Source organism: Lytechinus variegatus, chromosome 7 (genome assembly GCF_018143015.1).
Source record: "Lytechinus variegatus isolate NC3 chromosome 7, Lvar_3.0, whole genome shotgun sequence".
Taxonomy (NCBI): domain Eukaryota; kingdom Metazoa; phylum Echinodermata; class Echinoidea; order Temnopleuroida; family Toxopneustidae; genus Lytechinus; species Lytechinus variegatus.
Genome location: NC_054746.1, coordinates 2,133,483 through 2,248,318, shown reverse-complemented (window position 1 = coordinate 2,248,318; position 114,836 = coordinate 2,133,483). Strand labels below are relative to the sequence as shown.

The 114,836-nt window shown below is 35.9% G+C and overlaps 5 protein-coding genes across 6 annotated transcripts; 1 reads left to right on the top strand and 4 right to left on the bottom strand.

The window, feature by feature from the left end:
- Positions 1-4,788: 4,788 nt before the first annotated feature.
- LOC121418044 (trichohyalin-like) lies at positions 4,789-7,226 on the bottom strand. The gene is made up of 2 exons (XM_041611746.1): positions 7,214-7,226; positions 4,789-6,327 (listed from the first exon to the last, which is right to left on the bottom strand). The coding sequence occupies exons 1-2, from the start codon at positions 7,224-7,226 to the stop codon at positions 4,844-4,846; spliced, it is 1,497 nt and encodes a 498-aa protein (XP_041467680.1). The 3' UTR covers positions 4,789-4,843.
- Positions 7,227-8,853: 1,627 nt separating this feature from the next.
- LOC121418043 (transcription factor IIIB 90 kDa subunit-like) lies at positions 8,854-64,241 on the top strand. The gene is made up of 17 exons (XM_041611744.1): positions 8,854-8,924; positions 16,862-17,091; positions 17,513-17,590; positions 19,392-19,565; positions 20,566-20,597; positions 22,600-22,672; positions 51,703-51,852; positions 53,079-53,172; positions 53,879-54,005; positions 55,147-55,243; positions 57,161-57,641; positions 58,731-58,794; positions 59,427-59,508; positions 60,335-60,399; positions 61,288-61,602; positions 62,205-62,430; positions 64,195-64,241. Exons 2-17 carry the CDS (start codon positions 16,905-16,907, stop codon positions 64,239-64,241), a joined length of 2,292 nt encoding a protein of 763 aa, XP_041467678.1. The 5' UTR covers positions 8,854-8,924; positions 16,862-16,904.
- LOC121418201 (BTB/POZ domain-containing protein 6-B-like) lies at positions 36,283-42,548 on the bottom strand. Of its 2 annotated transcripts, none has more exons than XM_041611930.1 (3): positions 42,191-42,548; positions 40,302-40,888; positions 36,283-39,492 (listed from the first exon to the last, which is right to left on the bottom strand). In XM_041611930.1, the coding sequence occupies exons 2-3, from the start codon at positions 40,886-40,888 to the stop codon at positions 38,460-38,462; spliced, it is 1,620 nt and encodes a 539-aa protein (XP_041467864.1). In that variant the 5' UTR covers positions 42,191-42,548; the 3' UTR covers positions 36,283-38,459. The 2 variants fall into 2 exon arrangements, with proteins under 2 accessions (XP_041467864.1, XP_041467863.1); XM_041611929.1 differs by having other exon boundaries at positions 40,302-41,009; positions 42,191-42,547.
- A 3,773-nt stretch (positions 64,242-68,014) lies between the features above and the next one.
- On the bottom strand, positions 68,015-92,433 carry LOC121418200 (cap-specific mRNA (nucleoside-2'-O-)-methyltransferase 1-like). The gene is made up of 20 exons (XM_041611928.1): positions 92,238-92,433; positions 89,807-90,051; positions 88,808-88,966; positions 88,349-88,447; positions 87,307-87,378; positions 86,431-86,598; positions 85,793-86,006; positions 84,946-85,064; positions 84,650-84,746; positions 83,793-83,925; positions 78,405-78,584; positions 77,857-77,971; positions 77,197-77,265; positions 76,691-76,831; positions 71,767-71,895; positions 71,379-71,470; positions 70,930-71,046; positions 69,763-69,875; positions 69,203-69,311; positions 68,015-68,392 (listed from the first exon to the last, which is right to left on the bottom strand). The coding sequence occupies exons 1-20, from the start codon at positions 92,305-92,307 to the stop codon at positions 68,251-68,253; spliced, it is 2,583 nt and encodes an 860-aa protein (XP_041467862.1). The 5' UTR covers positions 92,308-92,433; the 3' UTR covers positions 68,015-68,250.
- Positions 92,434-96,501: 4,068 nt separating this feature from the next.
- On the bottom strand, positions 96,502-104,360 carry LOC121418199. Its single transcript, XM_041611926.1, has 8 exons — positions 104,204-104,360; positions 102,793-102,889; positions 101,960-102,155; positions 101,000-101,118; positions 100,185-100,352; positions 98,803-98,928; positions 98,071-98,208; positions 96,502-97,052 (listed from the first exon to the last, which is right to left on the bottom strand). The coding sequence occupies exons 1-8, from the start codon at positions 104,287-104,289 to the stop codon at positions 96,924-96,926; spliced, it is 1,059 nt and encodes a 352-aa protein (XP_041467860.1). The 5' UTR covers positions 104,290-104,360; the 3' UTR covers positions 96,502-96,923.
- Positions 104,361-114,836: the final 10,476 nt, after the last annotated feature.

The window sequence follows — 114,836 nt, the reverse complement described above, 5'->3', positions numbered from 1 at the left end:
CTGGCAATAATGAATATTCTTACGTGTTAAGTTGATTTGTGTATAGATTGAATTTTTGAATGCATTGTATAGCTGTACAAATAGAATATTATGCATAAATTGTAAATGTAAGTGAATGTATTGTTTATTATGTATGTGAACATAATATATTCCATATTATGTAAAGAGAAGAAATTTATTCCTTCGGCTAGTATTCACTTTTATTGAATATCGAAACAATCAGCCAAATTCAAAAAGAAAAAAAAATAGTGGAGATTATGATTTCTTTTGAAATACTATATTTTTTACCAAATAAAACGAAATTCAGAAAGTTGAAAAAATAGGAAAAAAAAATCAAATTTTGAATGAAATTATATAAGATTATATATGTATTTTAAGTCATTCCATTATGGCACAATGAAGTTGGTACAATACATTGGGTGAATTGTTGTATATGTTTCCCAAAATTTGTTTAGAATTGCATTCAAGGTACTATCTTGGCGAGCTGTATGGTTTTGGAGAAGCAGGTTGTTAACAGGGTTTATGTCAGCACATGAGTTCAGCAATCATTATGGGACCTTCTTGAAATATTTAATCTCTGTTTCATTTCATATGAAAACTCATCATCTTTGTTTATCAGGTCTGGAACTGTTGAAAAGTTTGTGTAAGATGTACAAAAGTGTTTATCATCTTATGGGATTGCATAGTCAACTACTTTGTATGACACATTACATATATCCCCATGCAGTTGGGATCAAAAGAAATGAACGAGGGGATTCGTTTACAGAGTCCAGTTTGTTAGTACTCAGAAGACCCAAAGGCCTGTATTCTGAAGATTGGTTTAATTAAACTCTGGTCAAAATTTGTGTTACAACTATGGATAACCAACTGTGACTTAAGTCTAGAACAGTAAAGGTTCAAGTTATCATCTCAATCACACTCACAATCATTCTTAACTGTTTGGGAAGTATAAGTGAGATAGTTGTCTTCACCATTTAACAATTGGGAAAGACTAATGTTAACATAAGAAACATAACATGTAAACAAAATTTTTACATTTTTGGCTCCCCATAATTTTGCACAGAGTTAGACCATGGTCTATGTTAAACTGGACTTTAGGAATATGGGCCAAAGACTCAATGATGAACTATGACTTACCCTATCCATCCACTTCATCGAATTCTAGTTCTTTCTTCAGAAATTGTCCTTGTTTGTTTACTTGTATTTAACGATAATTGATTCATCGTTTGTAACTTTCACAGAAACCTTGATATTAATTGGCTATTGAGATTGTTGTCATGGTAGTTGAGATTAATGCAACTCGGTCTCTGATTAAGTGTTGCATGACGGGGTGTAGCAAAAAACTTCTGTTCAATTGAATACCGAGCATGAAGTAAGTCCCCAAATCAAGCATAAGTTCTGTGATTGAAATTCGACATGTGGTTCATGTGCATCCAGTTGCAAGTCAACTTTCTGACAATGCCCACTTGATTCGGGGAAGTACGATTGATTTGCAATTGATAGCAAAGTTCCTTACAACACTGGATAAGTCCTTATCACCTAGGGGGTGTTGCAAGAAATCTGCAATCAGTTGCAAATTTCAGATGCAAATTTACAAGTGATAGGTCACTTTTAACCAAAGCAAATCAGTTTATATTTATTGGTGTAAGGAGCAGACCATCAGTTGCAAATTTGCAATGAAATGCATGACTTTCAGTTGATATTAGGTCCTGAAATTGACTTGAGATCAATTGCAAGTTTCTTGCAACATCCCCATTAGACTTGGTTCTACATTCCTGTTGCTAGTAGTACATTATCCCTACTAACATGGATGTTGGTTGAGCCAGCTATGAATTGCACAAGTTTATCTTTACCTTGATAGTAGTGAACCCAAATGGTAACCCGTTGCCTCCAAGGTTCTGTAAATCACATAGAATTGATACAGGGCACATTCGGTTCCTGTAGGCAATGGGCTGACAGAAAGCCTCAGAAGTACCCTTGAGAATATTAAAATGACTATTTGGTTTCATAAAAGATGTGTTCTTTGGGGGTCGATTCACCAATACTAAACAAGTAAATGATTATCAAATTCATCAAAGGTTATCAAGACTGGTAGGTTTTAATACAGATCAACTCGTCATGACTGCATACAGAGTCTACCAAATGGCTTGAGTAAAAATATTCTTGGGGTATATTTAATACAAATCTAACCCTAGAAATTCAATTTATTTTCTTTTATCATTTTTTTAAAGCAAATGATGGTCTATCTCCATTCTCTGAGAAGCATTCATGTGTAGATATGTAGATTACAATGTGTGGGTTTTAGTAGAATGACTATCTCATCATCAAGTACATTTTTTTTCGCATACTAGTTTAGTCGCTCTTTTCCTTTTCTGATCTCTCTATCAATGTGGATGTGATTCAGTTTTATGCTCACAATCCAATAAAATCTTGCCTTCTAGATTTTGAAGAAAATATTCCAGTGATGAGTGGTTAATTATTTATTTAGTATCTTTGTATTTTGTGATTGATTAAGTGGGCAGTACAGGGCCCGGTGACATAGAGCTTAGCAATTGATCGTTAGCCTGCTTTTAAGATTGATTATACACAATAGTCAATGTGATCAATCATTGATATCAGCCACATGATCAAATGCTAAGGTTTGTGATACAGAAACCTGGTGGGTGTTTCATAAAGCTGTTCGTAAGATACAAATGACTTTACGCACAACTGGTGATCCTTTCTTGTGGTATGTGATATCCCTATATAATTGATTTATGACGTAAGAACATGTCCAGTCGGGCGTAAAGTTGTGCATAACTTTACAAACAGCTTTATGAAACACCCACCTGGTGTGGGAAGGTTGAAAATAATCAACTAGCATAACATAAAATTGCATCTAAAGTGAATGTAAATGAAGAACATTTTTAAGTTTCACTTAGGTCACAACATGAAAATGAAATGATACATATAGATAATTTAATCCCCATCAAATGTATGTTTAATAGAATACCCATTTCTTAAACACGTGGACACATGAACCAGTATAAATATAAAATCATCTTACTCATCATCAAAGAAATGAAATATAACAAGCACATATCCAGTATTTTATTCATTCAATCACATTGATATTCTTTACAAATTTAGAAACAGGGTAATAAAATCCAATTCATGAATTAAAGAAAATACAATGAGGATGTCTTTAAAAAGTACAGAATATGAAAAGGATTGATATTAAGGAGAAATAAGTATCAATCAATGGTCTTAAAAACTAACTGGTTTCGTCAGTTCCTGTTGATGTAACTACCGGAGGGTATCATAAAGATTTAAACAATGAACTAGAGAAAGATAAGGGATGTGTATATGCATGAGAAACATGTAAATCAATCAATGATATATATACACATACAAGCTGAATGCATCCAAAGTTCACAAGTTTGATCGGATATGGAGTCCACCAATATAATGTTTCTATCAAGAGATGGCGCTATGTCCACGGTGTTTGACCACAAGAGTTACATAGCCCTTCACACTTGTATCAACGACGATGCTGACGCGAATTTTATATTAAGGAGAAGATGGAATAGATGGAGAAAGATAAATATTGCTTACAATGGTGATAGTAAGAAAATGAAAGAGTTGAAAACCCTTCAATCTCTATCACATATAGTGATTAGGCGTATATCCACTCCATTAACATACACATAAAAACTAAAGGGCAATTCCATAAAATATGCACGTCCGACCCCCTATTTGTAGGACTTGAATGAACTTTGTTCGTACTTGTTCTTTTGACAAACTGTAATGCTCTCAAAATGACCAGGACGTGGTCAGTCTATGAAAGAAAATAAAACTTCAGAAAAAATGGGGGTCGGACGTACAAAAGGATGACTATTTTATGGAATTGCCCTAAAGAATATAGCTAAAATAGAGTCATCTGAAGTAAAATAATGTAATGTTTTTGTTCGTGAAGTTTGTCCAGAATATTGGTAAAAGAGAAGTTCTAGTAAATGGGATCAAGTACATACATTTTTATTGAAGAAAGGAAATGCATACATGAACGTACGTGAGTATCTGATGAGTTATAAGTTAAATAATTATTTTTTTCAACAACAGGAATGAACAATAATATAAAAATGAATTCGTTGTACATCCAAGCTATAATAAAGCAGTTATATTAAAATATGGATTTCAGGAAACTTAAATACAATATGCAATGGTGCGAGATTTCGCATGAGGTGATGCTCTATTCAACGAGGCCTTAGCCGAGTTGAACAGAGCGTGTCTTTCTTTCACCGAATAAAATACTTGCACATTACGATACAAAAATGTGATAAAGCGTTTTGCGGTAAAAAAATCAAATATCCTGAACATAATTTATAAACCTCAAAAATAAGCGTAAATAAATCGGCTACGTAAATGATTTCTTGACCTATATTAAAATTTTTTAAAAGTATTTTTGGTCTATATAACTCAATCAAAGTCAGTAGCGTAGTAAGCAAAAAAAAGGGGGGGGGTGGAGAGTGGACATGGCCTATGGGGCAAAATTTATTTTGAGAAATATCCTTTTAATATATAAATCTATTATTTAGGATAGATTTTGACCGCAGAAACAGTATCACATTTCATACCCTTTCCTTTCATATTGATCCCTTTAATTTTGTCCTTGTTTTTTTTCTCAGTCATAAAAACTTTTGGGGTCCATACGTGCCCCCCGAAAATGTACGCCAACGAACCTATTTGCTTTCTCACTCACCTTATCATTCAAAACCAATCAAAGAACAATCGCCCGAGTCTGATGATTTATATTTACAATATTTACATTTATTTACATATCAGGCATTATTATCGACATATTATTCTAGCCCAAACAACAAAATAGTTTTCTCCACCATTTCCGACCCCTCCTATGTTCATCACTTTTGACTGATGAATCCAGATCTGTTTGAAAATCATTTACCCATTCCTTCTTTTCTAGTCCATTCTGCTTCTTATCCATCCCCTTCGGATTCCACATCTCCCTTTTTACTTCATTTTCCATCACCTCCTCTTGCTCATCTAAATCCAGCTTCTCCCGACGTACCCCTCTCTCCTGCTCAACTTGCTGCTCCCCTTCTACCTCCTGCTGGTGATACTCTCCTTCTACCTCCTCCTGCTGGTGGTACTCCCCTTCTACCTCCTCCTGCTGGTGGTACTCCCCTTCTACCTCCTCCTGCTGGTGGTACTCCCCTTCTACCTCCTCCTGCTGGTGGTACTCCCCTTCTACCACCTCCTGCTGGTGGTACTCCCCTTCTACCTCCTCCTGCTGGTGGTACTCCCCTTCTACCTCCTCCTGCTGGTGGTACTCCCCTTCTACCTCCTCCTGCTGGTGGTACTCCCCTTCTACCTCCTCCTGCTGGTGGTACTCCCCTTCTACCTCCTCCTGCTGGTGGTACTCCCCTTCTACCTCCTCCTGCTGGTGGTACTCCCCTTCTACATTCTGACCTGCATCTTGATCATCTTCCTCCATCTGCTCCTCTTCTAACTCTTCCTTCTGTTCCTCAACGTTCACCTGGACATTCATCTCCTCCACAGAAACATCAACCTTAAGTTGCTGCTGATCTTCCGTGTCTACCTTCTCTTTCTTTTGTTCATCAGCATTTCCCTGCTCCTGTTCCCGCTTCTCCTCAACGTCCTCAACCTTTTCCGTCTGCAGCTCTTCAATGCTTCCCACTTCTTTCCACTGCCCCTCTTCAATATTGTATCCTTGCTTCTCTTCGCGCTGCCCCTCCTTATCTTTCTGCTCCTCCCCCTCTTCCCTCTGCTGCACCTCAATGCTATAGTCCAGCCCCTTTTCCGGCTGCCCCTCAACGAAATCTTTCTCCTTCTTTTCCATCTGCCCCTCTTCAACATCTTCCTGAATCTCTTCTTGATGCTCCTCCTCAATATCAGCCTGCTCTTTCTTCTCTTCCTTTTGCTGCTCCTCAATGCAGCCATCGTACTCCTGTGCTCCCTGCCCTTCCTCATCATCCATCTGCTCCTCTTTTTGATGCTCCTCAATATCTTCCCGCCCCTCCTCTTCCTTCTGCTGCCCCTGTTCTTTCTGATCGCTCCCCTCCTCAATATATTCCTCCTTCATTTCCTCCAGCTCCTCAACCCCATTTTCTATCTTCTCTTCCTCCTCCTGCTCCTCACTTTCCTGCTCTTCAGCCATGCCCTCTTCCACCTTCTTCTCTTCTACTGGTCCGAGAATGTAATCCAATATGCCATTGACTGATCTAACCAGAAGGTCACTGAAGAATGCACCGAAATCAAAGGCCAGTGGGTCCGAGAGTTGTTCTTGATAAGGTATAACAACTCGTTCACCTGCAAAAATAAATAAATAGGACAATATTATTGTTAAAACCAAACTCCTGTGGAACCAACATAATGTGTGAAAAAAATGAGAAGCAGACTTGGGTCCTGTTGTATTGGAAATAAGTGAATCGCGATGTAAATTACGAATGAAAGTATCCTAAATTATAATGAGGTTTTTTTTAATCATAGTAAATCAAGAGATGATGTAATAAAGTTGAATATCAATTGTATTAATAAAGCAATTACCGTTGTCGCTCATTATGCAAATGTGATAGTCGAAGATTCCGAAAAATAATGTGCAACCAAAGAATTAGCCACAATATCGATATCATAAATGATATATAAGACAATGTTAATTTCGAAATCAATAAATAAACTTGGTAACTATAATGATATGCGCACCAATTCACATTTCATTACGTCACAGTAAAGAAGACAACTACGTCGCGCGCTATGAAACAAATATCAGTAGCATCGTCATAATAGGAAGATCATGGGTTCGATATTAGCAGGGGAGTGTTTCAAGGGCCAGGCGGTAGGGCCTGGAAACGATGTTTTGATGGGGGTGCTAAAGTAAGTTTGACGAGCGAAAAAAAGGGTTTACACTACAAAATGAAGGTCATTTGGGATTCAAGGAATTTGACAAGCAAAAAAAAAGTTTTGTTTGGTCATTTTCAATACATTCCTGTCTTTTTACCAGACAGGCGCCCGACTATAATATTATATGATCCCATAAGAGTTGTATCATTATTATTATTGTTATTATTATCATCATCATTATTATTGTTATCATCAGTGGCGTACCGTGGGTCATGGCATTGGGGGGGGGCACCAGCAAAAAATTTGAGTCACTACGTGAGCGCGCCAAGCGCACCCAGTTGCTGGGTATACTTACCTATTACAGACATTTTAAGGACAGTGCCATCAAACGGTAATGTCTCTCACTGGTCAAATAATGCGAGCGCGGAGCGCGAGCTTAATTTTTTTTATATTCAGACCTAAAAAGGACATTGTAATCAATCGTTTGTAATCATGATACGTACTTGTTTGGCTGAATAATGTGAGCGCGAAGCGCGAGCTGATTTTTTTTGTAAATAATGACCCCCAAATAGGAAGATTTTAAGGACTATATTTTAGGAATCCATTAAGATTATACACATCTCACCGTAGTAATCTAATGGAGTGCCAATAAGCGCTTGCTTATTTTGTTAGAATTGCATCTAAACATGCACATAAAGCACTTGTAATCATGATTAACATACCCATCTCACTAATCAAATCTTGCGAGCGCGTAGTGCGAGCTGAAAATTTAGGAAATTCAGAACTGATCAAAGAGGGGCATTTTAAGGCTTGATTCTAGGAATTCATGGAGAGCATACATATTTCACCAATCCACTACTGCGAACGTGAGCACGGACAGGAAATGTTTTATATTAAGACCTTAAAATGAGGCAATCACTATAAGTAGTCATGAAAAGAAGCATACTATTTTACATAAAACAATAATATTAAACTCGAAGTGCGAGGAAATATATTTGGCAGTTTGGTGTATGTTGACTTGCAAACGGGAGGTTTTAGTATAGCATGATTATATTTCTCGGTAAACAGACAATGCAAGCACCAGGAACAATGAAGACATAGGCCCTGAGCAAATTATGTCTCATAAAGTTATGAAAACAATGTTTCTTATGTAATATAACATAACATAACTATGATATAATATAACATTATAATGAACAATAATGTCTTCTTTCCCACTACGTTTCTCTTCCTTTCTCCCTCTTTTTCTCCTTTCCCCCGTTTTTTTTTGGTCAGCCGATGGGGGGGGGGGGCACGTGCCCCCCATGCCCCCGTAGTTACGCCACTAGTTATCATCATCATCCTCATCATTATTATTATCATTATTATTAAAGTAGTAGTAGTAGTACTACTACTACTACTAGTAAAGAAGAATATAACAAGCAACACTATCATGTTAATTATTCTATTCCCCATTACTATATTATAGGGAGGATGGTGAATTTCATTTATTCATTTGAGTGATACATCATAATAACATTTATAATTATTATCGGGAGGGGAGGGGGGGGGGGGGTACGCGTGGCCCCAAGCCCCTCCCGATGTGTACCTTCCGCGGCCATTAATTAAATGTCTTAATTTACCTTTTTGCCTTTCAAGTTATACCATTGCAAACAGGTTCATAGAGGTCATAGAATTTCTTTTTAGCTGAACTATTTTTACAACTGAATTATTTTTTTGTCTGAAACTATTTAGCTAGAAACAGAAGACATTGGCCTTTTTTATGTAGGCGAGAATATTTTGGTAAGAAATTTCTTATCACCTAAAAAAGTAGTAAGCCTAACAATCAGGAATATTTCGTGCCAAATTAAAGAAGAAAGAACGTTTGCTAATTAAAGCATCTTTTGTAAAAGTACATTACAAATTTTTTAGCTGAAATTGCCCACACCGTCCACACGGCGTCTATTATGCTTCGAACGCTCCTTCTTCTTTTTTTTCCCGTTTACAGCCGGTTTTGCAGATACCGTAGACCATTTTTACCGTTTCCAATTGCCTCAGGTTTTGTCACCAGAAACAGTCCCAAAATAGTAAGTTTGCATGCCAGTTATATTTATTTGACGATGATTTATAGTTCGAATAATACTTATTTCATATCTATCATGTTAAATTGTTTACCATGAGATAAGAAAATACCTTTTAAAACCAATATTTTTAGACTCGTTAAGTTAGACTTAAAAATTACAAAAAATTCAATAGATGGGACAACACAGCCAGTACTCAGTAGGATGTGGGTTTATTCAAGCAAGATGGACGCTTATTATTAAGGCAAGCCCTTCACATTACACTTAATTTCATTAAAAAAACTGGGACTCGTACTCTTGAGAAACAAAATGTTAGGGAATGGAATGGGCATAATGAGATGGAGATACTGAGAAAGAACAATTTATAGTAGGCCTAGTTATGAAAGACATTGAATTTGAAAGGCATGAAAGGACACAATGATGAAGGAAGGAGGAGAGGTGGCGTTACGTACCGTAGCTGCGTAGCGGGTACATACTAGTACCCGTAGTATACATGTACCGAGTATACCTCTAGCCTATAGCCGTAACACAGCTGGCGTTGTTGTTTTAGCTTATACAGCGCGTATCAGACATTAGTGAATATTTGGATGGTTGAGTTGGCAGAAAGAGTTAAAGGGCCCAGCCACTTAGAAATCATGGGGAATTGAATCAATATGAAATTTGCAAACAGCTAGTTGACTTGCATAATATAATCCGTCCGTCATGAGCGCCCGTCAGACTAATGCGATAAAAGTTCGTACAGCATGAATTTGACCGAACTTTTGATGGTTATTTACTTTGGATCAACGCAGTTCCAGTTTCCAACGATCCCAATTCCTAGACTCAGCATATCTCTAGATCGCTAAACTAAAATAAATAACCTCTGTGAAGTTACATGTTTCACTTCTGTAGGTTAGTCCATTAACTAATTGCTCTCCTATAGACCCCAGAGACATGCCGCCGTCTATTACATAACACCCCAAGGCATGCGGCAGAGTGAAAAACTTGAATCCCTTCTCTGTTCTGAGATCAGCCTTGATTTCCCCATGATTTGTCAATTAAAGGTCACTTTAATTTCTGAGCGTACTTCATTCTTCATATTTGCTTTGAAGCAGTAGAATATTTTACTCAATTCATTGGGGGGGTTCTTATTTTTATTTGGCAACCAGTCAATTTGACTATTTTCGCCAAAGTATATATTATATTACATTATTAACGTTTGTTTTCTTAAAATTGAAAAAAGTAAAATTCAAATATTTATTTATTTTTCCTTTCTTTTTTCTTTTTCTTTTCTATGTTTTTTTCTATCATTTCTTCTTTTTTTTTATTTATTAGGATATCTACTAGGATTTAAGTCGAGTAGGTGTGTCTCACAAATTAAAACCAGGGCTATTCCTAAAAATATGCTATATAGGCCTACTAGTATGCAAGCAGGATGGAGATGACAGAGAAAGATATTAGGAAAATCACAGCTCCAATCCTACACCTGTACCGGAGTATGGGGATACGTCTGTCCCGTTGATGTGAACATCAATGTCAGTGAAGTCTCGATCTTTCCCGGAGACAAGACGCCTTTAAATCCTACCTACTTTGGAAGACAAGCCCTTGTAGGATGGAATGTGACTTTGGATGAATTTGGGAAAGAAAAAAAAATCTATATATCAACGTGCATACTTTTCATCATTTAAATATAAGCAAACCGTAAGGCAATCATCTGAAGGCTATACATGTTTGGTTAGTCATGACCACATAAAGATGTAATTGCAAAATAAACATTATTTGGCTATAATGTGATTAAAAGTAATCAAGAGCAGTCTAACTTGTACATAAAACGTTTTCTTTTTTTATCTGTTTTCTTCTGTCTCAATACTTCCTCCACTTTTCTCCTTCTCTCTTGTATTTTTTTTTTCGTGAGTTTGAATAACCCGCGCAAAAAGCTTGGCATATGATTATTGGCAAAACAAAACAAAGAGCTCAAATTTTTAACTGTTCCTCGAATAGCTGGGTAACTGATGAACTGGATCGACATTAATCTAGATGAACTAGATCGACATTATGTTGTTGTTGTTGTTTAGCTCATACGGCACGTGTCATTCAGTAGTGAATATTTGCGCCAGCATTATTTGCGGTAATTTTATTTATAAATTTTTCTGTACTTAAATCAATTCAGTAAGTCAGGTAAGGCGCTGCATTATTCGCGCAATTTTGGAGATTCACAACAGACTTTCATCACAAATCACTTAACCACTTCAGATGTATTTTCTGGCCAAGCCCGGATCGGTACATTGATCAGGTGTCTCAGCTACTGCATGATGCGCATGCGTAGCCTTACGCCCCCCCAATACCAGTCAAGGCTGTGTGATGTCTGTTGACGAAATGATCTCCTTCAACGGAGTTTCGAAATTCAAAGTTAATACAAATGGTTATGGTTAGGAATAGGTTCGAGACAAAACAAACGTTCTGAGTCTTGTGCAGTTATCGTGCATTGGGTTAATTTTCACATCTCATAGTTTGTTCAATATATCAAATATTTACAAATTAATAAGATTATACGGAAGACATATATGTAATGCATTCATATCTAACACATTCATATCTAACACATTCATATCTAACACATTCATATCTAACATGTATATAATTATTATTATTTTTTTTTTCCAACATGGGTTTATAAGACTCAACAAACATTAATATTCATATATGAATGGAACTTATACAACGTTCAATTATTTCAATTAACAATTTGTTTAAAATGACTAGAATATACTATGTGAATCTTTGGGTCCTTCTTACGAAGGATACCAAAGCTTTTTGATGCGAGTACTCTGCTGAATTGAGAAGTCTCTTTATATCCAATTCGCTTTCATTTATTTCAAGTAAGAGCCTTTCCCTTTCTTGTGAGTATTCTGGACATTTTGTGAGATAGTGGAGAGTTGTTTCCGGCACAGCACAGAATGAGCATAGACCTGTTTCATGGTTGTTGACAAGCCGTCTATTCTCGTTAAGATCAATATTGTTCATTCGGAGACAATGTAAAATAGATGTGCTATATCTCTGGTTTAGAACACATTTGAAAGTTTTTGAAACTGATTTTTTAATGTCCTTCAAAGGGGATAATGTTTCATCCCATTTTTTGCCATATTTGTGTAAAGTACGTTTTAAGAATGCAGTTTGATTCATGCTTACTAATTTTGTTATTTACATCAATTTGGCTGTGCCGTAAACCTTGTTTGGCTGCGATATCCACCACCTCATTGTTCCTGATATCACAATGACCTGGGATCCATTCAAAATACACTGTTATTCCTTTATTATACAATTGTGTATACATTAACAAAATTTCATTCACAAAGTTAGTTTCTTTTTTAGTTTTGATTGCCTCTAGTGCGCTGAGTGAATCACAAAATACGACCGCTCCTGTATAAAGGCCAGGTAATTGGTTCAACCAATTTAATGCTAGTATAATCGCTGCAAGCTCTGATCTATAAGACGATGTATTATCTTGGCGTCTCAATGAATGTATATATTTGTAATAGGGTACGTGAAATGCTGCTGCTTTTCCTGTTTCAGGAGACTTCGAACCATCAGTGAAGATTTGTAAGAAGTTATATCACTTCTTGTGTATTAATTCAAGACTTGTTTGTTTCTGGAATGTTAAATTGTCACTTTTTGATATATAATCGGATATCTCCATGGATATTATTGGTGACCGGTAATGCCAATAAGGTATAAAAGTATACGAGTACATATATTCAATTTCATATTGGAGAGGCTGGGGTAATTTCGATATTCTTTCCCCGAACGGCTTCCTCGTGTTCTTGTCCAAGTAAAACTGAAACTGCCAACAGTCTTGAAGATCTTGTTTAAATGGATGATCTGGTATACTATCTATGCGTTTCTTGAGTCTTACGCTCAGCATTTCACGTCGTATATCTAGGGGCATTTCTCCAACTTCTACTTGAAGAGTTCGAAGGGAAGTGCCCCTTTTTGCTCTCGCGCATATGGCGAGTGCCTGATATTGGCAGGAGTTAAGAATATTTTTAACATTTGTGGTTGCAGAGTCATAAGCCTCACATGAATAATCCATGAGTGACCGAATAATTGCCGGTATACGTGGAGTAGTTCTCCAACATTACCACAGAAATTGGCATAAGATGAGCATTTCAAAATGTTAATTCTCTTTTTACATCTTTGAACTACTTCATGTATGTGTGGGGTCTCCATGTTAGCCTAGAGTTGAAAATAGTACCAAGATATTTGTACTCCTTCCTTGGCGTTAGGAGGTTGTCCCCCAAATATATCTCGAGACATGGATCATATCGAGGGGAATGAGAAAAAAGTACGGGAACCGTCTTTTCACAAGAAATTATTCCCCAAGAGAGAAACCAATCATGAAGTATATTTAGATATTCCTGGATTTCTTTGGTACCCTCTCTTATATCATTGGCAGATTTCCATATTACACAATCATCGGCATAAAGGAGATTATGGATGGTTGGTGAAATTGGAATATCGTGCACCATAATATTAAACAATTCAGGACTTAGGCTACTGCCTTGAGGAATTCCATTATTGGTTTCCATAATGTCAGAAAGATGATCCCCTACTCGAACTTGAATAGTGCGATGTGTCAATAGATTTTTTAAGAAAAGTAGAATGTTTCCTGTAAGACCTAATTTACTTAATTTGACTAGGAGTCCCTTTGTCCATAGGGAGTCAAATGCTTTCTTTATGTGTATAAAGACTGCTACTGTTTTAACACCAGTTTTCAAATTCTTTTGAATTTCATTCTCAAGATGAACAATGTTATCAATTGTTCCTCGACCTTTGCGGAATCCATTCTGTATAGGAGATAGTAAAACATGTTTTTCAAGGTACATTTGAAGTCGTTTTTTTACCATACTTTCCATAATTTTGATGAAACAAGACATGAGTGCAATGGGTCGATAAGAATCTGTTTTGGATGGATTTTTGTCATGCTTTAACATGGGAATAAGTATGGAGTGCTAGCATGGCACTGGTATTGTACCTGTTTCCCAGATCCTATTTATAACATATAACATCATATGTTTAAGGGACTCCGGCAGGTGCTCGTACACTTGATAACCTATTCCATCTTCTCCTGGAGTTGAGGGTTTTATTTTTATCTATCTTATTCTAGCTTTCAGCTACCAGTAATTATTTTTTGTGTGTGATATTCTTGTACATGCAGGTCTATTGATCAAGAAGTATTATCTTCTTAAAAAAAAAATATGCTCTTAGAAAAAGGTGATATCTTTCAACAATCACCATTTTTGTCTCACCTGCGAAGCAAAGTGAGACTATAGGCGCCGCTTTTCCGACGGCGGCGGCGGCGTCAACATCAAATCTTAACCTGAGGTTAAGTTTTTGAAATGACATCATAACTTAGAAAGTATATGGACCTAGTTAATAAAACTTGGACATAAGGTTAATCAAGTATCAATGAACATCCTGCATGAGTTTCACGTCACATGACCAAGGTCAAAGGTCATTTAGGGTCAATGAACTTTGGACGAATTGGGGATATCTGTTGAATTCCCATCATAACTTTGAAAGTTTATGGATCTGATTCATGAAACTTGGACATAATAGTAATCAAGCATCACTGAACATTTTGTGCAAGTTTCAGGTCACATGATCAAGGTCAAAGGTCATTTAGGGTCAATGAACTTTGGCCGAATTGGGGATATCTGTTGAATTCCCATCATAACTTTGAAAGTTTATGGATCTGATTCATGAATCTTGGACATAATAGTAATCAAGCATCACTGAACATTTTGTGCAAGTTTCAGGTCTCATGATTAAGGTCAAAGGTCATTTAGGGTCAATGAACTTTGACCGAATCGGGGGTATCTGTTGAATTACCATCATAACTTTGAAAGTTTATTGGTCTAGTTCGTTAAACTTGGACATTAGAGTAACCAAGTATCACTGAACATCCTGTGCGTGTTTCAGGTCACATGTCCAAGGTCAAAGGTCAATGAACTTTAGCCGAATTGGGTGTATCTGTTGAATTACCATCATAACTTTGAAAGTTTATGGATCTGATTCATGAAACTTGTACATAAGAGTAATCAAGTATCACTGAACATCCTGTTCCAGTTTCAGGTCACATGATCAAGGTCAAAGGTCATGTAAGGTCAATGAACTTTGGCCATGTTGGGGTTTTTTGTTGAATAACCATCATATCTCTGTAAGTTTATTGGTCTATTTCATAAAAAGAGGACATAAGAGTAACCATGTATCACTGAACATCTTGTGCGAGTTAGAGTAGTATGCAAAGTCAGCACTGCTGCTATATTGAACCGCGTGATGCAGGTGAGACGGCCAGAGGCATTCCACTTGTTCACCTTAATTTTCTGCTTTGACACAAATTGATGTAATATCAAAGTTGGATTTTTCTTTAAGTGAATAATTGTGCTGAAAAATTTGTGGATATTGTTTGCACTATAGTCATGATTGCGCAATATTCACATGATAACACTAATATCAATACAGCAATATCATCATTGGACTCAGTATCATGTCCTAATATGTTTTTTTTCTATTAGTAAATTTGAGATCTATTGATAACTTGCAAGTTAGAATAAGTAACAATTTTTATCTCAATGCTCATGAAGTTTACCACTGTCATACTGAGTTCAAGAAATCACTGGCATAGACTACCACCCACCAAGCAGACTGCATACATGTAAGGTGGTTTCAAACCGCCTTGATCATGAGAATTTCCGTTAAATTACGAGAACACTTTTAGGCTAAAAACATACCCATTAATTATTCCTGCATTCACACTGCCCCGAAACATTCTCTTCGGGATAAGTTCCTGAAGTTACGAGCATGCGCAGTATAATCTGATAAGTGAGCGAAGCAAAATTCAAAATCACTAGCTCAGCAGCCACCCAAGGCACCCGTGCCCAAATACACACTAGGCTAAAAGTTCCCGTAAATTGCTTTCACATTGCCAGAATACCGGCGACCTTGGAAAAATCCTAGCAAAAGTTCTCGTAATTTTGACAAGTACCTACTATTTAGTGGGTATTTTCTTTCGGGGAGATTACGCGTAATTTGCTTTCACATTGCCAATAGTACCTGGTATTTTCTGATCAGGGTAAATTTCCTGATCAGAAAATACCTGAAACTGACAAACTTTGAGGCGGTCTGAAACCACCTGTAGAACACTTAAGGATTTCACTTTGCAGTGCAGACCACCTCCTGGTCTTGATTCAAACTGCAAGCTCTTTTCTCGAGAGGAAAAAGCGCTATCCACTTACTTGCCTCATGTCCAGTCTTCCTGGAGCAGTGCTTGGACCTGCTGCATCATGTTGAGGACCTTGATTTGCCTGTCTTTGTCATAAATGATCTTAACGAAAGTGATTTCCTTGTCTGTTCATCTATTATTGTCTTCCCTTCACAATACCTGCCCCTAAACTCTCCTCTTCCGGCTCCTCTTTGACATGTCACATGTCAGTTGGAGACTGAGATGGTACATATGCGGGCTGGAGTTGACAGAAACGCATCATATAGCAAAATCTCCAATGTCTTAAAAGAATACTTACTACAACAGCATTACCGAGAGATGACCTCTTAACCCACTCAAAATGTTCTCTCATAGCCGGACTCGGTGTACAGGAGGATTGGTAAGAAACAACATCACAATTCTTTTACTATTACCACTACTTAAACACGGCAATCTTGATCAGGTGCTCGAGCATTCAAGGAATTCCTTCAGAGCAGGTACACGTTTATTACCCCTGGATGGAGAGTGTCACATGTAGATAAATGCCTTGCCAAAGGACATGATTGTCATGTATTATCCATACCCTTGGTGTTACATATACATGTATATCTTCAGAAGTCACTGGAGCACATTGCTATGTTCTTTAGTCTGTGTGAATCATTCAAAGATCTAATTATTTCTATATTCTTATATGTATTTACAGAAAGTTTCATAAGAGCAGTTAGACCACTTCAGACATACCAGCTATGTCGAAGGCAGCAGTATGCAGCAACTGCGGCGGGAGCGACATCGACACTGACCAGGCTCGTGGTAATGCTGTATGCGTGTCCTGTGGAGCGGTCATTGAAGATAACTTCATCGTCTCGGAGGTAGGCTTTGCAGAGAACACGCTCGGAGGAACGTCTGTGATTGGGCAGTTTGTCTCGTCTGAAGGTGACTTGATATTGATTTTCTTCTCAATTAATTTAATTTATTCTACAAATGTGATATAAAAATAACAGTGATATAAAGTAATAATATGAATATACAACAGTAATAACAACACATTCAGAAGAGAACAAAATTGATGTAAAAGTATGTTTAAGAAGAAAGTAAATAAAATTACAAATGTAGAAGTAACTAATAAACGATTGATTGAGGACTTCCCTAATTTACAATAAAAATCATTTTTTTTTTTACCTTAAATTGCTTCTTTTTCAATTACAGTTTTTAGAGCGTATATCCTTATTGAAGGAAATGTATTAAACAAAACATCTTGTCTCTTTTCATTGTGTTATTTGCATATACCTACAGAACAATATTGTATTTAATAAGCAACCTATTGACTGTTTTTCAACTTCTCTTTTTCCAACAGGTGATAAGACCCATACGCTGGGAAATAACTTTCGACATGGCTTTGGTAAAGAATCTAGAACAGTTACACTTCAGCAAGGTAAACTTTAAAGCTAGCCATTATGTCTTATAATATTCATATGGAGTACAGAGTAAAACCAATGTACAGTCCGACCTCTCTTATCCGGCCTCCCCTTATCCGGATCTCTCTATTATCCGCACGCACACTTGCCAAGATTTAAAAAAAATTTAATCTAGTACCGGTACTTGACGAAATGAGATTTCAATCTAAACTCAATCCTATACGTAAACTCACTTTAATTACATATATAGTCACCCTACACCAAACATATTTTTCATGAAAATATCTCACCCAAATCACCAAAAGAACTTTAGGAATGATAATTTCCAGTAAATCAGGGTGCAGCGCAAACATTTCATCACGTTTCTCTTTTTGCTTCGCGGGAAAAACAACACATGTCTTGCTAGCTAACTTTAGGCCTCAATACGGACAGCGCCATCTATCATGTTTGAGCCTACAGTCAGTGTAACAATGGCTGACATTGCAAAGCTGCGATACCCGCCACGATGATCTCATTTTAAAACTTGGTTTCATCGAGTCATTCTTTTTCTTTCGAGGTATGCTCGATGTATACCTCAGTCATTTTAGCAGGTAAATTATCCAAGAGTTTTGGCCATCGATCGATTTAATTTCCATAAAAGCAATGCCTATAATTTGCACTGACTCTGCAGTGAATATTGTCTTTACCGTACGCCCACTACAATAGTGTAGCTACCGCCGGTGGCCTGGGGAGGCAGTCGGCAGCGCAGCTGCGTGTATTTAATATTGGGTCTCCCAGATCCGGATAAATCCCTTATCCGGATTGGTGCTGGTCCCAACGTGTCTGGATAAGAGAGGTTGGACTGTATAAACTTTATTGCAAAATGCCTCTTCAGTTAATTTCACATGATAAGTAATACTACAAAGTTTTTTTTAAATCCTTGTTAAACTAATTGAAAGTTTTTTTTGCAATGAGTTTTATGCAACTCTTGTTTGATTTTGACTTGATTAGCATCTGGATTTATTCATCATTTATGCATTGTTTACTTTGGGACCAATCAAATTCAAAGCCAAAATGAGGAAAAGAAGAGGGGGGGGGGGGGAGAGCCACTCTCAAAGGAATACATGCAAAATTGAACATTTGAATACAATTGCTGAAATGATCTAGAATCATGTATAGTTAAAGCTGATGCCCGTTGCACACTACACAAACAGATTTGACATGATTTTTAACACATTTTGAATTAAATGTCAAAGTCCCAGGGAGTAAAATTTACTCCTTTGAAGGTTGGTAGCTCTGGGCACTGTCTTACAAAGAGTTGCTATTGATAGATCAAACAGCTATGGAAAGCCAGCAATACCAACATTTAAAATGCCTGTTTGTTAAAACTGGTTCTAGATATGATGTATATTCATACATCTATTGACAATTGAGTGTGCTCCTCTGTGTATACAAAAGACATCATGGAAAGTTTTTGAAGGAATGTACGAAAAAAATTGACGTTGATAGATTTCCATACACAGTCCTTCCCAAGGACAAACCAAATATGGAACCACCTGCCTGGCGAAGTTGTATACAAAACAGGTCTACCAGCATTCAGAGAGGCTGCGCTTCCCATTATTAGAAATCTGCAGCCTCCAACCAGATCTCTTGTTCTTTAAGATGTATCCAGGTTTTTACTTGCACATTGCACTCTCCTTTTATTGTAAAATACAGATCTTCACGATGCTCATTACAGTTTAGCTTTTTGGAGCTGCAAGACGAATTATCGCATCAAGTATCTGTAAAACAGGACCATGATGTTATATCTTATTTTTAATGATTTTCTCTATTTCATAGGTAAGAGAAACATCCAGCACATGGGAGGTCAGTTGAAATTAAACCAGCATCGTAATGACATGGCATATAACTTCTTCAAGATGGCCGTCCAGAAGAAGTTGACCCGAGGAAGAAAGACCATGCACATTGTGGCAGCATGTCTGTACCTGGTCTGTCGGCTCGAAGGCACCCCTCGTATCCTTTTAGAACTTGAGGAATGTAGTCGCAGCAGACAATAATTTCATGAGTAGGTCTTTAAGAAGCGCCGTGGTGTAGCGGTTCTGACTCTCGCCTTGTAATCAGAGGGTCGTGTGTTCCGATCCCACCATGGCCTAGCGTCCTTTTGCAAGGTGTCAATCCACACTTTGGCACTCTCACCCGGGTGTTAATTGGGTACCGGTAGGAAACAACCGCTATTGTGGTTGGTTTAGCAAGTGTGCGCCTAACAGGCTGCTTTGAATGCTATGAATCCGGTGACCGGGTAATAATGATTGTGAAGCACTTTGAGCAGTCATAGATTGATAAGGCGCTATTTCAATGCCAATTATTATTATTTTTATTTTAAAATCAAGGTTTATTGTCACAATAACACAAACGATAGCGAATTATGATACACATTTTTATGATTTTTACGATCGATTGTACACTGTAGTCAATGCTATCAATAATAAAGATATTTTAGGATGGTTGCTTAAGCTTTGTGTTAAGGGCCCCATTTACATAAACCTAACATTGTGAAATCAGGAAATCTAAGCTGAAAAAAAAATACCTGAGTACGCTTAAGATTGCCATCGCAGATTAGCACATATGGGACAGTGTATTAGAATTATTGCTGAGAAAATGACCTAGCTGAAATGCTTTGCTTGTGCTCAAATCTCAGCAATTTCACATTTTCTAGGTTATTGGCAGATAATTTAAGCTCTTAGATGGTAATTTAATTTGATTCTGTTAAAACTCATTTTGAAAAAAATGATACCACAGCTGGCTCTTATCTTTTGACCAGCTACCTTTGGTTTGATGAAATATGCGGATAGTACAATATGAGTGTCTAGATGATAATTTTGTGGCCTTGATCATTTGTACAATTTGTCAAAAAGGAGAAATTTGAGATATTATTATCTCTAGAATCGTATTGGTGATATAATTGTTATAATCTTAGTATTTGTAAATCATCCTTGATATAAACCTTGAACAGATATGTTGCTTGATCTCAGTGATTTACTCCAGGTAAGCTATTTAAACAGTTAATATTCTACAATTAAAATAATGTGGTTTTTAATCTATGATTGAAGTATGGGTAGCCAAAATGTAAAAACGTAGTGCCTTCATTAGTTTATTGCTGAATTTCTTGGTCCATAGTTTAGAAAACTGGACACCATTGCAAAAAACTTTCCTACTATTGAGATAACTTTGCCATCCAATGGTAACTTTTATGCAGGGTGCTACATAAGCACTTGCTTGATAGCCCGGGGCAAGTAAAAGGTAGAGGCGTTTTTGAAGTAAAGACCAAAACTACTGCCTGGAATTTGGCAAGCAAAATTCTTACACTAGAATGACCAAAATTAGGGTCGATATGATTTATTGACCCTTATTTTGGTAATGGCATGCAAGATAAAATCACTTTGGAAAAAGAAATGCAATAACAAGGTAGATCAGTTCATGTCAAAAGAGAGAAAATGTCAATGGTTTATAAAACCACAAAACTTTCTTTTGAAGAGGGAAAAAACTTTTTTTTTTCAATTATTTTTTTTGGCAAGTGAAATAGATTTTTTGGCAAGTATATTCCAAATTTTTAAAAATTTACTTGCCCGACTGGGCTAGTGCTTCAAAAAAGTTATGAAGTACCCTGTTTAATGGCTTGGTAATAACACTTAACAGCTACCGGTAATCAAAATCAAGAATGCCATTAGAGAATTGGGTGGCAACGTTATAGTGAATTTTATGCAACAAAATATAAAAACAGGAGTTTGATAACTGGAATTACTGATAAATCAACTGCTTGATTAATGTCTCTGGTTAATATATGCATTTCAATAGTATTCACTCTTCCTACAGAAAGTCATGTATGATTCTGTGAAAAACAGTACACCCAGGTCAAATGAGAGATGAATTTCATATAATACATTAGTCAAGAGAGGGCAGTAGACATATTGATTTCTTTCCATTGTTGATGGCAAACTTTGACTGAACATTAACAAAGTAGTCAGTGGGCATGCATACTGGTTTGTGGTCATTGAATCAAATATTGTGATTGAAACAATTCATTCATTTGAAATTCAAAATGTCAGAAGAAAAATTAAAGCAGGGACTGGGAGATTGTTTTTCCATTAGAGTTTATCCTTGTCGAGTATCATTGTACTTGGGACTTGGATTGAGATAATGTCCTAAAATTTTACTCCTATTTGATTAACTTTTTCAGGGAGATGGGTGTGAAAAAAATGGTTCTGTATAATAGGTCAGGTTCTTGCATTAAGTATTTCTTAACCCTTTGAATCCTAATTTATTAGGGGCGGCACTGACCCATACCCTGAATTATTTACATGTATCAACCACATTCACAAACTCCCATGATTCGAGACCCAATGGCATCTTCCCCATCCCCTTTCCCTCTGCTAGTACCCGGACCAGGCCGGCTGAAGTTGTTTACCTTCTCGTAGACTTAGTCTACAATCATAAATATCAACTTTAGTGTCTGTTTTAGGCTCAAAATCTGTTTTCACTAAAGTCAGATCTGTTATTGCTTCCCATAGTAAGCATGTGACTTGCTGTGTATTACACCGTGTATTACCGCATATACCACACGAGAAACTGCAGAAAAGTAGCATATTTGGGCAATTTTTAATGCTAAATCCTTCCAAAATCAATACCATTCTTGACTGAAATTATTGACTAAATATCCTTATACGTACTAGAAAGATGACATTTTAAAAGGTCACCTGACATTTAGAACCCATGTTTTTGAAGTCACATGGCTTTGGCCTGTCGGGTATATGCACGTTCACTGGTAGGCTGGTATTCCGGGCTACCAGATTCAAAGGGTTAAGTGTATTGCAATAAAAAAACAGTAAAAAGAAGATTTAATTGTTTTCAAATTTTATATTTTGATTTCACAATATTGTAGCAACAGCAAAAAGATATTTCCTCCACGGGGATACAATGATTTCCAATGATAGCAGTGATAATAATAATGATGATATTCATTTCATATCAATGTTCATATTTTTTACAGGTTAATGTGTATGTCCTCGGTAAGACCTACCTCAAGTTGTGTCAAGAATTGCACATCAACGCTCCTGCGATCGGTAAGTCTTTCATTGATATTTATGAAACTATTCCATCATACAGAAAAGTTGCAACAACAAAGCTTGGCAACATTTTGTGTACAAAGGCAACATGATATTTGTGTGACAAATTTGCAGTAGACCTGCTTTTGTTGTTGCTTAGCTTTCTTAAGTTGTGGACTGATTCAAAAGTAAATTTTGTCAAAAGTAGCTGTGACCAACTCATGACATCAAAATGATTTGGCTCATGAAACTCATGATTGAATAACTGTGATATCATGCGTTTGTCTGCATAACTTGCAATAATATTTTCTGTAGAGATTAATTAGTAGAGATGATGCGTGCAGAACATATAATTTATCTCACCATGTGGATGTGCCTACAATGTATAATATGTCTCACACAAATGTTGCTGTGTTTCATTGCATCCTGTCTGACTGAGGCTTTAGTATAGATACTGCATTCTTGATTCTCACAGGTTTAATTAGTATTCTGCTCCTTTGAGATAAACCTTGAGGCTAAAATGTGCCCCCTTGACTTTATCCTTAGCCTTGTATGGCTTGCCATTGTCCTATGCCTTGGCATTTCATCCTTGGATGAGGCCTGGAAATATTCCTCGAGGGGGGGGGGGCAGTCAAATATATTGCTGTACACACGCATGACCAAAAAACGCTTTTGATTAAAAGGGTGTTTTTTCAGTTTTGGACGCGGTCCGTGCGTGGACTTATCAAAAAACACAGATTTCTTTTTTACCCAGAGCTTTTTTTTAAGACTAGCCAAACGCGTTAAGGGTATTTTTTTCCCCAAGCTTTTTCCCTGAGGTCATATTTTGGCGACAACTTGTTTAGGGGCCAAAATGTGTATATAAAGCCCGCGAAAAACTTGTTTAGGGGGTTATTTTGCACACAGAGAAAAACTTGTTTAGGGGGTGTTTGGAAATTCCTTGGTCACTCATGTGTACAGCAATATATTTGACTGCCCCCCCTGGGGGAAATATTTCAAAAAATTGAAGGATATATGGGTTTGGTTATTTCAATGACAAAGATAAGAAAAAATCTTACTTTGGCCAATAGTTTTGTCGCTTCACTTCAGTTTATGAACGGTTTTTATGTTGCTGTGGGGTGGCATGATTAATTTTTGTTGGTGCCTCGGATGTGCATGACTTGTTCTCCATGTTTGGTTCTGTAAAGGTGGTGAAAATGATGGTGACTGCAGTTATGATAATGGTTGCATTTATGATGATGATGATAATTGCATTTATGATAATGATGACAATGATATGATGTTGATGAAGATAGTTGCATTAAAAGAGAAATTCCAGTAGTTGCAGTAAACACTGATTTCATGAGAAAGTCTGTAAAACCTGGTTTAATTATCAGTATATCATCGAGGATCTAGATCTGGTACAGTTACATACACTGAACTTTGTGAAATCTTAAAATCTACGCTGAAAAATGTTCACACTGAAGATCACCAACACAGATAGGCACACGTGGGACAGTGTATTATCATTGCTGGAATAAAGACCCGACGGAAGTGACCGAATCCGCGCTTATTTCTCAGCAATTACACAATTTCTTCCAGAATCCTTTGGCACATATTTTTTATTCATACAAACAGACACTCGGGTGGTCATTATATTAGATTCTGTAAAAAGTCATTTTGAGATCGTTACCAAAACTGGAATTTATCTTTAAGGATGATGATGTTGATGATTGCAGTAATGATGATGGTGATGAATACAATATTTTTTATGTCATTTTAATGTCATAAATGATAGTATGAATACATTTGTCTAAAGAAGTTCAAATGATGGCGAAAGAATGTGTTGTCCAAGGCCAATAAAGGAATTCCTGATCTTTAGTTGGTTTAAATTCTTCTGAACAAAACCAGGATAAAAATACAGGGGATTACATTAGAGAATGAAGGTCTGAAATCTTGAAAATAGAACAAATCATTGAAATGAAGAAAATAAAGAAATTTGTATATATTTCCAATGATGGCTTAAATTTGTGAAAAACTATACGAATAAAAGGTTTCCTTCAATCTTTATGTTAATATTTTCAATGATTTTTGTGTTATTATTGCTATCAAAGCTTTATCACTTTATTGTGAAGAGTTTTGAGGGTAGAATCAGATACTGTACTGTCAAAGCTGTTTGGCATTTGTGATAATTTGCAATTATTCTGTTGATCCATGTCTGCTTAAAAAGGTGAGAAAAGAGCGATGACAAATAACAGATGTTGAGATCATCTGAATTATAAGCATTATTTGCCATGAATAAGATACAATGCTATCAAGTGGAATGACCCAGTCTCGTCTGTTTACTCTATTCCTGATGTTGTACCATTGTTCATTTTCTTGTCATTCTTGTGTGGTCTAGTCGAGCGGGAAAAGAAACCCCTATTGTTGTCAGCATGTGAACTGCACCAAACAACAAAAGAAATAAAAAGAGACAAGTGAATTATCTTTGTGTACCAATTGTATGCGATTTTGGCTGTTTACCAGGGAAAATCTGTTATTCTTTTTTTGACTTCCACCTGTCGATTTCATGGGAAGGTTAACTTTTATTCTTCTATTTTCTTTTGTGCTATTGAAAAAAAAGTGTGGTTCATTTATTGATCCATGATTCAAATGCAATGCATATAGAAAGACAAGGCTATAGAACTAGGTTTTAAAGATTGTTGTTAAATCTTTGTTTCTGTTTCCTGCACCAGGCACTAGCCTCATCCTAATACAAAAATGATATTTTTAAATGAAGAACAAAAAAATATGTACATGCAATGGGACATCTTTATGTATGTCTATTGTAAAGACAAATTGATTGAACACATTGATGCTTTTAAAGTGAAATAAATGCATTTGTATTGTTGATTTTTGATGAGTATTTTTTACGCGTAGTCAACTTTATTCACAAACAACACCTGTAAAGTGTATCGAACAGGAGTTCAGGCAATATTACCACAAAGTAATGATGCATTACAAACATGTCATCATTTACAAATAAAATGAGCCAAAATTATGGATACTTTTTTTTCAGTGATATATATTCATTCATCTCTAGGTAATCTCCAGTATTTTCCATTTCTTTTAAATCAAGATTTCCTTGAACCTTTCAGAAGACTAATGGTAAAGAGAAGTAACACTGCTAAAGAATTCTGCAGTGCAATGCTCCATCCAAATGCTAGTTTTTGAGGGCTCTGAACTTCCATCTGTCCTTATCTTTAGCATAAATATTTGTATGAAACCTTAATAAAGAGAGCTCTAGCAATTGCCCTTGGTATATCTTATTTTGAAGTCACCACCAGATGGTGTTATTAACAAATATATTCTTTTTAATTTCTATGAAAGTCCATGGACAGTGTATTTATCACCATATTAGTCTCAAATTTGGTTTTTAAGGAGAAAATGCTTTTTAAGTCTCTGCTTTTGTCAGGCCACCACAAGATGGTTTGAATGGCATTTTAAACAAATATTTTCTTTCATATTTTTCATGAAAGTGCATCTGCAATTCTGCATGTGTAAATCATAGGATTTTTTTTTGAAGGTGAAAATGCCTTTTGAGTCTCAGATTTGGTCATTATTGTGGGCTGGTGTTATGTATGTGTCACCTTAGGTTTTAAGGGGATATTTTTTTCTTTGTGGGCGAGAATAATGAGATTTATCCTTTGTATCTGATATTGCACCTGACTTCATGTGGCTTTGTTATCAAAAAGCTTTCAAATCCCCTCTAGGCGATATGGATGTATCAATTTAAAATATAATTTATTAATTTTATTCTTCTACATTCTGTGTGACTTTCATGCACCATATGTGAAGACAGATGTTAAATTGTACCGACTTGATAACTTTAGATTGTGTTATTTGTGTATCTATTCTGTCATAGAGAAGTATGTCTCATGTCCAAATGATTCTGCTTCCAAAGAATTTACCTTTCTAAGACAATATAGCCCATAGCCTTTGATATGAATGACTATTATTAATTACAATTTATTATAGTTAAAAGGTCATTCAAAGTAAACAGACAATTCAGATCACTGGCGGATCAGTGGGGGGGGGGGGGGGGCAAAGACGACCCGTGCCCCTCCCTTTTGAAACGCACAATTAAAATTTGTAATGTAAAAGTGCCATTAAAACAGAAGTGTGCCCCCCCTTTTGAAAGTGATGAAGACCTTTTTTTTTTTTTGCTTGTCAAATTTTTCCTTGGGAAAATGTGCCCCCCTTTAAAAAAATTCTGAATCCGCCCCTGATTCAGATGAGAGTCAATGTCATTTTGCTGAGTTGATATGATACTTATTATTGAAAGTCAGATTTTCTTCCTTAATCAGTACCAAGTAATGAGATATTCCACAAAAATTATAAGGTCGAGTCCACCCAGCAAAATATTGAATTTGATTTATGGAGAAAAATCAAACTAGCATAACGCTGAAAATTTTATCAAAATTGGTTGTAAAATAAGAAAGTTATGACATTCTTAAGTTTTGCTTTTCATAAAACAGTGATATGCACAACTCAGTGACATGTAATCGATGATGTCCTTCACTCACTATTTCTTTTGTTTTTATTGTTTGAATTATACAATATTTCAATTTTTACGAATTCGACAATTAGTACCTCCTTGCCTGAAGCAGAAAATGTTAAAATAATGGAATTCCACGTGTTCAGGGAGGAATGAAACTTCATTTCACATGACAATGACGAGAAAATCAAAATAATTCATAATTCAAACAATAAAAACAAAAGAAATAGTGAGTGAGTGACATCATCGACTCTCTCATTTGGATGTAACTGGCTCTTTCATATAAGTTATAACTATTTTTTAAAAAATAAGCGAAACTTTGAAATGTCATAAATTTCTTATTTTACATCAGATTTTGATGAAATTTTCAGTATTATGCTTGTTGAATTTTTCTCTTTTTATTCAAATTAACTTTTTGTTGGGGTAGACTTGTCCTTTGAAGATCATTAAGCAGATTTTGAAAAGTACCCCCTGAAAATGAAAAATTTACGTTTTGCTTGGCATTTTTACAGAGCTTTTGAAAACTCCTTGGCCCCCTCGGCCCATCGGCCAGTTCTCAATGTCATTTTCACCAGAGTAAACAATACATGACATATTAGATGTTATGATTTGAGGATGCCTGACTAGTTGGTAGTCGATTAATCGTGAGACCTGACAGCTTTGAGAATATGGCCCCATGTCATCATTTGGCATTGAACCAGATGGGTGGAAAGGACAATGGTCATATTACAAGTATAATTTCCTCCCTAGTGTTCTATAGAATTCAATTATGTAGTGATGTACCTAATATACAGGTAGATTTTCTTTCATATTTTCTTTATTAGGTGGTCTGTCTATGACAGATCACCTATTGATTTCGTCAGAATTTTCTTTATTTATTTCTTTCTTTATTCTTGTCACCTATGTTTGTCGCCAACTTTTCTCGGAATTGGCTGAATCAATTTTGCTGATTTTTTAGTCATACATAGAATCTATCATAGAGACGGCATACTAAGCTTTTCAAGGTCATATGGTTATGATGACGTCATCTACGCGCCATTTTGTAAAATTCTTCATTTCATCATATCTTCATTATCAATTATCAAAAATTAACAATATTTACATGACATTAACTTCAGGTCAAAGGTCAACTGTCAATGTCATCAAAGGTCATGTAAAGGTCATGACGCGCGCGTCAAAGGTAAAAAAATTCTCTAAATGGCCTATAAAATTTTTTGGGTACGTTTCAGGTCATTTTAAGCATTTCAAAAATTTGCGCGCGCGCGCTTCCGCGCGTAACGCCCTTACGCAACACAGAGACACCGTTTTTTTTACATCATTGCATTGATAATAAAATTCTGAACAATTTGATACCTTGATCAACCTTCTACAACCATTAATAACGAAATTAACACCCATTAAACTTTGCAGCACGTGTGCGCGCGAGCTCTCACTATAGGCCATATATGGGCAAAAACATGCCTATTGAAAATTCACTGTAGCTCTTTAAATAGTCCATTGACCCCCAATTTTTTTTTCATATATCGATAGAGTATGAGTTGTAGATTCGATTTCATGTCACCAATGTCCCTAAATTATATCATGACGTCATCAAAACGGCGCCTAAACTAAAAATTTCATTTTTTGAAAAATGACGTCATGAAATTTATGCAAATTTGATTGTAACTTCTCGAATATAAATCGTTTTTTCGCCCAGATTTCGTTTTTTTTGTAGTTTAGAATGTACTCTTTCTCCTCAGTTAGCATGATTTTTCGTTTTGAGTAAAGCATCATTGCGTAAAACAGCGATCAAAAGAGGAATGTCATTTTTCCTCATTTTGCGTGTAATCTCTATGGGACATGACTTTTTCTCAAAACTAGATTCGACATTCCTCTATTTCGTGAGCCATATCTCCATTGTTTCTTGTCAGTTTTCCCTGAGCTTTTAGTATGTTGTAGCTGAGATTCTGAGCTTTCGGAAGTGTGCCCTCTATTTTTTGATCAGATGCCGGGATCATGCCCGATTTTCACTTGCAAAATTGGATTTGTAATTCTCAAAATTGCTTACGTGTATTCTCTATGGGGAATATCGTGGCTCAATGGATAACGCATTTGACTTGCTTTCTAAAGGGCGGAGGTTCGAGTCCTGGGGTAAACAAGATTTTTTTTCCATTTTTTTTTCTTTTTACCACCTCGTACATGATCCTTCATGATAATTCAATGGTATAAAAGTTAAAATTTAGCAAGATAAAACAGATTTTTATTACTTTTTTTCATATCACATGTATTGTCATACATCAAAGAGACCCTTTTCACAGTGCTTTATCATCTCCCATCTTTCACAAGTATTCCATCCATAATGAGCATTCCGTTGTCATCATGAAGATCATATTGATATGCATGAACATGGTAATAGTAATCATGATGCCGAGAATAAAGACAGACCACCTAATTCGTCCGCATGACGAATTAAATTCTAGTTTTTATTTTCATTTGTTCAAAAACTTTTTTTAACTTATCATTTGAAATTTCATTAATTTTATTATTTGCGTTTATTTGATTTTCATTTATTTACTTAAATATTTGTTTGTTTATTTTTTATTTATTAATATTGTTTGGGGTTCGGTTGGAGGTGCGCATCCACTATCCGAGGTGCCCCGCTGAGCATTGAAGTTGAGAGACATAATGATATAACTTAGGATCCCAAAACCATTCACTCACTTTAATGATCATTGACAAGATTTTAAAATTTATTCATTTATTTATCATTATTATTTTTTTTTTTGGGGGGGAGGAGTTAGGATGGGGGCGATGGGTGGGGGGCATAAGTCCTTCCAATTTGCGGCTCCCCTATAGGTATGCCAGTGGTCATACTATTGGTTGTCATCACTAACAAACATGCCCAGATGTTAAAGGTTAGATTGCTTTCATTTCCTTTGCCACCGGAGGGTTTTGTTCAGAGTGGATGTGAATTTTAACAGATGTCCAGAGTAACGGCAAGAGATGATGTCAAGATATTGCCATCTATTCCACAAAAAACTTGTTTCATGTAAATAATTACAATTTTGAATTCATTTTCAAAAGTCAATTATAAGGTAAATTATTAACCAAGAAGGTGGAAAAATGCAGTGTGAAAAAGTAATAGGTAAAAGGAGAACAATAAAAATAATACTTCAGTTATATTATGTCTTTCCTCTCATCACTTAATAAATACACATGAGAAAATGAAGAAAAAAATTGTGAGATTAGTTTGGAATATTTTTGAATGGAAATTATAATGAAGTTTTAGCTTTGGTCTAATGATTTTTGTTTTGGGGTACTCTCATTATCAACGTCACTACATGAGCTTGAATCTAGGTGTAACAGTTTCATGAACATCCATGAGATCCCTATTGTGATAGGAAATCCAGATTGTTAATGCAAATATCTACCAAAGTATGCAAGAGATTTTAGGAAACTGATAATGACCAGCAAATAAAATCACATTATCATCGATGTCATCCAAACAATTAAACAATTCGTGCAAAACAAAAATTTCAACATTGCATTACATATTTCATCAACTCTAAAATTATATTCAATTTTAGATATAATTGGGGATCTTGTATTTCATACCAATTTGAAGCTGGTTTCATTACCATTCATCCTCACAGAAGGGAAATGGCATATTTCTACTTTAATCTTGTTATTTGCATTTTTCAAATCGATTTAATGATGTTTGACAGCTTGAATTAATTTTCCACACCATTGGAAAATGGGGATTAAAGTCAGTGATTATGATGGCCGATGGGCTGTTACACTTCCACTGGTTTATGGAAAGTCCTTGGATCATTTGTTATTGTTGTTTGTTTGGAATGTGAAAAATTAACCGGCCTTGTCAGTCCTAAATCCGAAGACGGAATTGTTATAGCGTTTGAATTATGTATAGCATTGTCTTGATGACCTTATTCCTGTCATGTTTATTGGTGATAAAGGAGTATAACTATAGGCTTATATATTAAAATGCCTGTTCCCTAGCCCCAACCCCTCCCCGTTGGATATATGTTTTTCAGGGATTGTTGAATTTGTCATTTCATTATTTATTATTATCATCATAATAATAATCTAAAAGCGGAATGTACCATAGGGGGAATCAATATTTACATGTAATTGGAGAACTGAGGGGAAACCAACAGCGGCAACAGGTTTATTCTATCAGCAATAGAGCAGGAGACATTAGGGGGAGTAGCACCTATGTTAATTGAATTTTGAACAATGAGAGAACAAAAGAATGCCAAAAATTAGGTGCAAATCTTTTGCATCAAATCTGCTTTCTCAATTTTCAACCAATTCTTTTGAAATTTGGACCACACATGGTCTTGGGGTAAAGATTTGCAAGACACATTTTTTGTATCTGTTGAAAATTGTGTTGCCATGATAACGGCATAAAATGTCGAAAATTAGGTGCAAATCTTTCGCATCAAACTACTTTCTCAATTTTTAACCAATTCTCTTTAAATTGGAACCACATATTGGTCTAGGTGTAAAGATGTGCAAACATTTTTATTGCATATTTTCTTAATATAAAGCTGTTCTAATGCGAGGGGGGGAGGTATTGATCACCTCCAGTGATAATTAATTCTAGTTATTATTATCACTTTTTTGTTTTATTCTATGTAGTATTATAATTTTCATTATTGTTTTTTGGGGGGGGGGTGGTAAGAGGATTTTTAGAGCATGAATTTTGTGAGGTTGATGTAAATTGATTTCATAAACGTCATTGACAACCACAGCAGACAAGGACTTTTCAAACCAGCAGTTCACAAGGGAAAATAGAGAAAAGAGAATAAGGCAAAAGAGGAGCACGTGCCCTTGCCACAAGATGAAGTTCAACAAAGCAGCGCGGAGCCCACACTAGGAAAAACAGAATCCTGGTTTTCACCCCTCGGGCCGCTCCTGATGACTCACGGTGACTCCGCTTGAACCAATCTCCACGTTTTTCTCTCCTTTTTTTTGTGCCCCCTTGGTGGGGGGAAAAAGCGGAGGAAATGAGTTGTATAACTGTGAAACACATCATCTCTTTTGTGGGGTCAATATTTTGACAGGCATTTTTGTGTGTGGGTATTAGATGGAATGCCTGAAGATAGCCCTTGGGGAAAGCGATGTGATGATCTAGTTGAAGGTATCTCGAAAGGGCACAACACTCTTGATAATGATTCAGAAATGATGAACTTGTCCAACCATGCCCTAATCTTATGAAGGTGATAGGAATCGCTCGGGAGATGAGTAAGAAAAAGGGAGTTCTCTTGTAAGACTAAATTATAAAAAAAAAAACCAAAATCAATTGAGCAAATGGATCAATAGTTGAAGGGCTTGGCAGGAAATACAATGTAAACTAAAGAATTTGAGCATAAATTTCATTTCGTTTAGATAAAACTGCTATATTTTTTGTGAGGTAGAATGTTGAATGACCTCAGGTAATATCTCCCTACATAACTCACATGTGTTTACAATGTAAAGAATCAAATAAAGTCTTACATGTAGTTCGAGAATGCTGCAAGAAATAAATTTCATTGGCTTATTCAAAGAAGAGGGAGGGTCTGGCTATGAAAACATTGTAATTTAGATACTCAAAAAAAAAAAACATGTTAGGCGAAGTTACATGTACATGATGAATCTTGAGCCATGAGATACATGTACACTGTATACAATGTAGGAAATAAAATATATCAATACTTTATAGGATTGTATGAAATCCTGAAATGCCTATTGTGGTGATAATTCTAGTTCAGTTCTGAAAGGATTCATCACCTTTTCTGAGGATGATTCAGGGCTCATGCATTTGCATGGCTAACCATGCCCAACAATTGTAATGCAAAGGAGAACAGTTGGAAAACCTTTTGGGATGAGTAAGAAAGCAAACTATGATAGGTAGACCAGGGAATTCCCTGGATGGACCTTATGTTATCTTAATATCTGTTAACTGTTGATTATCAAGCAGTTCTTCTAGCTATGATATGAGTTAAGTACCCACCAGAGCACTTATTAAAGGAGAAATGTCATTTTCTCAGAAAATTGAAAATGGTTTTCACTGTACCTTTTGTATATCAATAGACAAATCATTTCACACCCGATCATGAAAAGAAAACAAAATTAAGTCATCAGGAACCATACAAAATTTGAAATTCATGCATTTTATATTACATAACACATGGGACAGCTGCTCGTTTATGACGTCACAAATCCAAAACTTTGAACTCTAATAACTTCCTTGCTCTTTAACGGATTTTCCTCAAACCTTCACCGATATTTTTTACTATTTTTTCTGCTATTTTTACAACAAAGTTTTCTTCAGGGTGAACTTCCCCTTTAACAACACGATGGGACATAATTCATTGTATTGCTCAAATAGTACGTTACGGACACAGTGCACAGAGCTGCCAAGAAGTACCGAGTTTGCTTTTCAGTAATTAATATGAAAAATGAGAATAATACTGATGGTTTTGTGCAAAATACTTTCGAAATTTCATTTTCATGTGATCTTCTATGTTGTTTCTTTGGAAATACTGATTCCTCACCAAAATACAGATTTCCTCACTAAAATACCGATTTTCAGCTTTTTAAACATACTGGAATGTACTTGTTAAGGTCGGCAGCTCTGTATACTAATTTTTTTTACATTAAATTTTTATACCTTGTCCTGTGTTCATACATGTACTTCAAACCCAAAGCCCACATCCCTCATTTTAATATAAAGTACATACATGTATGTAACTAGTACAGTACCTATATCACCCATAGGCCAGTGCAGGCCTTGTGCATCATCATATCCTGTAGTAGGTACCGTATGATGTACGATGTAAACATCTCACAGCGTAATAACAAACACGGTACAGCCGGGTTATTATTAGATTAAATACTGTAGGCAATAAATTTTTAATAACATGTTTACTGACATACAAACTCATTAGAAGTACCACCAGGGTTTCGTCAAAGTTCATCATATCACAATTACACAACACTTTTTTTTATACAACACTCTTTACTATATGAACTTTACAGTAGTTGTTTAAACAGGGAAGTGGAAACTACCACTTCCCTGTTTAAAGAAGTGTATAAAATCTCTCACAATAATGTTTAATTCTTAATGATTGATTCTCAGTATGGGCCCCATTGCAGAAAAGTTACTATTATATTAACTTTGCTACCCAATGGTATCCTTCATGGAATCCTTGATTCTGATTGGCTTACTCAGTATCGTTACTATGGTAATTACCATTCCACGATGGCAAAGTTACTATGATATTAACTTTTATGCAACAGGATCATGGTTGTTTAAATTGCTGAACAACTACTGTAAGGTTCATACAGGAAACAAGGTTCAAATTTTAAACAGCATTTTTACTGTCTTACTAGCATCTGTAGGTACCTACATGTACATGTAAAGTTGTAAACAAATATCATTTTGCACAAAATTGTTTACTGTAAAATATAGAAAATCTCTATTTCATCTAAAATAGGTGACTGAAAGTCTACTTTAGATTACATGTAGAGTGACAAAACATATGCTATTTTGACGGAATAACAGTTTCTAAAGGTTCCTTCATTTTTAATCGTGCCAAAATGCCAAGTTGTTTCGAACAAGACTCAGTACAGACTGGTGAAAGTTTTGATAGAATCTGACCCCTTCACTGAAATTTGACTGAATAAAAAATAATGTAATTATTACTATAAGGTGCCTGTTTTACACAAAGACGTGTATACTATACACAGCGACATGAATGGTAAATCTACCATAAATATACTGTGTACCATGGAAATCTTGATTGTGATCGGCTGTTGAGCCAAGTTATGGTAGTTGGCATAATGGCAAAGAAACAGTTAATATCATTTGTGAAATCGACATATAGGCTATTTCTTGTGCACAACAAGCACTTTCTAAGTGGTAAGCTTCTCTTGAATTTTACCTAAATAAAATAGCAAATTGTTCTGACTAAAAGATAAAAATCAGAGAAGCAGACTAGTGACAGTTTGGATAAAATCTGACCCGCCCCTAACAAAGTTATACCCCTTTCATAAACCCAATTACTATGAATTAGGCGGCTAATAGCAGCATAATTTGGTCGTAAAATTGGAGGAGGACAAGAGTTATACGCATTACTCTGATGCTGCTATTATCCGCATAATAGCGGCATCGGGATAAGATTTTGAGTTTATGAACGCATTTCCAAATAATGCGGATAATTGCCATGGTGCGGTCACAAGGTCACCCTTTTCCAACACAACCGCATCGGAGGGGGCGTGTCCAGTTGTCATGGCGATTATCCGCCTTTTTCAGGACGGGCGCTCGTAAAAATAATGCGGCTTATTTTCGGAGTTTATGAACGTAATTTTTATTGAATTATCCGCATTACTCTTAGGCGGCTAACTGTCCCACTTTCAATCCAATACATAAGAGAATGAAATGTCACATACATTGCATTTAAAAATGTCTTAAATTCTGAGGCAAATCTTTTGCTATTTTCAACCTGTAAATAATAATGGTTGATTATGATCAATATCTTTATTTTGGGGGGATAAATGTCCAAAAAGAGATGTATACTTGTTGGAGAAATAATGAAATTCAAACTGATGATAAATAAAGTACATGTACCAGAATAATGAAATGAACTGCAGTACATTGTAAAATTTGAACATCTGCCGACATTCCAACTACATGTACCATCAACATTGCTAATTGGTTGAAAATACTATTCATGTAATAATTGTCAGATTTTTGGTTTATATCAATAATATAAGTGACAGGTATCATTTAGTATAATTGATAGCTTAGTACCAGCACTTTCCTGTAAAATATTGCACCCTACCCTACCCTTGTTCATGTAGGTCTATAGATTACTATACAGCATAGGGGCGGGATGCAATAGTATTATGCAAATGTTTGCCTTGATTTAATGAACTTTCAGTCTGAATGCTAATTATCTGCTAATTAGTTTCAAGTGAATTCTCATCTCCTTTATTTACCTTACATTTTTGGGATTTGGTCTACAGGTAGAAAAGTATCTGCTTGTGTCAAAGCACATAACATTTTTTTCCCCTGAACTACTATTGAGATGGAAGTAATGACAACAAAACTAATTTTTCAGACAAGGGGTTGGATTTTACAAAATCCAGTCATGAATATTTAATGGAGAATCCTCTGAGGTTAAGAGCAAGAGTGAAATTGAAAAATAAATTGAACACCTACCCCTGTATAGCATATAGTCACTCAATAAAGAATGTAATATATCAGCAGAGCAATTCAAGCTTGCTTTATTTTCTTTTTATCATAGTGAAAGTGAATGGGAGTATCCATTAGATAGCCTTGTTAGAGTGCCAGACCCGAAGTGCCTGTCATAAATTGATTTTTGAGGGCTATAAGGTCACAAGTCGATGCAGTACCACAGAGAGTAAAAGCCCTGTAAGCTCTCAATGGACTACAGTGTCTCATCTTACCATAGTTGTGCCTGTCATAAATTGATTTTTGAGGGATATAAGGTCATAAGTCTACTTGTATGTAGTCCAGCAGAGACTGAAGGCCCTTTTTGCTCTCAACGGACTACAGTGTCTCATCAATCTGGTCAGGTGATCAGTTTCACCTCGTAATGTACAATGCATACATTGCCCTACGTCATTGCGAAACCAACCAGCATTATATATTTGGTATCGGGGTAATGACTAACACATGTGTACTGAATCCTATTAGGAGCCCATGTAATAATTGTATCAGGAAATTACAAGTATAATTCGATTTTGTGATATCCAAAGGTCAGTGTAATTGAGGATATGTAGGTTTGGAATTTTAGACATTTGACAGATTAACAAGTCATAAAATTCTAAACAAATGACCCACAAGTTCTTGTTTCCATGTTGGACAATGGATCTATCAACTGTCGTAAATTATAACTTTCCGATTCATTTGTTTTGAAGTGACAATACCTTTATCAATCATTGTCCATCACAGCATCATTAGCCTATTTTGTGTTCCAAATACTATGTTTCCCACAATGTTTGCATCATAGAGCTAGGTATGAGGAATTCAGTGAATTATTAATTCCAAAACTATCAACTGCAATAATGGGGCAGAATTTGAAAGAGTAGAGTTTTAGAAAAGATGCACTATTATTGACAATTTTTGGTATGCGATCCAGCCAAACCAAATTCTATAATAATTATGCAAAAAAATTATCAAAATTTAGTGCCTGTAATGTATAAATCATTTCAATCTTTAAGTAAATTAAATAAGAATTATAAATGTAGATATATAATAATTATAAATAGAAATAAGGTATAAATTTTGGTATGAGTGTAGCAAATCCATTTCATTGACATGGAAATGTGTATATGACTGGAAGAAATTATTTCGAGTTTCTCATTGACAATTCTAGTGTAGTATTGCATTTCCATTTTATATGAGAAACACCTTTTTACATTTCCTCTCCCCTGACATCTTTTATTCTATTCTTGAAATAATTTTAGAGTCACATCACAGTGAAGATGGTCATTACAATGATTACATTCATGCTTGCAGTCCAGTATATATTAGAAATTGAGAAAATTTGTATTTTGCCTTTATTTCATCATGTATATAGTAACCTTTGTACCCATTAACAAATATTACTTATTCTAATAATCCCTTGTTATAAAGGGAGTACAGTATCACTGCTGATACAGAAAAATTACAATATATGCATGCCTGCATGGACATCTACATGTATACATATGTACTTCCTCCATGTATCTGAAACTGTGCCCATTTTTATTTGGGGCCGGACTGGGTCAATAGAAAATGTTCATTATGAGATATGGTAGCATTGTCAGCTGGTCTTCAACTTCTACACTATATTTTCAAATTATGAGGCTAGCCTTAATTTGGATTTCCACAAAGTGATGGATTTCAAAACTTATATTTATTTCAACTTTTTATTGTTATAGTAGAATAATAAATACTGACACATTTCCAATAGAACTGAATGGAGAAATAACAACACAGTAATTTTGTAAAAACGAACCCAATGAATTGCTCTGATTTACACAAATAGTGACTGGTAATTAATCGAAATTCATTTATTCAAGAATGATACTTTCTACTTATCTGGTATCTGTGCAATTGAATCATGTAATGTTGTTATTTCAGATAAAAATCTGTAGAGAGATAAATAGCAATCAAATGATTCAAATTCAAATTTGTTACAAATTCATCCATTCAAAATTCAATCATTAATCATTTGAACTAAATGTAGGTGATGGAGAGATACTGTAGCTGCATAGTGTAATATGAAGGTCCATTCCTTATGCGTAGAATATGAGCTCAGGTATTTGACCACCTTGGACTCCAGTCCCATTCGTGCTTTCTGGAGAACACTGAAACTGGAAGGTCACATCATTGCTGGTACTCTCTGTCAGTCCTTCCTGTCCAAAATAACTTAATTCACTTCCACTTAGTGTTGCACTTGCTGTGTAGTACACATGGGGTTCGACCTGGACGGGGTGTGGGAACGCGACCATAAACGTGGTACTGGATCCATCTGAAAAGAACTTGGTATTGTTCTCGGCAAGAATCTTTCCTCCTCGCTTGAGTTCTATTTTCACCTTGTACTCTGCACCACCTGAACTGGAGCCGTACAACCCGAAGCCAGCGATGAATATCCGCCTGTCAACGGCAAACTGGATACTGTCACACCGACCCCTGTAACGCCACTGGTTACTCCTGTAGGCGGACGACTGAAAGCGATGCACCGTGCAGGTTCGCAGTCCTGCGCGCTGCTTGCAAGGAAAGCGGAGCTTGGGCTTACTGTCTGCAGTGTAGTGTAGAAATATATCTGTGGTTTCTTCAAGAGTGATGACACCACTACGAGCTACGCTATTGGCAAATTCCTTGAGAGGCATTGTCGGGAGTCGAAGAAGATAAAGAGCAGAACCTAGAACCTTGCGGAGGTTGTTTGGAGTCACCACCAAGTCCTGCCTGGAGCACTCCGCATCTGCCCAACGCATGGCTGCATGGAAGAGGACAAGTTCCTTGACATTCAAGGTCTCCCGCTTCAGGATGCACTCCAAAGTATCCTGGTCAACATCCACAAAACTGTCTGATCCCAAAGCTACTTCAGCCTGGGCATCAATAACCTCCCAACATCGCTGCATGAGGTCCGGTTCTTCAAACAAGTGGCTTTGACTCAACAGGACACATGCATTGCGTGCACTCAGACTTCGCTCCAAGTACTCAACGCATGACCTGGCCAGATGAGGTACGAGATATTTCTTTGCAGCATAGAGGGTATCCAAAACATTCTCTGGAGTTAAGTCAATCTCATCACAGTACATGTATCTGTAAAGGAAAAAATGTTAAATTTAAAACAAATTTAATATTCACAAGGATATAAAAGTTATGGATTTGATATTCATCCAGAGATTCTTTTGACAAGTCAAATCGGTAGGGACAGATGAATTTCGGTATATCTTAGCCAATGGACAAAGTTTGGCTGAAAATTTCATCAAAATCAAAGGTAAAATAAGACATTTATGACATTTTAAATTTTTCGCTTAATTTCACAGAACAGTTATATGCACATCCTGGTCGGTATGCAAATGAGGAGACTGATGACATCATCCACTCACTATTTCTTTTGTATTTGATTATATGAAATATTCTAATTTTTCCTCATTGTCAAGAGCAACAATAATAAATTCCTCCTGACGATGTGGAATAAGCATTATTTAATACTATATGGTTCAGTCAAGTTGGTCCTTATTGTCAAGTGAAAATATTGTATGATTAAAAAAAAAAGAAATAGTGAGGGACATCATCAACTCTCTCATTGACATGTCACTGAATTGATCATAACTGTTATTTGAAAAATAACTTTACAATGTCCTACATGTATCTTGAATTTTCTCTATTCATCCAAATCAACATTTTTCTGGGGTGGACTTGGCCTTAGTGTATCATATATGTACATGTTTGTTCTCTTGTAGATGTTAAACATATTTTTAAACAGAATCAGAATGTGCAGTAACATTTTCACAATAGTAAAAGTAATTTGAAAATGTGATGACACTTACACATTCTTACACATTCTAATTTTGTTCCCCCCAAAATTCAGAATTTCAAAGCAAGACTTGAGGTGAATTACTCACTTGAGAAGGGTAAGGAAAGCTTCTGGCTCTACATCAGGTGTAACAATCTCAGAAGTATTCTCTGCTAGGTCTCCATAAAACATGGCAAAGAACACTGAACTCCCTGTTGCAAGGACGTACTTATGGGCAGGTATCCTTTGAGCTGTATTCTTAGGTCCAACCAAGAACGTAACATCACTCATCAGTTCATTGTTGAACATAACAGCATTTCTGTCTCGTACGGTTGCACCACGATGCCAGTTGTCACAGGACCAGAGGGACGGAGATGATGATATTGAGGTTGCTACTGAGTTAGTTGCTATCGTAGGACTATCAGGTTGTATAACATCCAGGGTTTCGGTATTGACGGAACAATGGTTACCATCCAAGAGGTTCTGATATGACTCTGCGGAGTTTGAGACCTGACTGGCAAGAAAACTGGATCTTCTGTTGCAAGTGCGCTGCTGAACCTGCTGCTCCATCTCATCCTTCTCCGCTCCAGGATTCTGATTGTTCATCTCCATCTTCCGTTGTAACTTTCGCTTTATCCTGCAGAAGACGTGCACTACTTTCCGGAGTTTAGCGAGCTTGTGTTTCCGAAAGGGCATCTAAGATTATTGTGAGGAACAGACCAAAGACAACATCGCTAATTCAAATGCTTGAGTATGACTGATCAATCCAAACATTGCAATTTTGCTGATGGTGTCCAAGTATTCTTTTCCATGTAATCTGAAAAAGAATGTCAAGGAAAATCGTCAGTCTCGAACTAAACTAAATATACATCCATATTTGGATTTCTGTTGTACTTGTTGTACTTCTGTTGTACAGAGAATGGAGATCACATGAACCTTGTAAAAAGAAGGAATCTAGAAAACTTAAATTTTTTTACTGAAAATTTTCACAAATTTCATCAAAAGTATGCACCAAATCCTTCAATTTCACTAGACAGAATGTAAAACTGACAAGCTTATATAGTCGCTTTGCTCCATCAGGTTTTTTCTTTTAAAGGTAAATGCTAGTTTTGGTAACGATATCAAAATGAGTTCGTACAGAATCCAATGAAATGACCACTAAAGTGTCTGTTTGTATAAATAAAACGCATGTGCCAAAGGATTCTGGAAGAAATTGTGTAATTGCTGAGAAATCAGCAAATAAGCACGGGATTCGGGTAGGGCGTCGGGCCCGACGCCCTAAGCAATAATTATACATTGTCCCACGTGCGCTTATCTGTGTTGGGGATTTTCGGAGTGAACATTTTTCAGCGTAGATTTCAAGATTTCACAAAGTCCAGTTAATGTAACTGTACCAGATCTAGATCCTCGATGATATACTGGCAATTAAGCCTTGTTTTACAGACTTTCTCATGAAATCAGTGTTTACTGCAACTACTGGAATTTCTCTTTAAGAGATAATCTGTGCCCCCCCTCCCCCAGCAAAAAATTTCTGCGTACGGCCATGCTAACACAAACAATAAGTTAAACTTAAATTCTAAGATAATTAATCTGCAGTGAAAATCTACAAATTGATAAACCGTCCACCTTTTTAAGTTAGAGCAAAACGGAGACCATGCCATATACATTGTAAATCCTATCCATCTACAGCAAAATGCCATGTAGTATGATTGTGATGATTAAGTCATCAAAATGTGCTGAATGATATCTGTCCCAAATTTCTCAATGAAAATAGATATCTTTAAAAGCGTAGGCTTAACTGAGGAAGACGGCGTAACCTTGTTTTCTGTATTATTATCTGTCATGATCGTTTATATGCCATGGAGGTGACCATATCAATCACTGCAAAATAGCATAGACCATCACTGACCATGTAGACATGATATAGTCCATATTTTGCAGTGAATAGTATTCATTATAATCCTTTCCCAAAATCTGAGAAAAAAGAATAATACTCACACATTCCAAATCAGTCAAAAGTTCCTTCCAGTAAATAATGATCCTTTATGTTCACAATAATGTACTAATATAATGTTCAGAAAATTAGGTATGATACTGCTTGAGTTGTACGACATGTAACTACTAGTACTACAACTGTATCTGTGTATATGTTATTATCCTGTGAGTATATAGCACTGCTCTAGCTCTACTACTGTCAGCGCGCGCTCTAGCTCTCGATCTATTCGTGCATGAGCCCCCCAGGGTTAGTCGCTTACACACAAACAAGGCACACACACACACACCCTCACACACACAATGTGAGCTCGTCCAGCAAAACAACTCGCGTACTACAGCTGTGCAATCAACAAGACCCTGTGTGTCATATGATAACAAAGAATGCCCAAGGGACCGCTATTTTTGTGAGTCAGTGATGTGCGGCTAGTCTTTAGGTTGTGATTGTCTAATCCCTTGGACGAATTATAGGCTTTGTACTGTCACCACCAACTCCCGAAACCCAAATCAGATCAAAAGACAGATTTAAATAATACCAAGGTGTAACATTGTGGAACCGAAGATTACGAGGGGGAAGGGTGGAGGCCGCAGATTTCGCGCATGTGGTGAAAGTTGGTCCATTTGGTCGAAAGTAGAAGGAAAACATGTGATGGATAAATAACCAATTTAGTTGGACAAGCGGAGAACAACAAAGGGTGTGCTTGTGTTAGCCCTCTTCTCTCATCTCGGGGGGCGTCAATACGAGGCCCATATAATACCATGTTTTTCCAGACAGATGCGGACTATATATACAAACAATCAAACAAAAAATACGGAGGGGGGCGGGGCCCACACCCACGGAGGGATTTGATACTTCAGATTTCAAAACTATATGGGCAGTGCCGTATAGGAGCGCAAAGAAGCAGGAAATAGAGAAAAGGGTATTAAAGAAGCAAATATCTTAAAGTTAATCTCCGAACATCGAAACAAACTTCCGGAAAGTAAAAATCTGGACGGGGCACAATTAGGCCTACGACCCAAAACAAAGATTTTGGAAAGGTTATTTTGGCACTTGCCCCTGGTGCTGCATTATTTTGCCCTGTATACACGCCACGTCTGATCGTAAAGCATATACCAGCCAATAAAATTGTCTTCCTATAGGCCTATATCATTCGTAAAAGGACAAGTCCACCCCAACAAGAATTTGACTTGAATAAAAAGAGAACAATCAAACAAGCATAACACTGATAATGTCATCAAAATCGGATGTAAAATAAGAAAGTTATGATATTTTAAAGTTTTGCTTAATTTCAGAAAATATATATCCACATCCTGGTGGGTATGCAAATGAGGAGACTGATGACGTCATCCACTCACTATTTCTTTTGTATTTTATATTATATGAAATAGGGAAAATCATATTTTCTCCACATTGTCAAGTGAAACAACGATAAATTCCTCCCTGAACATATGGAATGAGCATTGTTTAATACTAGGCTATATGATTCAGTCAATTTGGTCCTTATTGTCAAATCTATAAAAAATGAAATATTGTATAATTAAAACAATAAAAAAAAAAGAAATAGTGAGGATATCATCGATTGTCTCATTTGAGTTGTGCATAATTATCACTTACTGTCAAGTGAGAAATAAGCAAAACTGTAAAATGTCGTAACTTCTTATTTTACATCCGATTTTGATGAAATTTTCAGCGTTTTGCTAGTTTGATTTTTCTCAATTTATTCAATTTCAAGTCAACATTTTTTGTGGGGTGGACTTAACTTTAAAAAAAAAAATCAGTGACAAATTTCAAAAGTGATAGTTAACATTGACTGTGGATGCATTTAATGCGCAGGGTTAGCAATTCTTATGATTTTCATCATGCAATGATTTTCTTATACCTCAGTCACATTTGCTGTTCGGCGAGTCGAATCAACCTGGTACCAAAAATGTTTTCGACTCAACGTACGGCCGCCGTAGAGGAAATGTGATTGAGGTAGGCCTATTACCTCATTTTAATGAGTTGTTCATATTCTTATTTTTCGAGAATTATACAGCAAACCTATACATACACTTCAAAATAAGTCGTTTTTAATAAAAAGATACAAGATTATTGTATTGGTACCTGTATGCAAACCTAATATTGAAATTATGCGTCATATTGCTTTCAATAAAAGCGACACAAGTCATAGTGAAACTACACATATCCATATAATAAAACTTACTTTCGTAAACAAAATAACTGTTTGCATTGGGCTGCATTACCCCTTCAAATTCATAATTTGAAAGTAAAATAACTGTCTGCTGCGAAGTCTCCCCACACGATTACTTAATTTGATAAAACTACAAAACGTATAAAGCCATAGTCAACTTTATTTTTTTCTATAACGATATCAAGCTATCCAGTCTATCTTGCGAGTGAGTCATGTTGAATTCTATATACGAGTCGGCCCGTTTGGTTTCAATATTGACTTATAATTTTAGTCTGTTAAAGATAATTTGTGATAAGATAATGATTAATGACAGACCGCAGACTTGCCCGAGGGCATATCAAACTGTTTTAAAATATCAATTTGAAAGTGGTGTAAGATTGCGATCACGACATCAGCCTAATGATGTTGTTGCATTCCTGCGTTCTGCGCTATGTACAGTATGTCTGCCATGCCAACAATTTTTCCTTCGCATTTCAAATCAAAAGTCAAAACTCCAGCTAAGCCTACATGAATTAATGTAAAAGAAATATGTTTGGAATTTGAAAAGTGGTGAATTGAAGGTAACACGCGTAAGAGAAATCAGCTTTAGAGAGATTGTATTTAATTATTTATAATAATATTACTCGTATCAATACGTACTGCTCTTTTCACTTGGTCATTTTGGGAGAGTTGATTGAATGATGACTTAATGGTGTTGACTTTTATTCTTGATTTTTAAATATTTTTTTTCGTTATAAATTGTGCGTTGGATGATGGCGAACATAAAGAACCAAGGGTTAGCACTTATACGTTATAGAAAAAAGAGACCATATCACTATGAAATTGATTAATTGATGTCTCTGTATTTTTATTAAGAAGCTATGAAAAAATGCGATGTTCATAAAGAATACTCACCATGAGTTGATTGGAAGAAAATTTAACACAGCCTTACAGGGTCGATCGTTCGCCGTGTTCAAGAACTGGCTTGTGTTTTCGCTATTCAAAATGTATCTTCCCTATTGATAGATTGGCAACTGAAAAATCCTTGAATGATCATACTAATGAAAATGTACAAGATTATCACGTTGAAGATTGTTTTTTCTTTCCAAAAATGGTCATTATTTTCGTACCAAAAATAATCCTAAAGGGTAAAGGCATATATTTTCTTGGAGCTACCGGCCGTTTATTTAAACTAAAAGAACAGGAAATAATCGCTTTCATGGCAGGACGTGGATTTTTTTTGCGGGGGGGGGGGGCAAGACGCATATTTTTTTGACGGAAATCGAAAACGAGGGGGCGAATCACTGATCTGTTAGTTTGGCGAAACGACCGAGCATGTCATGGGGGCGCTTGAAGAATTTCGTGCACACTTTTAGTGAATTCGTGAAAGTGGTTAGTAAAAAAAAAAAATGAGTTTTTGAAATTTGTTGGGGAGGGGGGCAGTTGCCCCATTTCCCCGCTGCATACGGCCGTGATCGTTTTCACAATAATTGCTCTGAAGTCGAAAAAAAAGTAATGTTGATTGAAATACACTCATCCCGACCGGACCTTTAATGGTATAGCTGCCTCCATTGGGTGAAATAAAGCTCGTTGAAGAAAAGATAATATTCTTCAATTGATTTACAAAGAATGAAAGTAATTGTATACATGTAATGGGAAAGTCCCTTAACCTTCCTTCCAGAAATAAGAGGAGTATCTCCCGTTGTTGTTTTTTAAATCATAGAGGTAAAAAAAAGAGAGGACAGGATAATACCACTTTCCCCCAAGCACTATGCAAAGGAAGTGCTCTCATGTCTTTCCTGTATGGTAATGGTATACTATCTTTACACCGAAGTGGAAATACCACTATAAAAACGAATAAGCAAAGATAATGATTATTACAGTCTTTCTCAAAATCCCCACACTTCCCGCGCTTTGTATTCATCGCTGATATGATGTTGTAAGAAGGATGTCGCATGAAACGAATAGATGATTATCTTCGAACAAAGATCCGGGCCCGGTCTTACAAAAAGATAAGATAATCATACTCCATTGTTATTGATCCAAATTGTATAGTTAAGCGTTAGGATCAATCGCAATTTGAGTTTGATTTAAATCTATTGCAACTCTTTTTGAGACAGGGCCCATTGCAAGGTTATAAGGTATTGTGAGGTTTTCTTGTGTACCTTATTTCAGTCATCTACTCCACTCGCCCTTGAAGTGTCCCCGCCCCAAAAAGGAAAAGAGAAATACCGATCCTTTGTTTTTTTAGGGTAATATTGCTTCAAGTGAGAGTGATTATCTTTCTGTTCCTCGTCCACGTATTGAGTTTTTTTTTAAATAACCCTTGTTCCAAAATTATTCAACGTACTTGATCTTGATGCATTCATTGCGATTGATCCACTATCATTGTTTATTTATTTATCATTATAATTCAATTTCTTAACAAAAATAATTTTTATTAAGATATTCAAAATTTATTTACTTGACGAATGGATTGGTTTTTCAGAAAATTCGTATTCTAAACTTGACAACTTTTATTGTCATTGCACATTTTCAGTTGTCGCAGTTATATAGGACATTTACAATATTATTACAGGGCTTAAAAAGGGACCATAGACAAGAAATATTTCTTGCTTCGATCTCAGATCTAACTTGAAACCTATATTTTTAATGTTTGTGCCAGCCTAAATAGTGTCTAATAAGTTCTACTTTTTATAAGGGTTATACCCTTTCTGTAAATTGGCACTGTGTTGAAATTTGTATTTGCCCCTGTTTTTTTTTCTTGCAAATGCGCATCGGTCGTGCATGCCCCCTTTCCCATAAAACAATGGGGACGACTGTGCTCCGATTTTTTCACGCGTCCATTCGCGGCCTATCGTACATTACCGCCAAAACGGACGTTTTGTTTATTTATGATTACATCACATGCCATATCCAATTAAGAGAAAGGTAAAGTTTCAGAAAGATCGAATATCAACTCAATATAGTCACTTCGAACTCATTATTGGTGTCATAGAAGACAATGAACAATTGCTAGGTTGATTAAACTTTTCGAACGAAACGAAAAACACCGGGGAAAAACAACCTTCGGTAAACACTTCCCGTTGTCCATTACCTCGCCGCCCAAACGGAGTTTTCAATAAATATAATCCTGTCCATGACGACATCGAAATCGCTTCCGATTTCAATCCCATCATTACCTTCTTGAGTTCATCGATTATTTCATTAACTAAAGATCTCATTGAGCGCCATTGAATAGAATTATTAGGGATACCGTTGGATGTGGATTAGGGGGATGTGGTTTCTCATTTAGGTGCGTTTGTCTGTTTCCGCGTTGTACTCCTTGGTGTTTGTGTAGAAGTTTGAACAGGTGAATTGGCTTACCATTAGTCGATTTGCTCTAGTCTCGATGTCCTGTTAATCATGGACCCTAATGACTTAAAGTAAATTCATGTTTAGTTGGACATTGTCTCTGAAATGTCCACACATAATGCACTTGGTTCTACCTCCATGGTTTTAGTGACCACAATTGCCCGTTTATATTTGTCGCCCATTCCCCGTTGCCTCGATCGTGGCGCCGACTACATGAAGGGGCATGATGCTAACGCGAAACCAAAAACAAACTCGCAAATCTGGCGAAGAGAGAGCGATAAAACAAAGGCTCTGAGTATTTTTCCCTTCTCGTAGGATATTCACTTTATCATGATTTAAATAAAAAATATTTTGCATTTTCAAAGATTGGCTATCAGAAAGAAAACACATCGTTGCATTAGCTATTCCCGTTTTAAAAGATCTCATGAACGAGCCGTGAACGACGAGATCAGAATCTCTTATACATCCCAAACACATGTAGCTGTGAGTTTGATCGCACATTGCAAGGGCATTACAAATTTCACTTTCTATATTTTAAAGCATTTTTTCATAGCAAAGTGAGACTATAGGCGCCACTTTTCCGGCGGCGGCGGAAACATTGAAATCTTAACCAAGGTTACGTTTTTGCAATGTCATCGTAACTGGACCTACATAGTTCATGAAATATAATAATAATAATAATAATGAAGTTTTGATATATAGCGCATTTCAAACATGTGAGGACTCTCAATGCGTTTTACAGAAATGCAAGTTTCAGGTCACATGACCAAGGTCAAAGGTCATTTAGGGTCAATGAGCTTTAACCAGGTTTGGGGGATCAACATCGAAATGTTAAGTTTTAGAAGTTTCATAACTTAGAAAGTTTATGGACCTAGTTCATGGCACTTGGACAAATGGGTAATCAAGTATTTCTGAACATCCTGCCTGAGTTTTCAGGTCATATGACCAAGGTCAAAGGTCATTTAAGGTCAATAAAATTTTCCCATGTTGAGGGTTTTTGATGAATTGCCATAATTAACTTGAACATTAATGGATATAGTTTATTAAACTTGGACATAAGGGTGATTAAGTGATCATCTTGCACAAGTCTTAGGTCACATGATGAAGGTCAAGAGTCATTTAGAGGCATAATCAAAATTATTCAATAGTTATTTTTAAAGTCAGCACTGGTTCTATATTGAATCTCGTAATTCATGCGACACTGCAAGAGGCGTTCCACATGTTAGTCTTTAGAATAGCCCTGAACTGAATTGCCTTATTGGCGCTTTAGTTCAATTTACATGTTTAAGTTTACTTTACATTACTTGTTTACATTATGTTTCATTTAAGTAGAAATATTTATCAACAATTGCAAATTAAGCCATGGTAGCAATATAGGGCAATAAATCATAGAAAAAATAATGAGCAAAGTATTTCCTAAGTTTTGCGAGTGCTCACAAGACTTGGCTCATACATCAATTGGTTTTAGAGTGAAATATGCATTGTTGCCATGGTAACTGCACGTTGCAATAATAATTAATCATGGTAAAATCTTGCAAATAACTCTCTATTTTTGCCCAATCCTCATTTAATTGGTACACACATTGGTCTTGGAGTAAAGGATGTGCAAGACACATTCGTTTGTACAGTGCGTATCAAAAAAAACGGGACAGATTTGAAAAGTCTATAAAATTTTTGTTTCAAATTATGATCTCTAAATTTTGGTGTCAATACATGCTCTGGAGTCTTATCCTTCAAATGCCATTAAAATAATTTAGTTTCGTTCATGCTTGAGCGAACACGGAATGTTTTTGTCTGGGGTAAAAAAGGAGGCTTGCGCCAAAATGGCATAAAATGATAAATATGATGGTCGGACTTCTTGCTAATCAGCAGACTTCCTCTTAACCTTTTCATAATCTTTGCCATAATTTTCGAATTGTGCGGTCAAAATTCATTTCCAAGTCTACTTATTTGCTTGAATGGTTCTGTTCCTTTTTAATATGTTCTCTTTTAGCTTTGAATATTCCTCCTTTAGGCAAGAACATTATTTTTTAACCAAAGTATGGGAAAGCGTGTTTTGCTTTTCAAATCCTTTCATTGTGTGCTACAAAGGTTATGGTGCCTTTGGACAGTGGCATACTGAGGGTGGGGTTAGGGGTGCCCCCCCCCCAATAAAAGATATGACCAAGCAAAAAAAGTGGAAAAGAAAATACCAGAAAACATAGAAAGTGAAATATGATATCATTATGTCAAACTCACAAGATTGGATATTTTAATAAAAAAGTGGAAATTTTTGCTTGCTGGCTTCACAACTTTTCAATACATTTTACCTGATCTGCCATATCTTGCTCCTTCAAAATTGACCCAATACACCATTGCCATTGAAAGACATGAATCCTTTCCTGTTTGTCCTGTCAAGCACATAATTAAACTTGGTGAAGGATTCAATAACCCCTTGAAAATAGGTGTCTTTTATAGGTACCATAGCATAATTTGTTTCACCTTATAATTATTGAAGGTACCATAACATAATTTGTTTCACATAATAAAAGGATTTGAATAATTACAAATTCTCCCAATAATATGCAAATCTTCCTACTTGGGTTGACAAAAAGTCTCTTCTTTTCTTAAGTATGAAGGAAAATTCAAGGGTAAAAGAAGTTTAAATGAAAAACAATATAATTCAGGTAAATAAATAACTTTGTAAATGAAATTAGACAGCAGAATTCGAAAATTATGGCAAAGATAATGAAAAGATTAAGAGGAAGTCTGCTGATTAGCCAAAGTCTAATCATCAAATTTCTCATTTCTGCCATTTTGGCGCAAGCCGCTTTTTGAACCCCCGACAAAAACGCCCCGTGTTCGCTCAAGCATGAACAAAATTTATTTTTTTAAATGGCATTTCAAAGATAAGATCTTAGAGCATCTATTAACATCAAAATATAGAGATCATAATTTGAAACAAAAATTTTGTAGACTTTTCAAATCTGTCCCGTTTTTTTTGATACGCACTGTATATGTCTGGTACTGTGTTGCCATGGTAAATTCATATTATGAGCATAATAAATCGAGAATATACCTTGCGGAGCGAACTACTTCCTCAGTTTTTTCCCCAATACTCGGTCATGAGACATGGAGTGATGATGTGTTGCGAGTTGCCATGGAAATGACATACATTACATGAGTTAAAAATCTTATGAAGTGAACTGCTTGCACTGTTTTTGCCCAATCTTCATTTTTCTTGGAGAGAAGCTGTGCAAAAAGATTTTTTATATGTGTCTGGTACTGTGTTTCCATGATAAATGTATATTATGCCATTAATAAATTAGGAAAACTCTTGTGGAGTGAACTGCTTCCTCAGGTTTTGCCCAATGCTCATTAGACTTGGTATACCAGTTGGTCTTGGAATTAAGACGTGCAAGTCACATGTTTTTGTTGGGAACTATGTTGCTATGCGAACAATATATCAGAAATAATAATAATAGGGATAAATGCAATATTATTTTTTAAATGTTCCTCACAAAAGTACTGTTGTGAAAGGATATGAGTATAGTAATAAAGATACAAATGAAATAACTGAAGGTTTCCATGGCAAAGAAGAACGAGTGTTGAGGTTTTTCACCATGTATTCTTTGTGGGCATGTGTTGGTCTTGGATGATGCGATTGAAAAGAAATGTGAATGTTAGAAAATTGTTCTATAAGTTTATGATTTATTGTGTAAGAGAAATCATGTTTATGAATGTCTTTTCAGTTATGCAGCTCAGCTATAATCAAAGCTGCCAAGTAGTACTAATTTTTCAGTAATTTGTACTAAGAAATAAAAAATGAGGATACTGATGGTTTCATGTAAATTAATGATTTCTAAAATTTCAGTTTTATGTGCTGTCCTTTATGGTATTTCTTTGAAAATACTGCTTTCCTACTGATTTTCAGCTTTAAAAATACTGAAATGTTCTTTTTCAGGTTGGCAGGTCTGTATAATTTTTTCATCCATGTCTTGTTATTCTCTGCAGATCCCTGTTTATTCATCCAGAGGTTTGCCCACAAGCTTGAGTTCAGTGACAAGACGGACGTGGTGTGTGAGACGGCTTTGAGGCTAGTAGCCAGGATGAAGCGAGACTGGATTCATATGGGAAGGAGACCATCAGGTTTATGTGGTGCAGGTAGGTCAAACGGTTACACTTCGTAATTCCGAAGGTTCATAATTCCGAAGGTTCTTTATTCCGAAGGTTCGTAATTCCAAAACATGTAAATTGCCTATACCTCGATGTTCGTGAAAACGAAAAAGGGTTCGTTAATCTGAACATTTGAAGGTTTGTTAGTCCGAAAACGAAATGAGGTTCGTTTCGTAAGTCCGAAAACGAAATGAACAACGTACCTCATTTGTTTTCGGATAAATGAACCTTCGGAACAACAAACCTTATTTCGCTTTTGGATTAACAGACCTTCGGAACAACGAACCTTATTTCGCTTTCGGATTAACAAACCTTCGGAATATCAGAAACTTCGGAATAACGAAGCTTCGGAATTACGAATGTATACGGGTGAAACTTGGTCTAATGCAAGGGGAGCGTTCCCCTTTGATTTTTCAAGTAGTGGAGAATAACAAAAGAGAAAAAGACAGAAAAGAGGGAAAAACAGGAAAGATAGATGAAAGACAAGCAAACAGAATCAAACAACATAACAAAAAAAAAATTAATTGAAATAAGTTGTAAAATAAGAAGTTGATGATATATTAAATGACAAGTCCACCCCAACAAAAGTTGACTTGAATAAAAAGAGAAAAATCCAACAACCAGAACACTGAAAATATAATGAAAATCAGTTGTAAAATAAGAAAGTTATGACATTTTTAAGTTTTGCTTAATTTTACGGAACAGTTCGGTATGCATGTGAGGAAGACTGATGACATCATTCACACTCACTATTTCTTTTGTATTTTATTATTTGAAATATGAAATATTCTAATTTTCTCCATGTTGTCCTGTGAAAGAAAGTTGTATTTCTCCCTGAACATGTGAATTACCATTATTTAACATTTTAAGGTTCAGTCAAGTTGGCCCTTATAGTTGAATCTGCAAAAAAATTTAATATTACATAAGTCAAACAATAAAAAAGAAAAGAAATATTGAGTGAGGGACATCACTGATTCTCTCATTTGCATGTTACTAAATAGTAAAATAACTATTTTGTGAACAATAAGCGAAACTTTAAAATGTCACAACTTTCTTGTTTTACATCCGATTTTGATGAAATTTTCAGCATTATGCTTGTCTGATTTTTCTCTGTTGATTTAAATCAAAAATTTTCTGGGGTGGAGTTGACCTTTAAATTTCAGGTTTTAGTAGTAGACCTGTTCACTCATATTATGCTACTTCTTTCATTACAGCTCTGCTGGTTGCGGCGAGAATGCACAATTTCCACAGGACCCAAAGAGACGTCATCAAAGTGGTCAAAGTCTGTGATGCTACTCTCAGAAAAAGGTGAATTTACGAGCAAACAGCACACTGTTTTTCTCTTCTGTCACAGGTGCATCATCATAACTTTAAAGTAAACCACAGAAAAATTATGTATTCAATGATGTTGGGAGTAGATCATGAAAGTAGCGCCCCCCAAAAATGGATTCTTAATTAGGATTAAAGATTATGAAAAAATTTGACTGATCAACATAATACATTTTAACTGAGACTATGACTGTTGGATCAAACTCCTAGAGACTACATTTTATCGACATATTATTTTTTTCATTACCAATTTGCAATGCTACCTTTGTTTAAACTTTTTCATTTTGCATTAACAAATATATTCCATAAGATAATCTATAATTCTAAACTTGTAAGATAAATCATATTTACCGACGTTGAGGGGAACATCAAATATATTGTCCTCAACTGAATCATATTGACCAGAGTCTTGAGATGAGTATCAATTTGCGTAGATCAATATGATGCATTTCTACGCATTCTCAGATGCCCTGATGTAAGACCTTGGACAAGTCAAAGTTATACCTTGTTTCGTATCTGCATGCAAACTCAGTACACGCCAAAAGACCAAGTAAAATTAAAATGATATACCCAACTCACTACCAATATTCATGAAGACTAGCTAGGCAATACAGTCTTGTAAAGGACCAGCTCAGATGTCTTGTACAGGTAATAATAAATCATCTTTTTAATCCTTTTTCTGAAGGTTATCTGAGTTTGAAGAGACACCGTCTGGCAAGTTGACCATCGATGAGTTTCATAAGATTGATTTAGAGGAAGAGCAGGATCCGCCGTCATTCAAAAGAGGAAGAAGAAATGCTAAACTTGCCCAGGTTTGTACTTTTCAACCATGGAAAAAAACATTACACGAGGGCTCAAGCGATTTTACCCTTGAATCGCTCAAAAGAGCCCTGGAAATTCCACAATTTTCTGCAATGTTAAAGCTTCTCCAATTTAGGCATTAGGATGTGAAAAGTAGCCCCCCTTAAATAAAAAAAAACATAATTTTTTTCCTGCTTTCAACATCATTAACCATTACAGTTCACCCTTACTTTACATAAAGGTTTGTTTCAATAAAAGCAAAAACAAAAAGAAATTTTGCTGATGTGGTTTACGGTACACCATGTGGAGTGTTATAGAACAGTGGATAGAAGAAGAGAAGAAGTGGATAGGTGAGAAAGTGGAGATTTGAGAGTAGAGTATTCTTTCTTGAAAATAGTCCTGAAAAGGACTGTAAACCAGAAGGAATGTTGAGTGAGAACAGCTTGAGTATTAGAGCTGATGAGGAGGTGCTGGCTTGAGTCGGCGAGTAGAGATGATGAGTAGTAGAGAGACTCGACGTTTCGGACAGGTTGACTGTCCGTCTTCTCTTCTTCTATCCACTGTTTCTATAACACTCCACATGGTGTACCGTAAACCACATCAGCAATTGTACATGCCACCATGCAAACCTTCAAACAACCAAAAAGAAATTTATTAGCGAAGTTTTGGCAAAAATCTGTTGAAGAATAACAAAGTCATGGATTTTTAAAGTTCTGATTTATGTGATGGCACAAGCGAGTAGCTGCCCGATCAGTATCCATTTGCTCTTCTTGGTAAGGATACAAATTTTTAAATACACTTTCTGTATGTTATTATATTATTAATAAGGAACAAGGAAATTTTACTTCTTCGATAGGGATAAGGGCTTAAGTGGTAGTCATATATACTTTACAAACTAATGATACCACAAGCAATCTTTCATTTATGAATATTTAATCATAAAGAAAAATCAATGCATTTAACATTCATAAACTGCCTTGATCTGCACCAGAGTTGGATTTATGTCAAATTCTAATTTTCTGCAATGTGAAAAATATCAATATGTTCTCATATTATAATTGTATTTATGTTTATGCAGTATTTTTGCAATGTAGAAATATATGAATTTCTTCTCAGTATTATATAAATTATATTTCTGACATTGTATCATAGTTAGAAGAGCTTAGCAAGAAACAGGTGCTTGAATTAGAAGGAGAGATTACAACCATACAGAATGAAATTGAAAGTGCTCTTCATAAAAAACCAACAGGTGAGTCAGTATTACTCAAGATATGGTATCTTTGATGCATCCAACTTTTGAAAGAAGTAGTCTGCATTTGAAACTGTTTGTGGTCTAGTGGTTATGACTCTTGTCTTTCAATCTGTGGGATATGGGTTCGGTTTCAAGCCATGGAGTGTTTTCCTTCATGAAGAACTTCATCCACACTGTGCTGCCCTCAGTTCAGGTGAGGTACATGGGTATCCGGCAGGATTAATTCTTTGAGTGCAATGAGCATCGGAACTAAGCATCAGCTAGAGCTAAAGCCAAGATAATAATAGTTGCGATTTCGTATCTGGAATGTGTGCTTATATATCTAGTTATTATTTTGTTACTACGTTTATAATGTGTGGGGATTAATCTTCAATCTTTGAAAATTACGCATTTGTTAAGTCCAAAGTTTCTGCACTAAAATGATTTAGCCTGTCCATGAATATTAAACTCAACAGGGAAAATTCTGTAACAATATCAATCTTCTCTCATTGAAATAAGTATTTCAACGCATATTGCATTTGATTATGTGATTTGTGGAAGAAAAAGTGAATTAAGCCTTTCTTTGAAAAGAAAAAAAGGTATTTCAATTTTCTTTAAAACAAGGGTACTTTGCTTTCTCTAAAAGTTTAAAAGAGGATTTTTTTATGTGTACTACAATGGAAATGATAATAACCAGTAACCTGAAACACTGAATATCAGATTCTTCAAAATTTTGAACGGGAATTTTTTTTTTTGGGGGGGAGGTTATAAATGTGTTTTAAAAGTCTATCGTCCTGAAAAAGGAAGATATGATATGGTCATTGCTTTGATTGGAAAGATTCCCAGAATGACAGGAAAAAGTGAAAGTGATAAACCTTGATTTCAGGAGTATTGACAGGAAGGAAGAGATTAACCTTTGGTTGTTGCTTTTGTTTAAAGCAAAGAACCTGTCACTGTGGCATACAATGATTTCATTAGGTCTTTAAATAAAGGTTAATTGTCATCATATGTGGAGCGTTGTGGCCCGGCAGAGACATTTTTTTTGGCATCACCAATTTTTCCAAAGGGTAGATAGCTCTGAAATTTTATTCATTTCATTACAACATATTTTTCAGGTGTAGCCTGAAGAATTTGATGGTCATTTTATTGGATTCTGTTTGAAAAAAATTTACAGATTGTAACCACTATAGGTATTTATCTTTAATACAGATTCATTTAGTGACATGAGAAACAAGGTATAATATTTGGTTTGGCAATGATAACTTTGGTAGTCACAAAATCATTTCCCATGATTTGTTCTCTGTTTAATGTACAGCAATTGATCTTTTTTTACAAAATCTTACCTACAACCTAATCTGACAAATAGGAATGTTAATAACTTATGACATACATAACTATTGAAAAATACCTGAAGGTCATCAATGTATCAGATATTCTGGCTGATAGATTAGTAAGACTTTTTGTGTCGATTAAGTTTTTGGAATGAAAAATAAAGTATATTTACTTTTATTTGTATATTGATTTGCATCAATAATAGCTCCATGTTTACATCACATTATGTTTATAATAATATGGATAATATTATAGGTTATTTTTATTGTATCCACCTTATTAGGGTGCCAAGGCACCCCCATATTACTCCGGCTAAGCTCAGCTACCACTTTCGGTGCTCATAGCTTATTTCAGGAATTCTTTCCAATTACCTCACTTAGGTTGAGTGTAGCATGATTTGGATAATATATGTAATTATATTCTTTGTCAAATTGATGATGGAAAACATTCAGAATTCATTTTGAACTTTATATTTTTATGGAATGATATATGTATATCATATCCCATGTTCAGTCTCGTTGGCTAAGACCGTAAATTGTCCAGATGAACTCATTATTCGTATTTGCATCTTTATTTCAACCCCCTCCCTCAAATCATTTCCAGATGCGACATCGTCGTTAGGAAGAATACCCGAAGATAACCAGAGCAATGCCGATGATGTTGAAAATGCAGAAAACGTTGAACTTCTAAAACGCTTGGAAGATGACAGCGTGAGACCTCTGGTGGAAGAGGAAGTGAGGTCGCATAAACAGTCGCAAGTTGCGAGTGAAAAAACTGAAAATGGAGACTGTGCATCGACATCAAAAAGTGATGAGAATAAAGGCGTTGATACTGGAGGTGGAGGGGAACCAGGAGGGGGAGAGGGTGGAGGAGAGAGTAAAGTAGGAGATGGAGAAAGTGCAGCAGGAGCAGGGGGTGACAGTACTTCAAAAGAGAAATCCTTACCCACAGACGATGTAATCGATACCCTGCTTGGTGAACCAACTGTATGGAGCAGTGGAGACAAGGGGCTGAGGCCGTCGGCGTTATCGTTAGGACTGGAAAACATCATCAAAGAGGCTGCCATTCCAGAAGAAAAAAGTAGGTTTTGTCCACTGCTGGATTTATTAATCTTAATTTTGAAAAGTTAAATGAATGTACTTGGATTCAGCAAATTAGTCTATTAACTTGATACTTCGGATTTCAGGACACAGAAATGTCATTTCATGTTGATTTGATCAAAAAGTACTTTCTCTGCCAATGTTTTTCAAAAGAATGTTGTGTTTCATGTTTTGCTTACAATGCCACATTTTGGTTTTCAGTTTCATGTATGTGTCTTTGTTTTTATGAATGTAAAGAACATATTATACAGTATTTCAGTTTCACGCATAGTAACCTGTAGGTGTTATGTGTCTATTAAGAACTGTAATGTTTATTATTATTATTATTAAAGGACAAGTCCACCCCAACAAAAACTTGATTTGAATAAAAAGAGAAAAATTCAACAAGCATAACACTGAAAATTTCATCAAAATCGGATGTAAAATGAGAAAGTTATGGCATTTTAAAGTTTCCTTATTTTCAACAAAATAGTTATATGAACGAGCCAGTTACATCCAAATGAGAGAGTTGATGACCTCACTCACTCACTATTTCTTTTGTATTTCATTATATGAAATATAAAATTTGATTCAAACCAACATTTTTCTGAGGTGGACTTGACCTTTAATTATTATTATTATTATAATATTATTATCATTATTATTATACACTATTATGATGTTTATTCATATAGGTGCATTAAGTAAAATCATTTCAGCTGGGTAGAATTTCCAAGTTTACCGTTCTTGAAATCTGTAATTTCAAGTATGGGTAGCCACATGTGACAAAACCCAATGTTATTTTTATCTGTCTTCATTAATTTTCCTTTGTATCACATTCTTTGAGAATCAAGAAATATATTTTACTTTTAATACCCAGACTGAGTTTTAGAAGCAGAGTACCAAAAATGATGAAAAATCAGTCATCTTTGGCGTGTTCCGTGAAGAATTTCAGAATTACATGATAGTTACCATCATGGCAAAGGCTTTGTCACTCTACTGTTTAATAGATGTTTGTGTCATTTGGGACTTCAAATGATTTAATTTGTTGACATGTAAACCAGAACTTATTTTTTTTCTCGTTGAATTGAAAGGTCCGTTGAGAATGATGATGGAGAGCTGGATTTGACAGGGATAAATGATCAGGAAATAGATGCAGTAAGTAATCATTTATCTTAATAAATCTCTTCTGAACTTAGTCATGTATACTCTTGGGTGTTAAATTTCAATGTTAGATATTTGAATGAAGCTCACTCTGAATAATGAAGTACATACATCCATTGCAGATAAACATTTAATAAAGCGAAACTTTTTCTGTCGTAAAGTAGATGCATGTATTACAAGTACTTTATTTTTCATGTTCATGACGATTGAGTCATCTAAATTCAATCATGCATATGTTTTATAACAGCTCAACAAAAGTAACGACACATTAATGTATCTCTGTACTAGAGAAAAATGTTACGTCTATTATGTTCTATTGGAGTGAATGTCTGGGTCCATTTCAGGGAAATTGTCAGCACTGACAGTTTGTCATTATCTGACAGTTACTACAGTAACAATCAGATAACAAATATTGATGGAATGCCACCCTGATTTGGTCTATAATTTTGCACTTCGTAAATTTTGTGTTATATCTACTTCTTCTGTAGTATCAATAACATGCCATTGGAAAATATGATTTTACATTAATTAGATTTCAATATTGATTAAATGATATTGATTCATGTTTCTATGCTAGTCTTTTATCTCCATAATGTATACATTCCATTCTTATAAATATTTATCAGTTTATTCTGAGTGAAAAAGAAGTGACTATAAAAACCAATCTCTGGATGAAGGAGAATGGAGAATACATGAAACAAATGGAAGGTAACTCAGATTTAAACATTTGATTTTTTTGTTTTTACTATTTATTTTGATATTCCTGGGCCCTGTCTTTCAAAGAGTTACGATTGATCCTATCAATAGCAACTATGAAAAGCCAGCAAAGTCAACCGATAAAATGCATGTTTGTTCAGAAGATTTTCTAGATATGAATGTATATCCATGAATTCACTGATCTCTTGACAATTTGGTGTGTTCTCCTTTGTTTAAAAAGGACATTTTGCAAATTTCCTGAAATTATGACACTGATGGATTTCCATATAGTTACAATTGATTGGATCAATCATGACTCTTTGTAAGACGGGCCCCTGACATATGAGATATGCTTTGAAATTGTATATATCCTTTTGATACATACTACCTAATGCTGACAGGCACAATGAATTAATGGCATATTGATACTTTCTTCTGCTCAAATTTTATTCTGACAAGATTGTCTCTCAAATTATTTTTTGTTGTGAATAATGCCATTAATAGAAATACAATAACTAGATGCATGCCACTAATCAGAAATTTTGAAATAAAAGAAAATGATATTCAGGGATCAGTTATTTCTATCCTTTAGCTAGTTTGCATTCTTACTTTTTTTTCTCTATGGCTATGCTAATATTTGTCTTACACTGTAAAGCGCATAGAGAGGTTTTTCTATTATGTGCTTAATAAATTAATCTTTATTATTATGGATAGGCTTTTTAGATCTTCTTTTCTTCACAGGTGTAAAATTAAAGATGTATTTGATTTGATAATTGTCGGTAAAGAAAAATTGAAATCAAAGATGTACCGTACCTGTATTTAATTTCATTATTTTCAGAAAAGGAGAAGAGATTACAAAAAGAGCGAGAAGAACAAGGACTGAAGCCTGATCAGCCAAAGAAGGTGAGATTGATGTTGATGTTTTTTCTTTTTACAACTGCATGTGTGAGATGAAGTATAAGTATAGATAACAATATTAAGAAAAATAGTTCATTAATACCTGTCAGAAAATTTTATCTGATGTGTATTTTTTCTTATAGGAAGAATAATGTGGATGCCTCAATGAAACTACATTGCTTTATCTACATTTTTATCTTAGTTTTTCTTATAGCATGTAGAAACGTATCGTGATATGTGCTTCATAAGTTGGTCTATTGTTATTACTATATGAAATATATGGAGGATACTTTATCCCACTTTCATTACTTACTTTATCCACAATTGTAATCTTACTATTTCTTTTAGCACCTAGAAACATTTTGTGAAAAGCACATTTTATATTTGGGTGTATCATTATTTTTATTACTGTATTAATGCCCACCCCCTTTTGTTTTTTTTTGTATTTCTATTGTATTATATTGCCTTAGGTACTTTTACAACATTTGTGATATATTGTAAGGTCGGCCGTTATAAGGGTATTTCCTTTCTGGCTGCTTCCTGCCATGCATCATTTTATTTATTGTACCAATGTAAATATTGTATTTTATGTATGTGTATTATATTATTGTATTTTAATGCTTGGGTTAAATAAATTGAATTGAATAAATATATGGAGGAAAGCTCACTGCACATTCATTCATTACTTTATCCACATTGCTATCTTACTATTTTTTTTAGCAGCTAGAAACATATTGTGATACATGCTTTATAAGTTTAGTATATCAATGTTATTATTGTAGGAAACATATGGAGGAAACCTTGCATCCACATTGCTAGTTTACTATTTCATAGCACCTAGAATCATATACGCTTTATATCCTTATACTCTATATATGTTCATTGCTGTTACAGAAGAGGAAAAGCACAAAGAGGCCCCCCATCCAGGCCAACACTGCCGGCGAGGCAATCGAGAAGCTCATTGTCGAGAAGAAAATATCAAGCAAGATAAACTACGATGTCCTGAGAGATCTCACCCAGCCTAGCCAAGCCAATAAACCTACCCCACCCTCAAAACCAGCAGAGACCCCACCCCCAGTGAACCTTGGCACCCCATTCAGGGCGGGAGGAGGTACGGGACAGGGGGGCCAGTTGATGAGGGCAGGGAGTCTGGGTGGGGTGAAGCGACCCAGGCCAACCGTTACACCTACAAGGCCGACTGTCAGAGAGGTGGGTGAACTGATGTGTTTATTTGTATGCTGAATCTATTCTGATATTATTTATTTTGAAACTTGGAGCTTTTTAAGGAAAAATATGAAATAAGAATTATAAACAGAAACTGTCCTTGTAATGGGTTGGCCTCATACGAGGTTTCTTCCTTCTTAGCCATTACCGTCCTCTCTTTAATTCATTTGACGTCCACTATTACGCATTATCTGTATAGTTTGTCTTGAGGAGAAACAAATGAAACTTGAAACTTCACGTTTTTGTGTGTTCAGATCGAGTTTTCTGTTTTAAGTACATGTCACTTGTGCTAAAATATTCTTTTTAATGCTAGGAGATAGTTTTCATGAATATTGACTTTGAAATAGGTAAGTTTTCATGAATATTGACTTTGAAATAAGGTAATACTTAGATCTCAGCTCACTACTCTGTAGTGAATTTGAACACAACATAATTTGATTTCTACTAAGATAGCTTTTTTGATATATGCTTTAAAACTGAAATTCACGTGCACAAATTCATAAGATAACTTTGACTTTTAAAATATCATATATAATTACATTATTGTCATTTGATTAAGATTGTCTTCATTTGGATCTTTCATTCAGGGACCTACTCAGAAAGCTGTAAAACTGGAGACCAAAGAAGAGAAAAATCCAAACCCCTTCACCATCGCGCAGCCTAAAGCCCCCGATGACATAGTGGTAGAGTCCGGCCCTGTACAGTACCATGCAGAGGACGGAATCCACCATGATGATGAAGGGGAGGACGAGTATTATGATGAGGAAGATGAGGATCATCTCCAAAGTGCTGCTCAGTTGATGGGACATAGAGGTAGGTCAAATAAATTGTGAAATGCATATTTGGCTGCCATTTATCTGTACCTCTGTTAATTTTCTCATGTATGAATCCCAATGCTGCTTAATCAAATCGTAAAGTAACATACATAAAACAATGGCGTTTAGATAAGATAAATCTGATGCAATCAATGATTGAAAAGGTCAATGATTTTTAAAATTGCATACTGTAAAAACCTGTGTGCTATCAATATGATTGAGCGACTATTAGACTGTTCATTTATCAATTACAACTTTGTTTAAAGTACATTTTTGTATCACCTGCGAAGCAGAGTGAGACTATAGGCGCCGCTTTTCCGACGGCGGCGGCGGCGGCGGCGGCGGCGGCGACGGCGGCGGCGGCGGCGTCAACATCAAATCTTAACCTGAGGTTAAGTTTTTGAAATGACATCATAACTTAGAAAGTATATGGACCTAGTTCATGAAACTTGGCCATATGGTTAATCAAGTATTACTGAACATCCTATTAAAGTTTCATGTCACATGACCAAGGTCAAAGGTCATTTAGGGTCAATGAACTTAGACCATGTTGGAGGAATCAACATTGAAATCTTAACCTGAGGTTAAGTTTTTGAAATGTCATCATAACTTAGAAAATATATGGACCTAGTTCATGAAACTTGGACATAAGGTTAATCAAGTATCACTGAACATCCTGCATGAGTTTCACGTCACATGACCAAGGTCAAAGGTCATTTAGGGTCAATGAACTTTGGCCGAATTGGGGATATCTGTTGAATTCCCATCATAACTTTGAAAGTTTATGGATCTGATTCATGAAACTTGAACATAATAGTAATCAAGCATCACTGAATATTTTGTGCAAGTTTCAGGTCTCATGATTAAGGTCAAAGGTCATTTAGGGTCAATGAACTTTGGCCAAATCGAGGGTATCTGTTGAATTACCATCATAACTTTGAAAGTTTATTAGTCTAGTTCATTAAACTTGGACATATGAGTAATCAAATATCACTGAACATCCTGTGCGCATTTCAGGTCACATGACCAAGGTCAAAGGTCAATGAACTTTGGCCGAAGTGGGTGTATCAGTTGAATTACCATCAAAACTTTGAAAGTTTATGGATCTGATTCATGAAACTTGTACATAAGAGTAATCAAGTATCACTGAACATCCTGTGCGAGTTTCAGGTCACATGATCAAGGTCAAAGGTCATGTAAGGTCAATGAACTTTGGCCATGTTGGGGTTTTTTGTTGAATAACCATCATATCTCTGTAAGTTTATTGGTCTAGTTCATAAAAAGTGGACATAAGAGTAACCATGTATCACTGAACATCTTGTGCGAGTTAGAGTAGTATTCAAAGTCAGCACTGCTGCTATATTGAACCGCGTGATGCAGGTGAGACGGCCAGAGGCATTCCACTTGTTCTTGAAGCAACTGCAAATGATGGATGATCACCAAATGAACTATGAAAACTCCTGGGGGTGTTTCACAAAGATTTAAGTATGACTTAAAATTCGCACTTAAATACCGAGTTGCGTACAGTATAAAAGGCTTGACCGCATTGGTCAGATCATGTGAGGACGCGCACTATTGCCTATCTATCAATAAGATCATGCATTGCATATGATGTACGCGTCGGCATTTAAGTGCGAATAAAGTCATACTTAAATCTTTGTGAAACACCCCCAGTTCTTTTCATCTTATGTGAAGTGCATACATAACTGCAATAACCTCAATTTTAAATTCTTTTTTTTTTCTTCTCATTTATCATCTACAGGTGATGATGATTATCAAGACAACTATGATATGGATGACCTGGAGTAGTTGCTGTGGTACAGCCTCAGTTTTTGACATACCTCTGATATCCCGACACATTTCCATTGCTGGATAAGAAAGACAAAACCAACTTTGTTGAGTAAAGGAGAGGGAGGATGAGGAGGAGGAGGATTTTGAAGAGAAGGGGAAGGAGAATGAGAGGTAGAAGAAATCTACATTAACACCTTGCACTCTGTGTGAATTTGATGTATTCTAAAAGGAACTGGAACTCACAAAGTTTGTTTCCAAAAAAGATGTTACTTGCTACTGACCAGCAATAAAACTGAAAATGTTTTCAGCCATGATGAGTACTACCACACAAAAACATTTGTCCTTGGTTTTGAACCCCCCCCACCTACGGCAAAATATTGTAGATGTCAAACTCAGGAATATGATGTAAATTCTTGAATCATTTTATATGCACTGTATCAATTGGCAAGTGACCAAAGATTTCATTAGCTTATAAAAGTGATAAGGAATTCTTGAATAAAAAGTCTAAATAATAGGACCATTTATTACAAAAATGAAAACCATTTGAATTAAATAAAGAAGACTTTGATGAATTTTTATGTTTAATGTTCATTCCATTTGCATCAAGCAAACTAACTCTTCAAAATGAAATTCACATAATAAAACTACATAGAATTTCTCAATGTATACAGTAAAATCAAATGACAATATTTCAAGAATATTCTCCACAGTAGAGTAATGAGTGAATTAACAAAGTAATCAAGTTTACACTTTGAAATGGAATTACAAAATAGTATTTGAAGAATTATAACTGAATTTAATACTTGCATTGATATCTTTCAAAGCAAAATCTGCAATTCTCAACGGGCAATTAAGCAATTTGAAAAACCACAGTGAGTTGGGTCAGTGACTTGACATTTGCTCTCCGGACAGTTCGTCCTGTCTCAATTTTCTCTGAAAACTTAAGCCGACAGAAAGAATTTGTCCCCATGCTGGTATTATGTTAGCAATTTTCCAAAATAAGCAACTAGCATCAAGCCGAAGATTAGAAGAAGCCTCTGACATTCAATCATAGCTAAAGTTTTATTATTTATTTTTTTGGAAAATTTTTCCTCCATTCAGCTTGTCTTTTGTTCAATCTTGCATTTCCTCTTGATAAGAGCTAGTTGAAAATTTTGAGCATCCCTTTAATACTTAGCAGCACCTCTTAATAGAGAGCATGACTCTGGATCAAGATACTGTAAAGATTAAGATTAAAAGGGTATGTATTTGAGTTCAGGTTTTATGTTTGTCTTCATGAGCCAATTATTCATGTTTCCTTTAGAATTTTTATTGGCAGAGCAAATGTCAGTGGCACAGCTGTAAACTGTCATTATGCCTGCCCAAAAAGAAATTGAAAAAAATAATTCCTGAATCGAATATATAAGAATACAGTCTATAATTAATGTTTGTTGGGTACTAGTAATACAATGGTCTCTAGTTGTGTGCAAAATGATTATGGTTTTTATTGCTAATGAATTTATCATTGGTACAAATAATAACATTTCAAAGGTAAAACCAGAGGCAAGATATTCATATGAAAATTAGTTTTCAGAATTTCTCATCTACACTGTATATTGATAATAATTTTAAAATGTTTTGATAAAATTATATCAATAATCTAATTTCCTTTTCCTTTTAAAGGCAGTAAATATGAAAGAAATATTAAGTGTATGGATAGACTATTCCAGAAGAATTAATTTATGGGCATTACAAGTATTACTCTCTCCAGTACCAGACAGTCTATAAATTTGAATTAATTTTGCAACTCATTTATTTATTTTCTTATTAAAATGGAGCCATGTTGAATCAAAAGCCTACAGGCACAAAGTTAGCTCAAATGGAAAAAAAAAACAAACCAATTTTTTTTACTTTTGGTGAATGAAGACATTCCATATTTTCTAGAATAAACAATAAATATCACCAAAATTTCATGGGTGAATAAATCAAGAGAAAATATTATTCGGCTTACTCGATTATGAATGCTAAAGAGGGAATGCAGCAGAATAATTTCTGTATCATTTCTGACCATGAACTCGTTATAATTTCACTGTAATATGTTTGTTCATATGGTGATACAAGGTATTTATAATATCCACCTCATGTAATGTACAAATGTATATTATGTAAATGAAATAGTTGTGGAGTAATGTATAAAGTAATAAAAAAGAAAAGACTGAATCAATTCTGTGTACATTTGTGATCATTGCATAGAAATATTTCATACCACTTTTTGGCAAATGATTATTATATTCTGGATGCGTAATATTAAAAAAAATTTGCATTTGAGATTAATTTCTTGATGACCGTCTGGTATATACTCTAAACCTCTAAAACATGTTGCAAATTAAATAAATACAATTGATTTCAGCTGCTCTAACTCCAAAATCTCCCTCCAAAGGTCAATGCTAACAAATCTTGAAAAACTATTTACAGTTGAATCTATTGGTTTGAATTGTACTTCAAAACCAAGTATTGAATTACTAAAGAATTTCGATTTTCTCTCATATGCTCTTTTGTTGATATCTTAATTTCAAAATAGCAGTTTCTTTTTGAGTCATCTAACTCCTGCACTATATACACCATTGTCACGATGCAATGGTGTAATAACATCATCAATATGAAACTAAAAATCAAACACAGCTGCACTGTTAACAAGAGAGGGCATCCTTTCAAAGGAGCATTTCATGAAACTGATTTAAACTATTGTTATAAGCTACTTTAATACTTGCAACTGATTGGCTCAGAGCAAGATAGTCAGTGAATGTGATACATACCAGTATTCACATTCATTCCTGTCATCTTGGTAACTAGGGAATATGAAAATATGCTTAAAATTTGGGGCCCTCTTTTATAACTTGGCCAAGATGTTACAGGCTACTGAAATTATGCCATTTCATTGGCTAATAGTGAATTTATCATATAAACTCTGCATTTGTCATTGATAACACATTTTATTGAGCAAGTAGCATCAATTCTGTTCTTCCTGAAGTCCCATCCTACGACTTCATCAGTCATTCAGTATTTGCTCTCTCTCTCTAACCACCATACTAATCTCCATCTGCCTACATGTTGAATTAATCCCATCATCATTGCATTGGTGTGGTGCTACCTTATAAGGGATACTTGATATCCATCAAATTTCCTCCAAGTGGGTGTTTCATAAAGTTGTTCGTAAGATCCGAACAACTTTACGAATGACTGGTTATCCTTCCTTAGGCACTAAATCAACAATGAAAATTTAGTGCGTATCCTTTACCAGAAGGAGCACCAGTCGTTAGTAATGTTGCTCGTAATTTACAACAGCTTTATGTAAACATCCAATGGAATATTTCAAAATGTTGCAATTGTGACCTTGACGTGAAGGCAAGGGTAAGAATCATTACTGTTCTTTTGACATTTCATCATTTCCCGCTGCATACAGCGATGAAGGACCTCACCTTAGCTCCCTGTATCAGTAAATTAAATTGGCTTTTCATATTAGATTCCATCTTAACAGAGATGACTTTAAGACCATCACTTTCCTTCATGCTGTTTGCATCACTCATGTTTTCTATCTCCTTTCCTACTTATCGGGATTTCAACAAATCCCTCCATCACTTTCTTTGACGAGGTTCACAGTTCATCTTCCTTTCATTATTCCTCCCTCCATCTTTCCTTCCGGAGCACGACCCATCACTGCTTGCTTCGAGGATGCTTGCATCATTGCTCGGTCTGTGACAAGATCTATCTTTCTCCAATTGTTCCTCTGACTGTCCTTTTGATTACTTTCACTCCCAAATCCTTGATTGGCACTTCATTCTGCCTTGCATGATTCTCCCCCTTCATTAGTTCTGCCAACAGATCTTCGTTTCATGATGTGATCCAATACCATGTCCTTGTTTGGATCTTCCTTCATCTCTTGCTGATCATAAATCTATCATCCTTCTGTTATTCCTCTCTCCATCTTTCCTTCATCTATTCCTCCTTCCATCTTTCCTTCTGTTATTCCTCCCTTCTGTTTTTCCTTCTATAACACGACTCTTTGTTTCTTGATATGATCCAGCACCATGTCCTTGGAGAGTTTGTTTGGATCCTCCCTCATCTCTTGCAGATCATGGAGTCTGATCCCTTCCTCCCAGGCCCACAGCAATCGATGGATTCTACAAGCTCTGTAAAATGAAGTAAATTAATAATAGATAAAAATAACAATAGGGGGGGGGAGCGCGCCTTAAATTTCAAGATAGAATGGTGCACCTCAGAGTATGCCTTCATGGGGCACATGGTAGAATATATTCATTTTGTGCTCTTTAAATTTTTTGTGAGAGGAAATTCCCTTCATTTATGAGCATGTCAAAATTTTCGGACAAATTCGCAACCTGTAAAAGTATGGGGCCGGATCCACACCTGTAAATAGTAAATACCTGATGATACAAAATACGACAATCATTACCCCTCCAAGCTCGAACTACCACTTAATTCTGGCACAGATTGCCATCAAGGAATTATTCCTGCACACCTCACCTGGGTAGAGTGCAGCATAATGCGGATGAATTCTTGCTGAATGAAAACTTTGATTGAATACCCTCACTTTGCCTAATTCCCTTTCAGTTTTATCCTCATAGTCTATGCCAGTTCAACTTTCAACCTAATAACAAATTGGTGTTATTCAGTTTATACCGTAATTCTTATCACAAGTTTTAAAATGTCCATTTTGTCTAATACCAAATTGGTCCAACACTACATGGTCTATTTGATGACATATATCCTACATGTATTCATACTATACTAGACATAACCATGAAAGTATATGAAATCACAAAGTGTGAACCATTCAACAGTTCAGTCATAATAATAATCATAAAGAATCATGATACATCAAAGTAGCAGAAATAAATATTTGAGTACAATGAAAATTTACAATAAATTAGTTGTCAGTGTTTCCTAATAATAAATTCTGAGATGAAGCACGAAGAACTCACTTGAATGAGGCAATGCTCTCTGGAGGGTACTCGAAGACAGAGTTACGATTGCTCATGTTGAAGAAATACAATCTCCTCTGAGATCTACTCCATTGCACTGTCCACGGATCTACACACAATAAACAATCAACTTGTTATTTTACAAGTTTGACAATATACAGCAGTGGTTTCATAAATAACATTGCAGACTGTCTGGATACACTGTAGACGTAAATCAACCTTTCATAATCAAATAATTGCCTTTAGTTGGAGCATTTTTTTTTCAGAACAGAAAATGCAAACATGGATCCCTTGCATCTTCCAGATTTAATTTTGCTGAAGTCATGCAGATTTCTGTGGGCCCAAACAATGACTTGGTTAGATTCACCTGTAAATTCAGGAGCAACAGCAAATTTCCATTTAAAAAGAAAACCTTACATCTGCTTCTTTGATAATTGCTTATAGAAATGGTGAGAATTGTGATATGGTTTTGGCTGAGGACAAAGGCAAGGATTGGTGGTGTTCATTGGATATATTGTTCCCAGATTACATGATATCGAATCACATAGAATTATTCTTACCATTGCATGTCTTGATAAAGAAGATTCCTTGTGGCATGTAATGCCTACCATTATCTGTCCTGTAACACAGTCTTCTCTGCCTTCCTCCACCCTTCACCACAAGCATCACTAGTCTGAATGACAAAGAAAAAGATATTGGAATCATAATGGTACAAGTACATATTTGATGGGTTCATTCACAACGTGCAAATTTTTTAATCAATTGCACTTCTTTAGAAATCAATTTGTGCAAAGTCTCTCTTACACATAGTGTATAAAGAGGAGTGTGCCCAACATGCACAACTCATACTCGTACTCACTGGTCAAGATTGCTTCCTGAAGAATGGTTGTGTCCTCATCTATGCTCAAACCAGTGAAACGAGGCAAAGTGGTTTGGAAACCACATCACAAGGTTTAACATGTAATGAGAATGTTCGAAGCAGTCTTGAAAGCGATATTAAGTGGTTGTTCAAACCTGATCGTAAGGTGGTTTTTCCAAAAGGGTTTGAAAAACCATGTAAGATCACTTCGAAGACTGCTTTGAACATTCCCATTATACATTAAACCTCTACCATAGAATGTGAGGTAAAATCATGATCAAGAAATAAATACGAAAATCGGATCAAAATAACAGAAATCATATTCCTTCCGCAGAACTCTGACAAGTTTTGGGGCCTTCCTCTTAAGAGAGATTGTCATTTCATTGTTCATTGTTCAGAGAGTGAAGATGGCTCAGTCGGTAAAGTGTCTGCCTGTCAAACCAAAGATCGTGGGTTCGAGTCCACCCTGGGGGATGACTGAAGCCAGTGCGGTGTGTGTAAACGTCTCTCCCATGTTTCATAGATGCAGGTTATGTTACAGTGGAAAACACTCCGTCCCTCGGATAGGACATTAAATGGAGGCCCCGAGTAGAGCAGAATCACCACCTTTGCACATTAAAAACCTACTGCACTATTCGAAGAAGAGTAGGGGGAAACCCCAGTGTAGTGGTCCACCTGCATTCCCCAACCAGTTATCGGGAGGAGAGACCTGCGGGTCACAGTTCTGTGTGCGCGCCCTCGTAGGCGACCCAGATTGGCTGGCTCCTCCAATGCGCCTTTGAATAGCTTTGACAGATATATAAACTATACAAATGCTGTGCATCATCATCGTCATTTTGTTAGATTGTGTAACCACGACATTACTCACCTTTCCATGATCTCAGTGACATCTTGACATCTGAAAACCTCTTTGACCCTCAGAGGTGTAAGGTCAGATCTCGTAGGTCGGTCTACTGCTTTGACAAATAAACTTATCCTTTGAAGCCTGCAAGAGGTTAATAAAAATCATCATTTTCATTTCAACCAATGAAAAGGCAAAAGTTTTTCACTAAATTATTTTAAAGCCTTAAATGATCCTTAAAAACACTTCCTCAAATGTAATCCTTGGTATGGGCAAACCAAAAACTAACCATTGGAGAAGGATATACTGTGAACAGATGTCATTTAATATTTCACATTTAATCAACTGTTAAAGTACTCACAAGAAACATTCATGATTTCTGTTTCAAATGCAGAAATCAATTGTCCTTGAGATCTTTGACAAGCAGGATTAGCCTCGTTTCATACAGAAACTTTGAGGTTTTGTTTATCTCTTACCTTTCTGAGTATGGTAAAGAATGAATATCCTGACCCGCTAACCACATAGCATCTATGATATGAGCTGTCAACATTCTTCTCTGCCCTGGACCCTTAATGAAATAAAAATGAAAATTGTATTAATAAAAATTAAGAGACCCAACATCATCATCATCATCATCTTCATCCTCATCATTATGATCACAATCATCATCATCAGCAGAATCAGCATCACAACCTCCACCACCAATGTCAACACCACCACCACCACAACCATCATCATCAACACCATCATCACCACTACCATCATCATCATCACAATCATCATCATCAACATCAACATGATCATCATCACCATCATCATCATCATCACCACCACCATCACCACCACTACCACCATCAATGTTACCTCTCCTTTGAGTTCTTCAATGAGTTCTGCTTCAAATAACGTGCCTCCTGGTAGCTGTAGCTTACATCGATCTAGCTTCCTCCATCTTGGCGGTTGGTTCTTCCCATCCCAGAAGTACACATATGATCTCTACAAAAAAATAACATGGTAAATATAGAAACAAACAATATTTGACAAGAATAATGTAGCATGTACTTCTAGCTATGATAAACTGACATTTATATCACGCATTCATAAGGTGTATTACCATAAGTATATTGATTAACGGTGTTGGCTAAGTCGGTAACGCGTCTGCCCGTCGAACCAAAGATCGTGGGTTCGAGTCCACCCCTCGGGCAGATGACTGAAGCCAGTGCGTTAATGTCTCTCCCATTTTTCATAGATGCAGGCTATGTTACAATGGAAAACACTCCGTCCCTCGGATAGGACGTTAAATGGAGGCCCCGTGTAGAGGAGAGTCACTACCTTTGCACGTTAAGAACCTTCATTGGATGAGCGCACTAGCATGTTGCACATGGCTTTTGCTTGCTCTCCAATTAGAGCTTCTGATTGCTTGTTTTAGGGGTTTTTCATTAATCATTATTGCACCATTCTTTTTGTATTAGTGTTGAGAAACTACTAGACAAGTTTCAATCAGCAAAGTGCTGGTTTTCATGTTGTATTTTGATGTACCAGTTTGGAAAAGGTTGGCTCTTGCTGTACTCAGTATACCATGTTTTTCCTATGCCATACTGTGTAAGTAGTATTATCTATTGTATTGTTCCTGCTTGAACGAACTTGAACATCTGGATACAAGTCAAGCACAATGAAGTCCTTTCATCTGAGAGTCTTTGTTGCTCTGTGTTTGTGTGCTTCCTTGAATGACTTTGTGCATTGCAGTGAATGGTCTTCTGTGTACCCTTTTCATCATGGACTATTCACAAGAAAGCACTTTCTAAAGAGGAGAATCCTATACAGCTCAAACTGCACTGCCTCCTTTCAACTAGAACTTCTCAATGCAGGTGATGTTCATCCAAACCCCGGACCTTATAATTATATTCAACATGAAGAAGTATCGCCGACGTCACTTCGACATGGTACAGCTAATGTTCATCGCACGATCAAGTATTCTTCTGCTACCCTTCTTGAATTGAGGAATTCCAAGAGAAATCTCCCATTAGACATTTGTAACCTCATTCACTCATATGGTATTCAAAGGGGTAAAACACGGCGAGGAACTCGAGGAGGCCGTAGAAAGAACTCTATTACACGTGATATTAAGCACCCAGGATCGTCATCATCATCTTCGAATCTTCAACTCTGTTCTGTAAACGTACAGTCTGTACGCAATAAGACTGTCCTCATTCACGATTTCATCTGTGACAGCAAAGTAGACCTGGTTGCCATTACAGAAACTTGGCTAAATAGAAATGAGTCAGCAGTTCTGCATGAACTTACTCCCAATGGGTATCAATTTGTTCATCATCCACGAAGTGGTCGCCGTGGCGGCGGGACTGGCCTTGTGTTTAGAGAGACAATTGATGTCCGTATGGCAGCTGCTGGTGAGAAGAACTCTTTCGAGTTTGCTGAATATCTTGTCTCATATCAGTCATTTAATGTGCAATTGATTAATATTTACAGACCGCCATACTCAGAATCTCATCCTGTAACAGTTTCATCATTCATATCTGAGTTTAATGATTACATCCAATGTCATTTGTTGTCTAATCTCCCATTGCTAATTGTTGGGGATTTTAATATCCATGTGGATACCGTCAAGGCAGAGGCAAGAGCTTTTTCGGATCTGCTCGAGTCTCTTTTTTGCACACAATTGGTCAATTTCAGTACACATATTCATGGTCATACCCTTGACTTGATGATTCATCGACAGTCAGATGAAATTATAGTTGGCAAACCCTGGCCACATAGTTCTCTTCTGTGTGATCATGTTCCTGTTATGTGCACTCTGAACTCATACAAACCTCCACTGCCTTCTAAAGTAATGTCATTCCGTAGGCTTGGAGTAATTGACATTGATGCGATGAAGTTTGATATAGCCAGTAGTGATCTTTGCAAACATACACCTTGTGATCTTGAGGAATTTGTCTCATTATATGATGTAACACTAAATAGTATCTTAGATAAACATGCACCTGTTGTAACTAAAAAAGTTGTTCTGCGAACTCAAGTACCTTGGTTCACTGATAATGTAAGGATTGCAAAAATACAGAAAAGGAAAGCTGAAAAGCGTTGGTTAAAATCTAGGACGATAAGCGATTGGATTAGGTATAAGTCACTGCGCAATCACATGTTGCATGTGTTAAATGAAGCTCGCAGAATCCATCACAATGATTTGATCATGGAAAACAAAGGTGATCAAAAGCAGTTATTTCGTGTGGTGAAGTCTCTGTTGAATATTGCGAATAAACAACCTGTAATACCATGCATTATTGACAAACAGGGCTTTGTGGATGATTTAGGCAAGTTTTTTTCAGAACAAAGTAATACAGATCCATGAAGATATTGAGTCAAGATTGAATGCAAGCAGCAATCCAAAGACAAATTATCTTCAGGTCTCCTCCCATGACGTACCTGACTTTATTAACTTCACTCTTCTGTCAGAACAGGATGTTAAGAAACTTATAACTAAGTTCAGCAAAAAGTCTTGTGCATCTGACCCAATGCCCACAAAGATTCTTTTACAGTGTACGGACACACTGATTCCCACCATTACATCTCTAATTAATCTCTCATTGTCATCTGGTAATTTTCCTTCGCGGTGGAAAACCGCGATAGTTAAACCATTATTGAAAAAACCTGGTTTGGAAACAAAATTCTGTAATCTTCGGCCTGTAAGTAATCTGAAGTATGTATCAAAGCTTGTGGAAGGTGCTGCATATACACAAATAATGAATCACCTCGACCGCAACTCTCTTCTTCCAATTAATCAGTCAGCCTATAGACAGTATCTCAGTACTGAAACCACACTGTTAAGAATTAAGAGTGATATTCTCATGGCTATGGATGATAAGAAAGTCACCTTATTACTTTTATTAGATCTTAGTAGCGCATTCGATACCATTGATCATACTAACCTATTGCATACACTAAATAGACACTTTGGTATTAAGGGTGTAGTACTTGACTGGATAGAATCATATCTAACTGACAGATGTCAGCGGATCCAAATTGCTGAAACTGTGTCTGAAATTTTCTCAGTACCTTTCGGAGTCCCGCAAGGGTCCCGTCTCGGCCCTCTACTCTTCACTTTATACACAAGTCAACTCATTACAAATATACATAGTCTATTTCCTAAAGTATCTTGTCACTGCTACGCAGATGACACACAGGTCTATCTGTCTTTTACGCCAGACTTGCTTGCTCAGCAGCAGAGCATCTCTCTTCTAGAAGATTGTGTTGGTTACATACGTGAATGGATGCTGCATAACAAACTTATGCTTAATGACAGTAAAACAGAATTACTAGTTATCGGCACATCTAAACAACTGAATAAGCTAGATTTTGACGGGATATCAGTTGGCAGTTCAGTCATAGAACCAAACTCTAATGTAAGAAATCTTGGTGTATTTTTTGATTCGCAATTGAATATGGAAGCACATATTACCAATGTGTGCAAATCTTCATTTCACATGATATACAACCTCAGACGTATACGAAAATACTTTGACAATGAAAGCATGAAAACAATTGTCCATGCATGCATTATTAGTAAGGTAGATTATTGTAACAGTTTGTTGTATGGGCTCCCCTCATCTCAAATTGGGCGTCTTCAGCGAGTACAGAACGCATGTGCACGGCTGATTTGTAGTCAATCTAGATTTTCAAGGATTACCCCTGTATTAAAAGATCTGCACTGGCTTCCAGTTCGCCAACGAATATCTTTCAAGATTTTGCTAATTGTATACAAGGCACTAAGTGGTCAAGCCCCCAGTTACATTTCTGAGCTTTTACAAAGAAAAGTTCACAGACATTCTCACAACCTGCGTAGTTCTAATGATAATTTGCTCCTTCACATCCCCGCTCGTAATACAAAGACTTTGGGAGATCGCGCTTTTGCCTGTGCAGCCCCAAAGTTATGGAATGGTTTGCCGTATGTTGTGAGATCCTGCCCATCAATAGAAACGTTCAAACTTAAATTGAAAACCTATCTGTTCAAATAACTCCCATACATTTCTTTTACCCCCCTTTTCTAATTCTGTTTTTCAAGCATTTCACCAGCTCTAAATTGCAGCGCAGTAGAATATATGCACATAGTTTCTGCGCTATATAAATTAGTATATTATTTAAGAACCCACTACACTATTCGTATAAGAGTAGGGGGAAACCCCGGTGTAGTGGTCCACCTGCATTCCCCCCAATCAGTTATATCGGGAGGAGAGACCTGCGGGTCATAGTTATTCAGTTCGCTTTTCTCCTCCCAGGCACAGGTGATGCCAAACAAACAATAATAATATACCATAGGCTCGTGTACAAAACTTACTATTCAATATTAGACCGTATTCATCACTCTAGTGCGCATGAGTGAATACGTGAAATATACAATTCGCACAACAATGAATGCGACGCGCAACAAAGAGCACAATGATACTCAATGACGTTGTAATAAACTACATGCAAGTCACATGCAGATTTGATCTTGTAAAGTGAGGCCATATTAACTGATTGCTTTAAGTGACATGACTCTCTCAATCAAAATTTTCCCTCTCTTTTTTTGGAGGGGGGGGGGGGAGAGGAGGGGGTGGAATAGATATTTATAATGGATAGCTTTATTTCATGGAATACCAGAAATATTCAATTCGTTTGGGCAAATACACGTATTTCACTCATCTGCGATTCGTAGAGTATTTGCCCAAACTCTTGGAATATTTTGGGTATTCCATTCTGAGCCATCCAATATAATAAAATAATTTCTTATTTGACCTACCCCAATGCCAAGAACAAAGTATCTTTCCCCTGCAGCCACTGTACATCGATAGTCATACACACTCTTGACCTTCTGAGCAAAATTCTCCTTGTCCAATGGCATGGCTCGCCTGCAGAAGTAACCATAGTCCCCTTGATCTTCCTATGGAAAAAATAAAACACACAGATAAGTCCCCTGATCTTCCTATGATACAAATATCAAGACACAATAGTATCATTACTATTCTTCCTTTCATTACAATATTCTAAGTTTAGTTTAGTACTTGCAAAAAACAACAACAAAGTAAACATAGTCATCATGATCTTACTATGAAAAAATTCTAATATCTAGTTATTCATTTTGTATATTAATTAATTAATTCATCCATTCAATCATTCTCTTACTTGCTTTATCATTTTAATATTAATCTATTTACTGACTAATTATGTAAATGATTGCTTTATTCATTGAGTGGTTAAGCGATTCACTAGTTGATTGAATAATTGAGTTGACTGATTGATATTTACCTGACATAGGTCATCAAATTTTGTAGCAGCATCTGGGACTTTAGGAGCGGCTCTTGATCTCCCTGGAATCTAAAACAAAGTTTACATAAATTACATCAAACATCCGAGTGTGACTGTAAAGTTGTATGATGTTCATTCCTTTTAGCCTCATCAAAAAAAAAAAAAATCGCATCAAAAATTTCAAAGAATAATCAAAATATGATTAAGGTGTTCATGTGTGATCTTTGTACAAGGTTGATCTTTCCCATACATTTTTTTTCTTACATTTAATTGTTTTTTAGCACAAATAGTAGTCTAGGATACATGTCAGTTTACATCAAAGAATGACTGAGTAGCATTTAAGCTCAACCTATAATTAAGACTAAGCCAGAGGTCTTCAATTCAGGTGGACAAGCATCTAAATGAAAGTAAATACAATATGAGAATATCAGCTTCATGGATCCTCCAGCATTTTTCTATGATTTTTTTTTCTTTCTTCTTAAGTTAGTTTCTTCTATACTTCAATAACAGTCACTGCTAGAAATCAATATTCATCTTTGATAATAAAAGAATCACTTTTATCTAAGGTCATTTCAGCTAAGTGGAATGAACTTAAGAGCAAGACAAAGCGGGTGCAGACCACCTGCCAATTTAATGTTTGAGGAGGGAAGTTAGACTTACCCCCCAGAGAGCTAGACATTCATCTCTCATCCTCTTTTGTTCCATCTCAATCAGATCTGAGTTCTGAACGTAAGCCTGGATCTTGGCAAGAGCCTGGGTCTGAGTCTCAGCTTGCCTGAAAAAAAAAATAGTGTCAATGTCCTGCATTCTTGGGTGTGACTCATAAACAACTTAGAAGGATGGTTATTACCATGGTAACATTGCTCAGCAGGCAATTAAAATCAAGAGTTCCATACTTGTTACAATTACGAGAAAGTCACGATTGATGAAATTTTTAATCTTTAATGTTTTAGAGAAGAAATACCAACCACCATCTCTTTTTTTTGTGTACAAAGTACAAGAACTATAATTTATAGAGATCTGTGTTACCCATATTATGATAGTCATTTTTATCATTGTCTGGTATTGTCATAGATTCTCTAATTGTCTCCTTGTAAAGTTTATTCCTTTGCTTGATTTCTGGAGATGCATTTCACAACAACTGCCCCTTTTTGGCCTTTAATCATACATTAATATAAGGTTGAAAAAATGCGAACCATCTTAACTACCTTTCATTCTGTTCAATGATGTAGTCCATGAAAGCATTGTCTGCTCGTAGTACATCCAGTGGCACACTCTCAAGGACGTCCTGTTTGCTTGATTTCAGCATGTTCAAGGTCACGTTCAGGTCAAAGAGGAAATCATGGGTGGGATCTGTGCCTGACCTTCGACCCTTGCAGATGACGTATCTAAATTACAAAGATGTCAAGATTTCTGGATTTGACATTACAGATTTATTTGTTCACTATCAGCAATATAGTTCTAGAGACCTTTGTTTTCAGTGTATAACAGGTTGGTCAAACTCGATCTCTAAAACTATGATCTATATGGTACTTCAAATTAGAGCCAATCCTCAAAATCATCATTATTATCCACTTCATAAATGTAATCATCCTCTTCATCATCATCATCATCATCATCATCATCATCATCATCCTCATCATCATCATCATCATCATCATCATCCTCCTCATCCTCTTCATCATCCTCATCATCATCATCATCATCCTCCTCATCCTCTTCATCATCATCATCATCATCATCATCATCATCATCATCATCATCATCATCATCATCATCATCATCCTCATCATCCTCATCATCATCCTCATCATCCTCATCATCATCATCATCATCATCCTCATCATCATCATCATCATCATCCTCATCATCATCCTCATCATCATCCTCATCATCCTCATCATCCTCCTCATCATCCTCATCATTCTCATCATCATCCTCATCATCATCCTCATCATCCTCATCATCATCATCATCATCCTCATCATCATCCTCATCATCATCCTCATCATCATCATCATCATCATCATCCTCATCATCCTCACCATCCTCATCATCATCCTCAACATCATACCCTCATCCTAATCATCACCCTCATCCTCATCATCATCATCACCACCACTGTCATCAGAACCACAAAGAATTTGGAATCATCAAACACCTTTGATCAGAGCTTGATCACTAACAGTACTCTATTTTGATCATGCCAGGCCAGGGCAGATAATCCACAAATGAATGTTATTGTTCTATTCAATTTGTTTCTTTTGTGCAACCACTAGCTATACTTCATTAAGTAGTAGCGAAGAATTCAATCATGTACTTTTAATTTGGCTGAGATATGCTATTTCTTCTCCTACAATTGATAGATTTTTCATTCACATAGCAACAATTGGCCACTTAGGAGGAAAAACTGATCATCAAAACCATACTTCACTGCACTCAGAAGACAGCTTTGACCTAGTGTGGACATGTGCAATTTCTATTGGCCATCCTTACTTTCTCTCAATTCAGAAAGAGGCTTTCTAACAGTTGTGGATTATTACACATTGAATTTTCTACAATAATATTGTCTGTTATGAGAACTAGCATTTAGTTGCACCATTTTGGCTACCATCTACAAATTATCCAAGTGTGAGCAATATCATTTTTATGAACACTTCACTCAACCTCATCCTGATGTGTTTTGTCAAGACTTCACAGAAGTGGTCGTCATTGCATCAAGACCTCTACATATTTGTACATATATTTTTGAATCACTGGAAAGCATTTCATTAAAAGAGTTGTCGGATCAGACAAGTCCTGATTTATCTGTCAGTTGCCATAGTTACAGAACTTCTCAGCCAATCAAAATCACATAGGACAACTTGTTGGAAAAGAAATGTTGATGGAAGCGTTCCCCTATTGTTAACGGACATCAAGCCATCAGGCTCTGGATGCAATATGAATACAGCATGTAACATGAACATTCATGTTTGAAGAATTGTCAACTATTTCTGTATCAAGACCTTGAAGACTGGTAAGTTTTTTTTTTATATTAGCCAATTGCAAAATGTCACACTCGGACATTTAGCTTGTGTATGCATAATGTAAGCATGGCAAACTGGTTGTTGCTTTGAATCTTAATTCTATATATCAATAATTTCACACAAGATATCTAGAATCATATTCTTTCTGTAAAAATGTGCTTTTAAACAAACACGCACCTTTGATTACTAAGACCGTTTCATCTCACCCGCAGGTACCATGGTTTACAAATGATGTAAGAACACAAAAAAGAAAAAGGAGAAAGGCTGAAAAGAGATGGTTGAGAACAAAACCCTCTCTTGATTACGAGAATTTCAAAATCGCTCGTAATAAGACCTTATTTGTTATGAATAGTGCTCGACGTACATATTACTCTGAAATGATATTGGAAAACAGTTCTAATCAAAGAAGTCTCTTTAATGTTACTAAATCTTTGCTGAATATGACCAAGCTTCATCCAGTGATACCTCCTCATATTGATAAGAGAACATTTGTTAATGATTTAGGGAATTTCTTCTGCGATAAGATCGTAAAAATTCATTCTCAAATAGAGTTAACTGTAAATAATGGAACTTTTACTTCTGATGACATATCTTTGGATAGTACAAATTTTGAGATGTCACACTCTCCGTCTCAAATCTTCTCTCATTTTGAAATATTATCTGAAAGGGATGTGGAGAAACTGGTCACAAATCTTAGCAAGAAATCATGTTCTTTGGATCCAATCCCAACTAATCTTCTATTGCATTGTAATGAATTGCTACTCCCAGTCTTTACGAAAATTATTAACTTGTCACTCTTAAATGGCCTTTTCCCTTCCGAATGGAAGGTTGCATTGGTGAAGCCACTTCTTAAGAAGCATGGTATGGAGCCTAGTTTTGATAATCTTAGACCAGTTAGTAATTTACAGTATATATCAAAACTTGTTGAGGGAGCTGCTACTCAGCAAATTCTAAAACATATTTCTCATAATGCATTGTTTCCATGTATGCAGTCAGCATACAGACAGTTTCATAGTACCGAAACAGCCTTAGTCAAAATAAAAAATGATCTTCTATTGGCAATGGACAGTCAAAAGGTAACACTTTTGGTATTGTTGGATCTGAGTGCCGCTTTCGACACTATTGATCATAGGATATTGTTGAACATACTACATACATCTTTTGGTTTGAGCAACTGTGTCCTCACATGGATTGAATCTTACCTTTCTAACAGACAACAAAAAATAATAGTAGATGATGTTATATCTCAGAATTTTGATGTTCCATACGGAGTGCCTCAAGGGTCACGCCTCGGCCCCCTTCTTTTTACTCTTTATACAAGTAACTTGATTACTATCATTCAAAGGCGCTTCCCTAATGTCTCTTGTCATTGCTATGCTGACGATACACAGTTATACATTTCTTTCAGCCCTGATAAGGAAAACCATAATGACAATATTTCAAACTTGGAATCATGTATAAGTTATATTCGTTTTTGGATGTCCCAACATAAGCTAATGCTTAATGATGGAAAAACAGAGTTTCTCATAGTCGGGACAGGCAGGCAAGTAGCAAAACTGAGTGTTAGCAACATAACAGTTGGAGACTCAGAAGTTAAACCATCAAACGTAGTGAAAAATCTGGGTGTATGGCTTGATTCTCGCTTAAACATGGAGAAACACATATCCAACATTAGTAGATCATCTTTTTATATGTTATACAACTTACGCCATATTCGTAGATACTTGGACCAGAAAAGCGCAGAAACCCTTATCCATGCATTTATTAGCAGTAGGCTTGATTATTGTAATGGATTATTGTTTGGTTTACCAGACTCGCAAATCAACAAGCTGCAGCATGTTCAGAATGCATGTGCAAGACTTGTATCCGGTTCCTCAAAGTTTTCCCATATTACACCTGTTCTGATTCAATTACATTGGTTGCCAATAAGGCAGAGAATTGCATTTAAGATACTTTTGCTTGTTTACAAAGCACTGAATGGTCAAGCTCCGAATTACTTGTCTGAATTAATATCATTTAGGTCACATTCATATGCACATAACTTACGAAGTACACAGGATAAGCTGCTTCTAAAGCTACCTCACTTGAGAACAAAAGTAACTCTTGGGGATCGTGCTTTCAGTTGTGCTGCTCCAAAGCTTTGGAACAAATTACCCCTGGAAATACGAAAAGCACCAACTGTTACCATCTTCAAACATTTATTGAAGACCCATCTTTTTTCAGAAGTTTTTGGTTAATTGTATTATATGCATAATTGTTTAATTTGTTTGAGCAGTAGCATTGTTGGGAGCTCTGTCACACTACAGCGCAGTAGAGTATATTTATATAGTGACTGCGCTATATAAATGGTCTAATTATTATTATTATTAATTATTGATATCAGGAATCGTGATGAAACAAGAAAATGGCTTTCCATACCTACGTCAGCACACATCGGCTAAAACATTCTGGGGGCCCATTTCATAAAACTTGTTATAATAACAAATTGACATAATGGTTTAAAGCTACTGAAATCCAGCTATTTGATTGGCTGATAGTGCATTTGATATCATAACAAGTCTTTTTTTGAAATGGGAACCAGGTATGACAGACCCTTCAAAGACCCAAACTCTTATGCTTCCCTCGATCTGATGTATTTGTGTGTGTGTATGGGTGTGTGTGTAGAATCAGTTTTTAATGTGCATACACAGATTGGAGAAATAATACACCCCTGAAGACGGACAATCAACCTGCCCAAAACGTTGAGTAACCTCTCTTCACTTATTCTTTCTACTACTCAAACCATCGCTACTCAAGACATATTCAGCTCATCTTATCTGGTTTACAGTCCTTTTCAGGCCTTCACTCACTTTCAAGAAAGAATACTTCTAATTTCCTCTCTTCATCCTATCTCATCTTTCCATTTCAATCTTTCTGCCTGTATTTCCTTCCCTTCTTCATATTACACATGGTGAACCGTAAACCTTCTCCACCTTACAAACCCCACCATTCAAACCTACAAAGATCACATGAATACACCCATTGTTGAATAGATGTGTAAATCATCAGTCTTATACATATCTAGAGCTGCTAACCTGAACAAGAACACATCAGTACTTTACAATCTGAAAATCAGTATTTTTTGGTGAGGAAATCATTATTTTCAAAGAACTACCAAAGGACAACACATAAAACTGGAAATTTAAAAACCAGTATTTTGCATGAAACCAACGGTATTCTTCTTCTATCATTTCAGTAATAATTTCTGAAAATCAGTACTTGGCAGCTCTGGGTAATTACAATTACTACAGACCAAGCAGATCTTTGTGCTCATCCACTTCTGGCTTCCTTGTCATTCCAAAAGTTTCAAAAATACTTGGGGGAAAAAATCATTTGCTTTTGCCTGCCCCAAGTTGTGGAATAGCCTTCCTGAAGACAATAAAATGTACTTCTGTCAAAACTTTCACAAATCTTCTAAAAACTTTTTTATCTAACTCTTAGCTCTTCATGCGCCTTGAGCACTCTACAAAGTGGATTTGGTGCTTTATTAGTCATATTATTATTATTTATCATTAAAGGACTACTACTGACCTCTCTGAATTTGCTGGTCGACTGGTAACCGGTTTGAAGATAGAGACCTGTTCAAATGACCGATACAGGACATAGATCAAACCAACACTGAATGGTGTGAAGAGGTCAAAGGTTTTACAAACAAAGTGACCACCTGAAATGAAAACATTATAAAAAACACAAATGAACACTACCGCTATATTTTGTTGTCACTATCCTGCAAGTTTTATGAAAATTTTATTTTTTTCAAATGACACATAGTACTATAACAGAGAGATATCTAACAGAACAATATTATTTGCAAGGGTGGCAACCGTTTTCAAAAAGCTTATTCATAGTTTCTCTTAACCAATCACTGACCATAATCTAATAGCTCATTAAAAATAGTTTTAACTGAAACAGGGACCTGATTCATTAAATTTTTATAATGGAAAATTAATATATGAGCTTTTTAATCAGAAATGTATTAATTCAGAAAAAAAAATACCTACATATTTATTTACTTTTTATCAAAGTGGGGACTAGAGACCATGTCTATAAATTTTAACAATTTCTTTCCGAAAGCCTTTTTTGAGGGATTATGAATGTATTATAATATAATGAATTATGACAATATTGTATTTACATTTTTTGTTCATATTATAGATAACATATATGATAAAAACCACCATTTACACACTAAATATGGTATATACAAAAGGTAAGGAATAACTGCCTTATCAATCCTCACCCAAAATGTAACAATGACAGGAGAGTTTATCCTTTTCCTAGATATATCACAAAAAATATGGGGGAAATCTGGTTAACCATGGAGTTAATATCACATGATGTAATTTTTGGTCTATATCAATGACTTCGAAAGAAAAGATGCAAATTACCTTCTCTCACAATTGACATAGCAACCAGAAATTGGCATAGCAACAGTTGTTTAGTAAGAATCTCTTGGATGTTCTCTTGTCCTGCCACAGAGAATCCCTAGGGAAGATGAAAGATTATAAGTTAACTCAGAGGTGTATTCAAGCTGGAGTCATTTTTTCTTCATGACAGAATTGATTGATGTGATATTGAATTGAATTTCAATTCAAGTTTTTGTATTTGTATAAAAAATGAACTTGTTAGTTATGAAAATGAAGTTTCTGAAATAATCTAAAGATGAAAATCATTAATCTCTCACCCCATCAGCCATGACAAAATGGACGCCTTTGCCGCCGGTGTGCTCCATTACAAATCTTCTGAACTCACGTTGGTTATCACTATTTGTAGCATCTCCATCACCTTCACTTCCGTTCACACCTAGCGTAAAAAGAGAATGATGTAACAGCTGAAATCCATTACATTATGCAATTAATTATTTGCTTTGAGTCCTCCAATTTGACATGAAAAATTTCCACTTGCAACACCAAATTCAATCACAGGATATAAATTTGTATCACAATGAAACTATTAGTATTGGAGGTTATTGAAATTCATATTTGACTTTTAACCCTAATAGTGCTTGGTTATTTTTTACCCTTCTCATGGCAAGAAGGGGGGGGGGGTGAAATCGCCCCATAAGCTCATCATCGTTAAACCCTTCACTGATGTCATATTTCAGAAATTTACTTTCATAATTTATTTTGAAACTTTTTATGACACCTTACCCTTGTAAGAGCTCCCATACTGAATCTAGAAAACTTCTAACTTTGAACGTATGCCCAAGCATTAGGGAGTAATCGACAATTTACTTGTATACACAGACGCACTAGTGCTAGTCTGTTTTCATCCACAATGCAGTTTGCACCTCCTCCCAGTGACGAAGCAGATGCAGTTGATTTATGGTCAGTGCCTGCGAGAGAGCTGTATTTGAATCATATCGGTCTGCTAGAGTCAATTTAATAAATCTTTTCATTATGTAATATTGTCATTTCATGATAGACTGACGAGCTTAAATAATTAAAAAATATAATTTGGACTTCTCTTTTAAGCCTTTCACCAATAACAATACAGACAGCCACAATGTGAAACCATGCTGCACTACTTACCATAATGAGGTTCAAAGAATTCTGGAGGTGCGGAATAGAAGTCCTCTAACTTGAAATCATTGTTCCCTTTCAAGGTGAACCCAAAACCTTTGACCTTGAAGTCCTTCTTTTGGCGAGACTGTGTTCTTCTCCATACCACATACTCTGAGAACCCTCCAGGGCCGGCACACACGTCGGCAAAGTACAACAGCTCATTGTCTTTCACAATAGGTGTCTGTGTTGGAATGGTAAAATGAGACCAATATTTTCATTTCATTGCCTGCCCAAATTTTTGTGATGTGTTTTTCTTCAGTGCTAGCAGGTTTTTCCTTTTGTTATTTTTTTTTTTTAGTTAATTTTTTGGACGTAGAAAGGTTAATATTTTAATACCAAAGTCAATATGGTGAGTGTTCGCCCTCCATCGGATATTACATTGCCACTCTTGGTTGGATTACGAGTGACTTATTATTATTCCACACTTACAGCGACAAAAATATCTTAAGTCTGTTGGATAACAAGATTCACACTTGTTCGAATGGCTTCAGCATGATTTGAAAATTATGTTTTCATTTTTGTTTACGGACTGTCAAATCTATTGCATTATTCCTATAAAATGACATACCATCAGTCAAGTTTGTGACTCTAGCATTAATACTTACCCCATCTGGGTGTTTTGGTGATGTGAACATGTAATCACAGACAAAGTCCATATTGGCCATCTTCATAGCTGCTCTATTCAAGAAGATACCCCCTCGGATGGTCTCATGGGGATTGGAGCGTGTTCTCGCTTGCCTCATCTCCTCCCCATCAAGAAGGTCAAAGGTCGTCTAGTCAAAACAATATTATACACATAGTAATTGGCATTTATATAGCGCTTTATCAATCTACGACGGTTCAAAGAGCTTCACAATTATTATTACCCGGTCACTGGATTCATAGCACTTCAAGCAGCCTGTTAGGCGCACACTTGCTAAACCAACCATAATGACTGTTGTTTCCTACCAGTACCCAATTAGCACGTGGGTGAGAGTGGCAATGTGTGGATTGACGCCTTGCCAAAGGGGGCAAGGCCATGGTGGGATTCAAACACACGACCCTCTGATTACACGGCAAGAGTCAGAACCGCTACACCACTGCGCTTCCATTTATTCCACGGCTGTCACATGTTAATGTGCTACAGCTGATTCCCCTTTATTTTATGTGACCACATTTATCCAAGCAGCTGTCAAGGATCTATTGATGTGTTGTACAGGATGCTTTAATGCCCACTTAGGAAATTCATCTTGTTTTAACTGAACCAAGCCTGCAATTATTTAGACTAAGGTATATGAATAATGTGTACTAAGCTAAAATTAAATTGTGATCATCAATGGGGTTAAGGCTGAATTGGTTTGGACCTTCCTCCTCATCAGCATCCTTATCACCTGTAGAACTTTCTTTCTTACTCAGAACAATTAATTCTAACTTAGGATTAATTGCTTTAAATGTATTATACTGATGAAACAACTATCACAAACTAATAAATCCACTTTTACCTTTTGATCAAGAAGTGTCTTGAGCAATGTTTCATCACAGAACTCTGTCTCATCATCAATTGTCAGCTTTTGCTGTAGACAAAAGAAATGATAATTCATTATATTCTCAGAATAGAGCATCGATCACTGCAAATGAATACAAATTTCAATAAAAAATGTGTCCATAAATAGCTGTTAATGTGACATATCTCGAATGAAATATAAGAAATCTTATTAATGTGAGCAAAATGTTCATAAAATCTGCGTCTGTCCACCTCAGAAAAATGTTGATTGACTCAATAGAGAAAAATCAATCTAGCATAACGCTGAAAATGTCATAAAAATCAGATGTAAAATACGAAAGTTGTGACATTTTGAAGTTTTGCTTATTTTTCACAAAATAGTTATATGCCCAATTTAGTCACATAAGAATGAGAGAATCAATGATGTCCCTCACTCACTATTTCTTTTGTTTTTTATTGTTTGAATAATACAATATTCCAATTTTTACAGATTTGACAATAAGGACCAATTTGACTGAACCGTAAAATGTTAAACAATGGTAATTCCAAATGTTCAGGGAGAAGTAAAACTTTGCTTCCCAGGACAATGGGGAGAAAATTAGAATATTTCATATAATAAATACAAATGAAAAAGTGAGTGATGTCATCAGTTCCCCCAATTTGCATACTAACCAGTATGTGCATATAACTGTTTTGTGAAATTAAGCGAAACTTAAAAATGTCACAAATTTTTCATTTAATATCTGATTTCGATGAAATTTTCAGTGTAATGCTTGGATTTCTATCTTTTTAATTAACTTTTTTTGGGGGTGGACTTGTCCTTTAAAGACTATGATTATCAGGACATTGCCTTTTTTATAACTGAAATGAAAACGTTGATTTTAATAGACTTTTGCTGCCATGGTGGTTACCATTATAATGGCACAGTTAACATTATCAGAAGTAAAAGTGATGACCAAGTTAAAATAATTTTAATTTTTTTTATGTCTGATTATCATGCACATTTCTAGCAACAAAAAGTGACACCATCAAGTCCTTACCTTTTGAGCATCCCATAGAACTTTCCATTCCTCTATCTCAGCGCTAGATAGGATGCCTTGCGACGGCTCCATCCATTCTACAGTCTCTTGGGAAGATATCTAGAATAAGAAATCAAGAATGAAATGCTATTTGATGGTAGAAGTGGTTAAAAATAATTTCTAAAGAACAATGAATATCAAATAAATACTACTACGTGTTCTGCATATTATTCTTCCTTGATCACTGAGACAATTTTTTATCAGTGCTAGAGCAATATTTACGATTCAAATTTAACGATATGTGTGCCTATAACAATAATTCTATACAGTGCTTTATCAGAAGTCCCTAACTGCTCTCTAAGAAAACATCATAATTGCTCTCCTTTTGGCAGTGCAGCTATACATGCTTTGCATTTAAGTTACTCTTTCATTTAAAGTGTACCAGCCATAATAATAAAAGCTTCATATATAAAGACAAACCTTTTCATCTCCAGTCCAGACCACTTCAGAGCTGGGTTCAAAGCCCTTGGTCTTGAGACCAAGACCACGGCGCCCTCTTTGTTTGGATGCCTCCACGATCTCCACACGTCCTTTGCCAAGTTTGCCAAGTCCAGTGCCTTTTTTGTAGCCCATTTTAGCCTAGAGGAGAGAAAAAGATTGATTTCAAATATACCTTCTCCTTGCATATTCAATATTCGATCAGCTCTCCTCCTCATACATGTAACTGGCAACAAAAATATTTTCATATTTTTAATTCACGTATCTGAAATAATTAAGAACTGAGGAAAATATGTTGAAACTTGGTGTGTGTGTGGGGGGAGTATTTTGGGATGTTCCACCTCATTGCCAATTTAGAGTTTAATTATTAATTGTTCCTTTTAAAATGTTTATTTTTTATGAATGATTCTGATGAAATTAAAATGGGCACAGTGCATTTTTTTCCTTATGGTTTATTTAATGTGGTAGTACTGCATCAAAGTTTCTAGACCTAAACCGACATCTCAAGTAAAATTAGTAAAAAAATCATTATGGTGTTGGGGGTAATTCCTTCTGTCTATGGGATAAACAAAAGTCAAAAGACGAGTAAAAGAAATGGTACATAGTACTGTTTTTGCCTATCCCCACAACATCCTATTTAAAGAAATATTAAAGGAATAAAAGTGTATCTACATAACCCCCCCCCTCCCCGATATAGACACAATTATGACAAGTAAAAAATATTTGTTTATGGGTACACAGAGATGGGGAAATATGGACAGGGAAGTGTGTCCAAACCATTAGCCTGCATAAAGTCCAATGGTACATTGCCAATATAGGATCACGGGCTTGTTTCATAAAGACTTACAACTATTATAACTACCATGGTAAGAGGGCTCAGCAGCCAATCAAAATCAAGGATTCCATGGAATGTCATGATAATGGCAAAGTTAAAACAGCTGTAAATCTTTATGAAACGTGCCCCAGCTCCTCGTTTCTTACCATCATATTCTGTGCAATGGAGCTGTATCCCGAAGAGGATGATCCCGGTGCTGGCTTGGTTGAGACCACTGTTGCACCCCCTGGTGCAACCATGGATGCACCCATTGATGCACCCACGGGGGTATAAAGAACCGGAGGAGGGGATCCCATTGAAGATGAAGAATCAGAGTCGGTGGATGCATCACTCAAGGATTTGAACATCTGCTGGGGGGCATAGGACACATCCCCTCCATCACCGCCCGCATCTAATGAACATTCAAGGAAAAAAAAACATCATGCAAGTCTTGTAAAGTTTGTGTGTTAACCAGTAAACCTTAAGTGTACAAGTGAAATTAAAATTCATTTCATGTATGTCCACATCTGTCTCTCAGGTCAACACTTACAAAAGGAATTCAGAATAGTTCAAAATCATACACTTTGTTATCATTATTATGTTTACATGTAGTATCATATATTCATACTGTGCCAGGGAGGCAAGATCAAACTGAATCACTGTTTTCCGCTTGTTTCTCAGACTCTTAATATACCTGATTGGGGGACGGCTTGCACTTGTATTCTGTCTGACATTACAGCACTGTACTTACATGAATCTAGACAATTAAGTTACTATTTTAAAACAATTTGCTTGTCAATTTTAATGTAAATTAATGTATAACTTAATGTCAATTGTAACCTAATTTTCCCCAAAGGCAAATATAATTCATTTCTGTAATTCATCCATCTTGCTGCAAAAGAATATTCAATAAGCTATCCTACATGTAAGCATCATCTAACATTTCTTTTTAAAGTTGATAACATTATTATTATTATGTATTTGGACCAGCTGGCAGAGTAAATAAAATTCAATGGAATATAATGGAATGTGATGGAACCACATCTACATGTTTTATTGATCACATTCGCACAATGCATCATTCAACACAGAAGCACCACAGGTACATGTATAAATCATCTTGTACTTGGCTTATTACTGCATTTATTGTCACTCACAATTACTGTAAAATACATAAATCCATCAAATGTAATATTTCCAACATAAATAGGTTGTCTATTGCATTTAATTGAATTAAAAAGCAACAATCAATGAATTGATTCTTGAAACAATGATTCAACATGAATTGTTTATCACAGCATTCCAATCAATACAGTTACAGAGAATTCTGCCTGTGGTGTATTGCTAAGAACCATAAATGCATCTACATAAAAGTAAAAAGGGCGGGCTGTGCAGTGAACAATTTGCAATTTTGCGCAGCTTTGGCAAAGGCCCTTTGAACCGTCTGAAGAAGAGAGCTCTATGTAGAAAACAATTAATGTCCATGATTTAGATTTCTCCTTAGGGAAACAGCCAAACAACAAATTTTGTCAATTTTGCACACAGCTGTATTACCATGGACAGGGACTCAGGCTCAAGTTAGGTAGGACTGAAAAAAAGGTGAAACCAAAATTATGCATAATAATTATTGACTTGATGTGTTGGATGCCCGGGGGGGGGGGCAGTCAAAGATATTGCTGTACACAAACATTACCCCCTAAACGCGTTTAAAGGGGTGTTTTTTCAGTTTTGGACACGGGCTGCGCGTGCATTCTTTCAGGGTATCAAAATGACATAATCACTGATTTTCAAAAAACGGGGTGGTTTTGACAGACTGGTCAATTGTTAATCACGGGGCCAATCAAATTTACGGTACCATATTTTTTTTACCCAAAGCTTTTTTATAAGACCTGCGAAACATTAGAGTATGTTTTTCCCCCAAGCTTTTACCCAGAGCTTTTTCCTCGTTTCTGAAAAGTGTTCAGGTTCTTCCCGATTGTTGGATTTTAACTCTAACTGCACTAGGGGGCATGCAATACGGTACCATGAAAAAAAGTTTTGTCCAATTAAGCTCATTATTAGCAAGTAGAAAAATCTTGTAGGGGTCATATTCTGGTGACAACTTGTTTAGGCCATTCAAAAATGTGCAAAACTGAAACTGAAGATCATAAAGAAACTTGTTTAGGGGGTTATTTTGCAAGCATAGATAACTTGTTTAGGGGGCGTTTGGAAATAATTTGGTCACGTAGGTGTACATAACAGGTCACTCGATCTAACCTTACAGCGATACATTTGACTGCCCCCCCCCCCCCCCCCCCGGTTGCTGTTTTTTTTTCCATGCCTATAAATTTTTGCAAAAACAAAGAAAATGCCGGGATCATAAATGGTGACATTTTAAAGATTAACTAATAAGGAGAAAAGAAACAAGGAAAAACAAATGTCTTATAATCTCGATATCCCATTTCCCCCGCGAGCGGCTAGTCTTAACCGGGTTTGTGATCTTGAGTTGAGCTCCGCCGAAGAACCCGGCGGCGCTCCTTACTTCGCCCGGCCCAGCCCCAGCCATCCCCAGGCCCCTTCATGCGTTTACATTCGAATCTAAATAGATGAGATTCTCACCGCTAATATGTGATTTTTTGGACCGAGGGGGATCCTCAGACTCCCATTGCTGCTTCCTTTTCCTATCCATCCTTAAGATGGCGTTAATGTGCCGAGAACAGAAATACCAAAAATATCTTGATCCTGGACGAGGAATCCCAATTGAGCTCGAACTCGACGGTATACTGTGGCGACGGCTTTATTACCATCTCGGCCACCACGAAATTTGTATACCGATGTTGATAAATTTCGATCCAGTCACATGTTTCAGATTCCCATCATCCCCATTCTTAATCTATACAAGGGGGTTTTGCCCGGGATTTTGCCACTGTATGAAATTATTCAACGTTCAACGTGATCTAAAGACAAATATTCGGGTGGAGTCGCTTTATTGTGTTAATATGGATTGAGTCTCAAGTGAATGAGAAAAGATAAGAAATTATGGAAATGGGGGAAACTCGGTATACAGGCCTGGGTTTCGGCCTCTCATAACGGATGCCGATTTTATGCGGGACAGAGTGTAATGATGGTTATTATTTCGCTCCAGGCCAGCAGGGAATGTTTTGGGTATTCCCCGCCTTACTCCCGGGCCTTACTTTTGTTTAGAAAGTGTGGTAGAAAGTTCCGCTAATGAAAACAAGCAAGTCAACAAGGATTCGTGGTCGATATTTATGTTTGGAATCTTTTGATTTAGCACTGTTACCCCCATATGCTCTCCCCCTTCTTTTTGTTGCTTGTAAGCGGCCATTATGTGCAAATATGTGGCATCAGTGGCATATAGGCCCTACCCGCGGGGGCCCTACCGAGGATTTTCCACAGGGGGGGGGGGGGCGAAATCGTTCGCCCACTTTTGACAAGCAAATAAAAAAAATGGTCTTCAACCACAAATATAGGATCTCGTACCAGAAAAAAATTGACAAGCGTAAAAAAAGGTCTTCAAGCTTCAAGCTCGTCAGGGGGTGGGGCATGGATAAGTCCTTTGCATGGGTTGTGACTCGTCAGGGGGGGGGGGCAGATTGCCCCCTCCCGTAGGTACACTAGTGTGTGGCATATCGTCTTTCTCGAGTCTCTTTATTCATTCTTTATATATAGGTCTTATTTTGCAAGTCAGTAATTGCGTAACTCATTTTCCATTCCCTTTCTCGGCTTCCCATTTATCCCTCTACCATTCTCCCCTTCTTTCTCTCCCCATTCCCCCCCCCCCCCTCTCTCTCTCCTGAACAATTTATGAGGCTGTGCTTCCCATTATTAGAAATCTGCAGCCTCCAACCAGATCTCTTGTTCTTTAAGATGTATCCAGGTTTTTACTTGCACACCACACTCTCCTTTTATTGTAAAATTGAGATCTTCACTATGACACCAATATTTCATGACATATTGCAAAGTTCATTCCAGTTTAGCTTTTTGGAGCTGCTAGAGGAATTATCGTATCAAGACCATTATCTCTCCACTCTTATCTCTCTCTACTTTTTTTCATTCCTTCATCCTTCTTAAGCTCTCTTTTTTCTTTCTTTTGTCTTTCCTTCCTTCCTTCCTTCCTTCTTTCTTTCTTTCCACTCACTGACACCCCACTTTCTCACCCCTCTCTCCAATTTGTCATGTGCACTGCTGAAGGTTCATATTAGGGACACTGACTTTTTTTATTTTCATTTTTCTTTGAAAATACATTGGGTGATTTCAAGTACCATGTTCGGTGTTGGTGTTGGGAGCGTGAAAAGGCTGCTGAACCGAGCCCCAACACCGAGCTGAGTTCAGAGGAGCGATACCGATCGCGTTATCGATATCCTATGACGTCACGCCTCTGCGCTGCGCTGCTGATCATCTCAACTTTACGCGAGCTATTCTCGACGACGAAAGTGAAATCGGGAAGAAATTGCAGTAAAATCTTATCGTACAGAATGCACAGGTTAAAATCACTGCAATAATCAGAAAGCATAAATATTTTTCATTAAAATGTGTAAAACTCTAATGATTTGCGCTTGTCTTAACTGTAATAGATAATTTTACGGGGGTGTTTCATCGTGTTCGCTTTCTGTTCGTGAACTACAGTTCATCAACACCAACACCGAACTTGAAATCACGATTTTCCCAATCCCTGGGGGTTGGTGTTGGTGAATAGGGAAATTGCATGTAGATCGTCAACACCAGCTGTAATGCTGGGTTCAGCAGACGACATTCAACACCAGAGCTCAACACAAATTGCCGGAAATACGTCATCTTTTCCGAGGTCAATCCCAACACCAGCGTGATTTCAAGTACGGTGTTGTAGCTGGTGTTGGTGTTGTCCCAACACCAACACAAGATTTCAAAACCATACTTGAAATCACCCATTGTAATCATGAAATAAAAATAGAGATTTATTTATTAAATCCTACTGAACCACATATATACTTTGCCTCGGTCAAAGCTTTAACAGGGACCACAGAAATCTATTTGTCTTGGATTTAATCTTGTCCAAAAAATGCTACTACTTGGGCAGTATTATTTCTACTCAGTATAACATATCCCTGGAAATCTCTTTGGATGTCAATCACCACTCTATAGTTGTAAATCATCAAAATATATAAATATTCAATAATGATATCCTAAACTTTTACCGAAACAGTTGAGAAAATTGTAGACTGACGTGTCGGACTGAAACTAAACATACAAGCAAAAAAAAGTCACGTTGCCAATTTAACTGTATACACAGACTCACAGATCTTTCACAGTGCGCCGTAAAGCTACACTGTTGGTCTGTATTATGATAAAAATATGAATTGATAAACTGTTTTAATCACAACAAACACTTGAAAACGGACATATTAACTAAGTCTTGATAGAATTCTGGAATGATAGCATGACATTTCACCTTGGAAATTGAAAAGAAGTTTAATGAAATACATGTAGGATCCTCCGTCCATTCTAGGCAGAATCTGATTACACCACATTTTTATTAGCAACTGCAAAGTCAGAATAACCCCTCCCCATCGACATTCCGGAGTGATAAACTATATCAACTCCCACATGCCACCCTAACAATTTCAAGTACAAAAATATATCATTATAAAAAAAAGATGGTTTTTCTGTACCCCTTTGGGTAAATGGACAAATGATTTTCATCAAGATTAATGTACAGCTGGATCAGAGCCATGTACCTGTCAATGCAACAAGCATACGGCACCCTTACAGAGTACTAATATAGCATGCATTTTCATATTGTATTGGGTAAATACAAATTATTTTCATCAAGATTAATGTACAGCTCGATCAGAGCCATGTACCTGTCAATGCAACAAGCATACGGCACCCTTACACAGTACATATATAGCGTGCTTTTACAACTTTTTGCTCATTCTCCTGAAGACGACAAGAGCACACTTGTCGAAACACGAGAGTTTGGGTGGTCCTTTTCAGGACCAACATATGCTAATGAAAGTTGCATGGTGTACAATGAGAAACGGAAATCTTCAGAAGTTCCAATTACCAAGTAATTAGCAAATAAGAATAAATGGTATGATGTCAGATAGATGGGTCTTTACCGGCATTAATGTGCCCAGGTGATTTTTCAGTGTACATGTGTTTCGGTCTAGAGTCGTTTATGGTGATTGGTTTACATTTTACCATGTCAGAACTTGATAGATCTACATCTATGTTTGAGTAACCATGATTTTAAAGGGATGGTCCGAGCTGAAAGAACTTATAGCTTAATAAAGAGAGTATAATTCACGGAGCAAAATGCCGAAAATTTCATCAAAATCGGATAACAAATAACAAAGTTATTGAATTTTAAACTTAAGCAATATTTTGTGAAAACAGTCATCATGAAAATTCATTAGGTGGGCTGATGATGTCACATCCCCACTTGTTCTTTATATTTTATTATGTGAAATTGAATTTATTCAAATTTTTTTCCTCCAAGAACTAGAAAAATTGGATTGACAACTGATTTAGTGCATTAGATATTTATTACTGCAACTTATTTAATTATAAGGGAGACATATTATTCACACAAGTATGAAATATGAAAAATTATGATTTTATGTAAAAACATAAGAAACGGAAAGTGGAGATGTGACTTCATCAGCCCACCTAATGAATATTCATGACTGTTTTCACAAAATATTGCTAAACTTCAATAACTTTATTATTTGTTACCGATTATGATGAAATTTTCAGCATTTTGTTCAGTGAATTCTACTCTATGTATTAAGATATAAATATTTTTCAGCCCGGACCATCCCTTTAAAGACTTTCTATCACAATAATATGCCTGCTGCAATCATTCACTTGGTTTCAACATTTCAGACCTCGCTGCTCTAACAATCCTGTACATGAGTACTGGGTGGTACTTTCTCATTAATCACCAGATTTTAGCTCAGTCAAAATCAGAACATTCCACAACCATCTTTGATTCTCAGTCGTGTAGTCTCAACATCCAGACCTAATGGTTTTGCTTTGGCACTTCACACCTTTACAGTCAATGGTGGTGTAGCAAATAGACCTCAGTCCCAAGGCCTCTGTCTTAATATCCAACATCTCTTGGCCAAATGGCTTGATTACAATTATCCTAGCCAATCGCAATGTTGCTCCTGCATCATGTGACCTTGATAGCTGCAATCTTTTTGTCTCTGCAACCGATTACCAAAAAATGTCTCAACATTCAACATCTCTGGGCCCTGGGACTCGACTGCAATCACCCTGGCCAATCACAATGCTGCTTTTGCATCATGTGACCTTAATAGCTGTAATCTGTCTGTCTCTGCAACCTATCACGACTTCTTGTTTTCCTTCCTTATCAACCTCTGAGAGAGACATGGCTATCACCCAGTCAGATGTCTGGTATTTGGCAAGGCACTGAAATAAAAGAAGTAGAATGTGTCAATAATACAATACATAAAGTGCCACTCTGTCGAGTGAGGTTTAGGAAGAATCAAACCTAAATGAACACTTTTTTAATCTACTGATTTTTAAAATGTCAAATTAGCTTATTTATACTGTTTTCATTAACTCGTGATTTTTTGGTCCGCACCAAGCCTGCGCTTAATATAGTCCGCACCACACAATAAAAATTGTGCTCAGTAACTACTAGTATAGCAGAGCCGTGCTACTTTTACAATCACCCATCAAAAAACTTGGGCATGCAGATCTGGTGCTGGTCTGGCGCTGATAAAAGCAGCATCAAAATAGACCAGGTCTGGCACAGGCTATTTTAGCCTGCTCCATTCATAAACTCAAAATTTTACAACTTAGCCCAGTACTGGTCCAGATCAGCGGTATTGGCATAAACAAGTCAATGGATTATTAAACAGGCTTACAATTTTTAAATCTTTCAGGTAAGGCAACCTATCTTTAGGATTGATTTAAATCCTGGGTTAAGTTTACTCTATACAGATCAGCCTCTGTATGGTCTTAACCTGCATGCATATATAAGAACACTGAATGAAAGAGCCACAATGCCTCAATACCAATCCCACAGATATAAAAATCGATATTGACAACCTGGCATTGGTAATTCCATAGATGGGTATTCTACAAAGTGATTAAAAAAGTGGGCATGTCGTGGTCTAGTGGTCTGACTCTCGCCTTTCAAACAGAGGGTCGTGGGTTCGAATCCTAGCCATGGCTTGTTTTCCTTCAGCAAGAAATTTATCCACACTATGCTGCAATCGACCCAGGTGAGGTGAATCATGGGTACCCGGCAGGATTATTTCCTTGAATGCACTGAGCGTCGGTGATGGTAGCTCGAGCTAAAGCCTGGGTAATAATTGCAGCGCTTTGTATCCTCAGGCAAAGGCGCTTTGTAATCCAGCTATTATAATTATTATTAGAAGCAGAGGCATTTTGTAGATAAATCAGTTTATTTCATACTTACAACTGCTGAATGATAGAGGAAAACAGAGTTAAAATGCCCTGAACACAAGAGGGAGTCCTTTCCATCATTCTGAACTGAGGGAAGACGTAGCATCTGGGTGATTGGTAAATGCACATTAGCATACTGCAGCTCGGATAACTGACAAATAAAACAGATTATGATCAAATTAAGGTGACTTTGAAAAGCAGTACAACAATTCTGGATTGATACAGGGCTATCAAACCTGGGTCTAGTTGCACAAAAGTTACCATTATAGTAACTTTGCTATCCAATGTAACTACCATGGTAACAGTGCTCATCAGCCAATGAAAATCAAGGATTCCATGAAAGATAGCATTTCATGCAAAAGGGCCCTGGACATTTCAGCCAGTTCTGACATAGCATAACATTAATTCATTACATCTCTACATATACACTTAGGATCATAAAAAACAAATTACATTGAAAATCATATGCACTAAAAGAAAAAATCTGAGTAAGATATCAACCCTCATTTTTGAGATGTTTATGTAATATCTTGATATCAATAATAAGACAGTATCCATATTCATCATGTATTTGAATTCACTGGATAGCGCTATCCACTTTAATAAGAAACAAACCTAACAAAAGATAAATATGCTGGTTTTGCTAGGGTGAATTTCAGTGTTCACACCATTCGAACAATTGATCCCTATCATTACAGGCTCTACGCTTAGGTGGAGAATGGCAAGTGTAGATTGGTGGCCATACCTTGAAATTTGACATGATAGATATTGTTCCATCCTCTCCACCCAGAGCGACTTGATGGTCTATTCCATTCTTCATCTCGGGGATGTCAGTCTCATCTGGGAGGGACATGAAATAACCACTGCACATCTAGGGAAAAAAGAAAGAAATTGTTAGTTGAATTGTAAGAGCAATTACGTTAATTTATTTAGTTATTTCCCTTTCAAGGATATTCATAGCATATAATGATTAAGAATATTCCAGAATATCTCAGTAAAGCTTTGTTAGAGATGCTATTGAATGAGATAGAGTAATCTTTGTTATTTCTGGCATGTACTAAAATAGAAAATAGACTCCTGGTGGCAGTGAAAAGGACAATAGGATTAGCTTGTTTTATACATTGTTAATTTCACTGAGGTCATTCAAGAGTCTTCTAAAATTAGACTGCTCTAGAAATTGGCAGAATGTTCTTTTGTAGACAATATTAGAAGCTTCCAGAATAGAGAATAATTTGTATATAAGCTGGCAGTTTCTTCAAGGACATCATCATATCAGATCAGAACTCTGTTTCATACCAGACTTTATGTCAGAGCATAGTTTATTTCCAACTGAAATACAACATTTACCTTCTGTGGAATTATTTGCACACCATCAATAAACTGTTAGCAGTTACTTTGAGAGAGGAATTCTCAGTTCTCATCGAAATCAGCAAGCTGTTTTAATGAACGCTTTTCAACCCATGAATTGCTGAAATTGACTGTTAATCATCATCAACATCATCTTCATGGACATTTCAATTTGTTAAAGTGACTCTTGTTATTCATCATGCTTCAACATCAATTTCATCATTGTCATCATTGTGAACTTTAATTTAAGGAATCTTTGCAAACCAACTTGGATTTTATCTGGATTAAATACAGGACTATCATAACTTTGAATTGCACATCTGACACTTCAAGAGATGTAAGATCATTATTATTTTCATTTGTTTAGTGTATGGTTATTTCCTGTAATAAAAAAAGGAAATCAAATTTAAAACTAAATTTTCATTGTTATTTGTTGCAGTATCGTAACAAAATCAAATAAACAGTGTATATGACTATGATCACATTTTCATATAATCAAAAAGATAAGCAAAACTGAGTTAATACTCATAGTAACATTAGCAAAACAAAACAGTGAATAAAAATTCATCAAAATTGAATGAAAATAACAAAATCAGGAAATGCTGATGCATACATCTAAAATGAAATAAATATTTCTTATGTTAAATTGCTTTCTGAATTATACATTCACAACATTTTCAAATTTTAGTAAACAGTGAGAGAATATGGTTTTATGTCCACTGGAGGGTGCTTGAAAATTAAAGATGCGCAATTTCATTGACATAAGAACCAAAAACTTACAGCTTTAACACAAGTACCCATTGGTACACTAAATACAAGAGCACCCTGTTGAATAAAGTGAAGATTCTTTGCCCTATCCGAAGCAAGAATGTAGTTTGTAGCAATGCCAGAAGTACTACTGTATAGCCTTGCTGCTAGAAGCTGACCTACCCCTTCAGACGACTGTTGCTGAGTTGAGGATAAAATAAATGATTAAAACAGAAGTTCGAGTCAAAGAAAGGAACATAACAATAGATCACAGAAGAATTTGGGGTAAAAAATAAGTTGCGAGCTTGAAAAATGTATTCCTTACCTTTTTGGATGAAAAAATATAGTAAATACAATTTATGGCTTACAAGTTTCAACCCAGTAAAATTCCAATTATAGTGAAATATCTTTCAAAATGCCTCAGATGGCCATGTTACTTTTTGTGATAAATATGTATGTGGTCCCATAGACTCTTTTGATATTGCCATGCACCATATGCAGTTGAAATATCTAACCTATCTAAATTTTCAATATGATCATTCAAATTAAGTACAGAGTTTTAACTTTCAACCTTATCAATTGGAATGTCTGTTCATAAGACAACTTTTAAACAACAATTAGCCTAAATACGTGAACATGGAGTTTTTCTCGTATACTACTACATTTACATCAATAAGCCTGCACACCTAACCAAACAATGGCATTTCATTACAATCAAAGCCACCCCCCACCAATAAAATAAAAAATAAGATATTAATAAAATAATAAAAACAAATAGATAAATAAATAATAAATAAACCAACAAATGAATACATGAATAAATAAATACTTATCATAATCAACCTTACCTTATCTTTTGGAGATCTGTTGTTGGTTTGTGGAAGTCTAAGTTTCCAAAGATTTGAGAATGGCAGAACTGAATGCACTTGTCCCTCTACATCTCCTGCAACAATCTCTATATTACCAGCTTCAAAAATATGGGAGGAAAGTCAGAAAACATTTGTAACTCTAGGTACACAAACTGAAAACAATTGCCATATCTATTTATAGATTAAAGTTCTTGATCATACCAATGCAAAGTTAACCTAACACTTGTCCAAATTTGATCAGGGTTATATGGAAATTTAGTGCCATCATTGTAACACCAGTATAGTTTAGATATTAGAATATGTATGTTCATATCACTCACTAATACTAGTACTGTAACAGTTCTATGGAACAGCTACTTGGATATTATCTTTAAGACACAAGTTAGAAAGAGTTTTGATAAAAATCAATCATAACTTTGGAAATCACTTAAATGAATTCTCAAAGAGAGAGAAATGGGATCACTTGATTTACAAGGATTGAAAATTTGTAGAGACAGTGCTAAAATCATTCATAAACTTGTTTCAAATAAAATCTCTGATACTATATTCAAATCAAACTGCAAGGAAACTTGATTATAAATACTCCTTTTATAGGAGTTAATAAAGAAAGTTGTCTTTATCTGTATTGGCTTAAAGTTTGTAAGAACAGCATCAATATGAAGTCTTCATAGAGAGATGGTCCTTTAGTATAATGGGACTTCTTTGCAAGAAACTTTTGTTCAATTCCAACAAAATCGTAAGTAAACAATGAAGGGCAATTCCTTAGAATTAATGCACATTTGTAGTTGATTTGTGTTCGATTGCAACTGAATTTTCATGCAACACCCCACATGCTTGATGGGACTGACTCTTGTATTGCACTTCAGCATAGGTTTCTTGCAATGCCCCACTATTACTAATGGATAATAAACATAACAAGAACTTGAATACTGCACTCACCGGCATCTTTGTCGACCTGTAGGCTATTCAGACCATGGTTGGATACACTCCTCCTGTCAAGGATCTGCTGCTTGCTGAAAATGGTGATCATTCCTCGCGAGTCTGCCGTGATCAGCTCCAACGATCCAAAATTGGCAATGTTGTGGATGTGCATTGCTTGTATAGGTCCCCCTTTCGTCTCAAGGATCAAATTGGGCTTTAAAAATAATTGGTAAGGATAAGAAACACAATTGATTCAGTTAACATTTTTATTCACTTGTGCCTTGGAAGCAAAATGTGTACTGGTATTCCCTTGTGATATAGCTGAGCAAGAACATGTGGAATAATAATATGTCAGGCCATACATCTACATGGTTTTTTTTATACTTGCAAATATCATCACAACTTGTGAAGACTAGGGTCAGAGAGTTATGCCCACAAATGATATTCTAGTAGCAGAGTTCTGGGAGTGCATTCAGAAGTCTGGTTTAACTTAGAACATTGGTAGCCAAGAATATTCATTTAAATCTCTTTTTCTAATGTTTATTTTGGTGTTTCCCAATGTTTTAATGGTGAAGACAAACATTTTTAATGATTATTTCCTGACATTTATGAATGATAGGAGTGTCAAATGAGCTGAAAAGTTGAATCTACAAACCATACTGTTATAGATTTATGTCACAGTTTGCTATCCATAGTTAAACTATAACTTCAGATTACAATTTATATTAAAATCTAGTTCAAAATACGGGCCTGTATTTAAAAATTATACTGTATATAATATATAATTATATACAATATATCACATGATCAGCTTTTTATTCATCATGTGGTTACATAGCAAAATAACATACCTTTGAGATAGTGATTTCTGCAGAATGTAAGGAATTCATGTGGTACATTCTGACGACACCATCTTCAGATCCAAGTAGTAGACTAGTGTTGCTGTGCCTTTATGATGGGGAAGAAAAATAAAGATAAGCCTTACATACTTGTATTGTGGTATGAAATTATTGAAGGATGTCATTCAGAAATTAACGCTAATTTCAAGTTGACATTTCCGTATCCTAAAGTGACCAAAAACATTAAAATTACCAAGGCATGTACTTAATTTAGCCGGTATGCCTAAAATTCTCAATTTCCAAATAGTACAATCCAGAATTAGCAATAACTCTGAGAACAGTTTTGAAGATCAAGGTGATTTTTCTTTCATTGTAATTGTGGCAAGTTGCTGCATAGTGTGATCAAACCAACTATTGTGAAAAAACCTATAAAAAAACTGATTAAGGCTGAAAATATACTGAATACTGCCTACCTAAATAAGCATGTTCATGAACAATATACAAGTACATCTTAAAAGTTAAATTATGGCCTGTATTACTGATAGCATCCCTTTCTTATTTTGCTCATGACCGAGTAATAAACCAGAGTATAATAGATATAACCATCTGCTCTTGGGAATCAATTTATCAATACTAAAAATATCTATTTTATTTCATCATTATTGCATAATGAGGAATTATGAAAATGGCAGTAATGATAGAATCATTTAGGCGATCATTTCTAATACTATAATGTAATGCAAACACTTAATGGTTATTTTCTTTGATTCTGTTAGAATTAATATGATTGTTACCATAGCTGAAATAATTTTTATTAATGATTTCAACCACCACAAAAAGTTTCACATGTTTATACGCTGCTCTCTCCAACATTAATGATCATTAACTTCTATTGACATAACCAAGTTCCCCATAATCAACAATGCCAATATGACAAATATGAAGTTATCATTGATCATCATCATATTATGATAAAGATATCATCACTAATCCCCTACCATCATTCATCATCATCAAATAATTCGAATCAATTTTAATATCAATCATCATCATCATTCAATCACCATCATCATGATCATCCATTCATTCTATCATCATGTCTGAGCAAGGTTGGTTATCTGACATCATCATCATCATCATTTCCCTCCTCTCAAAGCTCATTTTCCTATACATTTCTGAGTTTTAATCCCGGGGCTGGCAGCCACATAGACCATAGTTGTGGCCTTGCACTATGCAGCAAACTTGCATCCCCGTCGCTTCGCCATCGCATCGTACAGTTGCAGTCCATAGTCTTTTCATCTATTCTGTAATCGGTCCGGATTACAGCTTACACCTACCGCAGTATGTGGGGCACACGTTACAAAATCCGGACTTCGTTATGTTCACATTTAAAACTTGAAAAATAAATCATATTTCTATTTACCTAAATGTACGCCCTACCAGGAGTGTGTTGAAGCTTTCCTTCACTTGAAGATTCCAAAGGGGTTGTATTTCAGCTTTGTAAGGCATTTTCTAGCTCTCTTAGATGAGAGTTCCGTCGTGTCGCGGCACTTCCGAAAAATCTTGCTAGTTGTGCGCCTGAAAATAAGACTAGTATAGTGGTGATAAAAAAAGCAAACAAACGACCAAAGCTTTGATAAAAGACATCTCCTTGTATCTGGAGTTTCTTTCTTTCTCTTTTCTTTCTTTCTTTCTTTTTTTTCTTTCTTTCTTTCTTTTTCTTTCTTTCTTTCTTTTTTTTCTTTCTTTCTAATTCTTTCTTTCTTTTTCTTTCTTTCTTTCTTTCTTTCTTTTTTTCTTTCTTTCTTTCTTTCTTTCTTTCTTTCTTTCCTTCCTTCCTTCCTTCCGTCCGTCCGTCCGTCCGTCCTTCCTTCCTTCCTTCTTTCTTTCTTTGCAAAAGAGGGGGAGAAGGAAAGATAACTTAATAGTTATGAAAAAATAAAAAAATAATAATTGAAAAAAAAATGAAAATTATACAATAACCATCCATTGACACGTCCCCCTTTTTTGTATTTGCTGGACTCCATGTTTCAAGGCTTTTTCTCCTAACAGACAAGTGTCAATCGATTTGCTTAGGGTCATTAGGAGGAGGAATTAAGGGCACCTCCCACAAGGACCCCTTTTTATTTTCCATGTATAGGTAGGTTAAAGGCGTTTGTCCCTGCATGGAAAGATCAAACCTCGATGTTGATGAATTTGAATCCACCGACGGGACATTCGTTACCCCGTAACTCTGGTACGGGTGTGGGAGGGGGCTCTTCTTTCTTTGCCTGTCTCTCTTTCAGTCATTTCAAATCATTTTTTATATCACTTCCCGTATCACTTCTTGATCACATAACCCCCCCCCCCCTCTCTCTCTCTCTCTCTACGGTCTTTACTTTACGGGTCAATATGTTCTCCCAAAAATATATCTTAGGCCACTGAGATTATTGGAATTGTAACTCATCTATATAACAAAAATATGCTGAATTTATCACAAATGATGCTTGGTAAATTGAAAATTCAAAGTACCGAAAAAAAACTTGTTAAAACGTTATCCCCTTTTGTTAGAATTCTTTTTTTATATATTATCTCACAGATCTTCGATCGTTTTCGGGGTGTAATCCCTCGTTGTTTGCTGATATCTTATTCCTCAGTTGTTGTTTTTTATTTCGTATGTATTTAAATGGGTTTTTTTTAATAGAAAAGGAATGAATACAAAATAGATTTTAAAAAATAATAATACTAATAAACATTTTTAACCCTATTTTTCATTTAATGTGTGGCAAAAATAGTCAATCATGACTATTTAAATAAAAACAAGGAATGGAATGGAAAGAGTCAGAGAAACGAAAACATTTCCCTTTTTTTTGGGGGGGTATAGTTTTTAAAAATAGCAGAGATGAAACAAACCAAATTTGAATAGGTGCCATACATCTATAAGAGGATCGAGTATTTATGGACCCTACTAACTGACTAAAAAGTAAAATTCAAATATATCTATTCACTTCTTCTTTTTCTCTCTTTTATTTTATTATAAACATTATTTGGCTATAATGTGATTAAAAGTAATCAAGAGCAGTCAAACTTGTACATGAAACGTTTTCTTTTTTTTCTGTTTTCTTCTGTCACAATACTTCCTCCACTTTTCTCCCTCTCTCTTGTAATTTTTTTTTCGTGAGTTTGAATAACCCGCATAAAGCTTGGCATATGATTATTGGCAAAACAAAACAAAGAGCTCAATTTTTAACTGCTCCTCGAATAGCTGGGTAACTGATGAACTAGATCGACATGGTGCTTTCATCGGCCGTTTTCCTCGAGTCACCTGTGACTAATCATTAGCCGAGAAGGAGACTCTCTCCAACCGTTGACCAACATAAAAAACATTGGCCCCAGTATCCGACTTACAGAATTAATTGAGGAGAGCATCCGGGCTTTCTGTGTATATTGCAGTGTTTCCAAAAGCATCATAATATATATTTTAAAATAAACTAACCGGAAAAGCATACAATTATAATATGCATTAGATATTCTTCCTTCAATGTGAGAACACATGCATCCATTAGCCTAATTAAAGAGTTATTTTATTATCATTTACCGTTCGAAGTTCAAACTGTTTGTTAAAACTTTTACTTATCTGATACGAATTAAGATTGTTGCTGTCAGATTTGTCGATCCGACGTGCATTATGGCATGCAGGGGGCGGTCGCCTCCCCAAAAAACTTCCTCAAAAAGAAAAAAAAAACTGGAGGAGAAAAAGCGAAGAGAGAAAGGGAAGAAGGGTATAGCTTTAGGGGCGCCTTGAGCACCTAACAAGGTGGATATGTGCGCAATATAAATATCCTATATTATTATTATTATTGTATATCATTCTTATTTTGGGGGCAAATGAATAAAACCCTAAACAAAACATTCTCTCTCCTCACACAAAATTTTGGTTGCGCGCTCCGCGCGGCAAAAAATATTGAAATTGTCTTTTCCAATTTCTCACGGTTCTCATTATTTGTAATGAAACGTAGCTTCCGCGCTTTGCGCGGGAAATGCTTAATCAAATTGCTCAATCATTTCCCATTGTGTGGGCGCTCATAAATTATTTCCAAAACCATTTTTCTTTTACACAGCAAGCCAAATGAAGATGAATTGATAAGGGTACTACAGATGCCAGAGATGTCTTCTTTGATTTGAATTTGATCGAGAACTTCGCGCTTCGCGTGGGAGGGGAGGGGGGGGGACCTCCCACTCCCTGCACATTGCCCCTATAGAGAGTGCGCTCTTTAAATTGTTGGCATGCTTCATTTGGCATATAAAGCAAACGCTAGGCATACTTACGTGCACTTCATAGCAGATCCTTTAATTGACACCTGTCCCCTTTTCTAAAGTTCAACCGCATAGCCAGAATTTATAAATTTTGAGGGGCGGTAAGTGCAAAAATACATAAGGATATTGCCATTATCCTTTTGTCGCGCGAAACGCGGAAGCTAAATTGGATTTTTCAAAACGCCCCATATGTTATGCCAAAAAATGCATAAATTAATTTTTTTTATAGCTTATGATGACTAAACATTTTCTTATTTCTGGAGCAGATGTGAAATAATTTCCCTGTTGACATACTAAAGGCACAACAAAAATTTTTCATTTTTTGTGAGAAAATGAAATTTCATTGATACTTGCGAAGCTGCATGCTCGCATGATTATGACGTTACAAAAAGGAAAAGTATATGTGCGCAATATAAATACCCTATATTATCATTATTATTAAATACAAAAATATATAATTTTAATAACTTTGATGGATCTTCCTCAAAACATCACCACTATTTTTAATTATTTTCTCTTTTTTACAATAAACCTTTTCTCTGGGTGAATTTCCCCTTTAAACATCTTTAGCGCAAAACAGAGGAAGTCGGGTATATGCGAGGCGAAGATAATCCTTCCGGCGCATGTCTTAAAATATCCGATGTTTGAAAGGACGAATGTTTCATCAAAGTTAGTGCAGATATCTATTTAATAATGATAATATGCAACATTTATAGCGCTTAATACAAATGTTTCTAAGCGCTCATACTATTACCCCGGCTTTAGCACGGCTACCTTGATCGGGTGCATCGAGCATTCACGGAATTCCTTCCTACCGGGTACCCATTTACTACACCTGGGTCGAGAGTGGCAAATGTAGATAAACGCCTTGTGAAAGGACGCTGGTCGGATTTGAACCCCGAACCTTGTGGTTCAAAGTCCGAAGACTTATCCATCACCTCTACACCTTCACCCGCTGTAATTCAATTGTTTTTTTTTTAGTTATTATACATGATTACAAGGAAAAAAGATCGGAATAATTAGGAAATCTTTGTGATTCTTTATCGAAATTTTGAAGAAAAAAAACATGATGCGGAATTACGAAAATAGAGTCTATATAGAGAGAGAGGAAAAAAGAGAAACACTCACAATGCTTTTCCCCTTTTCGCTTTTCATTTTTTCCTCTTATCATCCTGTTTTTTTTCTTTTGGGGACTTTTTCCCCACCGGTCCCTGGCTAATCGCCTGCTGAATATGGTGTAAATTATATCACCAACAACCTAGTTATAGTCAAACTCGTGAAAAATCTATTATCTTTATCTTTTTGTTCGAAGATACCAATACCACATAGAATATTATCACTTCATCTTAGGTTTCGTTTTTTTACTAAATGAAATTGATGTAGGCCAACCCGTTCACCCCGGGCAGCAACAACTATTAGGGCTCAATTGCTTTTACCTCTTTGAAGCGGTCGTATAAATACACCTTTTAACAAAAATAAGAATAAACTTTGTCGTTTGAAAGGAGTAAACGTGGCAAATGCCAAGTCTTTTACTTTCTAGATCACCTTCACTAAGTACCCCAAATCATGCTGGTTTCCAAGCTTTAATCACTCTTTCAATCAAACTCTTTATAGGAAAATACATAAAATATTTTTATCATGTAGCATAATTTCTTTAAGTAGGCATATGGACTGAAATAATATTCTATAGTTGAAATGCGTGTCTATTTGTCTTAGGAACTTTCACAACCTAAATTAATCCTGTTATTTATTTTTCTTTAAAACTCGATATCATTTTGATGCATTTTTTTTTTCTTAGAGCGGCTAAAAGTTTTAAGTTTGTTGAACCCCGTATCACTTGTTTGTTTGTTTATTTATTCTCCGATTATTAAAAAGAACACAATACATAAATATATATAACACTAATACAAAACATAAATGGCAGTAATAGAAATAAATATGAATTGCAAATGAAAAGATAAAATAAATGAAATAATCGAAAGGATTGCCCATTTCAGAGTTATTGACATAAATTACTCTGTTCTTCCATGGGGTCCAAGTAAAAAAATATTAAGATAGTTTACATTGCAATACAAAGAAAATTTGATATTGAAAAACAAAAAAGAAAATGGGGAAGGGGAAAAAAATATATATATATATATAACACATGTATAATTGAATGTATCAATTTATACCCCCCAAATCACAATACAATTATCAAACCAAAACCTACATGTACTTTATCATCTCCCATCCCCTAAAGTTCACATTAAAAATATATTGTGACATAAAATCAATACAAGAATTCAGTGGTTTGCAACTGTCTTCCTATGATTTTATGATTTTTTTTTTACTTCAAATTCATTTATATACATGGCCTTTTCCGCATTTCTATAATGTATTTATTGTTTTTTGCTTAAAAATCGACTCACACGCAAGAACTATTTGCAGAAAAAACACCATTGCTTTTAAGTTCTTTCAAAATTCTTTTGTGGCGTTTCTGTCGAGATTTCTATGTGATTCCTCTCAATCTCACATTTCTCCCCCATTGTCTCTATATATATCACGCATAAAAAAACAAAAACCATTTTAGGCAAAAAAAAAAGAATGAAAGAATACAATGTTATTATTGCACAACGATGACGTCTATGGGGACGGAGAATGAAAACAAATATCGGACACGAATCTAATTGAATGTCGAATCGGATATTCTTCTCCTTGGGCACTCTTGAAGAAACAGTGTAAGCGAATTACGTCATTCAATATACATTTTGTCATGCCTGTTATATGTATATGTTTCATCTATTTTCCTGGGGTGTTTTTTTTTCTAAAATTTTCTTCTGTTCTTTATATGTAGTCTCAGGAAGTTTAATGTTTATTGGTCATACAATGCTATAGGCTATGTTCTTTTTGCCCCCTCCGATAAAAAGGAAAAAAAGGGTTCCTGTAATGATTTTTTTACACGTTTTGGAGCACAAAATAAGTGTTCTTTATTCTATGATGAAATACATGTACACACAAATAATGTTGGTCTATGTCATTATAATCATTGTATTTTATTTAATAGAAACAAAGTATTCTTTAAAAATTGTGAATATTATTAAGTTCTTATTAATTTCTTATTGATCTGAATGATATGCTTATTCGTGCATAATGTAGTGTTAGAAGCACAAGTTTGAGATAGATGAAGGGTTGGGCGCTACACTCTAAAAACAAATCAGTCAAAAATGACTGGTTAATAGGGTCAGCCGGGAGCAACTGTTATTCTAGTCATATTTGACTATTTTCTAGTCACATTTTACTAGAAAAGAGTTATTTCTGACTAGAATATATGTCAGAAATGTGAATATCAGTGATTGCCATATCAGTTGCTCCCAGCTGACTACTGGTCTAGTCAATTTGACTGATTTGTTTTAAGAGTGTACAGGGGGGGGGGGGGCAGGGGCGGACGCCCCCTTTGATTTTTCAAGTAGTGGGGATTAACAAATCAGGAAGAAAGGGGTAGAAAAGAGGAAAGAAACGAGGAGGAAAGAGTAAAGCAACTAGAGGTCTGAGTCGCGTAAATGCATGTATATAACAGTATAATACCCTATAATTCAATTCAGAAAAATTGACGTCACATTTATCTCGTTTTGTCCTCTCCCATAAAAATATCTTAACGCCACCCCTAAAGCAGGAAGAGAGAGAGAGGGGGAGAGATGGGGAAAGAGTGAGATATGGAGGGGGAGAGGGGGAAACAGATGGGGAGAGAGGGAGATGAAGAGGGGGGGGGGGGCAGTGAACATGGGGAAGGGATGTCAGATTTATGAGGTCAACTATTTGTACTGCATTTTGGAAGTGTATTTTCTTTTTGTTTTTACATCATTCGGTTGACTGATTACGCCGTTTCCAAAAGTGACGATGTCCATCTTTAATTACTTTTAAAAAGTAATCTAGAGTTTTATGGGGCTATTGATTTCCATCAAGAAGTTGCGAGAGGGTCGACTGCCTGGGCAGGTCACCGTGACCTTTTCCTTTGGTATGCCCGTTCTAGCAGAAGTCTTTATTTCCTCTATAAGGAAATTGAATTGTGGTCCAGTAAATTCATTTTACAGTGTGCGCCCCTGATCACGCAATGTTTACCTTCACGTAATCAGATTTCTAACTCTTAAAACATAAAACATTTCACAAAATACAGAGATGAAATTTAAGGTTAAAAATTAAGGATTGATAAAGATTTGTTTCTCATACTGGATGGAGATGAAACTTAAATTTAAATTTATCGAGATTAACATAAAAAGAAATAATTTTCAGTGTATAATCTTCTTATGTATATACATGCCCTTTTATTTATGGCTGAATAATGTATGAATACGATACCCCAACCAACCAATGAAATTTAAAAAAAAGAAAAATAAACGAAAGATGAGGGACATGACCATCGAATTTCAAAAGAAGGATGAAGGTGATGGTGTGCATGACGTTTTTTGTTAATTATTGACATTCGTTAGACACAGTGATCATTTCACATGATTGCGGGGTCCATCGATAATGTTACAAGAAAGGGCGAGTGAGAGAGAGAGGGGGGGGGGGGGGGGGGAGAGATGATGAGAATGGAGATGAGAAAGGGAGAAGAGGAACTTCCAAGGTACCAACTATTCTTCATCAGCCACGGGATTTCGCTACATGAATCGTCATGATGCCCACACAGTTCTCCATGAATAAGCCAATATCAGAAGAAAACCAAAGAAATAAAACATCCACAAAATATCACTGGATTATATACTTGAGAGGAATACCAGGTAAATAACAATATAAAATAATTTATAAGTTATTATCTTCTTTTTATTTTTGCCATTTTATATCATTGGACGTTGGTTTTATTTTTGTATCGAACATAACGTAAAAAACGGGACCACATTCATGTCAATATATAAAGCTAGTCAGCAACTGTTTTCTGGTGATACATGTGAGATAATTTCCAAAATAAAATTCGATTTCTTTTGCATTTAAAGAGATATAACAAATAACAACTTTTAAAGACAAAGAGAGTTGTCACTTGTTGTATTTCTTAGAATGACATTAGACATTCTGTCTATTTCTCTTTTTCTATTTAAAACCACCCAAACAACGTTACGCGTGTAAACCATTACAGAGGTATGAAAGAGATCCTCCAAGGCAGCTTTCTAATTCCTTCATTTAAACTACCACGTTTCCGAGTCTGAAGGTAATCTTCAAACCGTCACTTCAAATCAATGGCATCTTCGCTAGCCTATCCGTCTGGCATTTGGCGGGAAAATAATAAATACTCGAGAGCGTCTGTCTGTTGAACGGGTCGGTATCAACGGTACATGTTAGGAAAAGGCCTGGAAGCATCAGCTTTTACAACTTTTGCGGTTGCTTTACGCCATGTGAGGGATATTCGAGAAAAAAATCCATGAATCTGCAACTGTATTTGCGCGTCTTTTTCCACCTTTCCTGTATATTTCTGCAGTTATTTAAAACAATTAAATCCTCCCACGTATGGAAAATAGTTATCTGCATGTCTCCCAGAGAGTGCCATCTTTATTTTTCCTTTGGATATTGACTTCGATTATTCTTTGAAAATCCTTAAATGCAGCTGAACATTTGAATGTGTCTTACTCGTTCGTATAATCATTATCTTAAACTTCTTCGATTTCGTCATCTATTTTTTTTGTTGTAAACGGTGTTGTTGTTCTCATGATATTTTATTTCATACGCAGTTTGTAAAATGTTAACGTTTTTCTATATTCAATTATTCCAGACATATGCATTGCAGACACATTAAAGTTACTCAGATATTTTTATATTAAGTACATTATTTATTTACAACAATCATACCCATATCCTACAGTTTAAACCGGTTATTAAACCTCTTTTTCATTTCACCTACCACTGTCTCTTGCTTTGCTATATAATGTTCCTTCGAATCTGGCTTAGCGTTTGTTTGGCTTAAAATAATTAAAAATCATATTTGTTAATTTCCAACAGAAAGCACAAAGACATTACAAATTAAAATTTCAGAACATTAATATTCATAATTTTATTTTGTCATGTTACTAACGATATGATGCTAATTCTGATAGTGTCTGTTACAAATGAATTACCGCCCTCAATGACAAAGGTTCTCGTGTATCTGTGGGTGCGTCGTGGTCTATTGGTTCTGACTCTCGCCTTTCAAACAGAGGGTCGTGGGTTCGAATCCTAGCCATAGCATGTTTTCCTTCAGCAAAAAGTTTATCCACACTGTGCTGCACTCGACCCAGGTGAGGTGAATGGGTACCCGGCAGGATTATTTCCTCGAATTAACTGAGCGCCGGTGATGGTATCTCGAGCTAAAGCTGGGGTAATAATAGTAGCGCTTTGTATCCTCAGGCAAAAAGCGTTTTATAAATCCAGCTATTATCATTATTATTATAATTTTCTCAAAGGAACTTCTGTACATTTTTCCAATCCCCTCTCGTTTCCCTCCCCCCCCCCTCTCTCTCTCCCTCTCTCCCTGCGTGGCCCTTTGATTACTTCTTTCTCTTCTTTCTGCAATCTGTACATAATTATTGTAATGTACTTATTAAATCTCACTTTGTTTAACTTCTTTAAAATATAGGTTTTGGGGGTGTCATAAAGGGGAGGGGTGAATATGGTTTGGATAAATTACTGTCATTCTTTCTTTTATGAGAATTTCTATCAATCAGACTGTAATGATTCTAATACAATTATTGATTAATTGCTTTGTTGACTGATTGATACAAGCTATTGTTTCTGGAAATCGTTGTCATATTTTTTTTTGAAACAGACCAAAAAAAATATGAAATGCGATGTCGAGCTAAAACGTACCATCTAATTCTTGAAGAGAGTGTGTGTGTGTGTGTGTGGGTATTTGGGTTCATGCGTACAAAGCATGGGTTCTTGTGTGTGTGAATAAATATGATGTCATGCAAGTTTAATTTCATTCCAGTGGATGTACAGCTTCATGTTGGTGTGCGCAATAATGGGTGTCATGTTGGTGTTGGAGTGTGTGCGTTGCGGGTGGGTGCGGGGTTAGTGTTAAAATCTGTAAAGGTGATTGTGCTCAAGATATGTGTGAGAGTGGGATGAGTGCTTGGGGCATGTGGATGATGGTGTAAATCCGAGGGTGCATGGTGAATGGACTTACCACCTATTATTCAAGTTATATATATTTTTACTTGTTACATGGAAAAAAAATAGATGAAATTCCCTGTGTAGGTATGCAGGTTCATAAATATATGGCCATGTACGTCGTATTAATATATGTGCATAATATAGCGTCTGTGGCTGCGAACGCGTACATTTCATTGGAATATGGCCGAGTGTGAGTGTGGGTGTGTGTTTATAGGTTGGGTATGTGATTGTGGGTGAGTGCTGTCGAGATAATGCACCATTTATGATGTGTGAAGCGAACTATATATGTGTGTATTATTGAAATATGTGTAAATTATTTTAAGGATATAGTCGAAAAAAGTGGATCTCGCTACATATCATTCAAGACAATTACAGAGAAGATAAAGAGTAATTAAGCAATTCGGATTAGGTGGGAGCGACGGAAATGGGTATAGCCGGGAACGAGAATGAGATTTAATATGTTCTACAGTCTCGTGGGATTAGTTTCATTTAATATCCTATAATTAATCCCCATCTTAACTGTTGGTCGCTGAATATAAATTGCAGATAATGCCCCTTGAAGCCTTGAAATAAATAATTGCATATTGTTATCAAATGTCAATGACGCAGTCCAATCCATTGAAATGAAAATAATTGTGTAT

Excerpts from the sequence above, each read along its gene's own strand:
- LOC121418043 (XM_041611744.1), top strand. The coding sequence starts at position 16,905 with ATGTCGAAGGCAGCAGTATGCAGCAACTGCGGCGGGAGCGACATCGAC. Across the intron at positions 55,244-57,160 it reads TCTTCATAAAAAACCAACAG|ATGCGACATCGTCGTTAGGA; the intron begins GTGAGTCAGTAT and ends AATCATTTCCAG. Across the intron at positions 58,795-59,426 it reads ATGATCAGGAAATAGATGCA|TTTATTCTGAGTGAAAAAGA; the intron begins GTAAGTAATCAT and ends AATATTTATCAG.
- LOC121418201 (XM_041611930.1), bottom strand. The coding sequence starts at position 40,888 with ATGCCCTTTCGGAAACACAAGCTCGCTAAACTCCGGAAAGTAGTGCAC. Across the intron at positions 39,493-40,301 it reads GCTTTCCTTACCCTTCTCAA|ATACATGTACTGTGATGAGA; the intron begins GTGAGTAATTCA and ends TTTCCTTTACAG.
- LOC121418200 (XM_041611928.1), bottom strand. The coding sequence starts at position 92,307 with ATGGATAGGAAAAGGAAGCAGCAATGGGAGTCTGAGGATCCCCCTCGG. Across the intron at positions 88,448-88,807 it reads TCTGGACTGGAGATGAAAAG|ATATCTTCCCAAGAGACTGT; the intron begins GTTTGTCTTTAT and ends TTCTTATTCTAG. Across the intron at positions 71,047-71,378 it reads TCTTTACCATACTCAGAAAG|GCTTCAAAGGATAAGTTTAT; the intron begins GTAAGAGATAAA and ends AACCTCTTGCAG.
- LOC121418199 (XM_041611926.1), bottom strand. The coding sequence starts at position 104,289 with ATGCCTTACAAAGCTGAAATACAACCCCTTTGGAATCTTCAAGTGAAG. Across the intron at positions 102,156-102,792 it reads CAGAAATCACTATCTCAAAG|CCCAATTTGATCCTTGAGAC; the intron begins GTATGTTATTTT and ends TTATTTTTAAAG. Across the intron at positions 98,209-98,802 it reads CTATCATGTCAAATTTCAAG|TTATCCGAGCTGCAGTATGC; the intron begins GTATGGCCACCA and ends TTTATTTGTCAG.